This window comes from Phyllobates terribilis, unplaced genomic scaffold (assembly GCF_046119375.1).
Source record: "Phyllobates terribilis strain yellow unplaced genomic scaffold, ASM4611937v1 Scaffold_2__4_contigs__length_985480577, whole genome shotgun sequence".
NCBI classification, from domain to species: domain Eukaryota; kingdom Metazoa; phylum Chordata; class Amphibia; order Anura; family Dendrobatidae; genus Phyllobates; species Phyllobates terribilis.
The window spans coordinates 614928456-615071992 of record NW_027362762.1 but is presented as its reverse complement, the minus strand read 5'-3'; the positions used below and the strand labels follow the sequence as shown (position 1 = coordinate 615071992).

The following is a 143537-nucleotide window of genomic DNA, read 5'->3' as shown; positions in this document are numbered from 1 at the left end:
GAACCAAAATTGGTGAACAATAGCAAGGTTGCAAGCCAATCTCCAGACATTTTGATGTTCCTTTTTCTACATGGGCAACATAATCAAAATGTTTACCACGCATGGCACTGTAGCTAATCTCCCTGGACGTGGACGGCAGAGAAAAATTGATGAAAGTTTGCAACGCAGGATAGTCTGGATGGTGAATACGCAGCCCCAATCAAGTTCCAAAGAAACTGATGCATCCTGAGCCTGCAGGACAGCTTAAGTGTCTGCGCAAAGTATCCGCCAACATTTGAATGAAATGAAACGTTATGGCAGGAGACTCAGGACGACCCCACTGCTGATGTAAAGACATAAGAGCTAGACTGCAATTTCTGGGAAAGAGTATTGTGGACAGATGAGACAAAGATGGAGCTTTTTGGTAAAGAACATAATTCTTCTGTTGACCGAAAACAGAATGAGGCCCACAAAGAAAAGAACACAGTACCTACACTTAAATATGATGGAGGTTCAAAGGTGTTTTGGGGTTGTTTTGCTCCCTCTGGCACTGGGTACCTTGACTGTGTGCAAGGAATCATGAAATCTGAAGATTACCAAAGGATTTTGGGTCACAGTGTAATGCCCAGTGTCAGAAAGCTGGGTTTGCTTCCTAGGACAATGACCCCAAACATACTTCAAGAAGCACCCATAAATGAATGAAAACAAAGCGCTGGAGAGTTCTGAAGTGGCCACCAATGACTTCAGATCTAAATCCCATTGAACACCTGTGGAGAGATCTTACAATTGGTGTTGGGAGAAGGCACCATTCAAATATGAGAGACCTGGAGCAGTTTGCTAAAGAAGAGTCGTCCAAAATTTCAGTTAAGAAGTGTAAGAAGCTTGTTGATGGTTATAGGAAGCGATTGATTGCAGTTATTTATTGTAAAGGGTTTGCATCCATATATTAAGTTGAGGGTGCCAGCAATTTTGTCCGGCCTATTTTTGGACTTTTGTGTGAAATTATGTCCAATTTGCCTTTTTTTCCGCTGTGTTTTTGTGTTGTTCCAATACACACAAAGGAAATAAACGTGTATAACAAAACATGTGTAATTTCAATAACTTTCTGGGAGAAATACTTTACAATTTCAAGGATGCCAACACTTGGCTATGACTGTACATACACATACATATACAGGGGGGAAAATAAGTATTTCATACACTGCCGATTTTGCAAGTTTTCGCACCTACAAAGAACAGAGAGGTCTGTAATTTTATTGTAGGTACACTTCAACTGTTAGAGGCAGAATGTTAAAAAAAATCCAGAAAATCACATTGTATGATTTTACAATTAATTTGCATTTTATTGCATGAAAGAAGTATTATGAGTGCTGAGTAGGAGGGCTTCTTAAAGAAAAACTAACATGTCTGTAAGAGCCAGAATTCTCGAAGGTTGGTAGGTGATCATATACTTATTTCTTGGAATAAAATGCAATTTAATTATTTAAAAATCATACAATGTGATTTTCTGTTTTTTTTTTGTTGTTTTTTTTTAGATTCTGTCTCTCACAGTTGAAGTGTACCTGCAATAAAAATTACAGACCGCTCCATTCTTTGTAGGTGGGAAAACTTGCAAAATCGGCAATGTATCAAACACTAATTTTCCCACTGTACTTATATTACACTACTCACAAAAAGTTAGCGATGTTTTAGCTTTTGGGTGAAATTTATGGAAAATGTAAAAACTTAACGCTGCAGTGATATTTTATCATGAAACTATGGCATTTAAGTAGACACATGCAATGATGATTTCCTCATCTCAAACAATTTATTGAAACAAAAGCCTATAGTGGTGGCTATGCCCCAACAAAAAATGTCAGTGTCTCAATAACTTGTCATATGGCCTTGAGCATCAATTACAGCTTGACGACGACGTCTCATGCTGTTCACAAGTTGAGTTATTGTCTGCTGAGGCATGGTATCCCACTCTTCTTGAAGGGTGGCCCTCAAGTCATTGAGGTTCAGGGGAACACAGTTACGAGCATCTAAACTGCAACTCCGTTGATCCCATAGGTTTTCTATGGGATTCAGGTCTGGAGAAAGTGCAGGCCACTCCATTTGAGGTACCCTATTGTCCAGTAGCTGTTCCCTAATGATGAGACCTCGATGAACTTGAGCATTGTCATCCATGAAGATGAATTTAGGCAGGGGTACATTGACTAGATTAATGGTGATATTCAAGTAGTAGGGACTTATCACTGTACCATTCACAAAGTGTCTTGGTCTCGTGATGTCAAAATGTGAACAGTATGATGTGGAGGATTCTAATTAAACGCCTAATTTTATTGGCCGATTTATTGATCAAACACTTGTTGTTGTTCTCCTTGTTAGAGAACAGAAAGTTGTGCAAGAGTACTGAAACATTGAACAGTTGGATATGCTTATTCAAAAGTTTAGAGTCAGTCACAATAAGTTCACCTGAAAAGGTTACAGTGCATTTTAGGTTCTTCCTGAAATTTCACCTGAAAGCCAAATATCCCTAACTTTCTGTGAGTAGTATGTGTATACACACACAATAAACACACACACACACACACACACACACACACACATATATATATACATATACACACACAATGTACACTCAGATATAAATAAAATATGAGCTTAATTTTGTAATATGTATACATTACAAAAGGATTATTGCAAAAATAGCAATAATAACTATTATCGTGCAAAAATAATAAGAAAATAAAACGGACTGTGTCCTTATAATACAAACCCTGATATACAGGGCTCAACACCAACCAAATGCCAACATACAGTGCCCAAATGATACCAAAATATACCAATATTCAGTGCCTACATGATGCGAACCAAATACTAATGTACAATGCTCAAATATTACAAACCAAATAATACTGATGTACAGTGTCTATATAATTACAACAAATACCAACATAGAATTCCCAAATAATACCAACATACAGTGCCCAAGTCATTCAGTAGTAGCAATAGTAAAATATGTGAAAAAAGTAATGTTCTCACCCATCTGATGGTTCAGGGTTCAGCAGCGGATACCAATAGGAGTCATCACTACAAACATATTCAGTACTGATTCCATAAACTCCAAGTGGGGTGGATCCGCTAAGCCCCAGGAGCTGGTACTCATAGTGAGCATGTAAATACAGAGCCTGGTGTGGGCAGGGTTAGCTTTCTCAGCTCTGTTGTACTCTAAATCTATGAACTCTGATTGTGTCAGAACTGCTGCACCCAGTGATACATCATTGGATTCAGGGTCTCTTTGCCTACATCATGCTGTTCTCTGATGAGGTAGCAAAAACCTGCTGACAGATTCTCTTTAACTGCATAAAAACTGCATCAGATGTGTGTGACTTTTATGATGTTACGTAGGAAGATATACAGTACAGACCAAAAGTTTGGACACACCTTCTCATTTAAAGATTTTTCTGTATTTTCATGACTATATGAAAATTGTATATTCACACTGAAGGCATCAAAACTATGAATTAACACATGTGGAATTATATACTTAACAAAAAAGTGTGAAACAACTGAAAATATGTCTTATATTCTAGGTTCTTCAAAGTAGCCACCTTTTGCTTTGATGACTGCTTTGCACACTCTTGGCATTCTCTTGATGAGCTTCAAGAGGTAGTCACCGGAAATGGTCTTCCAACAATCTTGAAGGAGTTCCCAGAGATGCTTAGCACTTGTTGGCCCTTTTGCCTTCACTCTGCGGTCCAGCTCACCCCAAACCATCTCGATTGGGTTCAGGTCTGGTGACTGTGGAGGCCAGGTCATCTGGCGTAGCACCCCATCACTCTCCCTCTTGGTCAGATAGCCCTTACACAGCCTGGAGGTGTGTTTGGGGTCATTGTCCTGTTGAAAAATAAATGATGGTTGTAGCGTCGGCGTCCCTGCCTCCTGCTAGGCAGGGACGCTGTTCCCCTCACCTCTCCGCTCCGTGCCCGGCGTCTTCCTCCCGCTCTGCTGGCAGCGCGCGCTCCTTCCCGGCTACAGTGGTTAGGGCGCGCGCGCGCACTCCCGCTCCCCCTCCCCCTCTCTTAAAGGAGCCGCGCGCGCCATCCTAAGGAGTCCCCGGCCAATGGCCGCAGGACCTCTCCATATATAATGCACCTCCTCCAAAATGGAGGTGCCCGAGCGATGTTGCATAGCCTATCACTCTGCTTCAGCCCTCAGGTCCCGTTCCCAGTTATCTGCTGACATTCCTGCGGTCCGACAGTCTGCCTACCAGCCCTGCCAGTCTGTCTATGGATCCGTCTGCCCACTCACCTGGGAGCGCTCACCTGCTACCTGCCCGCTAGCCTACCTGGAGGCTCTGCCGTCACGTGCTGTGACCACCTGCCCATCCAGAGACTCTTGCCCGCTCACCTGCGAGCGTCCATCTGCTACCTGCCTGTTAGCCTACCTGGAGGCTCTGCCGTCACTTGCTGTGACCACCTGCCTGTCCAGAGACTCTCGCCAGCTCACCTGGGAGCGTCCACCTGCTACCTGCCTGCTAGCCTACCTGGAGGCTTAGCCGTCACTTGCTGTGACCACCCGTCTGTCATGAGACTGTCCCCGTCACTTGCCGTGACCACCCGCCTGTCGAGAGACTGTCCCCGTCACTTGCCGTGACTGCCTGCCTGCCTTCCCTGGGAGTCACCCGCTTCCTTACAAGGACTGCCCCTTTGTATAGTTGCTCAGAGGTTCCACCTCACAGACCCGTTACAATGGTCCAACTAAACGCAAACCGGATGGAATAGCATGCCGCTGCAAGATGCTGTGGTAGCCATGCTGGTTCAGTATGCCTTCAATTTTGAATAAATCCCCAACAGTGTCACCAGCAAAGCACCTCCACACCATCATACCTCCTCCTCCATGCTTCACGGTGGGAACTAGGCATGTAGAGTCCATCCGTTCACCTTTTCTGCGTTGCACAAAGACAGTGGTTGGAACCAAAGATCTCAAATTTGGACTCATCAGACCAAAGCACAGATTTCCACTGGTCTAATGTCCATTCCTTGTGTTCTTTAGCCCAAACAAGTCTCTTCTGCTTGTTGCCTGTCCTTAGCTGTGGTTTCCTAGCAGCTATTTTACCATGAAGGCCTGCTGCACAAAGTCTCCTCTTAACAGTTGTTGTAGAGGTGTGTCTGCTGCTAGAACTCTGTGTGGCATTGACCTGGTCTCTAATCTGAGCTGCTGTTAACCTGCGATTTCTGAGGCTGGTGACTCGGATAAACTTATCCTCAGAAGCAGAGGTGACTCTTGGTCTTCCTTTCCTGGGGCGGTCCTCATGTGAGACAGTTTCTTTGTAGCGCTTGATGTTTTTTGCAACTGCACTTGGGGACACTTTCAAAGTTTTCCCAATTTTTCGGACTGACTGACCTTCATTTCTTAAAGTAATGATGGCCACTCGTTTTTCTTTACTTAGCTGCTTTTTACTTGCCATAATACAAATTCTAACAGTCTATTCAGTAGGACTATCAGCTGTGTATCCACCAGACTTCTGCACAACACAACTGATTGTCCCAACCCCATTTATAAGGCAAGAAATCCCACTTATTAAATCTGACAGGGCACACCTGTGAAGTGAAAACCATTTCCGGTGACTACCTCTTGAAGCTCATCAAGAGAATGCCAAGAGTGTGCAAAGCAGTCATCAAAGCAAAAGGTGGCTACTTTGAAGAACCTAGAATATAAGACATATTTTCAGTTGTTTCACATTTTTTTGTTAAGTATATAATACCACATGTGTTAATTCATAGTTTTGATGCCTTCAGTGTGAATGTACAATTTTCAAAGTCATGAAAATACAGAAATTTCTTTAAATGAGAAGGTGTGTCCAAACTTTTGGTCTGTACTGTATGTCAGAACTAGTTCACAATACCTGCTTATCGTACTTGCTTCCTGGAGGCAGATGCAGAATTATTAGCACCACTCACTTCTGAATGCAGAAGTGAGCAATGCCAAAGTAAAAAAAAAAAAAAAAAAAGTGCAATCAAGAATAATTTACATTCTTCTACAAAACTAGACATGTATGTGAAGGAGCCCTTAAGCTTAGATTTTCATTCTGTGGATGCTGTATGTGACTGAAACTGAGCCCTCACATGGTGGTCAACAGTCACATACTTTTAGGCTAAGTTCCCATGGTGCGAAGACGCAATGGATTTTCTCATGCATACCCGCTTGCAGAAAATATGCAACGTTTTACAGTGCTAGCGAAATATATCTGCAGCTTAAATTGACAGCTGCGAGATTGATATAAAATAAATTGACATGCAGCATATGTTAGTGCAAGTTTCACCCTTTGTTAAGCAAAAGGTGAAAAGTGCAGCTTGTCCCCCACACCTTTTTTAATGATATCCTCAGTGGTAAACACTGCTGTGGGTATCACTGTGGGAACTCCGCTGCAGGAGGTCCACAGTTAGGCTATGTTCACACACATTGTGTTTTGCTGTGTATTTTTCAGCAGATTTTTCTGCAAATTTTCACCTGCGTCTAGCAGTACCAGCAATGTCTATGAGAAACCAGAATTCTCTGTTCACACATGTTGCTTTTTGTTTGCTGCGTATTTTCTGCCTTGCTTGCGTATTTGGAAAATAGAGCATGTCACTTCTTTCAGCGTTTCTGCAGCAGAAAACGCACCTGCGTTTTTGCTGCGTATTTACTGCGTTTTTTTACCCATAGGAAGTAATGGGTGTTCAAAAATATGCAGCAAATACGCGCATTTTTTACGCAGTTGTTTTCCTGCCACAGAAAAGTTAGCAGATTTGCAGCAGAAAAAAACACGTGTATGAACATAGCCTAAATATGTTTTGTGGGAAGATAGCCTTGAAAGTAATTCCTCCCTTTACCACAACATTGTGTGACCATTGGCCACTGCAAGAATGCATGCTTCAATAGCAGTGTAAAAACCCAGCCTAAGATCCTCTGCTCGTGTTATTTTTCTTTGTAAATAAAAAAAACAAAAATAACTTACAAGTGTTTTCATGTTTAAGAAACTTGGGAAAAAAATCTTATGACTGAAAAAAGCAATAGGTAGCTACAGTGGCATGTAAAAGCTTGGGCACCCCTGGTCAAAATTACTGTTATTGTGAAAGTTCAAGATGAAATGATCTATAAAAGGACTAAAGTTAAAGATGACACATTTCCTTTGTATTTTAGGCAAAAAAAAATATATTTTTATCTTTTATATTTTAAAAATTACAAAAAGAAAAGTAGGCCGCTGCAAAAATGTGGGCACCCTGCATGGTTGGTACCTAGTAGCACCCCCTTTTGAAAGTATCTCAGCTTGTAAAACTTTTTGTAGCCAGTCAAGAGTCTTTCAATTCCTGTTTACGGGATTTTCATCTATTCTTCCTTGGAAAATTCTTCCAGTTCTGTGAGATTCCTGGATCATCATGCATGCACTCCTAATTTGGGGTCTAGCCACAGATTTTCAATGATGTTCAGATCAGGGGAATGTGAGGGCCATTGTAAAACCTTTAGCTTGTGCCTTTTGAGGTAGTCTATTGTGGATTTTGACTTGTGTTTAGGATCATTATCCATTAATAGAAACCATCCTCTTTTCTACTTCAGCTTTTTTTACAGATGGTGTTATGTTTGCGTCAAGAATTTGTTTAAATTTCATTGAATCCATTCTTCCCTCTAGCCATGAAATGTTCCCCTTGCCATTGGCTGCAACACAACTCCAATGCATGATTGATCCACCTCCATGCTTAATGGTTGGGGAAATGTTCTTTTCCTGAAATTCTGTGCCATTTTTCCTCCACACATACCTTTGATCAGTGTGGCCAAAGAGTTCTATTTTAACATCATCGGTTCACAGGACTTGTTTCTAAGATACATTAGGCTTGTTTAGAAGTTCTTTTGCATACTTCTGGCTGAATTTTATGGTGAGGACGTAGGAGAGGTTTTCTTCTGATGACTCTTTCATGAAGGCCATATTTGTGCAGGTGTCTCTGAACAGTATGTAACTCCAGAGTCTGCTAAATCTTTCTGAAGGTATTTTGCAGTCAAGTGGGGGTTCTGATTTGCCTCTAGCAATTCTACAAGTAGCTGTCACTGAAGTTTTGCTTGGTCTTCCAGACCTTCTCTTGACCTCCACTGTTCCTGTTATCTGTCATTTCTTAATTACCTTTTGAACTGAGGAAATGGCAACTTAAAAAAGCATTTCTATCTTCTTATAGCCTTCTCCTGCTTTGTGGGCCTCCACCATTTTTAGAGTGCTAAGCAGCTACTTAGAAGAAGCCATGGTGGCTATTTTTTGGCACAAGGTTAGAGGAGGGTTTTTATAAAGCTGGGCAATTTGCATTACATGGCCTTTCCTAACGATGATGGTGAACAAGCCATAACACTAACAAGCTAATTAAGGACTGAAACCTTGGTAAGTTATCTGAGCACACAAATCTCCAAGGGTGCCCAAACTTTTGCATCCGCCCATTTCCCTTTTTGTAATTTTTAAAATGAAAAAAGAAACAACCTTTTTTTGACTAAAATACAAAGGAAACGTGTCATCTTTAAGCCTTTTAGCGATCATTTCATCTTCAGCTTGCTTAACTGTTCACAGTAACAGTAATTTTGACCAGGGTGCCCAAACCTTTACATGCCACTGTACTTTGCTTGTAGTGCGGTTTTAGTTTTCACTATAGGCTTAAATGCAAAATCTTGCTGCTGTTAAAATAAAAACTGTTAATGTAATTTTCCAGGTTGAAAATGTTTTTTAAAAACATTGCATAAGCCTATGAAATAAATATTCCCATTACTGATCTACTGCTCCTTCTGCAATCACATTCTTGTGTGCATCAAGCAGGGAGACCTGCAGGGAACACCTAGCAGCATTACGGCAGGAGTGCACAAGGATTGATAAATTGTGAATTATTTATTCTACTATGGTATTTTAGGTGCCTTTTTTATTACGTTCCAAAGCTGGACAACCCCAGTATTTTTCTTATCTCACACAAATGTGCCTCAGCACAGTTCAAATTGATATGCTACTGTTTCTGTCTTTCTAAATCTCCTGCAGGTCTACGTCTTCATTGCAACAAAATGATGCACCACTTGACGGGTGATGTCTTCATTAGTGATTGGTAGTGCTTCAACATCTTATATAAAAGCAGGTTCTGACATTGATCTGCATGATTAGTACTTGAGCTGTAGTGTTTTTAGTTCCGGTCTTTTTTTTATATATGAATATAGATATATTTCTAAATATTGTCACATAGATATGATCTACGCACCTGTATGTAATGTGTTAGTGCTGTTTTTTTCTATGTTCTTCTGTATATGGTGTGGTTTCTCTTTAATATTTGTTAAATGCATATACGATGTTATGCTAAATAACCAATTAAAGATACTTTGGAATAAAAATGGACACTGATTACCAGTGGAGCAGGAACTGCACCAAATGAAAAGTGTAATTTTAAGACACATTACTATTTTCATAAACTTGATTGTTTGTAGAGGTCATAAAACATTTTTGTTCAATAGTATATATTTATATGGTGCATTGCTTTTTCGACATTTTTTTTTCGTAAAATTGTTGAAAATTGTCTATGGCAAGAAATAAAAATGTATGTTTGATACTACTACAGCAAATAAAGTGTCTTAATGTTTATAGCTATTCAGTAGTCATTGTAGTACCTGGTTTTGATGGTGGCGGCTTTAGATGTTCTTTGTTACTTTCTGCCGTTGATGCAATATTCAACAAAGGAACGTAAAGTAAGTATATTTAGATAAGAGTTGGATCGCTGTCCACCAAACCAGCTGCATTTCTCACAAATCCCCCATAGCTGTGCACACTCGGATTTGGGTTTTCAACTACGGGGAAAAATTTATTGCCAGCTTCTTCTCTCACATGCCTGGGCTCAGCCAAAGGTGTAGTTTGTCACCCCTAAAATTCTGTTAGGCAAATTTAACACATCTGTAAAACAAGAACCATGTTTAGATCAGAAGACCCAGATAGCCAGAGATTGGTATGGAAACCACATGGGAAACTACATAAAGAAGCCTTCACAAAGGTACGTCACACCAATCTTACAGTGTGGGGTGGAATAATGTACGTTAGCCGAAACCCTCTGATCTTCATTCCAGGTATTCTAACAAATCAGCATTACATTAACTTGGTTATGGGAATCAGTGACAAGGCCATTTTTCCAAAGTGTCCCAGGAGCCATTTTTCAACACAGCAACGCCAGGTCTTATGATGCTCATGCTATTGTGAGCTGCCTGCATGGTCTAAATATACTACCATGGCCTGCAGTGCTTGTGGACTTGTCTATCATTGGTTGGCAATTGGAAAGGAAGCTGCCAGCAGTGGATCTTAATGATTTGCATGCCTAAATATATTTAGCGTGGCCGAATATTCCTCAGCCACCCATTAATAACGTAATTGACAGCATGCCAAGATGTGTAAGGCTACGTTTCCACGATAAAGAAGTATATTCGCTGTGTCCAAACTCTGCGTTCTAATCATGCTGTTAAATCCGCATGTGTTCACTGAACCATGCGGATTTAACGTATCCTATCCATTCTATTGTGGAAATTTCTGTTGCGGAGACTAGCCTCTCTGCAACAGAAATTGACATACTGCGGCTTCTAAAGCCACGCCACCAGTGAGTTTACGTGGCGGCAAATAGATGCACAGTGGGCATGAGATTTGTATAAATTCCATCCACTGTACTTCTACTGTACAATGCAGCGGTTTGGACGCAGCGCAGGTGATCTGCATCCAAACCGCTGCCACTACGGATCGTGGGCACGTACCCTAAGTGTATGTATTCCTGTGCGTTGTCACTTATACTCTAGAATTATGTTTCCATATTTTTAATCATTTGCATATCAATAATATGTCTTTTTATAATTGCATGACTTTTCAGTCTTAGTATTGCAATTTCAATGTTGAAGAGTGTAATTGTCCTGTAGAATGTAAGCCTGCAAGGGCAGGGTCCTCCTCCCTCTGTACCAGTCTATCATTGTTTACTTGTTACTGTAAGTGATATCTCTATTTTGTATGTAACCCATTCTCATGTACAGCACCATAGAATCAATGGTGCTATATAAATAGATAATAATGTAGAAATATTGGGAGATGTACTATATATATATATATATATATATTATATATATATATATATATATATATATATATATATATATATATATATATATATATATATATATATATATATATATATATATATATATATATATATATATATATATATATATACACTGTGTTCCAAATTATTATGCAAATAATATTTTCTCAGTTATTTGACTGGAAAATTACAATGCCTGCAATTCATATAGGTAATTTGGGAAAATCTATTAGAGTACAATTGAAAGGTTTTTGTACAAACTGCCTATGATAACAGTATATTTTTTAAAAAATAAAAAACTCAAACTGCACTCAAAATGCATGTTCCAAATTATTATGCACAGCAGAGTTTTCAACCTTTTCATTTTAATAAAGAACAAAAAAATTGTCATTTTTGAAATTATAAGCATTAGCAGGTTATTACAAACTGAAATCAAACAGTTTTCAACTCAAAACTTTATTCTAGGTGATGTTACATTTGCACATAGGACCCCTTGTTCGAAAGGAGCTTCTGAACTCTCTCGTCCATTGAATTTGTCAGGTTTTGGATGGTTTCTGCTTCAGTTGTTTTGCATGAGGACAGAATACCCTCCCAGAGCTGTTGCTTAGATGTGAACTGCCTCCCGCCATCATAGACACTCCTTTTGATGATGCTCCAGAGGTTCTCAATGGGGTTAAGGTCAGGGGAGCATGGGTGCCACACCATAAGTTTGTCCCCTTTTATGCCCATAGCAGCCAGAGATGCAGATGCGTTATGTGCAGCATGAGACGGGGCATTATCATGTATGAAATGATCTCGATGGTCCAGATGGATGGAGTGGAGGATGGCTGGTTGATGGACACCCCATGCAAACACGGCTACGGCGCTAACAAGGAGGAGGTGGAGTAATGTTTTGGGCTGGAATCATGGGGAGAGAGATTGTCGGCCCTTTTAGGATCCCTGAAGGGGTAAAGATAAACTCCGTAATGTATGTTGAGTTTCTCAAACAGCACTTCCTTCCATGGTTCAAGAAGAAGAACCGTGCATTCCGCAGCAAGATCATTTTCATGCATGATAATGCCCCGTCTCATGCTGCACATAACACATCTGCATCTCTGGCTGCTATGGGCATAAAAGGGGACAAACTTATGGTGTGGCCCCCATGCTCCCCTGACCTCAACCCCATTGAGAACCTCTGGAGCATCATCAAAAGGAGTGTCTATGATGGCGGGAGGCAGTTCACATCTAAGCAACAGCTCTGGGAGGGTATTCTGTCCTCATGCAAAACAATTGAAGCAGAAACCATCCAAAACCAGACAAATTCAATGGACGAGAGAGTTCAGAAGCTCCTTTCGAACAAGCGGTCCTATGTGCAAATGTAACTTCAAACAGTTTTCAACTCAAAACTTTATTCTAGGTGATTTCAGTTTGTAATAACCTGCTAATGCTTATAATTTCAAAAATGACAATTTTTTTGTTCTTTATTAAAATGAAAAGGTTGAAAACTCTGCTGTGCATAATAATTTGGAACATGCATTTTGAGTGCAGTTTGAGTTTTTAATTTTTTTAAAAATATACTGTTATCATAGGCAGTTTGTACAAAAACCTTTCAATTGTACTCTAATAGTTATTTGACTGGAAAATTACAATGCCTGCAATTCATATAGGTAATTTGGGAAAATCTGAGAAAATATTATTTGCATAATAATTTGGAACACAGTGTATGTGTGTATATATATATATATATATATATATATATATATATATATATATATATATATATATATATATATATATATATATATATATATATACAGTACAGACCAAAAGTTTGGACACACCTCATTTAAATATTTTTCTGTATTTTCATAACTTTGAAAATTGTACATTCACACTGAAGGCATCAAAACTATGAATTAACACATGTGGAATTATATACTTAACAAAAAAGTGTGAAACAACTGAAAATATGTCTTATATTCTAGGTTCTTCAAAGTAGCCACCTTTTGCTTTGATGACTGCTTTGCACACTCTTGGCATTCTCTTGATGAGCTTCAAGAGGTAGTCACCGGAAATGGTTTGCACTTCACAGGTGTGCCCTGTCAGGTTTAATAAGTGGGATTTCTTGCCTTATAAATGGGGTTGGGACCTTCAGTTGTGTTGTGCAGAAGTCAGGTGGATACACAGCTGATAATCCTACTGAATAGACTGTTAGAATTTGTATTATGGCAAGAAAAAAGCAGCTAAGTAAAGAAAAACGAGTGGCTATCATTACTTTAAGAAATGAAGGTCAGTCAGTCCGAAAAATTGGGAAAACTTTGAAAGTGTCCCCAAGTGCAGTTGCAAAAACCATCAAGCGCTACAAAGAAACTGGCTCACATGAGGACCACCCCACGAAAGGAAGACCAAGAGTCACCTCTGCTTCTGAGGATAAGTTTATCCGAGTCACCAGCCTCAGAAATTGCAGGTTAACAGCAGCTCAGATTAGAGACCAGGTCAATGCCACACAGAGTTCTAGCAGCAGACACATCTCTTCAACAACTGTTAAGAGGAGACTTTGTGCAGCAGGCCTTCATGGTAAAATAGCTGCTAGGAAACCACTTCTAAGGACAAAGACTTGTTTGTGCTAAAGAACACAAGGAATGGACATTAGACCAGTGGAAATCTGTGCTTTGGTCTGATGAGTCCAAATTTGAGATCTTTGGTTCCAACCACCGTGTCTTTGTGCAACGCAGAAAAGGTGAACGGATGGACTCTACATGTCTGGTTCTCACTGTGAAGCATGGAGGAGGAGGTGTGATGGTGTGGGGGTGCTTTGCTGGTGACACTGTTGGGGATTTATTCAAAATTGAAGGCATACTGAACCAGCATGGCTACCACAGCATCTTGCTATTCCATCTGGTTTGCATTTAGTTGGACTATCATTTATTTTTCAACAGGACAATGACCCCAAACACACCTTCAGGCTGTATAAGGGCTATTTGACCTAGAAGAAGAGTGATGGGGTGCTACGCCAGATGACCTGGCCTCCATAGTCACCAGACCTGAACCCAATCGAGATGGTTTGGGGTGAGCTGGACCGCAGAGTGAAGGCAAAAGGGCTAACAAGTGCTAAGCATCTCTGGGAACTCCTTCAAGATTGTTGGAAGACCATTCCCGGTGACTACCTCTTGAAGCTCATCAAGAGAATGTAAAGAGTGTGCAAAGCAGTCATCAAAGTACAAGGTGGCTACTTTGAAAAACTTAGAATATAAGACATATTTTCAGTTGTTTCACACTTTTTTGTTAACTATATAATTCCACATGTGTTAATTCATAGTTTTGATGCCTTCAGTGTGAATGTACAATTTTCATAGTCATGAAAATACAGCAGAATCTTTAAATGAGAAGGTGTGTCCAAACTTTTGGTCTGTACTGTGTGTGTATATGTATATAAATATATATATGTGTATATATATATAGATATATATATATCTATATATATATAAAAGAATGCAGCAGCACTCCATATGGCCAAGATACGTCTTAACAATGAAAATAATTAAAATGTTAGATCTAAACTGCTTTGCTTAGCAACAAGTACTTATAAAGAGTGAAGGTTTTTAGCGTATAAATTGACCAATTCATGTGTGCCCATCAACCATGGCAAGGTAACCTCCCCCTGATGGGTAACTACTCTGCCTAACATGCCACTTTTGGGCTACAAGCCTACAACTAAACGGACAAACATGTCTTCTTCTAGGCTAAAAACACCTACATTTAAAGGACAAGCAGAGCTGTTTATACAACACCTGGACGAAGCATTTCCTATGCGAAACGCGCGTCGGGTGTGTGGTGGGGGCCTGGACCATTGACTTGTGCCCTTGGGTAATTATGGTTACTTTCTAAATACTATTAGGGGCTGGTTTTATTGACACTGGTCATTTATGTATGCAGCTTTGTATATATATGTAGAATTGTTTGGTGTTATTATATACCATATATATTTATGCACTTTATTAAGCTATATTTCACTTGCCATTTATATATATTTATTTATTTTGATAAATAACCATTTTGGTAATTTTTAGTCATCTTTTTACATTATACAATTTTTTGCTGCTTTGTATTTAATGCCCTTAAATGTTACACTAGTTGTTACATATCTACCTGGGGGAACTACAAGTAGGATATATTGCCTTATACAGTGCTGGCCAAAAGTATTGGCACCCCTGCAATTCTGTCAGATAATACTCAGTTTCTTCCTGAAAATGATTGCAATCACAAATTCTTTGGTATTATTTTCTTCATTTAATTTGTCTTCAATGAAAAAAACACAAAAAGAATTGTCCTAAAACCAAATTGGATGTAATTCCACACCAAACCTAAAAAAGGGGGTGGACAAAAGTATTGGCACCCTTTGAAAAATCATGTGATGCTTCTCTAATTCGTGTAATTAACAGCACCTGTAACTTACCTGTGGCACCTAACAGGTGTTGGCAATAACTAAATCACACTTGCAGCCAGTTAACATGGATTAAAGTTGGCTCAACCTCTGTCTGTGTCCTTGTGTGTACCACATTGAGCATGGAGAAAAGAAAGAAGACCAAAGAACTGTCTGAGGACTTGAGAAACCAAATTGTGAGGAAGCATGAGCAATCTCAAGGCTACAAGTCCATCTCCAAAGACCTGAATGTTCCTGTGTCTTCCGTGCATAGTGTCATCAAGAAGTTTAAAGCCTGTGGCACTGTGGCTAACCTCCCTAGATGTGGACGGAAAAGAAAAATTGACGAGAGATTTCAACGCAAGATTGTGCGGCTGGTGGATAAAGAACCTCGACTAACATCCAAACAAGTTCAAGCTGCCCTGCTGTCCGAGGGTACAACAGTGTCAACCCGTACTATCCGTCGGCGTCTGAATGAAAAGGGACTGTATGGTAGGATACCCAGGAAGACCCCACTTCTTACCCCGAGACATAAAAAAGCCAGGCTGGAGTTTGCCAAAACTTACCTGAGAAAGCCTAAAACGTTTTGAGAGAATGTTCTCTGGTCAGATGAGACAAAAGTAGAGCTTTTTGGGAAAAAGCATCAACATACAGTGTACAGAAAAAAAAAGAGGCATTCAAAGAAAAGAACACGGTCCTTACAGTCAAACATGGCAGAGGTTCCCTGATGTTTTGGGGTTGCTTTGCTGCCTCTGGCACTGGACAGCTTGACCGTGTGCATGGCATTATGAAGTCTGAAGACTACCAACAAATTTTGCAGCATAATGTAGGGCCCAGTGTGAGAAAGCTGGGTCTCCCTCAGAGGTCATGGGTCTTCCAGCAGGACAATGACCCAAAACACACTTCCAAAAGCACTATAAAATGGTTTGAGAGAAAGCACTGGAGACTTCTAAGGTGGCCAGCAATGAGTCCAGACCTAAATCCCATAGAACGCCTGTGGAGAGATCTCAAAATGGCAGTTTGAAGCAGGCACCCTTCAAATATCAGGGACCTGGAGCAGTTTGCCAAAGAAGAATTGTCTACAATTCCAGCAGAGCATTGTAAGAAACTCATTGATGGTTACCGAAAGCGGTTGTTCGCAGTTATTTTGGCTAAAGGTTGTGCAACCAAGTATTAGGCTGAGGGTGGCAATACTTTTGTCTGGCCCATTTTTGGAGTTTTGTGTGAAATGATCAATGATTTGATTTTTGCTTCATTCTCTTTTGTGTTTTTTCCTTGCAACCAAATTAAATGAAGAGAATAATACCAAAGAATTTGTGATTGCAATCATTTTCAGGAAGAAACTGAGTATTATCTGACAGAATTGCAGGGGTGCTAATACTTTTGGCCAGCACTGTATATTATTGGGGTCCAGACTCTCCATCCTTTTCCTTCTGTGGTGTGTCTTTGATTTTATTATTGTGTGTATTTACCTCTATATGTATTTATTAAAGTTTTGGTTAATTCTAACTTGGGCTATGTGTTTGTTTCTTTGCCCTAATTTGGTGTGAGATCAGTTCAGTGGCTGCACATAGAGGTAGACACAGGAATACTGTCTCTCTAAATCTTCCGATTCAGGAACAAACAACCCAAGGTTTAGCTTTCTTTCACATGACAATACAGCTCCAGAGCTTGTGCCTCCAGGCCTACCCCACACACTGCTCTAGAAAACTGTGAATTTATCCTCTGACCTCCTCCCTTTGTACAGGTGTTTCATCACCCTAGCACTAAACATAGATTAACCCCTCTCATCACTTCATGTGCTGTAACATTTTTCCTATGTTTATATTGCTGGGACCAACAATCTCAATGCTACACATCTCCCCTCCAGTACTTTGTCACAAGACGTATACAAAATGCCAGTCTTAATGAATCAGGGCCATAATTCTATGGTTGCAGGGCACTCTACAAACAGTACAGCTCACTCTCTACAGTGGGTATGGAAAGTATTCAGACCCCTTTAAATGTTTCACTCTTTGTTTCATTGCACATACATTTTCAAAAGGATTGAGATCAGGGCTTTGTGATGACCACTCCAAAACATTGACTTTGTAATCCTTTGTAATCTGGCTTTTTTTCTTTTTCTTTTGGAGTAATGGCTTCTTCCTGGCAGAGTGGCCTTTCAGCCCATGTTGATACAGTACTCGTTTCACTGTGGATATTGACTCAATCTTACCAGCTTCCACCATCATCTTCACAAGGTCTTTTGCTTTTGTCCTTGGGTTGATATGCACATGTCGGACCAAAGAATGTTCTTCTCTGGGACACAGAATCCGTCTCCTTCCTGAGTGATATGATGGCTGGACATTCCCATCTTGTTTGTACTAACAGTGGGTACGGAAAGTATTCAGACCCCTTTAAATTTTTCACTCTGTTTAATTGCAGCCATTTGGTAAATTCTAAAAAGTTCATTTTTTTCTCATTAATGTACACTCTGCACCCCATCTTGACTGAAAAAAACAGAAATGTAGAAATTTTTGCAAATTTATTAAAAAAGAAAAACTGAAATATCACATGGTCATAAGTATTTAAACCCTTTGCTCATTCTTAGTGGAACTGCAGGATTTTTAGTTTCATATCACTCCACAAAGATTATTTTTGTGTTTTTCTTTACATTATATAGTAAATGAAAAAAATAAAACTCGCCCAACAAATAGCAAGCACAGTCCAGAAATATTTGGACAGTGACTGAATCTTTGTGATTTGGACTCTACATGCCACTATTTTTTTTATTTAAAATTAGTGTAGACTTTTGGGTTTAATTAAAGGGGTGGAACAAAAATATACTGTGAAATGTTTAGGGGTTGCAACTATTTTTCTACAAATCCTCTTCATTTCAGGGGCTCAAAAGGAAATTGGACAAATTAAGTTTACCATAAATAAAATGTTAATTTTTAACTCCTTCACAATATTTGATGTACAGTGGCTTGCAAATGTATTCATCCCCCTTGGCATTTTTCGTGGTTTTTTTGAGGGTTTTCATCAGTTCATGTAAAGAACATGCCTACAACTGTGAACATTTGGTTTTCTTTTTATTGTGAAGCAAACAACAAATAGGACAAAATAACTGAAAACTTCAATTTGCATAACTATTCCCCCTAAAGTCAGTACTTTGTAGAGCCTCCTTTTGCAGCAATTACAGCTGCAAGTAATTTTGAATAAGTCTCTGAGCTTTCCACATCTTGCCACTGGGATTTTTGCCTATTCCTCAAGGCACAAACTGATCCAACTCCTTCAAATTAGATAGTTTTCTCTGGTGAACACCAATCTTCAAGTCTGATTCTCAATTGGATTAAGGTCTTGGCTTTGACTAGGCCACTCCATAACATTTACACGTTTCCCCTTAAACCAACTTGCATTTTGCTTTAGCAGTATCCTTTGGGTCATTGTCTTGTTGGAAGGTGAACCTCTGTCCCAGTCTCAAATCACTGACAGACTGAAACAGGTTTTGCTCAAGAATATCCCTGTATTTCACACTGTCCATATTCCCCTGGACTCGGACCATATTCCCTATCTCTGCTGCCGAAAAACATCCCCACAGCATGATGATGCCACCACCATGTTTCACTTTGGGGATGGTGTTCTTGGGGTGATGAGCTGTGTTGGTTTGGCGCCAGACATAGCGTTTATCGTGGTGACCAAAAAGTTACATTTTGACCTCATCTGACCACAGCTCCTTCCTCCATACATTTTGGGAGTATTCCACATATCTTTTGGCAAACTCAAAATGAGCCTTACAATTTTTGTGTGTAAGTAAAGGCTTTTTTCTGCCCACTCTTCCAGAAAGGCCACCACTACAGAGTGTAGGGATTATTGTGGTTGCATGGACAGATACTCCCGCCTCTTCTTGGGAACTCTGCAGCTTCTTCCCAGTTACCTTTGGTCTCTGTGCTGCCTCTCTGATTAATACCCTTCTTGCCCGGGCTGAGATTTTTGGTGGGCGACTCTCTCTTGGCAGGTTTGTGATACAATGTTCTTTCCATTTGATGATAATGATGGTTGATGGTGCTCCAGGGGATCATCAGAGATTAGGATATTTTTTTTTATAACCCAACCCTGACTCGTACTTCTCAACAATTTTGTCCCTGACTTGTTTGGAGATCTCCTGGGTCTTCATGGTGTTGTTTGGTTAGTAGTGCCTCTTGTATAAAAAGAATGTGCCACAATTTTTATTTTTGTATTAATAATTATTGATTATATAATTTATTCTTTTTAATACAAAATTTAATTTACTGTTTTAACAGTTTTTTTTTTAACCACTGGGGGCTGCCATTTGCATTTGCTGGTGTGTAACAACACTTACACACCTCAAAGCCCCTGTACATAGGAGTCTGCAGCTGCTGTCCGACCGCATCTCCTGCATTGTGACTGCCTCCTGTTGTGACCTTAGCGCCCCTGGGCTGTCCATGTCACAGCTGTGGGAGGAGATCTTCACCATTTTGTTGTAGCCTGCAGCGTAGATGCAAGCTCCAGTTTCCCCCTTGACTGACCACACTGCTCAGTGCGTGCTGTGACTGGAGCTGCCGAGGAGTGGAGGTCCGGGGTGAGGTGAGTATCGGACCTTTGATCGCAGCCTGACATCAGTAGTACAATCCAGGCTGCAGATCACCGCTCATCACCATGTTCAGAGTACAGCAGAGAAATCATCACACTGCTATTCTCTAAACACACTGACACAGCTCTGCTACATCACTACTACTCCCATAGAAGTATACAGAGCAGGGTCACATTACACCACTGCTCCCATAGAAGTGGACAGAGCAGGGTCACACATTTCTAAGGGAGCAGTAGTGTTGTGTGACCCTGCTCTGTTCACTTCTATGGGACTTTACGTTTACTAAATCATCTATGTTCAGACTACTTATTCGGGTTGTTTATATTGGTTGGGGCCACTTCTATGGACGCAGTCGTGTAATGTGTGACCCCACTCTGTTTACTTCTATGGGAGTAGAAAACGAGACTGACCGAACCTAGGGTCCAATTATCAACATGACGTATATTGATATATATGTAAAAAAACCTTTATTACAGTATTGGTTACAATAGCACAACAAGCACAAGAATGCCCACATTCAGATAAATAAGTCAAAACTTAGTACATCAAATGCGAAATTTGCATAAAAACAATGTCTATACAGCATATGAAAAAAAGGCAGGGACCGCCAACACATATAGAGTGTTATAACCTGTAATACCACAACATCATAAAGAGAAGCATAGTGGAAAAATGATGTATGGACAGGAAGAAGGCACCAATAATTGATGCACACTGAATGGTGTGTTGTGCCCGCTAGTTGCACAAAAGAATAATGTAACAATGATATGCAATGCTGAGTAAATACTAATAGTGCTATACAAGTGGACACGCAAACCAAACGGGTTAGCATTATAACATCATTACTTATTGACCACCACTGTATGAGAAACACCTAATGTAGGGCCCCCTCATGTGAAGGAGAAAAAACAATGAGATAGTCAACATAATTGTTGTAAAGGCCTCATTACAGGAGCAGGGAGGAGAGCGGTATAGTATACCTGATAGGCGGTCCAGGAACTGAATGCGGAGCACACCCCGACGCGCGTTTCGGACACAAAGTCCTTCGTCAGGTGGTGTCTTTTGCTTCTATGGGAGTAGTAATGTAGTGGACAGAGTGGGATCACACATTACACTACTGTTCTCATAGACGTAAAAAGATCGGGTTCACACGTTACATCACTGCTCCCATAGAAGTGGACGGAGAGGAGTCACACATTACACCACTGGTCCCATAGATGTAGACAGAGCAGGGTCACACATTTCTAAGGGAGCTGTAGTCTAATGTATGACCCTGCTCTGTTGACTTTTATGGGAGTAGTAATTTAGTGAATGTAACACCATTGCCAGATCCCCTACATGGTTTCCCTTCCCCCTCCATTTAGGGACACTGGCATACTTACTGCTCTGGCCCAGCGGCGTGGTCCTCTTCTGCTGGCATGTCTCTTGCTTGTGCTCTTTCTGGCAGCGCATCTAGTTTGTGTGCGTGCATGCGCTTCCTCGTTCTTAAAGGGGCTGCACTTGCATATAGTAAAATGCCTCCACCGACTAACTGGGAGGCATTTAGAATAATGAGTTCACCTGCTGGGTGGCTCTCAGCCTATTACTGACAGCTTTCATTAGTATGTAGAGTCTTTTATAAAGTTTTTATACAGTTTTATACTGTTGCTTCGGTGACCCCCTAAGGAGATAGTCTTCCCTACTAGTGAGTTGTTGGGTCCTCTGGCCCGGTATGGCCAGTGTCCTGAGCCTGAATCATTGGTCCATGTGCAGCTAGTGGCTGAACATTGTCCCCTGGTCCTGGTGTGGCCAGTCCTGTCCCCAAATTCCCCTGGTCCTGGTGCGGCCAGTCCTGTCCCCAAATTTCCCTGGTCCTGGTGCAGCTTGTCCTGTCCCCGAAGTACCCTGGTCCCTGTGCGGCCCGTGTGTGAACATTGTTTACTGGTCCTGGTGCGGCCACTGCCTGAACATTGTCTTCTGGTCCGGGTACGGCCAGTCCTGTTCCCAAAGTCCCCTGGTCCCAGTGCTGCCAGTGTCTGAACATTTCCCTATCCAAGTATCTGGACTACTAGAACCTATCACTGAAGTATCTACCTGTCCGTAACCATTCTGCAGTGAATCTGAACCTACTGGCATGAACAGAGCCTGAGTCAGCTAACCTGATCTCTAGGGTCAGCTGCTGCAGTACCGGCATCTGTCTTGGAGTGGAAACTTGCAGCTACCTGCAGCCCAGCCTGTCTCTACCATCTAGAGTTCCAGTGAACAACAGGTAGCTGCTTAGCTACGCCCCTACCTAGGCAGACCCGGCCCTGTGGCACAGTGGGTCCACTAATCCACTTGCACCATCGGGCATAACAGTGGACAGAGCGGGGTCATACATTACACCACTGCTCGCATAGAAGTGGATGCATCAGTGTCACACATTACATAAATTAGATACTGCGTATCTAATCCCATACTGTGTGATACACTCCGCTGAGCCCAATATCTAATACCATCATGTGATACACTAAACTGAGCCCTGTATCTAATCCCAGCGTGTGTTACTCGAAGCGTATCCAATTGAACTGTGAGATACACTCCACATACCTTACCCCAACGTGTGATACAGCGAGCACGAGCAGCACTAACTGCCAGCTGTCCTCAGTGACACTATCTACAGTACTTGTCAGTATTATTTTGCAGTCACCAGCAAAATGGCTCCTCATTGTGATCCTGAGGCCACATTCACACATTCAGTATTTGGTCAGTACTTTACATCAGTACATGTAAGCCAAAGCCAGGAGTGGGTGAAAAATGCAGAAGTGGTGCATGTTTTTCTATAATAACCTGGCTGTGTGCACACTGTGCGATTTCGCTGCATTTTTTCTGCAGAGTATTGGGCCAAAAAAGCTTGGGAATCCTTATGCCAGCATAGCCAATTATAATCCTGAAATGCTGTGCACATGATGAGGAATTTTACTGTCAGAATTTGCAGTGCGATTAAATCTGAAGCATGTCAATAATTTGTGCGGTTTTGCCGCATTTTCCACCCATTGACTCAATTGAGTCAGCAAAAACTCAGGTGTAAAAATGTTTGCGGATTTTGGGGGCAGATTTAACTCACTCGGGTCAAAAATGCGGCAAAAACGGCCAAAGAATTGACCGCGGGTCACAGGCGTCGGCTGATGAGAGACTACTCCTCCCATCAGCCTATGACTGCTTCATGTTAGCTGCCAATACGAGGCTGACATGAATCCCAACTCTATTAGCCTCCCTTTTCCCACTTGCCCTGTGGCAGTGGCAAGTGGGGTAAGTGCCAGATTTGGCGCATCTTATGGATGTGACATTTCTGGGGCCGCTGAGGGCTGATATTATTAGCCTCGGAGGGGGCCAGTATCCATTGCCCCTTCCTTGGCTATTAATATCATCTCACAGCTGTCTGCTTAGTCTTTGCTGGTTAGATTTTATAGGGGAACCCTACGTCAATTTTTTTCAGGGGTCCCCTTGTAATCTAACCTGTAAACGCTAAGCAAACAACTTTGGGCTGTTATTAATAGCCAGGGAAGGGGCTAGTAATATCAGCCCTCAGTGGTCGGCTTTCCCTCTGCTGGTTATGAAAATGACGCGGGAGCCCACACCATTTTTTTTATTTAATTCTTTATTATATTTATATGAAATCCCACGCCCACTGTGCTTGTTTTTGACGCTGCATAAATTCACCTGCAGCATGTCAATCACTGTAGCGGAGACGCTGCAGATTTTGACATGAGAATGCAGCAAAATGCGGCATGAGAATGCAGCATTTTGGACGCAGCGAAAATGCACTGCGTCCAAAGTGCGGCTGGCTCCTGATCGTTGGGACATACCCTAAAGGCTAACCAAATAAATAGCCAGGGAACATGTTGGCCAAATGGCCCCTTCCTAGGTTACAAATAACAGTCCTCAGCTGCACAAGAAATGGCACTTCATATTTGAATTGGATTAGGGTTAATGGGATTAGGTGTTGCTGACACTAAACCCTTGGTTTAGTAATGAAGAGGTGTCAACCAGACCGTTTCATTACTAAACCTGTAAGTAAAGAGTTAAATAAACACACACACACTGAGAATAAAACACTTTATTTGAAATAAAACAGACACATTCTTTAATCATTTAAATTAACCCAACATACTCACCTCAGGTCCGATGGTAATCCAAGGGTTAAAGAGATGTCTCCCGTTTCTTTTTTCAAATATCTTTATTCAGTTCCAAAAAGCATTCACTGCTTAAAAATGCTTAAAAAATGCATGCAAAAAAACATGTTTTTTCCGCAGCGTTTTTGCTGCCAAGAGATGCAGAAATTTCTGTAATCACATACTCAACATGTGCACATAGCCTTTTTCCTCTGATTGTTCCACTCCTGGTTTTAACTACAAATACTGATGTAAAATACTGACCAAATACTTAAACATGGGAACTTGACCTAAATGTCATCCTCTCTTATCCTATTGCAAACACTCAGAAGGAGAGGGGAGAAGTGACATCACAGATCCTGCCCACATTTACTGCAGTGGTAATGTGAGCTAGCAGGTTAACTAGGTTATCGCGGCAAATTTCAGCAGCTGCTCCCCCTAGTGTTTAAAAGTGGAAAATATCAAACATTTTTAAATTATTTTTCAAATTTTACTTAATTAAAAACACATGATAACCTTTTCATTTAAAAAAAAAATAATACTTTACATAATTTCAAGTGTTGAAAAAAAAATTGATGGCACCTTCCCTTTAATGGTGTTGCAGCCTCTATAGCCTTTCAGAAAAGGTGTGTATACACTGACAGACCATGTGACACTAATAGACTGCACACAGGTGGACTTCCTTTCGCTAAGCATGTGACTTATGAAGTTAATTGCTTGCACCAGAAATTTTTTAGGGCTTCATCGCAAAAGAAGTAAATACATATATGCACATGCCTATTTTTGCTTATTTGATCCCTTAAATTTAAATTATGTCTATATTTTTCTCACTTCACTAACTTTAAATATTTTTCTAATCCAATTTGTGTGTGATGCATCAGCACTAAATAGTTTAACACATCTTGTAATGAAACAAAATAGGCAAAAAGACAGGGGGGGTGAATACTTCGGCAAACCACTGTAAATTTACATCATGGTCAGAAAGGGTTTCCCGCAAAATGATGTAAATTTACGTCATGGCGATCATGTGAGCACAGGAGTTGTGCCTGTAAGATTGCCGCTGGGAGCTCTGCTTAAGTGAAAGCAGAGTCTTGGCTGTTAGTGCCAGGAGCAGTGCCCTCATCGCCCCCTAAATGCTGCAATCGATACATTTAAAAGGCAGGGAGAGGGGGCTCACTCTCCGTTCAGATCGGCACCCCACGACGTCAGTGTGAGGGCCTGATAGTTGCCATGGCAACCTGAGGTCATGATGATGACATCCGGGTCACCTACGACAAACCTGTTAGACCATTCTCAGATCATGGTCTAAGGTTATGTGCCCACGATCAGGAAGATCAGTGTTTTGGATACAGCTCACATGCTCTGCGTCCAAAACGCTGCATTCTATATTACAAGCACAGTGGATGGGATCTATAGAAATCCCATGCCCACTGTGATTCTATTTAACGCTGCGTAAACTCACCCACAGCGCGGGTTTACGAGCCACAGCATGTCAATTTCAGTAGTGTAGACGCTAGTGTCCACTGCGGACTTTGACCAATTGAATGTCATTAAATGCGGCAGATCCGCATGTACTGACAAACAAGTGCGGTAATTAAAACGCAGCATTTTGGACCCTGCGAACGCACGCTGCGTCCCATGCCCTGCTATTCCTGATCGTGGGGACATAGCCTTAGAGGCTTCTGTCAGTGCAGCACTGACAGGTATAATGCATTGCAGTGCTAGTGCATTGCTATGCATTATGCCAGCGATCAGACTAATAGAGGGACTAAGTAAAAAGGTAAAAAAATTGTAAAAATATTTAAAAAAAAAATTAAAAAAAATTATACCAATAAATAGGTAAATTTATGTAAAAAACTACACAAAAAATACACATCTTGTATCACCGTGTCCAACCTATAAAACTGTCACACTAGTTAACGTCTTCAGTGAACGCCATAAAAAAAATTATAAAAAAAGTGGGAAAAAAAACTAAGGTTTTTAATTATACCGCCAAAAAAAAGTGGAATAAAACGCGATCAAAAAGTCGAATGTAAATAAAAATGGTATAGCTGAAAACGTCCTAAATTTATCACTAACATAAGGTACAATGTGTTACATAAAAACAGTCTGAGAATCACTGGGATTCGTTGAAACGTTCCAGAGTTATTACCGCATAAAATGACACTGTTCACAATTATTAAATTAGGACAAGAAGGTGAAAACAGGCTCAGAGGTTAGGGGGTTAATAATTTGTAGAGAATCCTTTGAAGACAATGAGCACCTGAAGTCTGGAAGCCATGGATATCACCAATCGCTGGCTTTCCTTCTTTGTGATGCTTTGCCAGGCCTTTACTGCAACTGTCTTTAGGTGTTGCTTGTTTGTGAGTCTTTCTGCCTTTACAACATGGTACGTAATAGTACGCACCACGTCGTAACCCCTGGTTCAGCACGGGCTCCGACACATGTCTGCTGATTTATGCAGCTGACGTGCCCGCAACAACCGCGGGTGGAATCGCGATCCACCCGCCGCTGTTAACTAGTTAAATATCGCTATCAATCTCTGACAGCGGCATTTAACAGCGCCCCGCCAGAAGCGTGTCACTTACCTCACCCATCGGTGACCCTGTCACATGATCGCGGGTCAGTCCAGATATCCCAATGGTTAAATGGTGAAATATGAATACATGTGATGTATACACCATGGACTCAATTCATTATTGCAATTTAGGCTGTGTGCCCACGATGCGTTTTTAATGCATTTCTGCAGCGTTTTTGCAGCTGCGGAAACGCATTAAAAACGCATGGTAGAAGGGCAGCAATGTTCCCCAATGATAATCCGCATGTGCTGTGCACATGCTGCAGAAATTTCCGCTGCGGATTATCATTGCGGAAAAAAACGCAGCACTACCAATTATTTTGCGGAAATGCATTTCTTCGCCGCCATTGACTTGCATTAGATCGCGCCAATTCCGCAAGACTGCATCTGTACTTGCGTAATTGGTGCGTTCTAATGTGCGGATGGTACCCGGGTGTAGAGGAGAGTCTCATCCACACCCAGGTACCATTAAAAAATCTTTAAAAAAAGAATAAAATAAAAAATAAATGTATATTTACCTTCTGTCGGCCCGCGCTGCGCTCCTGCTTGCTTCCCGGCACTTTGCAGTGGATTGAAGGATCTGCGCTGACGTCAGGGTCATGTGACGGGTCACACGACGCTGACGTCGGCAGGTCCTTCACTCTACTGCTGCCGGCAGCCGGGACCGAGCAAAACAAGCCAGCGCGGGCAATCAGAGGGTAAGTATGATATTTATTTTTAACCACTCTCTCGAGTCACACTATATAAATCCATGGCGTTTGCATGGATTTATATAGTGTGACCTAGTTGTCACAAGCACTTTCCAAGTGATGCTAATCGCTTGAAAAGCGCTTGTCAATCCGCATGCGGAAATGCCAGTGAATAACGCTTCATTTCCGCATGTCCCTGGCAGGAAAACGCATGTACAATCCGCATGTGTTTTTTTCTACCAGGGAGATGCAGAAACGCTCAGGAAAAATCCGGAGCATTTCTGCATCGTGGGCACATAGCCTTAGACTTTTTTTTATTTAGCTTTTGGTGCTTTTCATTTGCAACTTATTTTTTTAACCCCTTAAAAACTTGGACACTTTTGTTCTTGTGTTTTTTTTCCTCCCTTTCTTCCAATAGGCAAAATGTTTATTTTTCCATGACATAGCTCTATGACAGCTTGATAGTGTAAAATTTGTTTGATATGACTTGCGTTTATTTGTGAAAAAATTGGAAAGTTGGCAAAAAAAAAAAATTTAAAATTTCGCAATTTTCAAACTTTTATGCCCTTAAATTAGACTTTTGTCACACAAAATAGTTAATAAATAACATTTCCCACATGTCTACTTTACATCCACCCAATTTTTGAAAGATAATTTTTTATAGTTAGGAAGTTAGAAGGGTTAAAAGTTGACCAGCGATTTCTCATTTTTACAACAAAATTTACAAAACCAATTTTTTAGGGACCACATCACATTTGAAGTCACTTTAGACCCAATTTCACAAAGGTACCAGGAGAAATGGACCCCAAAATTTGTTGTGCAATTTCTCCTCTATGGGACTTTGACTTTGACAGCTCTGATCGCTTTATAAATAGAGATGGGTGGATCCCTGGATGTTCGAGTCCGGCAGGTTTGGCCGAAACAGCTACACACGTGGTCAAAATTGTTGGTACCCCTCGTTTAATGAAAGAAAAACCCACAATGGTCACAGAAATAACTTGAATCTGACAAAAGTAATAATAAATTAAAAATCTATGAAGATTAACAAATGAAAGTCAGACTTTGCTTTTCAACCCTAATTCCACAGATTTTTTTAAAAAAATTAAACTCCTGAAATAGGCCTGGACAGAAATGATGGTGCCCCTCAAAATAATGTGAAGAAAGGGACATGTTAAATCAAGTTGTGTCCACTAATTAGCATCACAGGTGTCTACAATCTTGTAATCAGTCAGTGGGCCTCCATGTTGAGTGTGGTACACACCATGTCACCGGAGGAAGCAAAGGAAAGAGTTGTCTCAGGAGATTAGAAAGAAAATTATAGACAAGCATGTTAAAGGTTATAAGACCATCTCCAAGCAGCTTGATGTTCCTGTGACTACAGTTGCACATATTATTGAGAAATTTAAGATCCATGGGACTGTAGCCAACCTCCCTGGACGTGGCCGCAGGAGGAAAATTGATAACAAATCAAAGAGATGGATAATACGAATGGTAACAAAAGAGCCCAGGATAACTTCTAAACAGATTAAAGGGGTTGTCCACTACTTTATATTATCACCCAATGTATTCCCCCAGGGCCCATAAGTGTTTCCCTCAATACCTTGTGGTGCCTTTTATGCCTGTGAATGGCGCTATCACTGGCCGCTCACAGGCATCACGTGACCCCCGGCTGCAGCCGACTCTGACATCAGCTGATGTCACGTCAAGTTCCGGCTGCAGCAGGGGGTACTCACTTCTGCGTTGCACGGTGGATGCTGGGCTGTGGGCGGGGTTACCGCGCGCTTTCCCTCTCCTCGTTCACTGGGAAAGCACTCGCCCACAACCCAGCATCCATCGCAGGGAGCGCGTCACTGATGTCACGCCTCACTTGACGTGACATCAGTGACGGGTCACGTGATGCCTCTGAGCGGCCAGCGATTGCGCCGCTCAGAGGCAGAAAAGGCACCGCAAGGTATTTTCAAAAACACTTCTGGGCCCCGGGGGGGATACATTGGGGGGGGGTTCATATAAAGTAGTCGACAACCTCTTTAAAGGTGAACTTCAAGCTCAAGAACATCAGTGTCAGATCACACCATCTGTCGTTGTTTGATCCAATGTGGGCTTCATGGGAGACGACCAAGGAGAACACCATTGTTGAAAAAAAATCATAAAAAAGCCAGACTGGAATTTGCCAAACTACATGTTGACAAGCCGCAAATCTTCTGGGAGATGACAGATGAGACAAAAGTTGAAGTTTTTGGCAAGGCACATAAGCTTTATGTTCACAGACAGAAAAATGAAGCATATAAAGAAAAGAACACTGTCCATACTGTGAAACATGGGGGAGGCTGTTATGTTTTTGGGGCTGCTTTGTTGCATTTAGCGCAGGGTGTCTTGAATCTGTGCAGGGTACAATGAAATCTCACGACTATCAAGGGAGTCTAGAGATAAATGTGCTGCCCAGTGTCAGAAAGCTTGGTCTCAGTCGCAGGTTATGGGTCTTGCAACAGGATAATGACCCAAAACACACAGCTAAAAACACCCAAAAATGGCTAAGAGGAAAACATTGGACTATTCTGAAGTGGCCTTCTATGAGCTCTGACATAAATCCTATTGAGCATCTTTGGAAAGAGCTGAAACATGCCGTCTGGAAAAGGCAACCTTCAATAGCAGTTTGTGACGCGCCCCTGGGCCTGTGTCGCGCTGCGGTGCGCACGCGGGGGCTTACCCGGAGCCGGATCCGTGGAGGGTTGTAGTCTCGTGGCGGTGACCCGGTCCGTGCCCAGGGAGTCAAACTGGACGGCAGTCTACTAGTAGTAAATAGTTGATGACTACGCCACCCGTTGAGTGCAGCCAGGGAGCTGCTGCTGCGGGGCAGACCGCTGAGGCCGATGGTAGGATTATGCAGCGTGATAGTATAACCCCCAACGGGAGGGGTATGGTCTCAGGGCAGCCGACGTGGATGATGGGGGTAGCAGGAACCACTCAGAGACGGTACGGTGTAGTTCAGGGTCTTTACTGGTAACAACGATAGACCCTCCCGGAGTACTTGCTAGCGAACGGGGCCTGGTCAGTCCTTGAGCAGATGGGATCTCCCCTGGCCAGGCGTAGTTGTAGGCCTCCCAAACTGACTGTACTCTTCTGGCTACCTTGCTAGAAGCTGATGTAAGTAGCCCACGTCCCTGAGTGTACCGTGTGGTGCTCACCCGTATGGCCGGTGACTCGGGGCCTTCTAATGGCTTCCGCTCCACGATGGCGGTGCTGGTCCCACGCGTGTGACCGTGCCTTCGGGCTTCTGGGCCAGAGGACCTGAAATCCCCTGCCTGACGGATTCTGCTGCTGGGTAGGAGTTAGTCCCCACAGCCTCGGACTCCGGGTCCGGAAAGAAGTCTTCTTAGTCAGGGCGAGCTCTGCAGCTGCCAGCCCCTGACTCCTTGTAACTCTGCTGTTTCCTATGCTGCTTCTTGTCTCTACTCCACTTGTCTGACTCACCCTGCCTCAGCCCCGGGTTTATACAGGGGAAGTTCTTCCCCTCCCAAGACTGGGCAGGAGGTGTGGCATGCACAGGATCCCTGACCAAAGGACCTCCCACCTGCTCTCAGACATAACATTACATTACTGTGGAAAACCAGACCCCTGGGGTGCCACATTCCCCCCTAGTGAAATTTAGTACTCCGGGACTAAACACATTTAGAAAAACATAACAAGGCAAAAACATTAATAATACAATAAGAAAACATATAAAGATGGTTACGGCGTGTCCGCAACCGGGTGCAGTCTCTGAAGAGAGCAAGGTGTCCATTTCACCAACACAGGGAGACGTAACCAGGTAGGGGTCTGTCCTACCCCGAGTCCTTAACAGTCTCTAGTCCATCCTGGGTTACGCTCCAACTATGTACAAGGATTCCCGGTAAATCCACCAAGGATTCCTAAAAATAACTAGAAACACAAAATTATACACAAGCAACAAGACACAGAAAAACATAAATAAAACAATTTATACACTTTAAATTCTCCAGCGTGCGGGTAACTGGCCTCTAGTGGCCCGAGTGGACCTACGGAGCTGACTGTCTGGCCCTGAACTACAGGGTGTAGGAGCTGTCAAGGGTAAACTGGGCAGCTGTCTACCGGCTCTTTGTCTCACTAGGGGTACGGCAGGCTCACTATAAGCAGAGGGTTGATTCTCCTGTTCTGCTTGTGTGGAGTCTTCTGCCTCCTGGACCGGCTGTTCTTCCAGCTCTACCCGTTGCTCCGTAGGTTCTTGGGATGATGGTTGGAGGAAGGTGAGTACGGGTACCACAACTGCACCATTGACTTGAGTCCAAGACTGAGGGAAGTCCCCGAGCACGGTACTAACCATATCTTCCCTTTCTTCCACGGGTCGATGGTCTTCTTGTTCCTCTTCAGGGTTCCTCAGTTGTTCGGGACACTTCTTCAGGTGGTCCCGGGATACAATGGCTGTGGTTTCCCCTCCGTCTTTACTGATGGTACAGACCTTCGGGTTCTCGTGGCTTGAGGGCAGTACGGTGTACGGGTCCTTCTCCCACTGGTCGTCCAACTTGTGGAGCCGTCTCTTCCTCTTCAAGACCTGCTCTCCGGGTACCAGGGGAACAGCGGGAGCATACTGGTTGTAAGTTTTCTCTTGTCTTTCCCTAGCCTGACAGAGACTTCGCTCCACGCTCTCCTGTACTCTCCGGTACTGCTGCTGCCTCTCTGTGTCCCAGTCTGTTTCTGGTGAAGTGTCCTCGGGGGTCAGGACTCCCATTTCCAGGTCAACAGGTAACTTACCAGGTCTTGCCCTCATTAGGTAAGCCGGGGTACAGTTGGTGGAACCTACCGGGATGTGGTTGTATAGGTCCACCAGATCGGGCAACTTTTCAGGCCACAGACTGCGTTCTTCCAGGGGCAACGTTTTTAGAAGATCCATTACCACCTGGTTCATTTTTTCACAAAGTCCATTAGTCTGCGGATGGTAGGGTGTCGTCCTTATCTTCCGGCAGCCATACAGATTGCAGAATTCCTGGAAGACCTCCGCTTCAAAGGCAGGTCCCTGGTCCGTCAGCACTTGGTCCGGGTACCCGTGTGGACGGCAAAAGTGCTGCTGGAAGGCTCTAGCTGCTGTTTGAGCCGTTAAGTCCTTGACGGGGACGACAACCAGAAACCGGGAGTAATGATCCACGATGGTTAACGCGTAGACGTAGCCACTTCTGCTTGGGGTCAGTTTTACATGATCCAAGGCTACCAGTTCCAACGGTTGCCGGGTGACGATGGACTGCAGGGGAGTCTTCTGGCTGGCGCGGTCCTTCCTTCTCAGGTTGCACGGGCCACAGTCTCTGCACCACTTCTCAATGGTTCCCCTCATGCCTACCCAGTGGAATCGCTCGCGCAGCAGGAACTCCAGCTTCTTCCACCCGAAGTGTCCAGCTCCGTCGTGGTATGCCTCCATCACCATGGCTGCGTCTCTTCGTGGCACCACTACTTGCCAGAGTAATTCATGCGTCCGGGAGTTAACCATTCTGCGGCACAACTTCCCTTTGTAAAGGAACAGTCGACTCTTCTCTGCCCATAGTTGTTTGGCTTCCTCCGGAGCGTCTGGTTCAAGGCGAGCCTCCGGCCGAGTCAGCATCTCCTTCACCAGTCGGACGGCAGGGTCGCTGTCTTGCGTTTCCGCCCAGTTGTAGTGAGGTAAGGGGTTCAACGTAGCAGCCTGCTTACTCCTTACCCGGTGGGAATACTGGATAGTCCCATGACGGTGGAACGCAGGGAGTTCAATTTCTTCCAGTCCCTCCGGATCTTCTCCTTCGTCCGGCAGGTTGGGCATCCTGGACAGGGCGTCCGCGTTAGTATTGGAGCGCCCTGCCCGGTATTTGATTATGAACTCGTAGTTGGACAGACGGGCCATCCACCTCTGCTCCAGGGCACCGAGTCTTGCCGTGTCCAGGTGTGTCAACGGGTTGTTATCCGTGTACACGGTGAACCGGGAAGAAGCAAGGTAATGCTTAAAGCGCTCAGTGACTGCCCATACCACGGCCAGGAACTCTAGCTTAAATGAGCTATAATTCTCGGGGTTCCTTTCGGTGGGTCGCAGTTTTCGGCTGGCGTAGGCGATTACTCGTTCTTTCCCCTGCTGGATCTGGGACAGTACGGCTCCTAGCCCGATGTTACTGGCGTCGGTGTAGAGGATGAAGGGCTGGCTATAATCCGGGTACGCCAAGATTTCATCCCCCGTGAGGGCCATCTTCAGCTGGCGGAAGGACTCTTCTTCTAGCTCTTCCCATTTGAAGGGCGGCTTCTGGTTCTTGGCCTTCCGGGACTGGCCTATCAGGAGGTCCTGCATAGGCGCTGCCTTTTTGGTGAAACCGGGAATAAACCTTCGGTAGTAGCCTACCAACCCGAGGAACTGCCGCACTTCTTTTACGCTGGAGGGGCTTGGCCATCCCTTAATTGCGGTGATCTTATCGGGGTCGGGAGCCACTCCGTCAGCGCTCACCACGTGTCCCAGGTACTGCACCTTTGGTTTCAGGAGGTGACACTTGGAGGGTTTCACCTTTAGGCCGTAACTCGCCAGAGCTTCGAACACTTCCGCCAGGTGTTTCAGGTGGTCCTCATACGTCTTGGAATATACGATGACATCGTCCAGGTACAACAGGACCGTCTCGAAGTTTCTGTGGCCCAGACAACACTCCATTAGTCGTTGGAAGGTTCCTGGTGCGTTGCAGAGTCCGAACGGCATGCAGGTGAACTCGCTAAGTCCCATCGGGGTGGTGAATGCGGTCTTCTCCCGGTCCGCCTCTGCTACAGGAACCTGCCAGTACCCGCTAGTGAGATCCAAGGTAGAGAAGAAGTTAGCAGATCTTAAAGCAGCCAATGACTCCTCTATCCTTGGTAAGGGGTACGCATCCTTGTGTGTGATACGGTTGATTTTCCGGTAATCTACACACATCCTCATGGTGTTGTCTTTTTTTCTGACTAAGACTAGTGGAGCTGCCCAGGGGCTACAGCTATCCCTGATCACCCCAGCCTCCTTCATGTCTCTAAGCATCCCCTTTGCGTGTTGGTAGTGTGCAGGGGGTACGGGTCGATACCTCTCTTTTATGGGAGGATGGTCTCCCGTGGGGATGTGGTGTTCTACCCGCTTGACTCGCCCGAAGTCTAACGGGTGTTTACTAAACACTCTCTCGTACTCTTGAACCACCCGATAGACTCCCTGTTTCTGATGTGAGGGAGTGGAGTCAGTACCCAAATGTAGTTGCTGACACCAGTCCTCCTTTGTTTTCTTAGAGCCGTTACCTTCCTCCGGGTGAGATGGAGGCAAGGGTTCCACAGACTGTATAGAGTTTTGGTTGATGGTATATAATTTTGCTAGCGTGGCATACCGGGGCAGGTACACTTCCCTCTCCCCGATATTGATTATGCGAACGGGCACCCTCCCATGGCGTACATTGACCACCCCCCGTGCTGTCAAAATGGTGGGTCTACTGTCTGAGTAAACTGGTTCTACCATTGCCTGGTAATCTCTACCTCTCAGACCAATAGCTGCCCGGCACCAAATCATCATTTCACTTTTTGGGGGCATGGCAATAGGGAAAGGGTCACACATTCTTACGCTACCAATCTCACCGCCGGAGAGTTCCACCTGTTGCCGTCGCATCAGTGCCCGGATCTCTTTCTGGAGCACTCGCTGCTCGCCGGAGCTGGCGTTCTTGGCAACCTGCTGTAGAAGGAAAATCACCTCTGCAAGACAATTTTCAATTACATTAGTTCCTAGAGTTATTTTTGGGTGGCTCTCATGTTTGTCAATGTCTACAATGATCAGTCCCTGTGCTGCCAGTTCGACTCTACCGATTTTGATGGTCACTTCTTTAAATCCAATCTGTGGCACGGGCTGGCCATTGCTGGCGATGATACTCAAGTCGTCGTCAGGGTAGCGGGTAATATCCGAGTCATTCCAGTACTGCTTAAAGAGCACGTACGGGATGGTGGTGACCTGTGACCCGGTGTCCAGTAGGGCACTCATGGGAATGCCATCCAGTACCACAGGCAAGACTGGACGTCCTCCCACATATCTGTCGCGCCAGTTCGATGGGCCTGGTGATCTTTTTCCTGGGGGTTGGCCCTCTACCCCAGGTTGTGCCCGTTTAAAGAACAGTACCTTTCCATATGTCCGGGTTGATTGCAGCGGCGGCAGATGGGTCGTCCGTCCTCGCTGTATCGGTCACTGGGTCTTCCTCTGGCCGGTGGGGTCCTCCTTGGTCGACGCCACGGGCTGTCCTCCGGTCCGGATGCCAGCTGGATCTTCCCTGGGGTGGAAACCTGTAAAGACTGCACAGTTCGGGTTAGCGCAGCAACGCTCTTAGCTAGCTCTTGGACCTGATGGCGTAGGTCTGGAGCCGGGTCATTGTCCAAAGCCTGCGCATCAGCTCCCACAGGCCCTGCCGACAAGGGCGCCGCCTCCTGGTGGTAAGTGATAGCTGGGCGCCTGTGGGTCACAACGCCACCCGGTGCCGGTTCTCGGAGCACCCGGATGGCTCTTTCCTTGAACTGTGCAAAGTCCAGATGGGGATCCTGTAAGGCCATTGCCCGCAACTGGGTTCGGTGGGCATTGCAATATAAACCCTCTATAAATTGTTCAGTCAACAGCCTGTCCTCGTTTCCCACCCCATCAGGGTCGGTCTGCTTTATGGCCCTCAGGGCCTCTTGTAGGTTTAGTGCATAGTCCCTTATACTCTCATGCGCTCGCTGCTTGCACCCGTAGAATCTAAGCTTAATCTCGGCTGAGGTGCGGGTATCAAAGGTGTCCTTCAGCCGGGTTAGTATCCCTGCGACAGTCTTCCTCCCAGGTGGCCAGGATTTTACTTCCCTTTTGGCTGCCCCTGTTAGTTGGGCCACCAGGATGCTCACTTTTTGCTCTTCTGTGAGGGGGTACACCTGGAAGAGGCTATCCAGCTTTTCTCTAAAGTCATGCAGGGTATGTGACTCCCCTGAGTACTGGGGTAGCCAAGCTGCTCCCGGGATATAGGGCATGGTGAAGGGCATAACTGCAGCAGCGGTGGCGCTGGCGGGGGTTGAGGCAGTGAAGCTCTCCTCCGTATCCGACATCTTCCTCCCCCCTAGTGGACCGTGGCCTACCTTGCGATGATCCTGTTCCGTAGGCCGCGGCTCCGCAGTGGATCGTCAGGGTTGAGGACCTTCCGTCGCGCTCCGGTGACGTCGGCGTCTGCTGGGCTCCTTCCAGGACCTTACGCAACGTCCGGACGTGAGGCGGGGCTTCAGTTCTCGCGCGCTTTCGGAGTCCACGCCCCTCTTCTTCCCGCGCGGCGTCCTCAAGATGGCGTCCAATGGCGGGAAAACTCCACGGATGGCGGGAAGAAGGTCGAAGATGGCGCCGGATGGCGGGAAAACTTCGCGGATGGCGGGAAGAAGGTAGAAGATGGCGCCGGATGGCGGGAAACCTCCACGGATAGCGGGAATCTTCACCACTGGTAAGTTTGAACAGTCTTTGCTTTTCAGGCACGCAGTACCCGGTGGTTGCGGGCACGAAATCCTGCCGACTACGCCAAAATTGACGCGCCCCTGGGCCTGTGTCGCGCTGCGGTGCGCACGCGGGGGCTTACCCGGAGCCGGATCCGTGGAGGGTTGTAGTCTCGTGGCGGTGACCCGGTCCGTGCCCAGGGAGTCAAACTGGACGGCAGTCTACTAGTAGTAAATAGTTGATGACTACGCCACCCGTTGAGTGCAGCCAGGGAGCTGCTGCTGCGGGGCAGACCGCTGAGGCCGATGGTAGGATTATGCAGCGTGATAGTATAACCCCCAACGGGAGGGGTATGGTCTCAGGGCAGCCGACGTGGATGATGGGGGTAGCAGGAACCACTCAGAGACGGTACGGTGTAGTTCAGGGTCTTTACTGGTAACAACGATAGACCCTCCCGGAGTACTTGCTAGCGAACGGGGCCTGGTCAGTCCTTGAGCAGATGGGATCTCCCCTGGCCAGGCGTAGTTGTAGGCCTCCCAAACTGACTGTACTCTTCTGGCTACCTTGCTAGAAGCTGATGTAAGTAGCCCACGTCCCTGAGTGTACCGTGTGGTGCTCACCCGTATGGCCGGTGACTCGGGGCCTTCTAATGGCTTCCGCTCCACGATGGCGGTGCTGGTCCCACGCGTGTGACCGTGCCTTGGGCTTCTGGGCCAGAGGACCTGAAATCCCCTGCCTGACGGATTCTGCTGCTGGGTAGGAGTTAGTCCCCACAGCCTCGGACTCCGGGTCCGGAAAGAAGTCTTCTTAGTCAGGGCGAGCTCTGCAGCTGCCAGCCCCTGACTCCTTGTAACTCTGCTGTTTCCTATGCTGCTTCTTGTCTCTACTCCACTTGTCTGACTCACCCTGCCTCAGCCCCGGGTTTATACAGGGGAAGTTCTTCCCCTCCCAAGACTGGGCAGGAGGTGTGGCATGCACAGGATCCCTGACCAAAGGACCTCCCACCTGCTCTCAGACATAACATTACATTACTGTGGAAAACCAGACCCCTGGGGTGCCACATTTGCTCATGAGGAGTGGGCCAAAATACCTGTCGAGAGGTGCAGAAGTCTCATTGACCGTTACAGGAATCGTTTGATTGCAGTGATTGCCTCAAAAGGTTGTTCAACAAAATATTAAGTTAAGGGTACCATCATTTCTGTCCAGGCCTATTTCATGAGTTTAATTCTATTTTAAATTCTGTGGAAGCAGGGTTGAAAAGCAATGTTTGACTTTCATTTGTTCATTTTCATAGCTTTTTAATTCATTGTTACTTTTGTCAGATTCAAGTTATTTCTGTGACCATTGTGGGTTTTTCTTTCATTAAACGAGGGGTACCAACAATTTTGACCACGTTTGTATTAAAAGTTCAGGTTTGGCTACAAGAACAGTACCTGAACCCGGACCCCATTCATATTAATAGGGGGCCCGAACATCTGTGGTTTCCCACGCTGTCATCTGCGTGTCAGATGTCAGCGTGATCCTGCAGCTGTGACTGACCCGCGGTAAAAAGCTTACTGCGGGTCACAGGCGTCGGCTAATGATACTACTAGCCCCATCAGCTGTAGCCTGCTAGGATGGGCTCTATAGCTGGTGCTCTGCTTATATATTCATCTGTATGTTATAATGACATCTCACTGATCGTTCACTGACCTGCCTCCTATTTTACATAATGCATCTAGTAGTGCAGGGCTAGGTAAAATAGGCAGGTCAGTGAAGGCACAGTGACCTGTAATAGGAGCACAGATAAATATGTAAGCAGAGCACCAGATAGAGCGCCCCCCCCCTACAGGCCGCCCCAGAGAACGAGCATATCATTATCTCCAAACTGAAAGTAAAGATTACACAAGAACCACAGGACGTATTTCATCAACCAAGGTATCATTTTAATCAGTGTAATGTCTCCCACCTGACAGTGTATGTAGTTTACTGAGCACAATCCTGCTGACAAGTGCTTTTTAAAGCCAGAAAAATATACATGCTCTCCAGGGGCCCGTAAACTACAACATTTGGTGGTGGCAGTCGGTATTAAAGCCATGCTGCAGGTATGGATCCACGACCAAGCCTGATATTTCTAGACAAACTGTCGTTTCTGCTTCAGATGGATTGGGCTGAGGCCTCCTTGCATAAAGAGGGAAGGGTGCAATCCTTTTTTGAAACTTGGGAAAGTTTCATCACCCTGCTTCCAAAGCGCAATCAGGATGACATTAGAACTTGTTTTCAACGAAAAGTGTGGTATCAAGAGGAACTACTATAAGGAGAAGAGCCTATATAGAAATATTTTTAGGAGAACCGCTGCGTAGAGAGGTTTCTGGGTGTTGGGGGGGTCTACTCTGGTGTCGGTGGGTCTTGCACAACTCTTAAAGAGAGTTTAAGGTTATGCACCCATGTTGGGTGATCAATATGTAAGAAATGTGCCTGTTTCAGACATGTTCTCTTCTCCCCTCCCTCCCTTCCCCTTCTCAGTTTTTGGTTTATTTCCTTTTGAATCAATTTAATTATGCTTGGAATAGGTACTTTACTATCCACCATCTCGTATCAGCACAGTCTACATATGATAGTAGGATTTGGTTAATCCTTGTTATTAGTATATATGCTTCAGGTAACATTTGCATTGATGTTTTTATTGAATAGAAAAATTTATATACAAGTTTTTAAAAAAAAAAAACACATTATACTCCCCGATGCCCATGTCACCTGTAATGAAGAAAAAATAATAAACCACCATAATCCTCACCTATCCGCTGTAATCCTGCTACTCCAGAGTGTCTCACACAGATCTCATTAATAGAACAGCCACATCGGGAGATGTGACTGCTCTATCCAGCAGCCAACGAAACACTGACAGGAGCATAAGCTCTCCTGCAGTGTATAGCACTAAGCTGCCATGAGAGAGTTCACCAGAGTTCAATCATCTGATGAGCTTCGGTGACCTCACTTACTGCACTGCCGCTGTGAGAAAATTCTCACGCAGCGGTGCTGCCTTGAGGTCACTGGAGCTCATCAGCTGATTGAACTCCAGTGAACTCTCTCACTGCTGCTCAGTTCTACACACTGACACAGGGGCGATTACACTCCTGTGTCAGCCTGTTGTCGTACAGGAGAGGTATATGGATGTTTTTTATTTTTTTACAAATGACAACGGTATCTTCGGTTTTGTGAGCGCTTACCTGCTCGACCTTGTCCTCTGCTGCGGCACTCTGCTGCATGTGGGGTCAGGGAGCTGATTGGAGCTCCACTGACCCTGAAAGTGCTGGCGCGCACGTAGCTTGAAGACGCAAATACAAAAGAAAGCGCTACGTCCCTCCTCCAGAAAGACGCCGTTTTTTTAAGGCGTCTGGAAGAGGGAGGGTGATTTTAAAAAAAAAAATAGATATTTTTTATTTTAACCTGGGCACTGGACCCTGCAACCCACCGCCCTAGGCAGCGGACCATTGCACTTGTCCGATTTATACGCTCGTATGAGAGAGCCCTAACACTGGGAAACGACCTCCAGTCTACACAGAAGTCGCGGTGTGAGCCGGCAGGTAACAACTGTAGTCACGTGATGCCGAACAGGAGCAGCACTGGAAACGGCAAAAGACTCCACCTAAAGTATTTTCATGCGCACACTGAATACACATAACAAATGGTGGTATAACACACTGAAGCGGTACTTTAATCTGTGTCTTTTATGAAGTTTGTTATAGGAGTGTTTGTCAGTGGTTTTTTATTCACCAATGTGGGTGGCGGTTTTGGGTGATTCATTAATTTTGACTTTTAAAAAAATCTGTTGTTTTGCGCAAATGTATTTCATTTCCCCCTTTAGCGACTTTCTTTTCAAATACAAACTATGTGACATTTTAGCTGAACAGGAGACTTGTGATACAAAGTTCCAAAAAAATGTTATAGACAAAAATAAAGAGCATTTTCTTTGGCAACACTTTTAAGAATTTTGCATGAAAAATAAATCATTGAATACGAGACAAAAAAGTGACTTAGGGGCGCGTGCCGATTCAGCAGTTGCAGGGTTTTGACAGGCATAGGGCAAGCGGACACCCCAGGACATAGTGTGAGGTTTCTGTACACTGGGGGCTGAGCCAGAAACAATAGGGACATAGTGTGAGGTTTCTGTACACAGGGGGCTGAGCCAGAAACAATAGGGACATAGTGTGAGGTTTCTGTACACTGGGGGCTGAGCCAGAAACAATAGGGACATAGTGTGAGGTTTCTGTACACTGGGGGCTGAGCCAGAAACAATAGGGACATAGTGTGAGGTTTCTGTACACAGGGGGTTGAGCCAGAAACAATAGGGACATAGTGTGAGGTTTCTGTACACTGGGGGCTGAGCCAGAAACAATAGGGACATAGTGTGAGGTTTCTGTACACTGGGGGCTGAGCCAGAAACAATAGGGACATAGTGTGAGGTTTCTGTACACAGGGGGCTGAGCCAGAAACAATAGGGACATAGTGTGAGGTTTCTGTACAGTGGGGGCTGAGCCAGAAACAATAGGGACATAGTGTGAGGTTTCTGTACACAGGGGGCTGAGCCAGAAACAATAGGGACATAGTGTGAGGTTTCTGTACACTGGGGGCTGAGCCAGAAACAATAGGGACATAGTGTGAGGTTTCTGTACACTGGGGGCTGAGCCAGAAACAATAGGGACATAGTGTGAGGTTTCTGTACACAGGGGGCTGAGCCAGCAACAATAGGGACATAGTGTGAGGTTTCTGTACACTGGGGGCTGAGCCAGAAACAATAGGGACATAGTGTGAGGTTTCTGTACACTGGGGGCTGAGCCAGAAACAATAGGGACATAGTGTGAGGTTTCTGTACACTGGGGGCTGAGCCAGAAACAATAGGGACATAGTGTGAGGTTTCTGTACACAGGGGGCTGAGCCAGAAACAATAGGGACATAGTGTGAGGTTTCTGTACACTGGGGGCTGAGCCAGAAACAATAGGGACATAGTGTGAGGTTTCTGTACACTGGGGGCTGAGCCAGAAACAATAGGGACATAGTGTGAGGTTTCTGTACACAGGGGGCTGAGCCAGAAACAATAGGGACATAGTGTGAGGTTTCTGTACACTGGGGGCTGAGCCAGAAACAATAGGGACATAGTGTGAGGTTTCTGTACACTGGGGGCTGAGCCAGAAACAATAGGGACATAGTGTGAGGTTTCTGTACACAGGGGGCTGAGCCAGAAACAATAGGGACATAGTGTGAGGTTTCTGTACACTGGGGGCTGAGCCAGAAACAATAGGGACATAGTGTGAGGTTTCTGTACACTGGGGGCTGAGCCAGAAACAATAGGGACATAGTGTGAGGTTTCTGTACACTGGGGGCTGAGCCAGAAACAATAGGGACATAGTGTGAGGTTTCTGTACACTGGGGGCTGAGCCAGAAACAATAGGGACATAGTGTGAGGTTTCTGTACACAGGGGGCTGAGCCAGAAACAATAGGGACATGGTGTGAGGTTTCTGTACACTGGGGGCTGAGCCAGAAACAATAGGGACATGGTGTGAGGTTTCTGTACACTGGGGGCTGAGCCAGAAACAATAGGGACATGGTGTGAGGTTTCTGTACACAGGGGGCTGAGCCAGAAACAATAGGGACATGGTGTGAGGTTTCTGTACACTGGGGGCTGAGCCAGAAACAATAGGGACATGGTGTGAGGTTTCTGTACACAGGGGGCTGAGCCAGAAACAATAGGGACATGGTGTGAGGTTTCTGTACACAGGGGGCTGAGCCAGAAACAATAGGGACATGGTGTGAGGTTTCTGTACACTGGGGGCTGAGCCAGAAACAATAGGGACATGGTGTGAGGTTTCTGTACACTGGGGGCTGAGCCAGAAACAATAGGGACATGGTGTGAGGTTTCTGTACACTGGGGGCTGAGCCAGAAACAATAGGGACATGGTGTGAGGTTTCTGTACACAGGGGGCTGAGCCAGAAACAATAGGGACATGGTGTGAGGTTTCTGTACACAGGGGGCTGAGCCAGAAACAATAGGGACATGGTGTGAGGTTTCTGTACACAGGGGGCTGAGCCAGAAACAATAGGGACATGGTGTGAGGTTTCTGTACACAGGGGGCTGAGCCAGAAACAATAGGGACATGGTGTGAGGTTTCTGTACACTGGGGGCTGAGCCAGAAACAATAGGGACATGGTGTGAGGTTTCTGTACACTGGGGGCTGAGCCAGAAACAATAGGGACATGGTGTGAGGTTTCTGTACACTGGGGGCTGAGCCAGAAACAATAGGGACATGGTGTGAGGTTTCTGTACACTGGGGGCTGAGCCAGAAACAATAGGGACATGGTGTGAGGTTTCTGTACACTGGGGGCTGAGCCAGAAACAATAGGGACATGGTGTGAGGTTTCTGTACACTGGGGGCTGAGCCAGAAACAATAGGGACATGGTGTGAGGTTTCTGTACACTGGGGGCTGAGCCAGAAACAATAGGGACATAGTGTGAGGTTTCTGTACACTGGGGGCTGAGCCAGAAACAATAGGGACATAGTGTGAGGTTTCTGTACACTGGGGGCTGAGCCAGAAACAATAGGGACATAGTGTGAGGTTTCTGTACACTGGGGGCTGAGCCAGAAACAATAGCAGACACTGGGGCAAAGATCATTCTAGTGAATGCGGAGAAGGGTGAAGCCCAATGTAAATTTGTCACTGCCATTAATAATCCTCGTTGTCAGAGCAGTGGCATTAACATTGGTGTGAACAAAGCCTTACATGGCACCCACGTCGTTAGCAACTGAGCCCCGGAGAAGAACGTGTGGCTTCTATGTCGCTTTAGTAGGGCACGTTTGGCTTCTACAACATGGCTGCACTACGAGAAAACCTCATCGAGTCAGGCCACAAGTAGAGCAGCCATAGAGCAGAGCCCCTCAGAGCAGAGCCCCTCAGCGCAGCGCCCCTCACAGCAGCGCCCCTCACAGCAGAGCCCCTCAGAGCCGCGCCCCTCAGAGCAGCGCCCGCTGTCACGAGCACAGTCTACGTAGCCCCTCAGAGACGGCCGACACTGGCGGGGGAACCGGGGACGGAAGTGACGGGGGAGGAATAGGATGATGAAGCTGAAGAACAGCCAGACCCGGACGTATGATCGGGACGGGTATAAGAAGCGGGCAGCGTGCGTGTGCTTTCGGAGCGGGGCCGAGAATGAAGTGTGTATACGGTGGGGGAGGGGTGGATGGGAACAATGCATGTGGATGCAGCCGGTGGTGAGGGCAGCTGCTCATGGCTGTCTCTGTACAGGGTGTCGCAGTGCTGCTGTGGTCAGTGCGGGCCGTTGTCCGTCAGCTGCCCCTCCTGTTGTGCTGCCCCCCATTATCTTCCTGGCTAGTGCTGTGCTCTCTGGAGGCCTTGCCTGGCTTTTAGGAGAATATCCTTTTGTGACAGGATGCTGAAAGTGTTTTTTATTCCTCCAGTTTCTTATTCTGCAATTTTTTTTCTGTTTTTTTTTCTCTTACAGGTTTAACTACAAAATAAAAAAATACAATGCTGTGAGGTGCCCTGATGTGAATCCACTTCAAAGCCACTGCAAAAATTATACACTGGCACAAAAAAGGGCATCAAAGTGGGCACTGAAGGGCGTTAAATGACTCTGGGCCACTGATCACACAGTGCAGACACACAGATAGTGGTGACCCGTTTATACTAATACAGCAAAAAATTCTAGTTGCCCACTATGATGCCCAGAACCCATTTGGGCCAGGCTGGAGTGACCTTACTTTGACGGGGGCATCACTATCTATGTAATGGTGCTGTGAGATCAGTGGCCCAAAGTCATTTAACCCCTTGAATACACCAGTTACTTATTCAAGTTATTAAAATCGACTGCTCACCTTTATGCCAGTTGTGATGCTCAGAACCTAATTGGGCCAGGCTGGAGTGACCTGAATTAGATGTGGGTCATCACTATCTGTGTGTCTGCATTGTGAGATCACTGGCCCAAAGTCATTTAACCCTTTCAGTAACACCCATGGGTGCCCATTTTTGTGCCAGCATATCATTTTTGTAGCTGCTTTTAAGTGTATTCATATCAGAGCACCTCACTGCATTTTTATTATTGTGATTTTTGTAGTTAAACCTGTAAAAAACAGGGGGAAAAAATTGCCAAATAAGAAGTTAACTTCAGCCCTCCATAAAAAAGTGGACAAATAAGAAACCAACTAGCACAGTGTTTGTGACATCTAGCAGTGCTGCCCATCTACTGCCTGCGGAGCTCTTCCCTTCCTATCTCCCTCCATGAGCACTGCTGTCTGTTTGCTCCCTCTTGCCTCCCCCCCCCCAGCAGTTGTGCCTGTGGAGTGCTCCCTCTCACCCCCCCCCCTCCTCCCCTATTACCAGCAGTGCTGCCTGTGGAGTGCTCCCTCTCTCTCCTCCTCCACTATTGCCAGCAGTTCTGCCTGTGGGGTGCTCCCTCTCTCTCCTCCTCCACTATTGCCAGCAGTGCTGCCTGTGGAGTGCTCCCTCTCTCTCCTCCTCCACTATTGCCAGCAGTGCTGCCTGTGGAGTGCTCCCTCTCTCTCCTCCACTATTGCCAGCAGTGCTGCCTGTGGAGTGCTCCCTCTCTCTCCTCCTCCACTATTGCCAGCAGTGCTGCCTGTGGAGTGCTCCCTCTCTCTCCTCCTCCACTATTGCCAGCAGTGCTGCCTGTGGAGTGCTCCCTCTCTCTCCTCCTCCACTGTTGCCAGCAGTGCTGCCTGTGGAGTGCTCCCTCTCTCTCCTCCTCCACTATTGCCAGCAGTGCTGTCTGTGGAGTGCTCCCTCTCTCTCCTCCTCCACTATTGCCAGCAGTGCTGCCTGTGGAGTGCTCCCTCTCTCTCCTCCTCCACTATTGCCAGCAGTGCTGCCTGTGGAGTGCTCCCTCTTACCCCCTCCTCCCCTATTACCAGCAGTGCTGCCTGTGGAGTGCTCCCTCTCTCTCCTCCTCCACTATTGCCAGCAGTGCTGCCTGTGGAGTGCTCCCTTTCTCTCCTCCTCCACTATTGCCAGCAGTGCTGCCTGTGGAGTGCTTTCCACCCCACAGTACTCCCGCCCTTCTCCATGAGCAATGCTGCCTGTGGAGTGCTCCCTCTCACCCCCCCCCCTCCTCCCCTTTTACCAGCAGTGCTGCCTGTGGAGTGCTCCCTCTCACCCCCCCCCTCCTCCCCTATTACCAGCAGTGCTGCCTGTGGAGTGCTCCCTCTCACCCCCCCCTCCCCTATTACCAGCAGTGCTGCCTGTGGAGTGCTCCCTCTCACCCCCCCTCCTCCCATATTACCAGCAGTGCTGCCTGTGGAGTGCTCCCTCTCACCCCCCCTCCTCCCCTATTACCAGCAGTGCTGCCTGTGGAGTGCTCCCTCTCACCCCCCCCTCCTCCCCTATTACCAGCAGTGCTGCCTGTGGATTGCTCCCTCTCACCCCCCCCCTCCTCCCCTATTACCAGCAGTGCTGCCTGTGGAGTGCTCCCTCTCACCCCCCCTCCTCCACTATTGCCAGCAGTGCTGCCTGTGGAGTGCTCCCTCTCTCTCCTCCTCCACTATTGCCAGCAGTGCTGCCTGTGGAGTGCTCCCTCTCTCTCCTCCTCCACTATTGCCAGCAGTGCTGCCTGTGGAGTGCTCCCTCTCTCTCCTCCTCCACTATTGCCAGCAGTGCTGCCTGTGGAGTGCTCCCTCTCTCTCCTCCTCCACTATTGCCAGCAGTGCTGCCTGTGGGGTGCTCCCTCTCTCTCCTCCTCCACTATTGCCAGCAGTGCTGCCTGTGGAGTGCTCCCTCTCTCTCCTCCTCCACTATTGCCAGCAGTGCTGCCTGTGGAGTGCTCCCTCTCTCTCCTCCTCCACTATTGCCAGCAGTGCTGCCTGTGGAGTGCTCCCTCTCTCTCATCCTCCACTATTGCCAGCAGTGCTGCCTGTGGAGTACTCCCTCTCACCCCCCCTCCTCCCCTATTGCCAGCAGTGCTGCCTGTGGAGTGCTCCCTCTCACCCCCCCTCCTCCCCTATTACCAGCAGTGCTGCCCGTGGAGTGCTCCCTCTCACCCCCCCTCCTCCCCTATTACCAGCAGTGCTGCCTGTGGAGTGCTCCCTCTCTCTCCTCCTCCACTATTGCCAGCAGTGCTGCCTGTGGAGTGCTCCCTCTCTCTCCTCCTCCACTATTGCCAGCAGTGCTGCCTGTGGAGTGCTCCCTCTCTCTCCTCCTCCACTATTGCCAGCAGTGCTGCCTGTGGAGTGCTCCCTCTCTCTCCTCCTCCACTATTGCCAGCAGTGCTGCCTGTGGAGTGCTCCCTCTCTCTCCTCCTCCACTATTGCCAGCAGTGCTGCCTGTGGAGTGCTCCCTCTCTCTCCTCCTCCACTATTGCCAGCAGTGCTGCCTGTGGGGTGCTCCCTCTCTCTCCTCCTCCACTATTGCCAGCAGTGCTGCCTGTGGAGTGCTCCCTCTCTCTCCTCCTCCACTATTGCCAGCAGTGCTGCCTGTGGAGTACTCCCTCTCACCCCCCCCTCCTCCCCTATTGCCAGCAGTGCTGCCTGTGGAGTGCTCCCTCTCACCCCCCCTCCTCCCCTATTACCAGCAGTGCTGCCCGTGGAGTGCTCCCTCTCACCCCCCCTCCTCCCCTATTACCAGCAGTGCTGCCTGTGGAGTGCTCCCTCTCTCTCCTCCTCCACTATTGCCAGCAGTGCTGCCTGTGGAGTGCTCCCTCTCTCTCCTCCTCCACTATTGCCAGCAGTGCTGCCTGTGGAGTGCTCCCTCTCTCTCCTCCTCCACTATTGCCAGCAGTGCTGCCTGTGGAGTGCTCCCTCTCTCTCCTCCTCCACTATTGCCAGCAGTGCTGCCTGTGGAGTGCTCCCTCTCTCTCCTCCTCCACTATTGCCAGCAGTGCTGCCTGTGGAGTGCTCCCTCTCTCTCCTCCTCCACTATTGCCAGCAGTGCTGCCTGTGGGGTGCTCCCTCTCTCTCCTCCTCCACTATTGCCAGCAGTGCTGCCTGTGGAGTGCTCCCTCTCTCTCCTCCTCCACTATTGCCAGCAGTGCTGCCTGTGGAGTGCTCCCTCTCTCTCCTCCTCCACTATTGCCAGCAGTGCTGCCTGTGGAGTGCTCCCTCTCTCTCCTCCTCCACTATTGCCAGCAGTGCTGCCTGTGGAGTGCTCCCTCTCTCTCCTCCTCCACTATTGCCAGCAGTGCTGCCTGTGGAGTGCTCCCTCTCTCTCCTCCTCCACTATTGCCAGCAGTGCTGCCTGTGGAGTGCTCCCTCTCTCTCCTCCTCCACTGTTGCCAGCAGTGCTGCCTGTGGAGTGCTCCCTCTCTCTCCTCCTCCACTATTGCCAGCAGTGCTGTCTGTGGAGTGCTCCCTCTCTCTCCTCCTCCACTATTGCCAGCAGTGCTGCCTGTGGAGTGCTCCCTCTCTCTCCTCCTCCACTATTGCCAGCAGTGCTGCCTGTGGAGTGCTCCCTCTTACCCCCCTCCTCCCCTATTACCAGCAGTGCTGCCTGTGGAGTGCTCCCTCTCTCTCCTCCTCCACTATTGCCAGCAGTGCTGCCTGTGGAGTGCTCCCTCTCTCTCCTCCTCCACTATTGCCAGCAGTGCTGCCTGTGGAGTGCTTTCCACCCCTCAGTACTCCCGCCCTTCTCCATGAGCAATGCTGCCTGTGGAGTGCTCCCTCTCACCCCCCCTCCTCCCCTATTACCAGCAGTGCTGCCTGTGGAGTGCTCCCTCTCACCCCCCCCTCCTCCCCTATTACCAGCAGTGCTGCCTGTGGAGTGCTCCCTCTCACCCCCCCCCCCCCTCCCCTATTACCAGCAGTGCTGCCTGTGGAGTGCTCCCTCTCACCCCCCCTCCTCCCCTATTACCAGCAGTGCTGCCTGTGGAGTGCTCCCTCTCACCCCCCCTCCTCCCTATTACCAGCAGTGCTGCCTGTGGAGTGCTCCCTCTCTCTCCTCCAGTATTGCCAGCAGTGCTGCCTGTGGAGTGCTCCCTCTCTCTCCTCCTCCACTATTGCCAGCAGTGCTGCCTGTGGAGTGCTCCCTCTCTCTCATCCTCCACTATTGCCAGCAGTGCTGCCTGTGGAGTACTCCCTCTCACCCCCCCTCCTCCCCTATTGCCAGCAGTGCTGCCTGTGGAGTGCTCCCTCTCACCCCCCCTCCTCCCCTATTACCAGCAGTGCTGCCCGTGGAGTGCTCCCTCTCACCCCCCCTCTTCCCCTATTACCAGCAGTGCTGCCTGTGGAGTGCTCCCTCTCTCTCCTCCTCCACTATTGCCAGCAGTGCTGCCTGTGGAGTGCTCCCTCTCTCTCCTCCTCCACTATTGCCAGCAGTGCTGCCTGTGGAGTGCTCCCTCTCTCTCCTCCTCCACTATTGCCAGCAGTGCTGCCTGTGGAGTGCTCCCTCTCTCTCCTCCTCCACTATTGCCAGCAGTGCTGCCTGTGGAGTGCTCCCTCTCTCTCCTCCTCCACTATTGCCAGCAGTGCTGCCTGTGGAGTGCTTTCCACCCCTCAGTACTCCCGCCCTTCTCCATGAGCAATGCTGCCTGTGGAGTGCTCCCTCTCACCCCCCCTCCTCCCCTATTACCAGCAGTGCTGCCTGTGGAGTGCTCCCTCTCACCCCCTCCTCCCCTATTACCAACAGTGCTGCCTGTGGAGTGCTTCCTCTCATCCCCCCTCCTCCCCTATTACCAGCAGTGCTGCCTGTGGAGTGCTCCCTCTCTCTCCTCCTCCACTATTGCCAGCAGTGCTGCCTGTGGGGTGCTCCCTCTCTCTCCTCCTCCACTATTGCCAGCAGTGCTGCCTGTGGAGTGCTCCCTCTCTCTCCTCCTCCACTATTGCCAGCAGTGCTGCCTGTGGAGTGCTCCCTCTCTCTCCTCCTCCACTATTGCCAGCAGTGCTGCCTGTGGAGTGCTCCCTCTCTCTCCTCCTCCACTATTGCCAGCAGTGCTGCCTGTGGAGTGCTCCCTCTCTCTCCTCCTCCACTATTGCCAGCAGTGCTGCCTGTGGAGTGCTCCCTCTCTCTCCTCCTCCACTATTGCCAGCAGTGCTGCCTGTGGAGTGCTCCCTCTCTCTCCTCCTCCACTATTGCCAGCAGTGCTGCCTGTGGAGTGCTCCCTCACCCCCTCCTCCCCTATTGCCAGCAGTGCTGCCTGTGGAGTACTCCCTCTCACCCCCCCTCCTCCCCTATTGCCATCAGTGCTGCCTGTGGAGTGCTCCCTCTCACCCCCCTCCTCCCCTATTACCAGCAATGCTGCCTGTGGAGTGCTCCCTCTCACCCCCCCCTCCTCCCCTATTACCAGCAGTGCTGCCTGTGGAGTGCTCCCTCTCTCTCCTCCTCCACTATTGCCAGCAGTGCTGCCTGTGGAGTGCTCCCTCTCACCCCCCCTCCTCCCCTATTACCAGCAGTGCTGCCTGTGGAGTGCTCCCTCTCACCCCCCCTCCTCCCCTATTACCAGCAGTGCTGCCTGTGGAGTGCTCCCTCTCACCCCCCCCTCCTCCCCTATTACCAGCAGTGCTGCCTGTGGAGTGCTCCCTCTCTCTCCTCCTCCACTATTGCCAGCAGTGCTGCCTGTGGAGTGCTCCCTCTCTCTCCTCCTCCACTATTGCCAGCAGTGCTGCCTGTGGAGTGCTCCCTCTCTCTCCTCCTCCACTATTGCCAGCAGTGCTGCCTGTGGAGTGCTCCCTCTCTCTCCTCCTCCACTATTGCCAGCAGTGCTGCCTGTGGAGTGCTCCCTCTCACCCCCCTCCTCCCCTATTGCCAGCAGTGCTGCCTGTGGAGTACTCCCTCTCACCCCCCCTCCTCCCCTATTGCCAGCAGTGCTGCCTGTGGAGTGCTCCCTCTCACCCCCCCCCTCCCCTATTACCAGCAGTGCTGCCTGTGGAGTGCTCCCTCTCACCCCCCCCCCCTCCTCCCCTCTTACCAGCAGTGCTGCCTGTGGAGTGCTCCCTCTCTCTCCTCCTCCACTATTGCCAGCAGTGCTGCCTGTGGAGTGCTCCCTCTCTCTCCTCCTCCACTATTGCCAGCAGTGCTGCCTGTGGAGTGCTCCCTCTCTCTCCTCCTCCACTATTGCCAGCAGTGCTGCCTGTGGAGTGCTCCCTCTCTCTCCTCCTCCACTATTGCCAGCAGTGCTGCCTGTGGAGTGCTCCCTCTCACCCCCTCCTCCCCTATTGCCAGCAGTGCTGCCTGTGGAGTACTCCCTCTCACCCCCCCTCCTCCCCTATTGCCATCAGTGCTGCCTGTGGAGTGCTCCCTCTCACCCCCCTCCTCCCCTATTACCAGCAATGCTGCCTGTGGAGTGCTCCCTCTCACCCCCCCCTCCTCCCCTATTACCAGCAGTGCTGCCTGTGGAGTGCTCCCTCTCTCTCCTCCTCCACTATTGCCAGCAGTGCTGCCTGTGGAGTGCTCCCTCTCACCCCCCCTCCTCCCCTATTACCAGCAGTACTGCCTGTGGAGTGCTCCCTCTCACCCCCCCTCCTCCCCTATTACCAGCAGTGCTGCCTGTGGAGTGCTCCCTCTCACCCCCCCCTCCTCCCCTATTACCAGCAGTGCTGCCTGTGGAGTGCTCCCTCTCTCTCCTCCTCCACTATTGCCAGCAGTGCTGCCTGTGGAGCTCTCCCTCTCTCTCCTCCTCCACTATTGCCAGCAGTGCTGCCTGTGGAGTGCTCCCTCTCTCTCCTCCTCCACTATTGCCAGCAGTGCTGCCTGTGGAGTGCTCCCTCTCTCTCCTCCTCCACTATTGCCAGCAGTGCTGCCTGTGGAGTGCTCCCTCTCACCCCCCTCCTCCCCTATTGCCAGCAGTGCTGCCTGTGGAGTACTCCCTCTCACCCCCCCTCCTCCCCTATTGCCAGCAGTGCTGCCTGTGGAGTACTCCCTCTCACCCCCCCCCTCCCCTATTACCAGCAGTGCTGCCTGTGGAGTGCTCCCTCTCACCCCCCCCCCCCTCCTCCCCTCTTACCAGCAGTGCTGCCTGTGGAGTGCTCCCTCACTCTCCTCCTCCACTATTGCCAGCAGTGCTGCCTGTGGAGTGCTCCCTCTCTCTCCTCCTCCACTATTGCCAGCAGTGCTATCTGTGGAGTGCTCCCTCTCTCTCCTCCTCCACTATTGCCAGCAGTGCTGCCTGTGGAGTGCTCCCTCTCTCTCCTCCTCCACTATTGCCAGCAGTGCTGCCTGTGGAGTGCTCCCTCTTACCCCCCTCCTCCCCTATTACCAGCAGTGCTGCCTGTGGAGTGCTCCCTCTCTCTCCTCCTCCACTATTGCCAGCAATGCTGCCTGTGGAGTGCTCCCTCTCTCTCCTCCTCCACTATTGCCAGCAGTGCTGCCTGTGGAGTGCTTTCCACCCCTCAGTACTCCCACCCTTCTCCATGAGCAATGCTGCCTGTGGAGTGCTCCCTCTCACCCCCCCTCCTCCCCTATTACCAGCAGTGCTGCCTGTGGAGTGCTCCCTCTCACCCCCCCTCCTCCCCTATTACCAGCAGTGCTGCCTGTGGAGTGCTCCCTCTCACCCCCCCTCCTCCCCTATTACCAGCAGTGCTGCCTGTGGAGTGCTCCCTCTCACCCCCCCTCCTCCCCTATTACCAGCAGTGCTGCCTGTGGAGTGCTCCCTCTCACCCCCCCTCCTCCCCTATTACCAGCAGTGCTGCCTGTGGAGTGCTCCCTCTCACCCCCCCTCCTCCCCTATTACCAGCAGTGCTGCCTGTGGATTGCTCCCTCTCACCCCCCCCCCTCCTCCCCTATTACCAGCAGTGCTGCCTGTGGAGTGCTCCCTCTCACCCCCCTCCACCCCTATTACCAGCAGTGCTGACTGTGGAGTGCTTCCTCTCACCCCCCCTCCTCCCCTATTACCAGCAGTGCTGCCTGTGGAGTGCTCCCTCTCTCTCCTCCTCCACTATTGCCAGCAGTGCTGCCTGTGGAGTGCTCCCTCTCTCTCCTCCTCCACTATTGCCAGCAGTGCTGCCTGTGGAGTGCTCCCTCTCTCTCATCCTCCACTATTGCCAGCAGTGCTGTCTGTGGAGTACGCCCTCTCACCCCCCCTCCTCCCCTATTGCCAGCAGTGCTGCCTGTGGAGTGCTCCCTCTCACCCCCCCTCCTCCCCTATTACCAGCAGTGCTGCCCGTGGAGTGCTCCCTCTCACCCCCCCTCCTCCCCTATTACCAGCAGTGCTGCCTGTGGAGTGCTCCCTCTCTCTCCTCCTCCACTATTGCCAGCAGTGCTGCCTGTGGAGTGCTCCCTCTCTCTGCTCCTCCACTATTGCCAGCAGTGCTGCCTGTGGAGTGCTCCCTCTCTCTCCTCCTCCACTATTGCCAGCAGTGCTGCCTGTGGAGTGCTCCCTCTCTCTCCTCCTCCACTATTGCCAGCAGTGCTGCCTGTGGAGTGCTCCCTCTCTCTCCTCCTCCACTATTGCCAGCAGTGCTGCCTGTGGAGTGCTTTCCACCCCTCAGTACTCCCGCCCTTCTCCATGAGCAATGCTGCCTGTGGAGTGCTCCCTCTCACCCCCCCTCCTCCCCTATTACCAGCAGTGCTGCCTGTGGAGTGCTCCCTCTCACCCCCCCTCCTCCCCTATTACCAGCAGTGCTGCCTGTGGAGTGCTCCCTCTCACCCCCCCTCCTCCCCTATTACCAGCAGTGCTGCCTGTGGAGTGCTCCCTCTCACCCCCCCTCCTCCCCTATTACCAGCCATGCTGCCTGTGGAGTGCTCCCTCTCACCCCCCCCTCCTCCCCTATTACCAGCAGTGCTGCCTGTGGAGTGCTCCCTCTCACCCCCTCCTCCCCTATTACCAGCAGTGCTGCCTGTGGAGTGCTCCCTCTCACCCCCCTCCTCCCCTATTACCAGCAGTGCTGCCTGTGGAGTGCTTCCTCTCACCCCCCCTCCTCCCCTATTACCAGCAGTGCTGCCTGTGGAGTGCTCCCTCTCTCTCCTCCTCCACTATTGCCAGCAGTGCTGCCTGTGGAGTGCTCCCTCTCTCTCCTCCTCCACTATTGCCAGCAGTGCTGCCTGTGGAGTGCTCCCTCTCTCTCCTCCTCCACTTTTGCCAGCAGTGCTGCCTGTGGAGTGCTTTCCACCCCTCAGTACTCCCACCCTTTTCCATGAGCAATGCTGCCTGTGGAGTGCTCCCTCTCACCCCCCCTCCTCCCCTATTACCAGCAGTGCTGCCTGTGGAGTGCTCCCTCTCACCCCCCCTCCTCCCCTATTACCAGCAGTGCTGCCTGTGGAGTGCTCCCTCTCACCCCCCCTCCTCCCCTATTACCAGCAGTGCTGCCTGTGGAGTGCTCCCTCTCACCCCCCCTCCTCCCCTATTACCAGCAGTGCTGCCTGTGGAGTGCTCCCTCTCACCCCCCCTCCTCCCCTATTACCAGCAGTGCTGCCTGTGGAGTGCTCCCTCTCACCCCCCCTCCTCCCCTATTACCAGCAGTGCTGCCTGTGGATTGCTCCCTCTCACCCCCCCCCCCCTCCTCCCCTATTACCAGCAGTGCTGCCTGTGGAGTGCTCCCTCTCACCCCCCTCCACCCCTATTACCAGCAGTGCTGACTGTGGAGTGCTTCCTCTCACCCCCCCTCCTCCCCTATTACCACCAGTGCTGCCTGTGGAGTGCTCCCTCTCTCTCCTCCTCCACTATTGCCAGCAGTGCTGCCTGTGGAGTGCTCCCTCTCTCTCCTCCTCCACTATTGCCAGCAGTGCTGCCTGTGGAGTGCTCCCTCTCTCTCCTCCTCCACTATTGCCAGCAGTGCTGCCTGTGGAGTGCTCCCTCTCTCTCATCCTCCACTATTGCCAGCAGTGCTGTCTGTGGAGTACTCCCTCTCACCCCCCCTCCTCCCCTATTGCCAGCAGTGCTGCCTGTGGAGTGCTCCCTCTCACCCCCCCTCCTCCCCTATTACCAGCAGTGCTGCCCGTGGAGTGCTCCCTCTCACCCCCCCTCCTCCCCTATTACCAGCAGTGCTGCCTGTGGAGTGCTCCCTCTCTCTCCTCCTCCACTATTGCCAGCAGTGCTGCCTGTGGAGTGCTCCCTCTCTCTCCTCCTCCACTATTGCCAGCAGTGCTGCCTGTGGAGTGCTCCCTCTCTCTCCTCCTCCACTATTGCCAGCAGTGCTGCCTGTGGAGTGCTCCCTCTCTCTCCTCCTCCACTATTGCCAGCAGTGCTGCCTGTGGAGTGCTCCCTCTCTCTCCTCCTCCACTATTGCCAGCAGTGCTGCCTGTGGAGTGCTTTCCACCCCTCAGTACTCCCGCCCTTCTCCATGAGCAATGCTGCCTGTGGAGTGCTCCCTCTCACCCCCCCTCCTCCCCTATTACCAGCAGTGCTGCCTGTGGAGTGCTCCCTCTCACCCCCCCTCCTCCCCTATTACCAGCAGTGCTGCCTGTGGAGTGCTCCCTCTCTCTCCTCCTCCACTATTGCCAGCAGTGCTGCCTGTGGAGTGCTTTCCACCCCTCAGTACTCCCGCCCTTCTCCATGAGCAGTGCTGCCTGTGGAGTGCTCCCTCTCACCCCCCCTCCTCCCCTATTACCAGCCATGCTGCCTGTGGAGTGCTCCCTCTCACCCCCCCCTCCTCCCCTATTACCAGCAGTGCTGCCTGTGGAGTGCTCCCTCTCACCCCCTCCTCCTCCCCTATTACCAGCAGTGCTGCCTGTGGAGTGCTCCCTCTCACCCCCCTCCTCCCCTATTACCAGCAGTGCTGCCTGTGGAGTGCTTCCTCTCACCCCCCCTCCTCCCCTATTACCAGCAGTGCTGCCTGTGGAGTGCTCCCTCTCTCTCCTCCTCCACTATTGCCAGCAGTGCTGCCTGTGGAGTGCTCCCTCTCTCTCCTCCTCCACTATTGCCAGCAGTGCTGCCTGTGGAGTGCTCCCTCTCTCTCCTCCTCCACTATTGCCAGCAGTGCTGCCTGTGGAGTGCTCCCTCTCACCCCCCCTCCTCCCCTATTACCAGCAGTGCTGCCTGTGGAGTGCTCCCTCTCACCCCCCCTCCTCCCCTATTACCAGCAGTGCTGCCTGTGGAGTGCTCCCTCTCACCCCCCCTCCTCCCCTATTACCAGCAGTGCTGCCTGTGGAGTGCTCCCTCTCACCCCCTCCTCCCCTATTACCAACAGTGCTGCCTGTGGAGTGCTTCCTCTCACCCCCCCTCCTGCCCTATTACCAGCAGTGCTGCCTGTGGAGTGCTCCCTCTCTCTCCTCCTCCACTATTGCCAGCAGTGCTGCCTGTGGGGTGCTCCCTCTCTCTCCTCCTCCACTATTACCAGCAGTGCTGCCTGTGGAGTGCTCCCTCTCTCTCCTCCTCCACTATTGCCAGCAGTGCTGCCTGTGGAGTGCTCCCTCTCTCTCCTCCTCCACTATTGCCAGCAGTGCTGCCTGTGGAGTGCTCCCTCTCTCTCCTCCTCCACTATTGCCAGCAGTGCTGCCTGTGGAGTACTCCCTCCCACCCCCCCTCCTCCCCTATTGCCATCAGTGCTGCCTGTGGAGTGCTCCCTCTCACCCCCCCTCCTCCCCTATTACCAGCAGTGCTGCCTGTGGAATGCTCCCTCTCACCCCCCCTCCTCCCCTATTACCAGCAGTGCTGCCTGTGGAGTGCTCCCTCTCTCTCCTCCTCCACTATTGCCAGCAGTGCTGCCTGTGGAGTGCTCCCTCTCTCTCCTCCTCCGCTATTGCCAGCAGTGCTGCATGTGGAGTGCTCCCTCTCTCTCCTCCTCCACTATTGCCAGCAGTGCTGCCTGTGGAGTGCTCCCTCTCACCCCCCTCCTCCCCTATTGCCAGCAGTGCTGCCTGTGGAGTACTCCCTCTCACCCCCCCTCCTCCCCTATTGCCAGCAGTGCTGCCTGTGGAGTGCTCCCTCTCACCCCCCCCCTCCTCCCCTATTACCAGCAGTGCTGCCTGTGGAGTGCTCCCTCTCACCCCCCCTCCTCCCCTATTACCAGCAGTGCTGCCTGTGGAGTGCTCCCTCTCTCTCCTCCTCCACTATTGCCAGCAGTGCTGCCTGTGGAGTGCTCCCTCTCTCTCCTCCTCCACTATTGCCAGCAGTGCTGCCTGTGGAGTGCTCCCTCTCTCTCCTCCTCCACTATTGCCAGCAGTGCTGCCTGTGGAGTGCTCCCTCTCTCTCCTCCTCCACTATTGCCAGCAGTGCTGCCTGTGGAGTGCTCCCTCTCTCTCCTCCTCCACTATTGCCAGCAGTGCTGCCTGTGGAGTGCTCCCTCTCTCTCCTCCTCCACTATTGCCAGCAGTGCTGCCTGTGGAGTGCTCCCTCTCTCTCCTCCTCCACTATTGCCAGCAGTGCTGCCTGTGGAGTGCTTTCCGCCCCTCAGTACTCCCGCCCTTCTCCATGAGCAATGCTGCCTGTGGAGTGCTCCCTCTCACCCCCCCTCCTCCCCTATTACCAGCAGTGCTGCCTGTGGAGTGCTCCCTCTCACCCCCCCTCCTCCCCTATTACCAGCAGTGCTGCCTGTGGAGTGCTCCCTCTCACCCCCCCTCCTCCCCTATTACCAGCAGTGCTGCCTGTGGAGTGCTCCCTCTCACCCCCCCTCCTCCCCTATTACCAGCAGTGCTGCCTGTGGAGTGCTCCCTCTCACCCCCCCCTCCTCCCCTATTACCAGCAGTGCTGCCTGTGGAGTGCTCCCTCTCACCCCCCTCCTCCCCTATTACCAGCAGTGCTGCCTGTGGATTGCTCCCTCTCACCCCCCCCCCCCTCCTCCCCTATTACCAGCAGTGCTGCCTGTGGAGTGCTCCCTCTCACCCCCCTCCTCCCCTATTACCAGCAGTGCTGCCTGTGGAGTGGTTCCTCTCACCCCCCCTCCTCCCCTATTACCAGCAGTGCTGCCTGTGGAGTGCTCCCTCTCTCTCCTCCTCCACTATTGCCAGCAGTGCTGCCTGTGGAGTGCTCCCTCTCTCTCCTCCTCCACTATTGCCAGCAGTGCTGCCTGTGGAGTGCTCCCTCTCTCTCATCCTCCACTATTGCCAGCAGTGCTGCCTGTGGAGTACTCCCTCTCACCCCCCCTCCTCCCCTATTGCCAGCAGTGCTGCCTGTGGAGTGCTCCCTCTCACCCCCCCCTCCTCCCCTATTACCAGCAGTGCTGCCCGTGGAGTGCTCCCTCTCTCTCCTCCTCCACTATTGCCAGCAGTGCTGCCTGTGGAGTGCTCCCTCTGTCTCCTCCTCCACTATTGCCAGCAGTGCTGCCTGTGGAGTGCTCCCTCTCTCTCCTCCTCCACTATTGCCAGCAGTGCTGCCTGTGGAGTGCTCCCTCTCTCCTCCTCCACTATTGCCAGCAGTGCTGCCTGTGGAGTGCTTTCCACGCCTCAGTACTCCCGCCCTTCTCCATGAGCAATGCTGCCTGTGGAGTGCTCCCTCTCACCCCCCCCTCCTCCCCTATTACCAGCAGTGCTGCCTGTGGAGTGCTCCCTCTCACCCCCCCTCCTCCCCTATTACCAGCAGTGCTGCCTGTGGAGTGCTCCCTCTCACCCCCCCTCCTCCCCTATTACCAGCAGTGCTGCCTGTGGAGTGCTCCCTCTCACCCCCCCTCCTCCCCTATTACCAGCAGTGCTGCCTGTGGAGTGCTCCCTCTCACCCCCCCTCCTCCCCTATTACCAGCCGTGCTGCCTGTGGAGTGCTCCCTCTCACCCCCCCCTCCTCCCCTATTACCAGCAGTGCTGCCTTTGGAGTGCTCCCTCTCACCCCCCCCCTCTCCTCCCCTATTACCAGCAGTGCTGCCTGTGGAGTGCTCCCTCTCACCCCCCTCCTCCCCTATTAACAGCAGTGCTGCCTGTGGAGTGCTTCCTCTCACCCCCCTCCTCCCCTATTACCAGCAGTGCTGCCTGTGGAGTGCTCCCTCTCACCCCCCCCCTCCTCCCCTATTACCAGCAGTGCTGCCTGTGGAGTGCTCCCTCTCACCCCCCTCCTCCCCTATTACCAGCAGTGCTGCCTGTGGAGTGGTTCCTCTCACCCCCCCTCCTCCCCTATTACCAGCAGTGCTGCCTGTGGAGTGCTCCCTCTCTCTCCTCCTCCACTATTGCCAGCAGTGCTGCCTGTGGAGTGCTCCCTCTCTCTCCTCCTCCACTATTGCCAGCAGTGCTGCCTGTGGAGTGCTCCCTCTCTCTCATCCTCCACTATTGCCAGCAGTGCTGCCTGTGGAGTACTCCCTCTCACCCCCCCTCCTCCCCTATTGCCAGCAGTGCTGCCTGTGGAGTGCTCCCTCTCACCCCCCCCTCCTCCCCTATTACCAGCAGTGCTGCCCGTGGAGTGCTCCCTCTCTCTCCTCCTCCACTATTGCCAGCAGTGCTGCCTGTGGAGTGCTCCCTCTGTCTCCTCCTTCACTATTGCCAGCAGTGCTGCCTGTGGAGTGCTCCCTCTCTCTCCTCCTCCACTATTGCCAGCAGTGCTGCCTGTGGAGTGCTCCCTCTCTCTCCTCCTCCACTATTGCCAGCAGTGCTGCCTGTGGAGTGCTTTCCACCCCTCAGTACTCCCGCCCTTCTCCATGAGCAATGCTGCCTGTGGAGTGCTCCCTCTCACCCCCCCTCCTCCCCTATTACCAGCAGTGCTGCCTGTGGAGTGCTCCCTCTCACCCCCCCTCCTCCCCTATTACCAGCAGTGCTGCCTGTGGAGTGCTCCCTCTCACCCCCCCTCCTCCCCTATTACCAGCAGTGCTGCCTGTGGAGTGCTCCCTCTCACCCCCCCTCCTCCCCTATTACCAGCAGTGCTGCCTGTGGAGTGCTCCCTCTCACCCCCCCTCCTCCCCTATTACCAGCCGTGCTGCCTGTGGAGTGCTCCCTCTCACCCCCCCCTCCTCCCCTATTACCAGCAGTGCTGCCTGTGGAGTGCTCCCTCTCACCCCCCCCCTCCTCCCCTATTACCAGCAGTGCTGCCTGTGGAGTGCTCCCTCTCACCCCCCTCCTCCCCTATTAACAGCAGTGCTGCCTGTGGAGTGCTTCCTCTCACCCCCCTCCTCCCCTATTACCAGCAGTGCTGCCTGTGGAGTGCTCCCTCTCTCTCCTCCTCCACTATTGCCAGCAGTGCTGCCTGTGGAGTGCTCCCTCTCTCTCCTCCTCCACTATTGCCAGCAGTGCTGCCTGTGGAGTGCTCCCTCTCTCTCCTCCTCCACTATTGCCAGCAGTGCTGCCTGTAGAGTGCTCCCTCTCACCCCCCCTCCTCCCCTATTACCAGCAGTGCTGCCTGTGGAGTGCTCCCTCTCACCCCCCCTCCTCCCCTATTACCAGCAGTGCTGCCTGTGGAGTGCTCCCTCTCACCCCCCCTCCTCCCCTATTACCAGCAGTGCTGCCTGTGGAGTGCTCCCTCTCACCCCCCCTCCTCCCCTATTACCAGCAGTGCTGCCTGTGGAGTGCTCCCTCTCACCCCCTCCTCCCCTATTACCAACAGTGCTGCCTGTGGAGTGCTTCCTCTCACCCCCCCTCCTCCCCTATTACCAGCAGTGCTGCCTGTGGAGTGCTCCCTCTCTCTCCTCCTCCACTATTGCCAGCAGTGCTGCCTGTGGGGTGCTCCCTCTCTCTCCTCCTCCACTATTGCCAGCAGTGCTGCCTGTGGAGTGCTCCCTCTCTCTCCTCCTCCACTATTGCCAGCAGTGCTGCCTGTGGAGTGCTCCCTCTCACCCCTTCCTCCCCTATTGCCAGCAGTGCTGCCTGTGGAGTACTCCCTCTCACCCCCCCTCCTCCCCTATTGCCATCAGTGCTGCCTGTGGAGTGCTCCCTCTCACCCCGCCTCCTCCCCTATTACAAGCAGTGCTGCCTGTGGAGTGCTCCCTCTCACCCCCCCTCCTCCCCTATTACCAGCAGTGCTGCCTTTGGAGTGCTCCCTCTCTCTCCTCCTCCACTATTGCCAGCAGTGCTGCCTGTGGAGTGCTCCCTCTCTCTCCTCCTCCACTATTGCCAGCAGTGCTGCCTGTGGAGTGCTCCCTCTCTCTCCTCCTCCACTATTGCCAGCAGTGCTGCCTGTGGAGTGCTCCCTCTTTCTCCTCCTCCACTATTGCCAGCAGTGCTGCCTGTGGAGTGCTCCCTCTCACCCCCCTCCTCCCCTATTGCCAGCAGTGCTGCCTGTGGAGTACTCGCTCTCACCCCCCTCCTCCCCTATTGCCAGCAGTGCTGCCTGTGGAGTGCTCCCTCTCACCCCCCCCTCCTCCCCTATTACCAGCAGTGCTGCCTGTGGAGTACTCCCTCTCACCCCCCCCTCCTCCCCTATTACCAGCAGTGCTGCCTGTGGTGTGCTCCCTCTCTCTCCTCCTCCACTATTGCCAGCAGTGCTGCCTGTGGAGTGCTCCCTCTCTCTCCTCCTCCACTATTGCCAGCAGTGCTGCCTGTGGAGTGCTCCCTCTCTCTCCTCCTCCACTATTGCCAGCAGTGCTGTCTGTGGAGTGCTCCCTCTCTCTCCTCCTCCACTATTGCCAGCAGTGCTGCCTGTGGAGTGCTCCCTCTCTCTCCTCCTCCACTATTGCCAGCAGTGCTGCCTGTGGAGTGCTCCCTCTCTCTCCTCCTCCACTATTGCCAGCAGTGCTGCCTGTGGAGTGCTTTCCACCACTCAGTACTCCCGCCCTTCTCCATGAGCAATGCTGCCTGTGGAGTGCTCCCTCTCACCCCCCTCCTCCCCTATTACCAGCAGTGCTGCCTGTGGAGTGCTCCCTCTCACCCCCCCTCCTCCCCTATTACCAGCAGTGCTGCCTGTGGAGTGCTCCCTCTCACCCCCCCTCCTCCCCTATTACCAGCAGTGCTGCCTGTGGAGTGCTCCCTCTCACCCCCCTCCTCCCCTATTACCAGCAGTGCTGCCTGTGGAGTGCTCCCTCTCTCTCCTCCTCCACTATTGCCAGCAGTGCTGCCTGTAGAGTGCTCCCTCTCACCCCCCCTCCTCCCCTATTACCAGCAGTGCTGCCTGTGGAGTGCTCCCTCTCACCCCCCCTCCTCCCCTATTACCAGCAGTGCTGCCTGTGGAGTGCTCCCTCTCACCCCCCCTCCTCCCCTATTACCAGCAGTGCTGCCTGTGGAGTGCTCCCTCTCACCCCCCCTCCTCCCCTATTACCAGCAGTGCTGCCTGTGGAGTGCTCCCTCTCACCCCCTCCTCCCCTATTACCAACAGTGCTGCCTGTGGAGTGCTTCCTCTCACCCCCCCTCCTCCCCTATTACCAGCAGTGCTGCCTGTGGAGTGCTCCCTCTCTCTCCTCCTCCACTATTGCCAGCAGTGCTGCCTGTGGGGTGCTCCCTCTCTCTCCTCCTCCACTATTGCCAGCAGTGCTGCCTGTGGAGTGCTCCCTCTCTCTCCTCCTCCACTATTGCCAGCAGTGCTGCCTGTAGAGTGCTCCCTCTCACCCCCCCTCCTCCCCTATTACCAGCAGTGCTGCCTGTGGAGTGCTCCCTCTCACCCCCCCTCCTCCCCTATTACCAGCAGTGCTGCCTGTGGAGTGCTCCCTCTCACCCCCCCTCCTCCCCTATTACCAGCAGTGCTGCCTGTGGAGTGCTCCCTCTCACCCCCCCTCCTCCCCTATTACCAGCAGTGCTGCCTGTGGAGTGCTCCCTCTCACCCCCTCCTCCCCTATTACCAACAGTGCTGCCTGTGGAGTGCTTCCTCTCACCCCCCCTCCTCCCCTATTACCAGCAGTGCTGCCTGTGGAGTGCTCCCTCTCTCTCCTCCTCCACTATTGCCAGCAGTGCTGCCTGTGGGGTGCTCCCTCTCTCTCCTCCTCCACTATTGCCAGCAGTGCTGCCTGTGGAGTGCTCCCTCTCTCTCCTCCTCCACTATTGCCAGCAGTGCTGCCTGTGGAGTGTTCCCTCTCACCCCTTCCTCCCCTATTGCCAGCAGTGCTGCCTGTGGAGTACTCCCTCTCACCCCCCTCCTCCCCTATTGCCATCAGTGCTGCCTGTGGAGTGCTCCCTCTCACCCCGCCTCCTCCCCTATTACCAGCAGTGCTGCCTGTGGAGTGCTCCCTCTCACCCCCCCTCCTCCCCTATTACCAGCAGTGCTGCCTTTGGAGTGCTCCCTCTCTCTCCTCCTCCACTATTGCCAGCAGTGCTGCCTGTGGAGTGCTCCCTCTCTCTCCTCCTCCACTATTGCCAGCAGTGCTGCCTGTGGAGTGCTCCCTCTTTCTCCTCCTCCACTATTGCCAGCAGTGCTGCCTGTGGAGTGCTCCCTCTCACCCCCCTCGTCCCCTATTGCCAGCAGTGCTGCCTGTGGAGTACTCCCTCTCACCCCCCTCCTCCCCTATTGCCAGCAGTGCTGCCTGTGGAGTGCTCCCTCTCACCCCCCTCCTCCCCTATTAACAGCAGTGCTGCCTGTGGAGTGCTTCCTCTCACCCCCCTCCTCCCCTATTACCAGCAGTGCTGCCTGTGGAGTGCTCCCTCTCACCCCCCCCCCTCCTCCCCTATTACCAGCAGTGCTGCCTGTGGAGTGCTCCCTCTCACCCCCCTCCTCCCCTATTACCAGCAGTGCTGCCTGTGGAGTGGTTCCTCTCACCCCCCCTCCTCCCCTATTACCAGCAGTGCTGCCTGTGGAGTGCTCCCTCTCTCTCCTCCTCCACTATTGCCAGCAGTGCTGCCTGTGGAGTGCTCCCTCTCTCTCCTCCTCCACTATTGCCAGCAGTGCTGCCTGTGGAGTGCTCCCTCTCTCTCATCCTCCACTATTGCCAGCAGTGCTGCCTGTGGAGTACTCCCTCTCACCCCCCCTCCTCCCCTATTGCCAGCAGTGCTGCCTGTGGAGTGCTCCCTCTCACCCCCCCCTCCTCCCCTATTACCAGCAGTGCTGCCCGTGGAGTGCTCCCTCTCTCTCCTCCTCCACTATTGCCAGCAGTGCTGCCTGTGGAGTGCTCCCTCTGTCTCCTCCTTCACTATTGCCAGCAGTGCTGCCTGTGGAGTGCTCCCTCTCTCTCCTCCTCCACTATTGCCAGCAGTGCTGCCTGTGGAGTGCTCCCTCTCTCTCCTCCTCCACTATTGCCAGCAGTGCTGCCTGTGGAGTGCTTTCCACCCCTCAGTACTCCCGCCCTTCTCCATGAGCAATGCTGCCTGTGGAGTGCTCCCTCTCACCCCCCCTCCTCCCCTATTACCAGCAGTGCTGCCTGTGGAGTGCTCCCTCTCACCCCCCCTCCTCCCCTATTACCAGCAGTGCTGCCTGTGGAGTGCTCCCTCTCACCCCCCCTCCTCCCCTATTACCAGCAGTGCTGCCTGTGGAGTGCTCCCTCTCACCCCCCCTCCTCCCCTATTACCAGCAGTGCTGCCTGTGGAGTGCTCCCTCTCACCCCCCCTCCTCCCCTATTACCAGCCGTGCTGCCTGTGGAGTGCTCCCTCTCACCCCCCCTCCTCCCCTATTACCAGCAGTGCTGCCTGTGGAGTGCTCCCTCTCACCCCCCCCCCTCCTCCCCTATTACCAGCAGTGCTGCCTGTGGAGTGCTCCCTCTCACCCCCCTCCTCCCCTATTAACAGCAGTGCTGCCTGTGGAGTGCTTCCTCTCACCCCCCTCCTCCCCTATTACCAGCAGTGCTGCCTGTGGAGTGCTCCCTCTCTCTCCTCCTCCACTATTGCCAGCAGTGCTGCCTGTGGAGTGCTCCCTCTCTCTCCTCCTCCACTATTGCCAGCAGTGCTGCCTGTGGAGTGCTCCCTCTCTCTCCTCCTCCACTATTGCCAGCAGTGCTGCCTGTAGAGTGCTCCCTCTCACCCCCCCTCCTCCCCTATTACCAGCAGTGCTGCCTGTGGAGTGCTCCCTCTCACCCCCCCTCCTCCCCTATTACCAGCAGTGCTGCCTGTGGAGTGCTCCCTCTCACCCCCCCTCCTCCCCTATTACCAGCAGTGCTGCCTGTGGAGTGCTCCCTCTCACCCCCCCTCCTCCCCTATTACCAGCAGTGCTGCCTGTGGAGTGCTCCCTCTCACCCCCTCCTCCCCTATTACCAACAGTGCTGCCTGTGGAGTGCTTCCTCTCACCCCCCCTCCTCCCCTATTACCAGCAGTGCTGCCTGTGGAGTGCTCCCTCTCTCTCCTCCTCCACTATTGCCAGCAGTGCTGCCTGTGGGGTGCTCCCTCTCTCTCCTCCTCCACTATTGCCAGCAGTGCTGCCTGTGGAGTGCTCCCTCTCTCTCCTCCTCCACTATTGCCAGCAGTGCTGCCTGTGGAGTGCTCCCTCTCACCCCTTCCTCCCCTATTGCCAGCAGTGCTGCCTGTGGAGTACTCCCTCTCACCCCCCCTCCTCCCCTATTGCCATCAGTGCTGCCTGTGGAGTGCTCCCTCTCACCCCGCCTCCTCCCCTATTACAAGCAGTGCTGCCTGTGGAGTGCTCCCTCTCACCCCCCCTCCTCCCCTATTACCAGCAGTGCTGCCTTTGGAGTGCTCCCTCTCTCTCCTCCTCCACTATTGCCAGCAGTGCTGCCTGTGGAGTGCTCCCTCTCTCTCCTCCTCCACTATTGCCAGCAGTGCTGCCTGTGGAGTGCTCCCTCTCTCTCCTCCTCCACTATTGCCAGCAGTGCTGCCTGTGGAGTGCTCCCTCTTTCTCCTCCTCCACTATTGCCAGCAGTGCTGCCTGTGGAGTGCTCCCTCTCACCCCCCTCCTCCCCTATTGCCAGCAGTGCTGCCTGTGGAGTACTCGCTCTCACCCCCCTCCTCCCCTATTGCCAGCAGTGCTGCCTGTGGAGTGCTCCCTCTCACCCCCCCCTCCTCCCCTATTACCAGCAGTGCTGCCTGTGGAGTACTCCCTCTCACCCCCCCCTCCTCCCCTATTACCAGCAGTGCTGCCTGTGGTGTGCTCCCTCTCTCTCCTCCTCCACTATTGCCAGCAGTGCTGCCTGTGGAGTGCTCCCTCTCTCTCCTCCTCCACTATTGCCAGCAGTGCTGCCTGTGGAGTGCTCCCTCTCTCTCCTCCTCCACTATTGCCAGCAGTGCTGTCTGTGGAGTGCTCCCTCTCTCTCCTCCTCCACTATTGCCAGCAGTGCTGCCTGTGGAGTGCTCCCTCTCTCTCCTCCTCCACTATTGCCAGCAGTGCTGCCTGTGGAGTGCTCCCTCTCTCTCCTCCTCCACTATTGCCAGCAGTGCTGCCTGTGGAGTGCTTTCCACCACTCAGTACTCCCGCCCTTCTCCATGAGCAATGCTGCCTGTGGAGTGCTCCCTCTCACCCCCCTCCTCCCCTATTACCAGCAGTGCTGCCTGTGGAGTGCTCCCTCTCACCCCCCCTCCTCCCCTATTACCAGCAGTGCTGCCTGTGGAGTGCTCCCTCTCACCCCCCCTCCTCCCCTATTACCAGCAGTGCTGCCTGTGGAGTGCTCCCTCTCACCCCCCTCCTCCCCTATTACCAGCAGTGCTGCCTGTGGAGTGCTCCCTCTCTCTCCTCCTCCACTATTGCCAGCAGTGCTGCCTGTAGAGTGCTCCCTCTCACCCCCCCTCCTCCCCTATTACCAGCAGTGCTGCCTGTGGAGTGCTCCCTCTCACCCCCCCTCCTCCCCTATTACCAGCAGTGCTGCCTGTGGAGTGCTCCCTCTCACCCCCCCTCCTCCCCTATTACCAGCAGTGCTGCCTGTGGAGTGCTCCCTCTCACCCCCCCTCCTCCCCTATTACCAGCAGTGCTGCCTGTGGAGTGCTCCCTCTCACCCCCTCCTCCCCTATTACCAACAGTGCTGCCTGTGGAGTGCTTCCTCTCACCCCCCCTCCTCCCCTATTACCAGCAGTGCTGCCTGTGGAGTGCTCCCTCTCTCTCCTCCTCCACTATTGCCAGCAGTGCTGCCTGTGGGGTGCTCCCTCTCTCTCCTCCTCCACTATTGCCAGCAGTGCTGCCTGTGGAGTGCTCCCTCTCTCTCCTCCTCCACTATTGCCAGCAGTGCTGCCTGTGGAGTGTTCCCTCTCACCCCTTCCTCCCCTATTGCCAGCAGTGCTGCCTGTGGAGTACTCCCTCTCACCCCCCTCCTCCCCTATTGCCATCAGTGCTGCCTGTGGAGTGCTCCCTCTCACCCCGCCTCCTCCCCTATTACCAGCAGTGCTGCCTGTGGAGTGCTCCCTCTCACCCCCCCTCCTCCCCTATTACCAGCAGTGCTGCCTTTGGAGTGCTCCCTCTCTCTCCTCCTCCACTATTGCCAGCAGTGCTGCCTGTGGAGTGCTCCCTCTCTCTCCTCCTCCACTATTGCCAGCAGTGCTGCCTGTGGAGTGCTCCCTCTTTCTCCTCCTCCACTATTGCCAGCAGTGCTGCCTGTGGAGTGCTCCCTCTCACCCCCCTCGTCCCCTATTGCCAGCAGTGCTGCCTGTGGAGTACTCCCTCTCACCCCCCTCCTCCCCTATTGCCAGCAGTGCTGCCTGTGGAGTGCTCCCTCTCACCCCCCCCCTCCTCCCCTATTACCAGCAGTGCTGCCTGTGGAGTGCTCCCTCTCACCCCCCCCTCCTCCCCTATTACCAGCAGTGCTGCCTGTGGAGTGCTCCCTCTCTCTCCTCCTCCACTATTGCCAGCAGTGCTGCCTGTGGAGTGCTCCCTCTCTCTCCTCCTCCACTATTGCCAGCAGTGCTGCCTGTGGAGTGCTCCCTCTCTCTCCTCCTCCACTATTGCCAGCAGTGCTGTCTGTGGAGTGCTCCCTCTCTCTCCTCCTCCACTATTGCCAGCAGTGCTGCCTGTGGAGTGCTCCCTCTCTCTCCTCCTCCACTATTGCCAGCAGTGCTGCCTGTGGAGTGCTCCCTCTCTCTCCTCCTCCACTATTGCCAGCAGTGCTGCCTGTGGAGTGCTTTCCACCACTCAGTACTCCCGCCCTTCTCCATGAGCAATGCTGCCTGTGGAGTGCTCCCTCTCACCCCCCCTCCTCCCGTATTACCAGCAGTGCTGCCTGTGGAGTGCTCCCTCTCACCCCCCCTCCTCCCCTATTACCAGCAGTGCTGCCTGTGGAGTGCTCCCTCTCACCCCCCCTCCTCCCCTATTACCAGCAGTGCTGCCTGTGGAGTGCTCCCTCTCACCCCCCCTCCTCCCCTATTACCAGCAGTGCTGCCTGTGGAGTGCTCCCTCTCACCCCCCCTCCTCCCCTATTACCAGCAGTGCTGCCTGTGGAGTGCTCCCTCTCACCCCCCCTCCTCCCCTATTACCAGCAGTGCTGCCTGTGGATTGCTCCCTCTCACCCCCCCCTCCTCCCCTATTACCAGCAGTGCTGCCTGTGGAGTGCTCCCTCTCACCCCCCTCCTCCCCTATTACCAGCAGTGCTGCCTGTGGAGTGCTTCCTCTCACCCCCCCTCCTCCCCTATTACCAGCAGTGCTGCCTGTGGAGTGCTCCGTCTCTCTCCTCCTCCACTATTGCCAGCAGTGCTGCCTGTGGAGTGCTCCCTCTCTCTCCTCCTCCACTATTGCCAGCAGTGCTGCCTGTGGAGTGCTCCCTCTCTCTCATCCTCCACTATTGCCAGCAGTGCTGCCTGTGGAGTACTCCCTCTCACCCCCCCTCCTCCCCTATTGCCAGCAGTGCTGCCTGTGGAGTGCTCCCTCTCACCCCCCCTCCTCCCCTATTACCAGCAGTGCTGCCCGTGGAGTGCTCCCTCTCACCCCCCCTCCTCCCCTATTACCAGCAGTGCTGCCTGTGGAGTGCTCCCTCTCTCTCCTCCTCCACTATTGCCAGCAGTGCTGCCTGTGGAGTGCTCCCTCTCTCTCCTCCTCCACTATTGCCAGCAGTGCTGCCTGTGGAGTGCTTTCCACCACTCTGTACTCCCGCCCTTCTCCATGAGCAATGCTGCCTGTGGAGTGCTCCCTCTCACCCCCCCTCCTCCCCTATTACCAGCAGTGCTGCCTGTGGAGAGCTCCCTCTCACCCCCCCTCCTCCCCTATTACCAGCAGTGCTGCCTTTGGAGTGCTCCCTCTCACCCCCCCTCCTCCCCTATTACCAGCAGTGCTGCCTGTGGAGTGCTCCCTCTCACCCCCCCTCCTCCCCTATTACCAGCAGTGCTGCCTGTGGAGTGCTCCCTCTCACCCCCCCCCTCCTCCCCTATTACCAGCAGTGCTGCCTGTGGAGTGCTCCCTCTCACCCCCCCTCCTCCCCTATTATCAGCAGTGCTGCCTGTGGATTGCTCCCTCTCACCCCCCCCCTCCTCCCCTATTACCAGCAGTGCTGCCTGTGGAGTGCTCCCTCTCTCTCCTCCTCCACTATTGCCAGCAGTGCTGCCTGTGGAGTGCTCCCTCTCTCTCCTCCTCCACTATTGCCAGCAGTGCTGCCTGTGGAGTGCTCCTTCTCAGCCCCTCCTCCCCTATTGCCAGCAGTGCTGCCTGTGGAGTACTCCCTCTCACCCCCCCTCCTCCCCTATTGCCATCAGTGCTGCCTGTGGAGTGCTCCCTCTCACCCCCCTCCTCCCCTATTACCAGCAGTGCTGCCTGTGGAGAGCTCCCTCTCTCTCCTCCTCCACTATTGCCAGCAGTGCTGCCTGTGGAGTGCTCCCTCTCTCTCCTCCTCCACTATTGCCAGCAGTGCTGCTTGTGGAGTGCTCCCTCTCTCTCCTCCTCCACTATTGCCAGCAGTGCTGCCTGTGGAGTGCTCCCTCTCACCCCCCTCCTCCCGTAATGCCAGCAGTGCTGCCTGTGGAGTGCTCCCTCTCACCCCCCCCTCCTCCCCTATTACCAGCAGTGCTGCCTGTCCCTCTCACCCCCCCCCTCCCCTATTACCAGCAGTGCTGCCTGTGGAGTGCTCCCTCTCTCTCCTCCTCCACTATTGCCAGCAGTGCTGCCTGTGGAGTGCTCCCTCTCTCTCCTCCACTATTGCAAGCAGTGCTGCCTGTGGAGTGCTCCCTCTCTCTCCTCCTCCACTATTGCCAGCAGTGCTGTCTGTGGAGTGCTCCCTCTCTCTCCTCCTCCACTATTGCCAGCAGTGCTGCCTGTGGAGTGCTCCCTCTCTCTCCTCCTCCACTATTGCCAGCAGTGCTGCCTGTGGAGTGCTCCCTCTTACCCCCCTCCTCCCCTATTACCAGCAGTGCTGCCTGTGGAGTGCTCCCTCTCTCTCCTCCTCCACTATTGCCAGCAGTGCTGCCTGTGAAGTGCTCCCTCTCTCTCCTCCTCCACTATTGCCAGCAGTGCTGCCTGTGGAGTGCTCCTTCTCACCCCCTCCTCCCCTATTGCCAGCAGTGCTGCCTGTGGAGTACTCCCTCTCACCCCCCCTCCTCCCCTATTGCCATCAGTGCTGCCTGTGGAGTGCTCCCTCTCACCCCCCCTCCTCCCCTATTACCAGCCGTGCTGCCTGTGGAGTGCTCCCTCTCACCCCCCCTCCTCCCCTATTACCAGCCATGCTGCCTGTGGAGTGCTCCCTCTCACCCTCCCCTCCTCCCCTATTACCAGCAGTGCTGCCTGTGGAGTGCTCCCTCTCACCCCCCCCTCCTCCCCTATTACCAGCAGTGCTGCCTGTGGAGTGCTCCCTCTCACCCCCCTCCTCCCCTATTACCAGCAGTGCTGCCTGTGGAGTGCTTCCTCTCACCCCCCCCCTCTTCCCCTATTACCAGCAGTGCTGCCTGTGGAGTGCTCCCTCTCTCTCCTCCTCCACTATTGCCAGCAGTTCTGCCTGTGGAGTGCTCCCTCTCTCTCCTCCTCCACTATTGCCAGCAGTGCTGCCTGTGGAGTGCTCCCTCTCTCTCCTCCTCCACTATTGCCAGCAGTGCTGCCTGTGGAGTGCTCCCTCTCACCCCCCCTCCTCCCCTATTACCAGCAGTGCTGCCTGTGGAGTGCTCCCTCTCACCCCCCCTCCTCCCCTATTACCAGCAGTGCTGCCTGTGGAGTGCTCCCTCTCACCCCCCCTCCTCCCCTATTAACAGCAGTGCTGCCTGTGGAGTGCTCCCTCTCACCCCCTCCTCCCCTATTACCAACAGTGCTGCCTGTGGAGTGCTTCCTCTCACCCCCCCTCCTCCCCTATTACCAGCAGTGCTGCCTGTGGAGTGCTCCCTCTCCCTCCTCCTCCACTATTGCCAGCAGTGCTGCCTGTGGGGTGCTCCCTCTCTCTCCTCCTCCACTATTGCCAGCAGTGCTGCCTGTGGAGTGCTCCCTCTCTCTCCTCCTCCACTATTGACAGCAGTGCTGCCTGTGGAGTGCTCCCTCTCTCTCCTCCTCCACTATTGCCAGCAGTGCTGCCTGTGGAGTGCTCCCTCTCTCTCCTCCTCCACTATTGCCAGCAGTGCTGCCTGTGGAGTGCTCCCTCTCACCCCCTCCTCCCCTATTGCCAGCAGTGCTGCCTGTGGAGTGCTCCCTCTCTCTCCTCCTCCACTATTACCAGCAGTGCTGCCTGTGGAATGCTCCCTCTCACCCCCCTCCTCCCCTATTGCCAGCAGTGCTGCCTGTGGAGTACTCCCTCTCACCCCCCCTCCTCCCCTATTGCCAGCAGTGCTGCCTGTGGAGTGCTCCCTCTCACCCCCCCCCCTCCTCCCCTATTACCAGCAGTGCTGCCTGTGGAGTGCTCCCTCTCACCCCCCCCCTCCCCTATTACCAGCAGTGCTGCCTGTGGAGTGCTCCCTCTCTCTCCTCCACTATTGCCAGCAGTGCTGCCTGTGGAGTGCTCCCTCTCTCTCCTCCTCCACTATTGCCAGCAGTGCTGCCTGTGGAGTGCTTTCCACCACTCTGTACTCCCGCCCTTCTCCATGAGCAATGCTGCCTGTGGAGTGCTCCCTCTCACCCCCCCTCCTCCCCTATTACCAGCAGTGCTGCCTGTGGAGAGCTCCCTCTCACCCCCCCTCCTCCCCTATTACCAGCAGTGCTGCCTTTGGAGTGCTCCCTCTCACCCCCCCTCCTCCCCTATTACCAGCAGTGCTGCCTGTGGAGTGCTCCCTCTCACCCCCCCTCCTCCCCTATTACCAGCAGTGCTGCCTGTGGAGTGCTCCCTCTCACCCCCCCCCTCCTCCCCTATTACCAGCAGTGCTGCCTGTGGAGTGCTCCCTCTCACCCCCCCTCCTCCCCTATTATCAGCAGTGCTGCCTGTGGATTGCTCCCTCTCACCCCCCCCCTCCTCCCCTATTACCAGCAGTGCTGCCTGTGGAGTGCTCCCTCTCTCTCCTCCTCCACTATTGCCAGCAGTGCTGCCTGTGGAGTGCTCCCTCTCTCTCCTCCTCCACTATTGCCAGCAGTGCTGCCTGTGGAGTGCTCCTTCTCACCCCCTCCTCCCCTATTGCCAGCAGTGCTGCCTGTGGAGTACTCCCTCTCACCCCCCCTCCTCCCCTATTGCCATCAGTGCTGCCTATGGAGTGCTCCCTCTCTCCCCCCTCCTCCCCTATTTCCAGCAGTGCTGCCTGTGGAGTGCTCCCTCTCTCTCCTCCTCCACTATTGCCAGCAGTGCTGCCTGTGGAGTGCTCCCTCTCTCTCCTCCTCCACTATTGCCAGCAGTGCTGCTTGTGGAGTGCTCCCTCTCTCTCCTCCTCCACTATTGCCAGCAGTGCTGCCTGTGGAGTGCTCCCTCTCACCCCCCTCCTCCCGTAATGCCAGCAGTGCTGCCTGTGGAGTGCTCCCTCTCACCCCCCCCTCCTCCCCTATTACCAGCAGTGCTGCCTGTCCCTCTCACCCCCCCCCCCCTATTACCAGCAGTGCTGCCTGTGGAGTGCTCCCTCTCTCTCCTCCTCCACTATTGCCAGCAGTGCTGCCTGTGGAGTGCTCCCTCTCTCTCCTCCACTATTGCCAGCAGTGCTGCCTGTGGAGTGCTCCCTCTCTCTCCTCCTCCACTATTGCCAGCAGTGCTGTCTGTGGAGTGCTCCCTCTCTCTCCTCCTCCACTATTGCCAGCAGTGCTGCCTGTGGAGTGCTCCCTCTCTCTCCTCCTCCACTATTGCCAGCAGTGCTGCCTGTGGAGTGCTCCCTCTTACCCCCCTCCTCCCCTATTACCAGCAGTGCTGCCTGTGGAGTGCTCCCTCTCTCTCCTCCTCCACTATTGCCAGCAGTGCTGCCTGTGAAGTGCTCCCTCTCTCTCCTCCTCCACTATTGCCAGCAGTGCTGCCTGTGGAGTGCTCCTTCTCACCCCCTCCTCCCCTATTGCCAGCAGTGCTGCCTGTGGAGTACTCCCTCTCACCCCCCCCTCCTCCCCTATTGCCATCAGTGCTGCCTGTGGAGTGCTCCCTCTCACCCCCCCTCCTCCCCTATTACCAGCCGTGCTGCCTGTGGAGTGCTCCCTCTCACCCCCCCTCCTCCCCTATTACCAGCCATGCTGCCTGTGGAGTGCTCCCTCTCTCTCCTCCTCCACTGTTGCCAGCAGTGCTGCCTGTGGAGTGCTCCCTCTCTCTCCTCCTCCACTATTGCCAGCAGTGCTGTCTGTGGAGTGCTCCCTCTCTCTCCTCCTCCACTATTGCCAGCAGTGCTGCCTGTGGAGTGCTCCCTCTCTCTCCTCCTCCACTATTGCCAGCAGTGCTGCCTGTGGAATGCTCCCTCTCTCTCCTCCTCCACTATTGCCAGCAGTGCTGCCTGTGGAGTGCTCCCTCTCTCTCCTCCTCCACTATTGCCAGCAGTGCTGCCTGTGGAGTGCTCCCTCTCTCTCCTCCTCCACTATTGCCAGCAGTGCTGCCTGTGGAGTGCTCCGTCTCTCTCCTCCTCCCCTATTACCAGCAGTGCTGCCTGTGGAGTGAACCTCTGCCTCCTCAGTTTGACCTCCTTTGCACCAGTGTTTTTTGTTTTGTTTTTTTATCAGTCACTATGTTATTGTCTGGCTAGAAAGATGGACACAGCCAGAAAGGAGGTCAAATGGAATTTGCAATAAAGACACAGACATAGAGTGCAGCTTAACGGTCAATTTACACTGCAAGATCACGCTCTATATACTTGTTTCATGATAAGCCTGATGTCTAAACAGACTGCCAATCACCTACTAAATGAACAAAACGCTTGTTCGTTGGGTGAAATGATGTCTTGCACTGTTGAGAACAATGATCTTTTGTGTCGCACATCATCCTGTATAAACAGGACTCCTGCTGCCGATAACAATAACAACCTGTGAGCACTGAGGGTACGTGCACATGATCAGTAATGGCTGCAGATTGCGCTGTGTGCAAACCGCAGCGGTCAGATGTTACAGCATAGTGGACATGGGATTTGTATAAATCTCATCCACTATGTGTCTCCGTGCACCTGTGGATCACCCACGGACATGCGGCGCATCTTTCCAGACCGCAGCATTGCAATTTTTCTTGCGGAGTCGCTAGTCTCCGCAAGAGAAATTAGATCAGTGCAATGTATTGATTACAGTGTATCCGCATGGTTCAATGAACATAAGTGGATTCACCTGAGTGCAGCGCTTTGAACGCAGCATAAAGTATATTACGTTCAAAACGCAGACAGTACGACCGTGTGCGCATACCATGAGAGGTCTATTTCACATCGTTCACTGCTCATCATTAAGCCCGGTCACCTGTGTAAACGGCCTATTAAACCACCATGATCTGTAAGTATTTACCAGTCGGCGATCATTTAATACCACTGGTCAGTTCGTGTAACTTTTCATGTGACTTTTTTAATGAACTTTTTAGACATGCAAAATAGTACAAACGTGCATACAATATAGTAGACATTTTTGCTTCAATTAGTTTTCTGCAAAAGTCAGAATTTACACTTTGAAAGTCCCAAAATGACATTTTCATGTTTTACTATAGGCTAGCATTGCAGGTGCTACAGTAATGCAACTTAGAATGGACATGTCATAATCGCTAATGTAAAATGTTTAACAATATAGCCGGGGTTTTAGCAGATGGACATAATAGTACATAGGAGCTCTGCTTGCTCCATCACATGCCGTTGTATCGTACAGATACACTACATGGACATCTCCCCCTTCTCTGACAGCTCTGGCTTTATAGAACAGAATTGAGGGTCAGCTGTGGACTGCCCTTGTTAGGACGGGAGTCTTGGGGTCCCAGGGTCAGCCTGTGATATAGGGTCAGTTATTGATGACGATCCAGGCGGGTCTGGTATCTTTGGATGGGACGACCCATGCTGCGGGACTGGTGAGACTGTTCCTTTTGTTCACTTTTTTGCCTCATGATTACACAGTATTATCTCTTGACAGGAGTATTTTGTGGGTTAGGTGAAGTTAATTGTGAAACAGATATTGCCCTTGAATTGTATAACTATCGTTATCATCTCACCCATATCGGGTTAGGGCTATTCTAATATACGTGTTTGTGTGTGTGTTTTTATACTTTTCATTCTCTTTTAAAGGATATATTAAAATTATGTTTTAAGTCTGGTGCTATACATGCTGCAATACTATTTTGATTAGCAGTCTATTGAGCCTTGGGGCTTCTTTCTAATATCACAGTGTATCTATTGCTTCTTTCTCCTGAGGTTAGAAGGGTAAAAAGTTTGAGCAATTTCTAATTTTTCCAACAAAATTTATAAAACCAATTTTTTAGCAACCACATCCCTTTTGAAGTGACTTTGAGGGGTGTAGTTTTTAAAATGGTGTCACTTTGGGGTATTTTCTGTCACATAGGGCCCTCAATGTGCTCAAAACCACATTCAAGAAGTTTATTAACCCTTTAAAGGCTTCACCGGAATTAAGGCAATGTGGAAGGAAAAAATGAAAATGTTATTTTCCTGCCAAAATATTGATTTATCCCCAAATTTAGCATTTTCAAAAGGCTAAAAGGAGAAAATGGACCATACAATTTGTTGTGCATTTTCTCCTGAGTACGCCTATACCCCATAGTGCTCAGGAGGGATGGAGCATCCTTCAACTTTTTGAGCGCAAAATTGGCTGGAATAGATAGCGGACGACATGTTGCATTTACAGAGCCCCCCGAAGTGCCTAAAAAGTGGAAACTCCAACAAGTGATCCCATTTTAGAAACTACACTACTCAGGCAACTTATCTAGATGTGAGGTGAGCACCTTGAACCCCCAGGTGCTTCACAGAATTTTATAACGTTGAACTGTGAAAATAAAAAAAATACATGTTTCCTGCAAACATTTTCCTTTAGCCCCAGAATTTTCCTTTTCACAAGGGTAACAGGAGAAAATGGACCTCAAAATATGTTGAGCGTTATCTCCTGAGTACAAAGATACGCCATATGTGGTTGGGCACACGGCAGGGCTCGGTAGGGAAGGAGCTCAGATTAAATTCTGGAGCGCAATTTTGGTTGCAATAGATTGTGGACACCATGTCACATTTGCAGAGGCCTTGACATACCAAAACAGCAGAAACCCCCACAAGTGACCCCATTTGGGAAACTATACCTCTTGAGGAATTCATCTAGGGGTGAAGATTGTGGTTTTAGCCCCAGATTTTACATTGTCACATGGGGAAATGAGTTAAACTAGCACCAAAATGTGTCAGACAATTTCTGCTGAAGGTGGCAATACCCCATATGTGGCTGTACAGTACTGCTTAGCCACATAGCTAGACTCGGTAAGGACGGAGCGCTATTTGACTCTTGGAGAACAAATTATCATAGAATACAGGTAAAGAGAATATACAAACACCAGCGCTCAAGGGTTTAGGAGTGAAAATAGCTGGATGCTGCTAATAGTGGAGCGGGTCATGTGTGATGACCCGAAAAGATGATAAAATCGCTAAATAATGGAGACTATTGTGCTAAACAGCTTGATATGAAAGCAAGGAGAGATTTGAAAAAGATTTTGTTAAAGTGAGGTAGATCGTTATGATAGTACACATAGAATAATCAGAAAAAAGGAGGCAGTGCTATGATTAGTAGTTAAATATATTAATATATACTAATAGCACTTGAAACAATTAGACACAAAGGATAATAAAATGTGTGCTGGTCAGTCCTTAGAATAAAAAGGTTTATTGGTATAGGGAAATAACAGTCTTGGATGTCCAAATAAATGTATAAAAATCCTTTGTCAAAAATGGAAAAAAAAAATGAGTAAAGTCATACCGTTTGGAGGGGTTAGATTCTCATCATCCAGGGAAGGAAGGGAATGAATTGGCATCTTCAGCGCTCCTGCGCGTGTTGAAGTCCAGGTGGTGCAGCTGGAAAATGTCCTAGGAAACGATGAGACCAGCGTGCTCCAGCCGGTGGCGTCCCTGGTAACCACGTGACTGTGAGGGTCAGCGCTGTGGAGTACGGAGTCCTGCGGTGTCCAAATAGGCAAAACCATCGCTTTTCAGGGAATAACAGCTTCGCTTCCTCAGGGTAGAATAGAATGCCGGCTCCATATACCGAGCACCCAAGTGCCAGAAGAGCAGAATCCCCCCTTAAGTGATCCCATTTTGAAAATTACACCCCGTTGGTAATTTATATGCAGTTGTGGTGAGGATTTTGACTTCATGGGTGTTTTCCAGAAACAAGCAGCAGTGGATGTTGCTGAGTGAAAATTGCAAATCTGCCATTGTAGTACATTGTAATGCCCATGCATTGTGCCAAACGTGTGCTTCTGGAGACGCGGACACTAAACGTGGTTTAGGCACACTGTGGGGCATATGGATTTGGAAATGCAGAATTTGCTGAATTTCTTTTGGGGGGCGAGGAGCCATAGCTCTTTTTTAGAGCCTTTGAACTACCAGTAACGTGGGGGCTTGCACTTTTTGTGGATTGAGTTGAAGCTTTTGTTGGGAACATTTTACATAACATTTTGGATCACATTTTTCCTGCGCTCTAAGCTGAGCACTGACATCGGGGTTTCCATCTAAATCTCCGAATGACATGATTCAGATGAAACCCCTGAGGGATCCCTTCACTATAATGAGGCAGCAGAGTTACTCTGGACTCTATCTGGCCTGTGTTCATCGGGTCCTTCTTTTCAGAGGTGCACAGAATAGTGGCAGACCGCACTTTTATGTATGCTTAAAAAGATAGACACCGCTGTGCCTCCATCTGCCTCATTACAGGGAATCTTCTGTCAGGGGTTCCATCTGAATCACATATTTCAGAAATTTACACTAAGGCTATGTGCACACTTTGCGTTTTTGCTGCGGCAAATCTGTGCGGATTTGTCCCCGAAAACGCATTGCAAACCTTATCCCAGCATTTCCTATGGGATTTTGGAAGTTCTGTGCACATGATCAGGAATTGTCTTGACAGGATTTCATGTGTGGAAAAGAAGCAGCATGTCCATTCTTTGGTTATGTGCGCACGATGAGGAATTGCTTGCAGAAATTTCTGAAGCGTTTCTGCAAGGTTCTGCACCCCTTGGCATTAAAAACGCTGCGGAAATTCTGCATTTTTTGTGCATTTTTGCCTGCGGATTTGCCATGCATTTTTTTAATGCATTGTTCGGATTTGCCTGCGTTTTTCCTATACAAAGAATGGACATGCTGCTTCTTTTTCCTCACATGAAATCTTGTCAGGACCATTCCTGATCATGTGCACAGAACTTCCAAAATCCCATAGGAAATGCTGGGATAAGGTTTGCAATGCGGTTTTGGGGCCAAATCCGCAGCAAAAACGCATAAAAAATGAACCGTGTGCACATAGCCTTATTTTTGTATGTGATATTGTTTTTCTAACTGTATTTTAATAAAACTTTTTTTATATATATTTGCGAGTAATTGAAGAGATAGTCCAGCATCAAGACATCTTCTTAAAATCAATAGGTCCTGGAAAAAATTGATTAAAAATATACAAGTAAAGTCACTCCTCCTTGGGGGGAGATAGTCAACAGACGCGTGTCAGACCTTCAGGTCCTTATTATGTAAATATGTAATGCATATGACCGAAAGGTTCACATAATTCAAATGCAAAGGAGAAATTCTGTAGTGTTGTACTCATGGGCTGAAAACACCTAGGTAGGAAAAAAATAACCGCCTGCTCTTATTAGACAAAATTACAATAAACATTAAGAAACTACTAAAGACGAGCCAATAAATTTGTAGGACCTTAGTCCAGCGGCCAGGTCTGTATTCTGTGGCAGCTGGGTGGGAGCCCTGTGATATACCCCCCCCACCTGCCGGCATCCCTGGATTCTCTATTTATAAGCCAGCCTGGTGCCATGCTGTGTGTGCGCTGTACTGCAGCAACGACGTCACATCAGGCCGGAGCCTATGGATGGTTCTGCGAATCAGCTCATTCTAAATATTCTAAATCTGCTATACATAGCAAACTAGCATTTATAATGCAAGAAAAAATGCTGTATTTTCCTCCAAAAAAGGAATGAAAGTTAATCATTAAAGGGGTATTCCCATCTCCAAGATCCTATCCCAATATGTAGTATGTGTAAGGCTATATGCCCACGATGCAGAAATGCTCCGGATTTTTTCCTGAGCGTTTCTGCATCTCTCTGGCAGAAAAAAACGCATGCGGATTGTACATGCGGGTTGTACATGCGTTTTTCCTGCCAGGGGCATGCGGAAGTGAAGAGTTCTTCACTTGCATTTCCGCATGTGGGTGTCAAGCTCTTTCCAAGCGATTTTAGCATCATTCGGAAAGTGCTTGTCAACTTGGTCACACTATATACAGTACAGACCAAAAGTTTGGACACACCTCATTTAAAGATTTTTCGGTATTTTCATGACTTTGAAAATTGTACATTCACACTGAAGGCATCAAAACTATGAATTAACACATGTGGAATTATATACTTAACAAAAAAGTGTGAAACAACTGAAAATATGTCTTATATTCTAGGTTCTTCAAAGTAGCCACCTTTTGCTTTGATGACTGCTTTGCACACTCTTGGCATTCTCTTGATGAGCTTCAAGAGTTAGTCACCGGAAATGGTTTTCACTTCACAGGTGTGCCCTGTCAGGTTTAATAAGTGGAATTTCTTGCCTTAAAAATGGGGTTGGGACCATCAGTTGTGTTGTGCAGAAGTCGGGTGGATACACAGCTGATAGTCCTACTGAATAGACTGTTAGCTGCTTTTTTCTTGCCATAATACAAATTCTAAGTAAAGAAAAACGAGTGGCCATCATTACTTTAAGAAATAAAGGTCAGTCAGTCCGAAAAATTGGGAAAACTTTGAATGTGTCCCCAAGTGCAGTTGCAAAAACCATCAAGCGCTACAAAGAAACTGGCTCACATGAGGACCGCCCCAGGAAAGGAAGACCGAGTCACCTCTACTTCTGAGGATAAGTTTATCCGAGTCACCAGCCTCAGAAATCGCAGGTTAACAGCAGCTCAGATTAGAGACCAGGTCAATGCCACACAGAGTTCTAGCAGCAGACACATCTCTACAACAACTGCTAAGAGGAGACTTTGTGCAGCAGGCCTTCATGGTAAAATAGCTGCTAGGAAACCACTAAGGACAGGCAACAAGCAGAAGAGACTTGTTTGGGCTAAAGAACACAAGGAATGGACATTAGACCAGTGGAAATCTGTGCTTTGGTCTGATGAGTCCAAATTTGAGATCTTTGGTTCCAACCACCGTGTCTTTGTGCGACGCAGAAAAGGTGAACGGATGGACTCTACATGCCTGGTTCCCACCGTGAAGCATGGAGGAGAAGGTGTGGGGGTGCTTTGCTGGTGACACTGTTGGGGATTTATTCAAAATTGAAGGCATACTGAACCAGCATGGCTACCACAGCATCTTGCAGCGGCATGCTATTCCATCCGGTTTGCGTTTAGTTGGACCATCATTTATTTTTCAACAGGACAATGACCCCAAACACACCTCCAGGCTGTGTAAGGGCTATTTGACCAAGAAGGAGAGTGATGGGGTGCTACGCATGATGACCTGGCCTCCACAGTCACCAGACCTGAACCCCATGGAGATGGTTTGGGGTGAGCTGGACCGCAGAGTGAAAGCAAAAGGGCCAACTGTTAGAACCTTGCTCTTAGGTTTTTTTTCCTTTGCTGGTCACATGACCTTGTTGGCCTATTTAATCCTGCTCCGCCCTTCTGGCTTTGCTGGACTTCATTGTATATCTACTTTCTAGCTAGCCTGTGCTCTGTGTCTTGCTCTGTTAGTTTGCTTGGTCTACTGACCTCTATGTTCTATATATTTTGTTTGTTCGTCTGTCTGCTACTATTTCTGTTAGGAGGTGTCCCATATTCCTCCCAGTCCTTAGTACTTGTAGGGATTCCTTCCCCACATCTATAGGTCTCCGTACAGACTAGCTTAGGACTTTAGCAGGTCTGATCGCAGGATCAGGTTCCCTGTTACATCGTAGGGATTAAGCTGAGTTCTATCGTAGGGACATATCTCCTCTCTTTCCTTAGCTCTGGTAGCAGAACATAACAGTAAGTCCAGCCAGCAAATTCTCTAAGGAAAGATTTTTCTGTTCCATCATGGTGTCGGTTCAGGATTTGGTTCATCGCCTGCAGGGACTCTCTCTGGAGGTGGCCGAGCTCCGTCAGCACGTGAGTAACTGTCCTGGAGCACATTTCTTGGAGCCTAAGGTATGTTTGCCGGATTTATTTTTTGGTGAACACCGAGAATTTTTTTCATTCAAAAATGCTTGCTTATTGTATTTTCGTTTGAGACCTAAGTCCTCTGGGGATGAATCCCAGCGCGTAGGGTTCATAATGTCACTTTTGCGCAAAGAGCCTCAGGAGTGGGCCTTTTCTTTGCAACCTAGTGATACATGCTTCAGATCAGTGGATAGTTTTTTTTCTGCTTTGGGACTATTATATGATGATCCTGACCGTGTCGCATCAGCTGAGACTGAGTTGAGACGTTTAAAACAAGGATCAGGTAATGTGGAAAAATATTGTACTCATTTCCATCGTTGGTCTACTCAAACAGGGTGGAACGATTCTGCTCTGAAAAGTCTATTTCTTGCTGGGCTCAGTGAAAGGGTTAAAGACCTGCTAATTGCTTATCCTACACCTGAAGATTTGCAACAGGCTATGCAATTAGCTATACGGGTGGATAGAAGACTGCGTGCAAGGGTTACTGAGAGCAAATCCTCTGCTATGTCAGTTTCTGGTTATGAGAATGTGTGTACTAACAGTGGTGAACCGATGGAGAATGGATCGGTGGCACCTCGCTCTCAAGAAAAAGACCGTCGATTTTTTGAAGGCTTGTGTTTCTATTGCGGAAAATCTGGTCATTTGATTAAAGGCTGTGAGCTTCGTATGAAGAAAGAAAAAAAAATGGTCAGTCACGCCCGTATTGCCTGTTTAAATTCCAAGGGTGTATTTTTAGCTGCTTCCACGATTGCTCAGGAAAAATTAATGGAATTTCGGGTGTTTGTCGATTGTGGGTCTACTCTGAATGTTATTGATGGGGGATTCGTGGAAAGACTCAATTTAAAACCTGAACCTTTATCATCCCCCATTGCTGTGGTTTCTGTGGATGGTTCCCCTTTGAAGAATATTACTCTCAAGGTCTGTGAATTTCCTCTCACTATTAATGGTGTTCACCATGAGAAATTGGATTTGGTAGTGTTGAATAACTTGCCTTCTCCAGTAATATTGGGATTGCCCTGGTTAAAATTTCACAATCCTGTACTGGATTGGTCTACCAGTGAAATTAAATCCTGGAGCCATAAATGTTATGACAAGTGTTGTAATGGGCGTATTGCAGCTTTGGATAGGGGAGAATTGCCTGTTCCTATTCAGGATTTTTGGAGAGTTTTTTCTGAGAAGGAATCGCAGGTTTTGCCTCCCCATAGAGACTATGATTGTTCTATTGAATTTGTCCCTGGAGCGACTCTTCCTAAAAGTCGTTTATTTAACCTTACTATTCCTGAGAGGAAGGCTTTGGAGGAATACATACAGACAAGTTTGGCCGCCGGTCACATTAGGCCCTCTAAGTCTCCTGTGGCGGTTGGATTTTTTTTTGTAAAAAAAAAGGACAGCGGTTTACGTCCTTGTCTGGATTTTCGTGAGATTAACAAAATTACTGTACGCAATCCTTACCCACTGCCATTGATTCCTGATCTGTTTAACCAGTTAATGGGGGCCAAGTGGTTCTCTAAAATTGACCTTAAGGGGGCATACAATCTGTTGCGCATGAAGGAGGGTGACGAATGGAAGACTGCTTTTAACACTCCTGTGGGTCATTTTGAGAATCTGGTTATGCCTTTTGGTCTTACTAATGCTCCTGCATTTTTTCAGAATCTGATTAATGACATCCTTAGACCTTTGATCGGTAAAAATGTGGTTGTGTATTTGGATGACATTTTGATTTATTCGCCGGATCTGGAGTCTCATTGGCGGAGCGTGCGTGAGGTATTACAGTTATTAATGGACAATTCGCTTTTTGCTAAGCTGGAGAAATGTGAGTTCGCTGTACAGAGAATTAGTTTTTTTGGCTACATTATCTCCAGCAAAGGTTTTGAGATGGATCCGGTTAAGGTTCAGGCTGTGCAGGAATGGCCTAGGCCTATTGGTTTGAAATCGATACAGAGGTTTTTGGGTTTCGCCAATTACTATAGAAAATTCATAAAAAAAATTTCTAGTATTGTCAAACCTCTGACTGATCTCACCAGGAAAGGTGCTGATGCGGTTCAGTGGTCTTCTGAGGCCATTGAAGCTTTTGTGTATCTCAAGGAGAGGTTCACCTCTGCTCCCATCCTTATGCAGCCTGATGTTACTAGGCCGTTTTTGGTTGAGGTTGATGCTTCCTCTGTGGGGGTTGGCGCAGTATTGTCTCAGGATAACGGGGATGGATTACATCCCTGTGCCTTTTTTTCAAAAAAATTTTCGGAGACTGAACTGAATTACGATATTGGTAATCGGGAATTATTGGCTATTAAACTCGCATTTGAACACTGGCGCCACTTCTTGGAAGGTGCGGAATTTCCCGTTCAGGTTCTTACGGATCATAAAAATCTGATATATCTTGATGCTGCCAAGCGCCTGAATGCCCGTCAGGCTAGGTGGGCACTGTTTTTCTCGCGGTTTAATTTCTCCGTTACTTACATCCCTGGTACTAAGAATGTTAAGGCGGATGCCTTGTCTCGCAGTTTTTCTCCCATAGTCGGTGCTGACAAAGAGGAGAACATTTTACAAGAAGGTGTTGTGATAGCTGCTTTGGACTCCGTTTTGGAAAATGAGATTCTTAAAGCACAGGAGAATGCCCCTTCTAACACTCCTCATGGGAGGTTGTTTGTGCCTGGGACCTTTAGGAGAGATTTGTTTGTTGAGTGTCACGAATCTCGGTTGGCAGGTCATCCCGGAATCTCTGAGACCAAGAGACTGGTGGGTCGCAGTTTTTGGTGGCCTGGATGGCAGAAGGAAGTCATTAAGTGGGTGCGTCAATGTACTATATGTGCTAGATCTAAGTCCTCACATACTCCTGCTGCGGGGTTGCTTTGTCCTTTGGAGGTTCCCAGTGCTCCTTGGACACATTTGGCTATGGACTTTATAACTGACCTTCCCCCCTCTGAGGGTTTTACTGTCATCTGGGTGGTCGTGGACCGTTTTAGCAAGATGTGTCACTTGGTTCCTTTCGTCAAACTGCCCTGCGCTAAAACTCTCGCTAAGGCCTTTGTCAAGGAAATTGTCAGACTTCATGGCGTTCCTACTGACATTGTTTCTGATAGGGGTCCTCAGTTCGTGGCTCGTTTTTGGCGTGCCTTTTGTGATAGGTTGGGAGTTCATTTGTCGTTCTCGTCCGGATATCATCCTGAATCTAATGGCCAGACAGAAAGGAAAAACCAGGATGTTGAGCAGTTCTTGCGTTGTTTTGTGGCAGACAATCAAGAGGGGTGGTCTGAGTTTCTGCCACTTGCTGAATTTGCTCTGAACAATCATACATCTTCTTCTGCTGGTTGTTCGCCTTTTTTTTGTTGTTCTGGGAGACATCCGTCGTTTGGGTCGTTCTCCAAGTTGGGATCTGCCGTGCCTGAGGAGGAGAATTTTTCCGGTGATTTGGAGAGAGTTTGGACGGATGTGCGTGGTAATCTTCAGGAGGCCAACAGAAAATCTAAAGACTACTTTGATAGGAAACGACAGGAGGTTTTGTTCGCTGTTGGTGACATGGTTTGGTTGTCCTCTAGGAATCTGCGGTTGAGGATTCCTTCAAAGAAATTGGGTCCCAAGTTTGTAGGGCCCTTTAAGGTGCTTCAGGTTGTCAACCAATCTGCTGTTAGGTTGGAGGTTCCTACTTCCTGGAAAATTAATCCGGTATTTCATGTCTCTCTGTTGAAAAAAGCTGTTGTATCGGATTGTGACGCCTCTGCCTCTGTTCCTCCGGTGGTGGAGGACGGGGAATATGAAATTTCTCGCATCCTTAACTCTAGACGGTATAGAGGTAGTTTGCAGTATCTTGTGGCCTGGAAAGGTTTCGGTCCCGAGGATAACTCTTGGGTGAGGTCGGATGATGTTTCCGCGTCCAGACTTATCAGAGCGTTTCACAGGAGATTTCCTGATAAGCCTGGTCCTAGGGGATCCGGAGGATCCTCTTAGAAGGGGGGGTACTGTTAGAACCTTGCTCTTAGGTTTTTTTTCCTTTGCTGGTCACATGACCTTGTTGGCCTATTTAATCCTGCTCCGCCCTTCTGGCTTTGCTGGACTTCATTGTATATCTACTTTCTAGCTAGCCTGTGCTCTGTGTCTTGCTCTGTTAGTTTGCTTGGTCTACTGACCTCTATGTTCTATATATTTTGTTTGTTCGTCTGTCTGCTACTATTTCTGTTAGGAGGTGTCCCATATTCCTCCCAGTCCTTAGTACTTGTAGAGATTCCTTCCCCACATCTATAGGTCTCCGTACAGACTAGCTTAGGACTTTAGCAGGTCTGATCGCAGGATCAGGTTCCCTGTTACATCGTAGGGATTAAGCTGAGTTCTATCGTAGGGACAGATCTCCTCTCTTTCCTTAGCTCTGGTAGCAGAACATAACACCAACAAGTGCTAAGCATCTCTGGGAACTCCTTCAAGATTGTTGGAAGACCATTTCCGGTGACTACCTCTTGAAGCTCATCAAGAGAATGACAAGAGTGTGCAAAGCAGTCATCAAAGTAAAAGGTGGCTACTTTGAAGAACCTAGAATATAAGACATATTTTCAGTTGTTTCACACTTTTTTGTTAAGTATATAATTCCACATGTGTTAATTCATAGTTTTGATGCCTTCAGTGTGAATGTACAACTTTCAAAGTCATGAAAATACAGAAAAATCTTTAAATGAGAAGGTGTGTCCAAACTTTTGGTCTGTACTGTATGTTCGCAATGATTTGTGAGCAGCCAAGAACAGTAGTTGAATACCAGCTCCAACATGCCCGTCAGTATTCCTGTCAGCCTCCGCACATAAGAGCTGATGAGTGGGCATGGATGTCTGACATCTCTGTGGTTTTCCAAAATTTTGAGGACTCAAGCAAGATGTGTGACCATAATAGAATGGTAAAAAATAAATCTATACTTACCTTCTGATGGCCCCCGCAGTCTTGATTCCCTCCGTCCTGGCTGCCAGCAGCGGTAGAGTGAAGGACCTGCCGACGTCAGCGTCGCGTGACCTGTCACATGACTCTGACGTCAGCGTAGGTCCTTCAGTCCATCGCTAGCTGCCGGCATGAAATGACGGGTGCACCGGGGGCCGTCAGAAGGTCAATATAATCTTTATTTTTTATTTTATTCTTTTTTTTACAGTTTTCTATGGTACACGGGTCCGGAGGTGAGTCTTCTCTCCTCCACACCTGGGTACCATCCGCACATTGAACGCATGTATTCCGCATGTGCTTATCTAGTGAAGCGGAATACATGCGTTATAATGCAAGTCAATGGCGGCGAAAACGCAGCTCTTCCACAAAATAATTGGTAGTGCTGCGTTTTTTTCCGCAATGATAATCCGCAGCGGAAATTTCCGCAGCATGTGCACAGCACATGTGGATTATCATTGGGGAACATGGCAGGCCTTCTACCATGCTTTTTTTTAAGCGTCTCTGCAGCGTTTTTGCCACTGCGGAAACGCTTAAAAGACGCATCGTGGGCACACAGCCTGATAATAATAATATTAGCAAATACCTACAAATAGAAATGTGGTATAGTATTTTTGATTTGCTATATCTCTTTCCTCATGTGCAGGCATCACAGGACCTTAGGTATCCATGGTTACGACCACTAGCAGCTAGCTAACTAACTGTGACTTTATCAGTGGACGTAACCATGGATACCTAAGGTCCTGCAATGCCTGCACATGAGGTAAGAGACATAGAGAATCAAAAATACTATACTACATTTCTAATTGGAGATATTTGCTAATATTATTATTATTATTATTATACCTACTACATATTGGGATAGGATCTTGGAGATGGGAATACCCCTTTAAGTACTAAAATAGTGTTAGTGAATACTAGTCCAAACAAAAATTAAGTCCTTATGAAGCAATGCTGAATAAAAATGAGTTATGGCTCTCACAATGTTTTGAAACCAAAAATGTATACTTTACCACAAATACACAGTGAAAGCCATAAAAACAACCCCCCCCCAACACAATACTCTGTACATTATATTTACCGCAAAAAAACCTGCATCTTTGATGATCGTAAAAAAAAAAGAAAGCCCAAAGACCTTATTGTTTTCAGATAGGTCATGTTTTACATCATGCTCTATATTACATTCTCGAGACACTGAATAGTGAAACGCTGACCTTGATTTATGTAAGGCTACTATGCTGGGGAGCAATTTAGTAGAAGCAAGTTTTTATTTTAAAATTTAGGTTTAACACTGAATCTTGAAAATGAAGATGCCTAATTCTATATTATCAAGTGAATAAAATGAAACCTGCATGAGTGTACATCCAATAATGTAACTTCTGTTCATTTTAGGTGTTGTTAGTAAGCAGCAGCCGATACCCTGATCGTTGGATTGTCCCTGGTGGTGGACTGGAACCTGAGGAAGAGCCCAGTGCAGCAGCTGCTAGAGAAGTTTGTGAAGAGGTATTGGCTGCTCTCTGTCTTTAGACACTCTTTTTAGTCATTTGTGGGAATTAGTTGTCAGGAAAATAAACTGGCTGTTATGAAGTGTGGTTACAGATACAAAGTCAGCACAGCTAATTTGCTTCCTCACCGCCATATACTGATTTTGAGACTGTTCTATGTTTACTGCAGCACACATTTTTACAAATGGTAGCTTAGGGGGTTCAAAGCAATGACCCTTTACCAAGGCACCTTACATTCATATATTATAGAGATCTCTCAGTTTCTAGACTAATCCATTTCAATAAATGTAGGTATCACACTTTTGTTAATGCATATTCATTCATAATGTATACATCTGCTACATTAAAACTTCAGATATAATATGTAAGTAAAACTTTGCAACATAGTTACCCACAGGCATATCATCAAAGATCTATTGATGTCTTTACCACAAATTCGGCAGCACAGTGGCTCAGTGGTTAGCACTGCAGCGCTGGGGTCCAGGGTTCAGATCCCACCAAGGACAACATCTGCAAGGAGTTTGTATGTTATCCCCGTGTTTGTGTGGGTTTCCTTCGGGTTCTCCGGTTTCCTCTCACTCTCCAAAGACATACAGATAGGGAATGTAGATTGTGAGCCCCAATGGGGATAGTGCTTTGGAATTAATGGCGCTATATAAGTAAGTAAAATAAATAAATGCAAGTTCCATGGCTAGATATGGAGCACGGATGCAAGTGAGGTGGAATGTAGGCATCTAATTTGTCATGCATTAACCCCTTCACCTCCAAGCCTGTTTCCAACTTCCTGACCATGCCAATTTTTCAATTCTGACCAGTGGTAATAACTCACTTAAAGTTGTTGTCCACTACTTTTTATAATGGCCCCAATGTCCCCCAATGTACTTAACCTGTGCCGACGGAAACCCCGTCCACAGCCCATCAATCACTGGGTCACGCCCTGCTGCAGCCAGAACTTGACGTGACGTGACGGATGTCAGAGGAGACTGCAGCCGGGGGTCACGTGATGCCTGCGATAGCGCCGCTCACAGGCAATAAAGACAACTAAAGGCACCGTATTTTTTGGACTGTAAGACACACTCTTTTCCTCCAAAATTTTGGAGGAAAGTGGGGGGTGCGTCTTATAATCCAAACATATGTTCTGTGGGTGGTGGGGGGGTTGGTGGGGAGCATCAGCGGAGGATGAGCGGGGCACAGGAGGCAGCAGCCGCCTGCTGTAGCCTATGCTGTGCCCATTGTTAAAGAAAATAAATATTATTAATATTATTATTTATTATTTTTTATTATTATAGCGTCATTTATTCCATGGCGCTTTACATGTGATAGGGATATACATAACAAAAGCATTTACATAATCTTAACAAAACGAGTCAGCGACTGGTACAGGAGGAGCGACGACCCAACCCGCGAGGGTTCACATTCTAGAAGGGATGGGTGAGGATACAGTAGGTGAGGGTAGAGCTGGTCGTGCAGCGGTGGTTACTGCAGGTTGTAGGCTTGTCGGAAGAGGTAGGTCTTCAGGTTTCTTTTGAAGGTTTCCACGGTCGGCGAGAGTCTGATGTGTTGGGGTAGAGAGTTCCAGAGTAGGGGGGATGCACGGGAGAAATCTTGTATACGATTGTGGGAGGAGGAGATAAGAGGGGGGTAGAGAAGGAGATCTTGTGAGGATCGGAGGTTGCGTGCAGGTAAGTACCGGGAGACTAGGTCACAGATGTATGGGGGAGACAGGTTGTGGATGGCTTTGTATGCCATGGTTAGAGTTTTGAACTGAATTCTCTGGGCAATGGGAGCCAGTGAAGAGATTGACAGAGAGGAGAGGCCGGGGAATAGCGGGGGGACAGGTGGATTAGTCGAGCAGCAGAGTTTAGGATAGATTGGAGAGGCGCAAGAGTGTTGGAAGGGAGGCCACGGAGCAGGAGGTTGCAGTAGTCGAGGCGGAATATGATGAGAGCATGCACTAGTGTTTTTGCAGAGTCTTTGCTGAGGAATGCACGGATCCGGGAGATGTTTTTGAGTTGGAGTCGGCAGGAAGTGGAAAGGGCTTGGATATGTTGCTTGAAGGAGAGATCAGAGTCCAAGGTTACTCCAAGGCAGCGAGCTTGTGGGACTGGGGAGAGTGAACTGCCATTGATGTTGATGGCTAGGTCTGATGGGGGATATGAATGAGAGGGTGGAAAGATGATGAACTCTGTTTTATCCATGTTGAGTTTTAGAAATCTGTCAGAGAAAAAGGATGAGATGGCGGTCAGACATTGTGGAATTTTGGTTAGTAGGGAGGAGTCCAGAGAGGTAGATCTGTGTGTCGTCAGCATAGAGGTGATACTGAAAACCGTGTGACTCTATGAGCTGTCCCAGGCCAAAGGTGTAGATGGAGAAGAGCAGAGGTCCTAGAACTGAACCTTGGGGGACACCGACAGATAGGGGGCGAGATGAGGAGGTGGTGCGTGAGTGGGAGACGCTGAATGTCCTGTCTGTTAAGTATGAGAAGATCCAAGATAGAGCCAAGTCCGTGATGCCAAGAGATGAGAGAATCTGGAGTAAGAGGGAATGGTCCACTGTGTCAAAGGCAGATGACAGGTCCAGAAGGAGGAGGATGGAGTAGTGTCGCTTGGATTTGGCATTTAGTAGGTCGTTGGTGACTTTGGTCAGGGCAGTTTCAGTCGAGTGATGCTTTCGGAAGCCAGATTGCAGGCGGTCGAAGAGGGAGCAGGAGGAGAGGTGGGAGGACAGTTCAAGGTGGACATGTTGTACTAGTAGTTTTGAGTCAAAGGGGAGGAGTGATATGGGGCGGTAGCTAGTCAGAGAGGAAGGGTCAAGGGAGGGCTTTTTGAGGATGGGTGTGATTGCGGCATGTTTGAAACATGAGGGGAAGACACCGGTTGTTAGTGACAGATTGAAGAGGTGGGTTAGGGTTGGGATGAAGACTGTGGTAAGGTTAGTGATGAGGTGGGAAGGGATTGGGTCAAGTTCGCAGGTGGTGAGGTGTGATTTGGAGAGTAAAGAGGAGACTTGACCTTCTGTAATGGTGGAGAAGTGGGGTTTGGAGGAGGAGGGTTGAGTAGATATGAGGAGGGGTTGTGTGGACTTTAGGCAAAAGTTTTGTCTGATGGTGTCAATCTTCTGTTTGAAGAATGAGCCAAATTCGTCGGCTGAGATGAGAGAAGAGGGAGGAAGTGCTGGGGGATGAAGGAGAGAGTGGAAAGTGTTAAATAGCTGTTTAGGGTTGTGAGATAGGGAGGATATGAGAGATGAGAAGTAGGTTTGTTTTGCTGTAGTGAGTGCGGACTTGAAATTAGTGAGGGATTGCTTGAATGCGATGAAGTGCTCGATGGAGTGAGACCTTTTCCATCTCCGCTCCCTAACCCTGGAGGCCCGGCGCAGTTCTTTAGTAAGTTTAGTGTGCCAGGGTTGCCTGTTGAATGTGCGAGATGTCTAGAGCTGCAGCTATTGTGGTGTTATATGAAGCAGCAGCAACGTCTGCATCGTGTAAGGAATTTATGTCTGTAAGAGGGAGGAGGGATTCAGAGAGTGAGTGTAGGTCAAGGTGTTTGAGATTTCTGCGAGGGTGTGTAAGTTTGTGGAGTGGGGATTGTGCACCTGGAGAGGAGAGGGTAGAGAATGTGAGGAGGTTATGGTCAGAGAGAGGGAGTGGTGAGTTAGAGAGGTTAGATAGGGAACAGAGGCGGTTGAAGATGAGGTCCAGTGTGTGGCCATCTTTGTCGGTGGGTGTGGAAGACCATTGAGTGAGTCCGAAGGAGGAAGTGAGAGATAGGAACTTAGAGACAGACGAGTGGGAAGTGTTAATGGGGATGTTGAAGTCACCCATTATGATAGTGGGGATGTCAGTGGAGAGGAAGTGAAGCAGCCAGGTGGTGAAGTGGTCTAAGAAGGTGGTGGCTTGCCCTGGGGGTCGGTAAACGACGGCCAGTTGGAGGTTGGAGGGGGAATAGATGCGCACACAGTGCACCTCAAAAGAGGGGAGTGTAACGGAGGGTGGCAGTGGGATTTGGGTGAAAGCGCAGTGTTCTGATAGGAGAAAACCTACGCCTCCGCCATGTTTGCCGTTGGGGCGGGGGGGGGTGGGAAAGGTGGAATCCGCCATATGAAATTGCAGCTGGGGAGGCTGTGTCAGAGGGGGTGAGCCATGTTTCAGTGATGGCGAGGAAGGAAAGTTTGTTTGTAATGAAAAGATCGTGGATGAAGGAAAGTTTGTTGCAGACAGAGCGAGCGTTCCATAGAGCTCCTGTTAGAGCAACTAAGGGAGTGGGGATTAGTTGGATGGGTATGAGGTTAGAAGGGTTGCGACAGTTTGTGGAAGGTCGTGGATAGGAGGAAGAAGTAACTGTGGGGATATGGCGAGGAGGACCAGGATTTGGAGCGATATCTCCAGCAGTGAGGAGCAGCAGAGAAAGTGTTAGCAGGTGGGAGCAAGAGAGAGCATGGGGTGGCTGTCTGTGTTTGGAGATCCAGGATTGAATGTTGAGGAATAATTCGGAGGAGGAGGTGAGGTGAATGGGGAGGATGGAGGGAGCGATGAAGAGTTTATTACTAGGTGTAGGGATTTGGGGGGTTACTAGAAAGTGGAGGATTGTGGGGCAAAAAGTGAGAGCTAACAGAAACATAGTTAATAGAGAGTAAGTGGTTAAGTGGTGGGTTACCTGACTCCTGCCCTGACTAACTGCCTCTGAAATAACTGCCACTTATCTCCGAAGCCACTTTGCACAAGAAGACGCGTACACAACCTTACAGAGCTTCTAAATATATAGGGCACATTAAACTATCAGGTGAAGGGCATTGTGGGAGCTGCTTATGGCTAAATTAGCAGCTGGTCGTCTCACCAGGAGATGGCTGGGTGATCAAAGACAGAGCTAGGACTCTAGTCTCTGCAGTTTAGCACCTCTAAAAATCAGATAAGATCTATAGAGGGGAGGGGGCAGAAATATGTGGGTATTGAATGGAGTGGGACAGATAAAGCAGAGAAATTATGCAGAGCATGTACCAGTGAGGTGAATCAGCAGAGCAGAGCATTAGATTACAGCAGACACAGCAAGCAGAGAAATTATGCAGAGCATGTACCAGTGAGGTGCATCAGCAGAGCAGAGCATTAGATTACAGCAGACACAGCAAGCAGAGAAATTATGCAGAGCATGTACCAGTGAGGTGCATCAGCAGAGCAGAGCATTAGATTACTGCAGACACAGCAAGCAGAGAAATTATGCAGAGCATGTACCTGTGAAGAGAGAAGAAGAAGAGGGATGTTAGTCCATTGCCTCTGAAATAACTGCCACTTATCTCCGAAGCCACTTTGCCCGTGCATGGGCATGGAGTGCAATGAATATTAATTTTCCTTAATAGCGGACACACTGTACCCACAGCACGGCTCCTGCTGCGGCCGGCGGTCTGTGTGCCCGCTATTAAAGCTCATGAATATTCGCTACAACCCACTCTCATGGGTTGTAGTGAATATTCATGGTCTTTAATAATGGGCACACTGACCTTCGAGCACAGCAAGAGCCGCGCTGCGGCTACTGTGTGCGCGCTATTGAAGAGACTGAATGGTCACTGCTCCCCACGCACAGCGTGGGGAGCAGTGACTATTCCAGCAAAGCACTTTACTGTGTGAGGGCGCATGGCAGGGACGCCTTGTGTGCCCTGTCATGCACGGCTCACACAGTGAGAGTATCGGTAGCAGAGCGGGACGCAGCGCTGGAGGAGAGAGGAGGTGAGTATGATTGTTTATTTTTTTTGTGGGCAGCGTGATGGGGGCTCAAGGGGTGCCAAGCATATCAGGATGGAGGGGTGCCAAGCATACCAGGATCAAGGGGTGCCTTACATACCAGGATGGGGGATCAAGGGCTGCCATGCATACAAGGATAGGGGAATAAAGGGGTGCCATACATACCACGATGAGAGAATCAATGGGTGCAGTGCATACCAGGAAGGGGAAATCAAGGGGTGCAGTGCATACCAGGATCAAGGCGTGCTATGCATACCAGGATCTAAGGGGTGCCATGCATACCAGGATGGGGGATCAAGAGGTGCCATGCATACCAGGATGGGGGATCAAGGGGTGACATGTATACCAGTATGGGGATGAGGGCCACATATACCAGGAAGGAGGGGCCATACATACCGGAATGGAGGATATTAACAGAATTGGGGGACATTATCCCTAGAACAGTGTCATCAGCAGACCCCCTCCCTCATAACAGTGCATCATGACCACATTTTTTGCTTAATTTTTTTTTCTATTTTCCTCCTCTAAAACCTAGGTGCGCCTTATGGTCCGGTGCGTCTTATAGTCTGAAAAATATGGTATTTACAAAAACACTTACCGACACAGGATAAATACATTGGGGGCATGCTCTATTCTAGTGGACAACCGTTTTAAAGATTGTTTTTCGTGGCACATTCTACTTGATGTTAGTGGTAAATTTAGGTCAATATGATTTGCGCTTTTTTATGAAAATATCAAAAATTTGACAAACAGAAAAAATGTTGCAATATTTAATTTTTATGCCCTGAAATCAGATACCAATTATGTGTGACATAACTAATAACATTTACCACATCTAATTTACATCAGCATAAGTTTTGGAACGTAATTTTTTTTTTCTTAGGAAATTAGAAAGGCTAAACCCCTTCACCCACCGGACCCTTTTTTGCTCCCATTCTTCCCAGAGCCATAACTTTATTTTTTCTTCGATATAGCCGTGTGAGAGCTTGTTTTTTGCAGGACGAGTTGTACTTTTGAAAAACACCATTGATTTTACCATATACACTGTGTTCCAAATTATTATGAAAATAATATTTTCTCAGATTTTCCCAAATTACCTATATGAATTGCATTCCGCAGCAAAATCATTTTCATGCATGATAATGCCCCGTCTCATGCTGCACATAACACATCTGCATCTCTGCTGCTATGGGCATAAAAGGGGACAAACTTATGGTGTGGCACCCATGCTCCCCTGACCTCTACCCCATTGAGAACCTCTGGAGCATCATCAAAAGGAGTGTCTATGATGGCGGGAGGCAGTTCACATCTAAGCAACAGCTCTGGGAGGGTATTCTGTCCTCATGCAAAACAATTGAAGCAGAAACCATCCAAAACCTGACAAATTCAATGGACGAGAGAGTTCAGAAGCTCCTTTCGAACAAGGGGTCCTATGTGCAAATGTAACATCACCTAGAATAAAGTTTTGAGTTGAAAACTGTTAGATTTCAGTTTGTAATAACCTGCTAATGCTTATAATTTCAAAAATGACCATTTTTTTGTTCTTTATTAAAATGAAAAGGTTGAAAACTCTGCTGTGCATAATAATTTGGAACATGTATTTTGAGTGCAGTTTGAGTTTTTTATTTTTTAAAAAATATACTGTTATCATAGGCAGTTTGTACAAAAACCTTTCAATTGTACTCTAATAGTTATTTGGCTGGAAAATTACAATGACTGCAATTCATATAGGTAATTTGGGAAAATCTGAGAAAATATTATTTCCATAATAATTTGGAACACAGTGTAATGTACTGGGAAAACGGGAAAAAAATCTAAGTGTGGTGAAAATTGCAAAAAAAAGTGCAATTCCACAATTGTTTTTTTTTACCATGTTGGCTAAATGCTAAGACTGGCCTGCCATTATGATTCTCCAGGTCATTATGAGTTCACATATACCAAACATGTATAGGTTTGGATTTTTTTCACCACTTCAATAAATAAAAAGTTTGATTTAAAAAAAAAAAAAAAAAATTGTTGCCATTTTCTGAGACTGGTAGCGTCTTTGTTTTTCTCGCGATCTGGGGCCGGGTGAGGGCTTATTTTTTGCATGCCGAGCTGTTGTTTTTATTGATATTATTTTGGGGTAGATGCGATGTTTTGATCACCTTTTATTGCGTAATTCTGGCATTTTTTTTACTTTTTTCTCACCACGTTGTTTACCGATCTGATTAATTTTTATATTTTGATAGAACGGGCATTTCTGAATGTGGCAACACCAAATATATGTATGTTTGCTTTTTATTTCGAATGGGGCAAAAGGGGGTTGACGTGATCTTTTAGATTTTATTTTTTTTATATTTTTAAAAACTTTTTTAACTTTTCACTTGCTTCAATAGTCTCCTTAGGAGACTTGAAGCTGTGATCACCTGATCGCTTATGCTACACATAGTTTCAGCCCTGCTGTGTGTAGCAGTAATGGTCATCTGCTATTAACGCCAGCCACGGGGTGGCGCCCATAGCAGATCGGCAATTACAAGCACGGGGGGTCTCCTACACAACCCCGGTATATTCGGTTTATATGTAACTGTTTATCTTACAATATTATATCAAGCTTTTGTGGACATGGTCTTTCTGGTCATTAGTTTTTAAATGTTTTTAATGTTTCACGTGTGTGCACTGATCTTTCTTGAATAACTTTGTATACTTTTGGCTATTTGGTGTGCATATTCCCTTTTTGCATTGTTTCTTTCCTCTCCCTCTTGCAATATACCGCTGGCCAGGTGCATGGGCACAGCGTGCACCTAACCTAAGGTATGTATGGGTTATATACAACAATCCCATGCATTGCTTGCTGGCCACTGCCTGAGTACTGCAGTACCTTCACTTCAATGGGAGATCAGTACTCGTCTACTAAGAAATGTGCGGGGCTGCTTTGCTCCACCCGTACATCTCAGGTCTGGCTGCTGCTAATGCAATTTTCAGCTGATAGGTGGGTGTGTTGCTGTCAGACGCCCACCGATCTTGTATTGAAGAACTATCCAGCAGATAGATAATAATGATTTATACCCAGAATACCCTATTAAGTGCTTTCTACCCTCTGTATCCGTGTCATACATGTTGACATTAAGTGGGGTTTGGGCAATCTGCGGGGCTCAGAAGAGGGGGCCATTTATCTTTCCGATCTTGGATTTTACCTGGTTTGTTTTTTGGGAGCCATGGCGCTATTCCAGTGCCTCTGAACTACTAGGAACATGGACAGCAACTATTTTTCCATTGACAGATGACTGAATAAGGGCTTGTTTTTTGCAGTACATAACAGGGGGTACATAACATTTTTTTTATTTGCTTGGTTTATTCCAATTTTTCATAAAAAGCAATTCAGGAATTCCCATTTTTTGGAACCATTTTACTCTATTCACTGTGTGGTAAGCATGATTAGGTGACATTATTCTTCGGGCCAATACAATTATAAAAACGCCAGGGTTATAGAGTATTTTTTTAATTTGCTATTGTTGCTCACTAAAACAGTGATTAAATAGAATAATAAAACATTTGCTTTCTGAAGGGTGAGTTGATGTTTTTATTCGTTCCATTTTGGACTACGTAACTTATTTTGATCGCTTTATTTCCGATTTTAGTTTACCTTTTTGGTGGCAGAGCGAAAAAAAACCCTGAAATTCATAAACGTTTTTTATTTACCGTTTTTTGATTGTTTATTTTCATGCCATTCACTGTGCAGTAAAAATGATCAGATAACTTTGTGAGCATACTGACTCGACAAATAGTGATACCAGATTTATATAAGTTTTTCTGGGTGACCTTGTGGCCATTTTTCACCCTGGGGTCACCGTGGAGATCATCAGCATGACGCAATCGCGTTGTGCCGATCGGAGCGGAGATGGCACCCCTCCCACTGTAAGCAGCGCAATGCTGCAATCGCTATTGTCAGTGGCATCAGAGGGATTAAACGCCTGAGATCAGTGCTAGCATTGATCGTGGGAGTTACTGCTGGGTGTCATCTATGATGTATAGCTGATCACCTGCTGATGATTTTGCCGGATCTGCTATAGTGAGCCGGTTTGATCGTTGCACCGTACATGTATGGCGTTTTGCAGGAACTTGATGGATTTTGTTTTGTTTTTCAACCTATGTAACTTCCCACTGTGCTGTACTTTTACGGAACATGTCGTGAAGGGGATAAAAGAGCACTTCATGTAATTCACCACCGCCTATTAAAAGAACATGGAGCATTACACAATACAACTATCCCAAATCCAGTATACAGTCTCACAAAACTCGCTCTATCTATCAAGTACCTTTACTAGAAAAAAACATACATAATATTGTGTCAGATATCATAGATTTAAATCAAACACCTAGATTAGTGTACGAAGTGCAGTAGTAGCAATTTAAAAACATATCACTAGCAGTTCAAAAAACGTACTGTATGAACAGTATCCAAAAAAAGGAAATGTATGAGAGCCTACGGGTATATGCACACGTTGAGTATTTGGATGCAGAAATGTCTGCACTATTTCTGCATCTCTTTGCAGAAAAAACCCAGAGGCAAAAGCGTGTGTTTTTTTTTGTTTGTTTTTTTTACTAGCATTTTTGGACAGCAATAAATGCTATACAGATAGACAATAGATATAAATAGATGTAGCCCGACAAAGAAACATATAGGCATATAATTGCACAACCTCCAACATATAATAAAATTGCACCCTGTGGAGCTTATTGGACAGCTTTTTATGATTAAATAAATTTAAAAAATTGGGGTCCTCCCATTTTTTTAACCAGCAAAGGAAAAGCAGACACATGATGATATCAGGCTGGGAAGGTCCATGGTTATTGGCCCCTTCCCAGCCTAAAAATACCAGCTCGCAGCCGTCCCAGAAGTTGCGCATCACATTAGATGCGCCAAATCTGGTACTTTGCCTTGGCTCTTTCCTGGTGCCTGGGCAATCGGGGTAATGGTGCTTGCTGTTAATGTTAGCTGTGAATTGTTCAAAAACATAGCTGAAATCAAGTCCTGGTGTTAGTAATGGTGGGGTTGTCTATCAGATACCCCCATTATTAACCCAGAAAAGAAAACACACATACACAAAATCTTTATTTAAATAACACTCTCCCACACTTTCCCTGGTTCACCATTTTATAAAAAAAAGTTCTCCATAGGCTTTAGCAGCAGCCACACCTGTCTGCGGTCTATGAGACCTGGCGCCTCTGCAGAGCAGTGACATCAGTAACGTTACTGCTCTTCACACTCGCCGGGTCTGTCTGTGGTCTGTGAGACCTGGTGCCTCTGCAGAACGATGACGTCAGTAACGTTACTGCTCTTCACAGTCGCCTGGTCTGTCTGCGGTCTGTGAGACCTGGCGCCTCTGCAGAACGATGATGTCAGTAACCTTACTGCTCTTCACAGTCGCCGGGTCTGTCTGCGGTCTGTGAGACCTGGCCCCTCTGCAGAGCGATGACGTCTGTAACGTTGCTGCTCTTCACAGTCGCCGGGTCCGTCTGCGGTCTGTGAGACCTGGCGCTTCTGCAGAACGGTGACGTCAGTAACGTTACTGCTCTTCACAGTCGCTGGGTCTGTCTGCGGTCTGTGAGACCTGGCCCTTCTGCAGAGCGGTGACGTCAGTAACGTTGCTGCTCTTCACAGTCGCCGGGTCTGTCTGCGGTTTGTGAGACCTGGCACCTCTGCAGAGCGATGACGTCTGTAACGTTGCTGCTCTTCACAGTCGCCGGGTCTGTCTGCGGTCTGTGAGACCTGGCCCCTCTGCAGAGCGGTGACGTCAGTAACGCTGCTGCTCTTCACAGTCGCCGGGTCTGTCTGCGGTCTGTGAGACCTGGCGCCTCTGCAGAGCGGTGACGTCAGTAACGTTGCTGCTCTTCACAGTCGCCGGGTCTGTCTGCGGTCTGTGAGACCTGGCCCCTCTGCAGAGCGGTGACATCAGTAACGTTGCTGCGCTTCACAGTCGCCGGGTCTGTCTGCGGTCTGTGAGACCTGGCCCCTCTGCAGAGCGGTGACGTCAGTAACGTTACTGCTCTTCACAGTCGCCGGGTCTGTCTGCGGCCTGTGAGACCTGGCCCCTCTGCAGAGCGGTGACGTCAGTAATGTTGCTGCTCTTCACAGTCGCCGGGTCTGTCTGCGGTCTGTGAGACTTGGCGCCTCTGCAGAGTGGTGACGTCAGTAACGTTACTGCTCTTCACAGTCGCTGGGTCTGTCTGCGGTCTGTGAGACCTGGCCCTTCTGCAGAGCGGTGACGTCAGTAACGTTGCTGCTCTTCACAGTCGCCGGGTCTGTCTGCGGTTTGTGAGACCTGGCACCTCTGCAGAGCGGTGGCGTCAGTAACGTTACTGCTCTTCACAGTCGCCGGGTCTGTCTGTGGTTTGTAAGACCTGGCGCCTCTGCAGAGCGGTGACGTCAGTAACTTTGCTGCTCTTCACAGTCGCCGGGTCTGTCTGCGGTTTGTGAGACCTGGAACCTCTGCAGAGCGGTGACGTCAGTAACGTTACTGCTCTTCACAGTCGCCGGGTCTGTCTGCGGTCTGTGAGACCTGGCCCCTCTGCAGAGCGGTGACGTCAGTAGCGTTGCTGCTCTTCACAGTCGCCGGGTCTGTCTGCGGTCTGTGAGACCTGGCGCCTCTGCAGAACGATGACGTCAGTAACGTTACTGCTCTTCACAGTCGCCGGGTCTGTCTGCGGTCTGTGAGACCTGGCCCCTCTGCAGAGTGGTGACGTCAGTAACGTTGCTGCTCTTCACAGTCGCCGGGTCTGTCTGCGGTCTGTGAGACCTGGCCCCTCTGCAGAGCGGTGACGTCAGTAACGTTGCTGCTCTTCACAGTCGCCGGGTCTGTCTGCGGTCTGTGAGACCTGGCCCCTCTGCAGAGCGGTGACGTCAGTAACGTTGCTGCTCTTCACAGTCGCCGGGTCTGTCTGCGGTCTGTGAGACCTGGCCCCTCTGCAGAGTGGTGACGTCAGTAACGTTGCTGCTCTTCACAGTCACCGGGTCTGTCTGCGGTCTGTGAGACCTGGCCTCTCTGCAGAGCGGTGACTTCAGTAACTTTGCTACTCTTCATAGTTGCCGGGTCTGCCTGCGGTCTGTGAGACCTGGCGCCTCTGTAGAGCGGTGACGTCAGTAATGTTACTGCTCTTCACAGTCGCCGGGTCTGTCTGCGGTCTGGGAGACCTGGCCCCTCTGCAGAGCGGTGACGTCAGTAACGTTGCTGCTCTTCACAGTCGCCGGGTCTGTCTGCGGTCTGTGAGACCTGGCCCCTCTGCAGAGCGGTGACGTCGGTAACGTTGCTGCTCTTCACAGTCGCCGGGTCTGTCTGCGGTTTGTGAGACCTGGCGCCTCTGCTGAGCGGTGACGTCAGTAACGTTGCTGCTCTTCACAGTCGCCGGGTCTGTCTGCGGTCTGTGAGACCTGGCCCCTCTGCAGAGCGGTGACTTCAGTAACGTTGCTGCTCTTCATAGTCGCCGGGTCTGCCTGCGGTCTGTGAGACCTGGCGCCTCTGCAGAGCGGTGACGTCAGTAATGTTACTGCTCTTCACAGTCGTCGGGTCTGTCTGCGGTCTGTGAGACCTGGCCCCTCTGCAGAGCGGTGACATCAGTAACGTCACTGCTCTTCACAGTCGCCAGGTCTGTCTGCGGTCTGTTAGACCTGGCCCCTCTGCAGAGCGGTGACATCAGTAACGTTGCTGATCTTCACAGTCGCCGGGTCTGTCTGCGGTCTGTGAGACCTGGCCCCTCTGCAGAGCTGTGACGTCAGTAACGTTGCTGCTCTTCACAGTCGCCGGGTCTGTCTGCGGTCTGTGAGACCTGGCCCCTCTGCAGAGCAGTGACGTCAGTAACGTCACTGCTCTTTACAGTCGCCGGGTCTGTCTGCGGTCTGTGAGACCTGGCCCCTCTGCAGAGCGGTGACATCAGTAACGTTGCTGCTCTTCACAGTCGCCGGGTCTGTCTGCGGTCTGTGAGACCTGGCCCCTCTGCAGAGCGGTGACGTCAGTAACGTTGCTGCTCTTCACAGTCGCCGGGTCTGTCTGCGGTCTGTGAGACCTGGCCCCTCTGCAGAGCGGTGACGTCAGTAATGCTACTGCTCTTCACAGTCGCTGGGTCTGTCTGCGGTCTGTGAGACCTGGCCCCTCTGCAGAGCGGTGACGTCAGTAACGTTGCTGCTCTTCACAGTCGCCGGGTCTGTCTGCGGTCTGTGAGACCTGGCCCCTCTTCAGAGCGGTGAAGTCAGTAACGCTACTGTTCTTCACAGTCGCTGGGTCTGTCTGCGGTCTGTGAGACCTGGCCCCTCTGCAGAGCGGTGACGTCAGTAACGTTGCTGCTCTTCGCAGTCGCCGGGTCTGTCTGCGGTCTGTGAGACCTGGCGCCTCTGCAGAGCGGTGACGTCAGTAACGTTGCTGCACTTCACAGTCGCCGGGTCTGTCTGCGGTCTGTGAGACCTGGCGCCTCTGCAGAGCGGTGACGTCAGTAACGTTGCTGCTCTTCACAGTCGCCGGGTCTGTCTGCTTTCTGTGAGACCTGGCCCCTCTGCAGAGCGGTGGCGTCAGTAACGTTACTGCTCTTCACAGTCGCCGGGTCTGTCTGCGGTTTGTAAGACCTGGAGCCTCTGCAGAGCGGTGACGTCAGTAACTTTGCTGCTCTTCACAGTTGCCGGGTCTGTCTGCGGTTTGTGAGACCTGGAACCTCTGCAGAGCGGTGACGTCAGTAACGTTACTGCTCTTCACAGTCGCCGGGTCTGTCTGCGGTCTGTGAGACCTGGCCCCTCTGCAGAGCGGTGACGTCAGTAGCGTTGCTGCTCTTCACAGTCGCCGGGTCTGTCTGCGGTCTGTGAGACCTGGCCTCTCTGCAGAGCGGTGACTTCAGTAATTTTGCAGCTCTTCATACTTGCCGGGTCTGTCTGCGGTCTGTGAGACCTGGCGCCTCTGTAGAGCGGTGACGTCAGTAATGTTACTGCTCTTCACAGTCGCCGGGTCTGTCTGCGGTCTGGGAGACCTGGCCCCTCTGCAGAGCGGTGACGTCAGTAACGTAGCTGCTCTTCACAGTCGCCGATTCTGTCTGCGGTCTGTGAGACCTGGCCCCTCTGCAGAGCGGTGACGTCAGTAACGTTGCTGCTCTTCACAGTCGCCGGGTCTGTCTGCGGTCTGTGAGACCTGGCCCCTCTGCAGATGGGTGACTTCAGTAACGTTGCTGCTCTTCATAGTCGCCGGGTGTGTCTGCGGTCTGTGAGACCTGGCGCCTCTGCAGAGCGGTGACGTCAGTAATGTTACTGCTCTTCACAGTTGTCGGGTCTGTCTGCGGTCTGTGAGACCTGGCCCCTCTGCAGAGCGGTGATGTCAGTAACGTTGCTGCTCTTCACAGTCGCCGGGTCTGTCTGCGGTCTGTGAGACCTGGCGCCTCTGCAGAGCGGTGACATCGGTAATGTTGCTGCACTTCACAGTCACCGGGTCTGTCTGCGGTCTGTGAGACCTGGCGCCTCTGCAGAGCGGTGACGTCAGTAACGTTGCTGCTCTTCACAGTCGCCGGATCTGTCTGCTTTCTGTGAGACTTGGCCCCTCTGCAGAGCGGTGACGTCAGTAACGTTGCTGCTCTTCACAGTCGCCGGATCTGTCTGCTTTCTGTGAGACCTGGCCCCTCTGCAGAGCGGTGACGTCAGTAACGTTGCTGCACTTCACAGTCGCCGGGTCTGTCTGCGGTCTGTGAGACCTCGCGCCTCTGCAGAGCGGTGACGTCAGTAACGTTGCTGCACTTCACAGTCGCCGGGTCTGTCTGCGGTCTGTGAGACCTGGCCCCTCTGCAGAGCGGTGACGTCAGTAGCGTTGCTGCTCTTCACAGTCGCTGGGTCTGTCTGCGGTCTGTGAGACCTGGCGCCTCTCCAGAGCGGTGACGTCAGTAACGTTGCTGCTCTTCACAGTCGCCGGGTCTGTCTGCTTTCTGTGAGACCTGGCCCCTCTGCAGAGCGGTGACGTCAGTAACGTTGCTGCTCTTCACAGTCGCCGGGTCTGTCTGCGGTCTGTGAGACCTGGCCCCTCTGCAGAGCGGTGACGTCAGTAACGTTGCTGCTCTTCACAGTCGCCGGGTCTGTCTGCGGTCTGTGAGACCTGGCGCCTCTGCTGAGCGGTGACGTCAGTAACGTTGCTGCTCTTCACAGTCGCCGGGTCTGTCTGCGGTCTGTGAGACCTGGCCCCTCTGCAGAGCGGTGACGTCAGTAACGTTGCTGCTCTTCACAGTCGCCGGGTCTGTCTGCGGTTTGTGAGACCTGGCGCCTCTGCTGAGCGGTGACGTCAGTAACGTTGCTGCTCTTCACAGTCGCCGGGTCTGTCTGCGGTCTGTGAGACCTGGCCCCTCTGCAGAGCGGTGACTTCAGTAACGTTGCTGCTCTTCATAGTCGCCGGGTCTGTCTGCGGTCTGTGAGACCTGGCGCCTCTGCAGAGCGGTGACGTCAGTAATGTTACTGCTCTTCACAGTCGTCGGGTCTGTCTGCGGTCTGTGAGACCTGGCCCCTCTGCAGAGCGGTGACATCAGTAACGTCACTGCTCTTCACAGTCGCCAGGTCTGTCTGCGGTCTGTTAGACCTGGCCCCTCTGCAGAGCGGTGACATCAGTAACGTTGCTGATCTTCACAGTCGCCGGGTCTGTCTGCGGTCTGTGAGACCTGGCCCCTCTGCAGAGCTGTGACGTCAGTAACGTTGCTGCTCTTCACAGTCGCCGGGTCTGTCTGCGGTCTGTGAGACCTGGCCCCTCTGCAGAGCAGTGACGTCAGTAACGTCACTGCTCTTTACAGTCGCCGGGTCTGTCTGCGGTCTGTGAGACCTGGCCCCTCTGCAGAGCGGTGACATCAGTAACGTTGCTGCTCTTCACAGTCGCCGGGTCTGTCTGCGGTCTGTGAGACCTGGCCCCTCTGCAGAGCGGTGACGTCAGTAACGTTGCTGCTCTTCACAGTCGCCGGGTCTGTCTGCGGTCTGTGAGACCTGGCCCCTCTGCAGAGCGGTGACGTCAGTAATGCTACTGCTCTTCACAGTCGCTGGGTCTGTCTGCGGTCTGTGAGACCTGGCCCCTCTGCAGAGCGGTGACGTCAGTAACGTTGCTGCTCTTCACAGTCGCCGGGTCTGTCTGCGGTCTGGGAGACCTGGCCCCTCTGCAGAGCGGTGACGTCAGTAACGTCACTGCTCTTTACAGTCGCCGGGTCTGTCTGCGGTCTGTGAGACCTGGCCCCTCTGCAGAGCGGTGACATCAGTAACGTTGCTGCTCTTCACAGTCGCCGGGTCTGTCTGCGGTCTGTGAGACCTGGCCCCTCTGCAGAGCGGTGACGTCAGTAACGTTGCTGCTCTTCACAGTCGCCGGGTCTGTCTGCGGTCTGTGAGACCTGGCCCCTCTGCAGAGCGGTGACGTCAGTAATGCTACTGCTCTTCACAGTCGCTGGGTCTGTCTGCGGTCTGTGAGACCTGGCCCCTCTGCAGAGCGGTGACGTCAGTAACGTTGCTGCTCTTCACAGTCGCCGGGTCTGTCTGCGGTCTGTGAGACCTGGCCCCTCTTCAGAGCGGTGAAGTCAGTAACGCTACTGTTCTTCACAGTCGCTGGGTCTGTCTGCGGTCTGTGAGACCTGGCCCCTCTGCAGAGCGGTGACGTCAGTAACGTTGCTGCTCTTCGCAGTCGCCGGGTCTGTCTGCGGTCTGTGAGACCTGGCGCCTCTGCAGAGCGGTGACGTCAGTAACGTTGCTGCACTTCACAGTCGCCGGGTCTGTCTGCGGTCTGTGAGACCTGGCGCCTCTGCAGAGCGGTGACGTCAGTAACGTTGCTGCTCTTCACAGTCGCCGGGTCTGTCTGCTTTCTGTGAGACCTGGCCCCTCTGCAGAGCGGTGGCGTCAGTAACGTTACTGCTCTTCACAGTCGCCGGGTCTGTCTGCGGTTTGTGAGACCTGGAACCTCTGCAGAGCGGTGACGTCAGTAACGTTACTGCTCTTCACAGTCGCCGGGTCTGTCTGCGGTCTGTGAGACCTGGCCCCTCTGCAGAGCGGTGACGTCAGTAGCGTTGCTGCTCTTCACAGTCGCCGGGTCTGTCTGCGGTCTGTGAGACCTGGCCTCTCTGCAGAGCGGTGACTTCAGTAACTTTGCTGCTCTTCATACTTGCCGGGTCTGTCTGCGGTCTGTGAGACCTGGCGCCTCTGTAGAGCGGTGACGTCAGTAATGTTACTGCTCTTCACAGTCGCCGGGTCTGTCTGCGGTCTGGGAGACCTGGCCCCTCTGCAGAGCGGTGACGTCAGTAACGTTGCTGCTCTTCACAGTCGCCGATTCTGTCTGCGGTCTGTGAGACCTGGCCCCTCTGCAGAGCGGTGACGTCAGTAACGTTGCTGCTCTTCACAGTCGCCGGGTCTGTCTGCGGTCTGTGAGACCTGGCCCCTCTGCAGATGGGTGACTTCAGTAACGTTGCTGCTCTTCATAGTCGCCGGGTGTGTCTGCGGTCTGTGAGACCTGGCGCCTCTGCAGAGCGGTGACGTCAGTAATGTTACTGCTCTTCACAGTCGTCGGGTCTGTCTGCGGTCTGTGAGACCTGGCCCCTCTGCAGAGCGGTGATGTCAGTAACGTTGCTGCTCTTCACAGTCGCCGGGTCTGTCTGCGGTCTGTGAGACCTGGCGCCTCTGCAGAGCGGTGACATCGGTAATGTTGCTGCACTTCACAGTCACCGGGTCTGTCTGCGGTCTGTGAGACCTGGCGCCTCTGCAGAGCGGTGACGTCAGTAACGTTGCTGCTCTTCACAGTCGCCGGATCTGTCTGCTTTCTGTGAGACTTGGCCCCTCTGCAGAGCGGTGACGTCAGTAACGTTGCTGCTCTTCACAGTCGCCGGGTCTGTCTGCGGTCTGTGAGACCTGGCGCCTCTGCAGAGCGGTGACGTCAGTAACGTTGCTGCTCTTCACAGTCGCCGGATCTGTCTGCTTTCTGTGAGACCTGGCCCCTCTGCAGAGCGGTGACGTCAGTAACGGTGCTGCACTTCACAGTCGCCGGGTCTGTCTGCGGTCTGTGAGACTTCGCGCCTCTGCAGAGCGGTGACGTCAGTAACGTTGCTGCACTTCACAGTCGCCGGGTCTGTCTGCGGTCTGTGAGACCTGGCCCCTCTGCAGAGCGGTGACGTCAGTAGCGTTGCTGCTCTTCACAGTCGCTGGGTCTGTCTGCGGTCTGTGAGACCTGGCGCCTCTGCAGAGCGGTGATGTCAGTAACGTTGCTGCTCTTCACAGTCGCCGGGTCTGTCTGCTTTCTGTGAGACCTGGCCCCTCTGCAGAGCGGTGACGTCAGTAACGTTGCTGCTCTTCACAGTCGCCGGGTCTGTCTGCGGTCTGTGAGACCTGGCCCCTCTGCAGAGCGGTGACGTCAGTATCGTTGCTGCTCTTCACAGTCGCCGGGTCTGTCTGCGGTCTGTGAGACCTGGCGCCTCTGCTGAGCGGTGACGTCAGTAACGTTGCTGCTCTTCACAGTCGCCGGGTCTGTCTGCGGTCTGTGAGACCTGGCCCCTCTGCAGAGCGGTGATGTCAGTAACGTTGCTGCTCTTCACAGTCGCCGGGTCTGTCTGCGGTCTGTGAGACCTGGCGCCTCTGCAGAGCGGTGACGTCGGTAATGTTGCTGCACTTCACAGTCACCGGGTCTGTCTGCGGTCTGTGAGACCTGGCGCCTCTGCAGAGCGGTGACGTCAGTAACGTTGCTGCTCTTCACAGTCGCCGGATCTGTCTGCTTTCTGTGAGACCTGGCCCCTCTGCAGAGCGGTGACGTCAGTAACGTTGCTGCTCTTCACAGTCGCCGGGTCTGTCTGCGGTCTGTGAGACCTGGCGCCTCTGCAGAGCGGTGACGTCAGTAACGTTGCTGCTCTTCACAGTTGCTGGATCTGTCTGCTTTCTGTGAGACCTGGCCCCTCTGCAGAGCGGTGACGTCAGTAACGTTGCTGCACTTCACAGTCGCCGGGTCTGTCTGCGGTCTGTGAGACCTGGCGCCTCTGCAGAGCAGTGACGTCAGTAACGTTGCTGCACTTCACAGTCGCCGGGTCTGTCTGCGGTCTGTGAGACCTGGCCCCTCTGCAGAGCGGTGACGTCAGTAACGTTGCTGCTCTTCACAGTCGCTGGGTCTGTCTGCGGTCTGTGAGACCTGGCGCCTCTGCAGAGCGGTGACGTCAGTAACGTTGCTGCTCTTCACAGTCGCCGGGTCTGTCTGCTTTCTGTGAGACCTGGCCCCTCTGCAGAGCGGTGACGTCAGTAACGTTGCTGCTCTTCACAGTCGCCGGGTCTGTCTGCTTTCTGTTAGACCTGGCCCCTCTGCAGAGCGGTGACGTCAGTAACGTTGCTGCTCTTCACAGTCGCCGGGTCTGTCTGCGGTCTGTGAGACCTGGACCCTCTGCAGAGGGGTGACTTCAGTAACGTTGCTGCTCTTCATAGTCGCCGGGTGTGTCTGCGGTCTGTGAGACCTGGCGCCTCTGCAGAGCGGTGACGTCAGCAATGTTACTGCTCTTCACAGTCGTCGGGTCTGTCTGCGGTCTGTGAGACCTGGCCCCTCTGCAGAGCGGTGATGTCGGTAACGTTGCTGCTCTTCACAGTCGCCGGGTCTGTCTGCGGTCTGTGAGACCTGGCGCCTCTGCAGAGCGGTGACGTCGGTAATGTTGCTGCACTTCACAGTCACCGGGTCTGTCTGCGGTCTGTGAGACCTGGCGCCTCTGCAGAGCGGTGACGTCAGTAACGTTGCTGCTCTTCACAGTCGCCGGATCTGTCTGCTTTCTGTGAGACCTGGCCCCTCTGCAGAGCGGTGATGTCAGTAACGTTGCTGCTCTTCACAGTCGCCGGGTCTGTCTGCGATCTGTGAGACCTGGCGCCTCTGCAGAGCGGTGACGTCAGTAACGTTGCTGCTCTTCACAGTTGCTGGATCTGTCTGCTTTCTGTAAGACCTGGCCCCTCTGCAGAGCGGTGACGTCAGTAACGTTGCTGCACTTCACAGTCGCCGGGTCTGTCTGCGGTCTGTGAGACCTGGCGCCTCTGCAGAGCGGTGACGTCAGTAACGTTGCTGCACTTCACAGTCGCCGGGTCTGTCTGCGGTCTGTGAGACCTGGCCCCTCTGCAGAGCGGTGACGTCAGTAACGTTGCTGCTCTTCACAGTCGCTGGGTCTGTCTGCGGTCTGTGAGACCTGGCGCCTCTGCAGAGCGGTGACGTCAGTAACGTTGCTGCTCTTCACAGTCGCCGGGTCTGTCTGCTTTCTGTGAGACCTGGCCCCTCTGCAGAGCGGTGACGTCAGTAACGTTGCTGCTCTTCACAGTCGCCGGGTCTGTCTGCTTTCTGTTAGACCTGGCCCCTCTGCAGAGCGGTGACGTCAGTAACGTTGCTGCTCTTCACAGTCGCCGGGTCTGTCTGCGGTCTGTGAGACCTGGACCCTCTGCAGAGGGGTGACTTCAGTAACGTTGCTGCTCTTCATAGTCGCCGGGTGTGTCTGCGGTCTGTGAGACCTGGCGCCTCTGCAGAGCGGTGACGTCAGCAATGTTACTGCTCTTCACAGTCGTCGGGTCTGTCTGCGGTCTGTGAGACCTGGCCCCTCTGCAGAGCGGTGACGTCAGTAACGTTGCTGCTCTTCACAGTCGCCGGGTCTGTCTGCGGTCTGTGAGACCTGGCGCCTCTGCTGAGCGGTGACGTCAGTAACGTTGCTGCTCTTCACAGTCGCCGGGTCTGTCTGCGGTCTGTGAGACCTGGCCCCTCTGCAGAGCGGTGATGTCAGTAACGTTGCTGCTCTTCACAGTCGCCGGGTCTGTCTGCGGTCTGTGAGACCTGGCGCCTCTGCAGAGCGGTGACGTCGGTAATGTTGCTGCACTTCACAGTCACCGGGTCTGTCTGCGGTCTGTGAGACCTGGCGCCTCTGCAGAGCGGTGACGTCGGTAATGTTGCTGCACTTCACAGTCACCGGGTCTGTCTGCGGTCTGTGAGACCTGGCGCCTCTGCAGAGCGGTGACGTCAGTAACGTTGCTGCTCTTCACAGTCGCCGGATCTGTCTGCTTTCTGTGAGACCTGGCCCCTCTGCAGAGCGGTGACGTCAGTAACGTTGCTGCTCTTCACAGTCGCCGGGTCTGTCTGCGGTCTGTGAGACCTGGCGCCTCTGCAGAGCGGTGACGTCAGTAACGTTGCTGCTCTTCACAGTTGCTGGATCTGTCTGCTTTCTGTGAGACCTGGCCCCTCTGCAGAGCGGTGACGTCAGTAACGTTGCTGCACTTCACAGTCGCCGGGTCTGTCTGCGGTCTGTGAGACCTGGCGCCTCTGCAGAGCGGTGACGTCAGTAACGTTGCTGCACTTCACAGTCGCCGGGTCTGTCTGCGGTCTGTGAGACCTGGCCCCTCTGCAGAGCGGTGACGTCAGTAACGTTGCTGCTCTTCACAGTCGCTGGGTCTGTCTGCGGTCTGTGAGACCTGGCGCCTCTGCAGAGCGGTGACGTCAGTAACGTTGCTGCTCTTCACAGTCGCCGGGTCTGTCTGCTTTCTGTGAGACCTGGCCCCTCTGCAGAGCGGTGACGTCAGTAACGTTGCTGCTCTTCACAGTCGCCGGGTCTGTCTGCTTTCTGTTAGACCTGGCCCCTCTGCAGAGCGGTGACGTCAGTAACGTTGCTGCTCTTCACAGTCGCCGGGTCTGTCTGCGGTCTGTGAGACCTGGCCCCTCTGCAGAGCGGTGACGTTAGTAACGTCACTGCTCTTCAGACGTTCCAGCTCAATTTGTGGTCTTGCTTTTTTTTTTATATAAAATGGACCCTTTCCCTGGCTGTAAGCCGTAAAAATTCTATAGCATTCACTGCTTTCTTAAAATGTATGCAAATAACGCTACAAAAAAGCAGCATATCCACAATTGTTTTTAGACTTGCATTTCTATGGCAGTTTTTACTGAGTTCATTGAAGTCAATGGGTGAAAAAAGCTGAAAGAATCGACATGCTGCAGAATCTGCACCAAATCTGCAAGTTACAAATAAGTTCAGTGAGGATTTATGCAGCCTGAATCATGGGAAACATCAATCAGACCTAGTATGTTTAACTCTGAAACGCTGCAGTGTTTCAGAGAAGGCATACTTTGAAAAGCTGTCCAGAGACTGTGTCTCAGCTGACTAGTCTGAGGCTGGTCCACGGCAGCTTTCTCTCCTTCCTGCTCCCTTTGACTGATTGGTCTCTTTGTATATACACAAATAGGACGAGACCTGTCAACGGAAGCAGGCAGGAGAGACGTAGGGACCACATTGAAGTGATCAGCTGGAGAGACACAGCCCCTGGCTGGCTTTTCAAAGTGAGTTTACTCTGAAACGTTGCAGCATTTCAGAGTACAGCATCCACAGTTGCAATAATTCAACCAGTGTCTGATTCCTGGTGCCCATATTCAGGCTGCATGAATCTGATGACCAGTTCCCTTTAACACAAAAGTTCAGTTTGCGTTCAACTTCCACTAAAGCTCTCACTGAAGGCAGTAACAATTGGCTCAATATATTTCATTAAATTCAGTGCTATATTGTACATTAACTCCATTGACGTACAATTCTTATTCATTTTGTTAAATGTCTTATTCTTTGTTTTATTGGATAAAAGAAAAATAATAATGCACACATAACTGTTTGGTGTCTATAGAATGGACATGAGACCCATTTATATAGGATAAACAACCATTGTCCAGATTAGCAATGTTAAAATATTATTTTTCATTAGCTTTATACCTACCAAAAAAACAGTATTTGTAATTGCTTCTCATGCTATATACAGTACTTTATTCTATAGACTTGTACTATGTTAGCTTATGCTTGTGTCATTTTATTGCTTTAAAGAAATGTAGTGATGACTTACTGTAAAACTTTTCCTGCCCCCTATAGGCTGGTGTTAAAGGGACATTAGGTCGTCTTCTTGGAGTATTTGAGGTGAGTTCCATGACAACCAAGCAGTTTGTATATTTAATTTAGCAATATTTCAGTCAGTACCTTTGCAGAAGATACTCTGCACGCAGCAGTTGTGTACATTGAACAATACAAAAAAAATGTACGCTGTAGTTTTCACAACATATTCTTAAGTTAACCTGACAGCTGATACATGCTTCCCGATTCACAGTCAGCATGTGTCAGATACTGGCTGGATGATCTCAGCCAGGTATGTTCAACTCCGAAATGCTGCAGCTTTTCAGAGAAAAACTTACTTTAAGAGCCACTGGGGACTGATGCGCACTGGAGACTAGTTGGGCAAGCGGGTCTCCAGCAGCTTCTCCCCACCCTCTGCATGTAGGGAGAGACTTGTCACTCCAGGGCAGCGAGCGTTGAGAAGCTGAGGGGAACTACCTTTCCAACTAGTCTGCTCAGCCATTGCCTAATACATGCTGCTCGTGGATCGGGCTGTATACATCAGCTTTCAGGTTCTCTTTAACTAGAAATAGTAAACATTGGAAATAGCTACATGCAAATTGAATTGCATATACTTTGCTTAACTAACATTGTATTGTTTTCAAATAAGGGGGTTTTCGAGGAAAAGAATATTAGATTTAGAGTACTACATTGATGGGTGACCGGAGCCAGCCCCCCTAACTGTTGATTAAACGGACCACGGCTCTACATTGGTGTGTGTGTTTTATCATTGTTTACAGGACACAGCCCTGTAATGGTTTGTGGCAGGTATAGCAATGTGCAGCTTTGTAACATTGAAGTGAATGGGACTGAGCTGAAAAGTATGCCAGTGCTAAGCAAAAGGGGGATGTGGCACTCCCCAAGAGTCAGACCCCCAGCCATCTGATATTGATGGCTTATCTGAAGGTTAGACCTTTAATACCTAGTCTCACAGAGCCCCTCTAAAGCATGTAACATTCACAATTCTGCTGACAAGTCTGAGGCTGGTCCATGGCAGCTTCTCTCCTTCCTGTGTCTTTGACTGTATGTACGTACACGTGGGAATTATGTACGTACGTTTATTTAAAGAACCATTCCAGCATTTTGTTTTTCAGTGCTGGAGTGGCGCTTTAATGTAAATCCCCTGCCCCTGATTATATATTCACCCTCCGGTGTTTTCCCTGTTTTTAGGCGCCGCTCTAGTCCTACTGCGCCATCTTCTGAACAGGTTTCTTACTGTCCGAAGTCAGCAGTTATTTCACAAGCTCTCAATGCCAGAATGAAGCTCACATAGACATGTATTGAAAAGTAGCTCCGCGCAGCTCCATGAAACACTGGAGCTGCCAGAAGGTCACTTTTCGCTGGTAAACGATGAAGGCAGCAGGTGACTATCAGACGAGCTGGAATAAATAGCGGACGCCATGCTACTTTGGATCACATTTATCCTGTACTGTATGCTGAGCACTTTCATCGGGGGTTACCATCTAAGGCCACATTCAGTATTTGGTCAGTATTTTACCTTTAGTATTCAGTTCCAAAACCAGGTGAGGAACAATCAGAGGAAAAGTATAATAGAAATACTTGCACCACTTCTGTATTTATCACCCACTCCTGGTTTTGACTTACAAATACTGCTGTAAAATACAGACCAAATTCTGAATGTGTGAATATGGCCTAAATCTCTGAATGACGTGATTCAGATGAAACCCCTGAGGGATCCATTCACTGTAATGAGGCAGCAGTTACTCTGAATTCCGTCTGGCCTATGTTCAGCGGTGTCCTTGTTTTCAGAGATGCACAAAACTGTGGTCGACCGCACTTTTATTGCACTATTAAAAAGACGGACACCGCCGGATCACAGGTCAGATGGCGTCCACAGTGCCTCCATCTGTCTCATTATAGGGAATCTTCCGCCGGTGTTCTGTCTGAATCACGTATTTCAGAGATTAACACGGAAACCCCGGTGTAAGCGCTCAGCGTAGAGCGCAAGATAAATGTGAGCCGAGCCTTACTGCGATCTTTGGGAGGCAGAATGAAAAAATCAACAGCAGGTCAAAAATTGGTTTTATTTATTTTTTACACTGTTCCTTGTGCAGTATAAGTGATTACTATCACGCAAACATACCAAATTTTGAAAGCAATATTTTGTCTATATTTCTGCCGACAGAGTCATGTGAGGGCTTGTTTTTTGCAGCATAAGTTGATGCTTTTATTGGTACCATTTTCAGGCACATAATCAATTTTTGATCACTTTCTATTCTGATTTTTGGGGGAGGGCAGAATGAACAAAAAACAGTAATTCAGGGAATGTTGTTTTTTTTTTTTTAATGCAGTTCTCCATGTGGTAAAACTGATAAAGCACCTTTATTCTTCGGATCAGTGCGATTACAGTAATACCACATTTATGTTGTATTTTTATGTTTGGTCTCTCTTGCACAATAAAAATAATAAAAAAAAAAATAAAAAAAATGTTTGTGCATTTCTTTATTCCGAGAGTTATAGCTTTTTAATTTTTCAGCTAATGGAGTTGTATGGCGGCTTGTTTTTTGCGGGACAAGATGACGTTTTCAGCTATACCACTTTTATTTATATTAGTCATATTGATTGCTTTTTCTTCATACCACCAGAAAAAAAGTGGAATAAAACACAGTTTTTCTCGTTCGTCACATTGGGGGATACAGAAACCGTGGGATAGTCTACTGTCACCTGGAGGCTGGCACTATTAATACATCTAATTGAAAATTGTCTCCTCCGCTGCAGACTGTACCTTGCCTGCTAGCATCAAGCTCTTCAGTTTAGTGTAGTGTCAGTTGGAGGCAAGGTCTGGCAGACCTGGCTTGGGTTAGGCGTTAACCATTTTTTTTTCTTTTTAGATGGATGTCCTAGGGTAACAGTGTGTAATTGTGCATTCTGTTTCACCCACATAGCGACGGAGAGTACAGGCTGTAATTGTTCAGTCTTTATCCTCTCGTGTCAGTATGGCCAGACCAACGTACCTTGACACAGTCGGTAGTAAGGTACTGGGACGGAGGTCCATAAGCCAACTAACTCTTGCCCGCCACCCCACATAGTGCACGTGTGCATGGAGCTGAAGATAAAGGAATCTCGATCTTCAGGACCGGTAAGTATAACCCTTTCGTGAGCTCTTTTTCCCACTACTCCCTCTTTTCCTTCTCGGGGTGGTAGCTTCCGGAGAGAGCACAGCTCCGGATAAAAATGTGGAGTTATGAGGGCACCTTTCCCTGCCATCCAGTGTGCATACGGCTTTTTGGGAGAGGTCCTGCATGGTGGTGGTGTGTGTTTTTTCACGTTAGGTGTTTAATCTCGTGACCTGGGTATGCTCAAGCTAAGTGCAGTATGCTAGTATGCACCCTGTATATCAAACTTGGGTGTAACCTTACGCTATTCACACACTGGATCACTTTTCCCATTCCCCGTGACAGCACCATGGAGAGAGGATCCGTCCACAAGGACAGGAAACCTTACAGCTTTAAAAGGCGGAGCCCTCTAGTACACTTCAGTGGTTTCCTGTCCTTGAGGGAAACTCGGGTACTGCTGGGGACTGAAGCTCTTACCTGGGGCCGGAGCCCCAGCACCGTTGGCATTTTTCAGTCCCTGGTGGGCTGAGTGGAGGAAGATCTCACAAGTGGCAGTCAGGGACATCTCTCCAGGGTCACGGCCAGTCCGGGCACAGTGCATCCCTGGGAGCCGGCGAAAGATGAATGACGTCAGTTCCGGGGACACTGCCTGGTATGACACGGTGTTTTTCCAAAACCAAGCAGAACGTCTGATATCACATCTGGTGGTTCAGTGCATCGCTGGGAGCCAACATTCCGGGGCACGGTTTAGTATGGCACTGTGCGTCCTCGGAATGAAGCTTGGCGTCTTTTGGGGGCACGGCCTGAAATGGCATAGTGCATCCCCATACAGCAGCAGTGGCAACAGATTCTAGGGGAAGGACAGAAGTCCATTCCCTACCCCTGGCTGGACCCGGGAAGGGGTAGAGGTTAAAAGCCTCCCCCCACCTCAGAACCATGCTGCGGAAGGTATTCCAGATGGAAGACAACAGCCAACCTGGAGAACCTGTAGAAGCAGCCCTTCCGATCTAGGTTCTCCTGCGTCAGGTGGGGTGAGTCAGGGTTAAATCCCTGTACAAAATTTTCCTAAATGCCTGTGTCCTTGTCTTGTGTTTTATAGGACAGGCCTAGGAGGCGCAATCTAAAACTAAGCACAAGAAATGTGCGTTATGTAAAAATAGATTAGCGGCCACCTACACTAAAACACTGTGTAAGGATTGTGTCAAAGAACCCTGACAGAAAAGTCTCCTTCCCTCATGGATAGTATGAGAACCATGATAAGGGTGGAAATTAAGAAATCTTTAAAAGGGTCTTAAAGCCAGTACCTTAACAAGAAAGGTTAGCGTAAACTCTAGCTCAGGGTAAGAGAGACAAGATGGAGAGTTAGGCGGTTACTATACAGACTCCCCATCATCATCATCTTCGACTGACCACTGCGGGAATCCATCTTGTTTCCCGTCAGAAGATACAAGTAAACTAGTTAAGGCTGTCAGGGCAACCATGAAGGTAGAGGAAGTTAAGGTGCAAGATCCATGTGGGATCTAATGTTCAGGGGGCTAGTGGTCAGCAAGCATAGGTGTTTTCCTGTACATAAAGACATTATCCTCTCTAATTAAAAAAGAGTGGAAGAAAGCCAGACAGAATAACTTTTATCCCAAAAGAGATTAAAAGAGAATACCCCTTTGAAACGGAAGATTCAGAAAGCCAAGATTGATGTGGCGGTGTGCAAGGTGTCCCATAATACTGCAGTTCCGTTGGACAATGCAGGGCTTCTTAGGGACCCACCTTTCCTACCAATGATAGGAAAGCAAAGAGCTTCCTGAATCTGGGGCAGCGGCCTTTAAACCAGAAATAGCAGCCACATGTACGGCGAGATCCCTAAATGTGTGGCTTAGCCAGTTACAATGGCAGATTAAGAACAAATGCCCTAGGGATCAGCTGCTTGCCACTCTGCCAAACATAGCAAAGGTGGCAGATTTTTTTACAGATGCCTCAGCAAATGCTGTCCAGCTTACAGCACAAGCCTGTGCCTTCTCAAATTCAGCCAGAAGGGCTCTTTGGTTAAAAAATTGGACTGGAGACTTCCACTATAAATTTAGGCTCTGCGGCATTCCCTTTGAGGGTGATTATCTCTTAGGAACATCTCTCGTTGAGATTCTAGATAAGGCTGCAGACTCAAAGAAAGGGTTCCCCCAAACTAGTGCCCCCAAAATTTAATAGACCTCGCAAGGGGACAGGCTTTTATCTGGGTTCCCTAAAGGTAGATGGAAGGCTGAGTCAGTTCTTTCTGCCTGGGAAAGTATTCCCCTAAGCCCATGAATATTAGACACCATAGGGGAAGGGCTAAAACTAGATTTTCATACTCACCCCCCAGAAAGGTATGTGGTCGCAAAAGTTCAGGATCAAATCAAAACGCCCTGAAGACAGAAGGTCGCTTATAGAAAAATGGGTGCTAACTCGCGTACCAAGAGGAGAAGAAAGGAAAGACTTCTAAGTCCCCTATTCCTAAGGAAAAAAACAGACCATTCGTTCAGGACAATCATAAGTCTAAAAGGCCTAAATCAATTTTTAGTGCCCAAACACTTCAAAATGGAAACTATCGAATCAGCGTTAAAAACTGTTGTTTCCAGGATGTTTTATGGCCACTATAGAACTTCGAGACACCTATTACTACTATGTGCCTATTTATTGAAGACATTAAAAATACCTCAGGAAACAGTCAACATCCAGGGGCATTTAACACACTTACAATTCCAGGTCCTCCCCTTTGGCTGATCTATAGCCCCAAGAGCGTTCACAAAGATAGTGGCAGAAATGTCAGCTCAGATAAGAGAAATAGACATTTTATTCATCCCGTACTTAGACGACTTCTACATTGTGGGGACGTCAGAAACCGAGTGCAATCAAGCGGCGGGACAAGTTAGGGAGATACTGTGCTCCCCAGGATGGTAATTAAACTTAAAAAAATAACAGATAAAACCGGAACAGAAGCAAATTTTCTTAGGCATTCTGTTACACTGTGTGCAGAATTATTAGGCAAGTTGTATTTTAGAGGATTATTTTTATTATTGATTAACAACTATGTTCTCAATCAACCCAAAAGACTCATAAATATCCAAGCTTAATATTTTTGGAAGTTGGAGTGTTTTTTTTTAGATTTGGCTATCTTAGGAGGATATCTGTTTGTGCAGGTAACTATTCCTGTGCAGAATTATTAGGCAACTTAATAAAAAACAAATATAATCCCATCTCACTTACTGGTTTACCTGGTGAAAATAAATATCAGTGCACAAAATTTAGAAATAAACATTTCCGACATGCAAAAACAAAAACCCAAAAAATTAGTGATCAATATAGCCACCTTTCTTTATGATGACACTCAACAGCCTTCCATCCATAGATTGTCAGTTGCTTGATCTGCTTTCGATCAACATTGTGTGCAGCAGCCACCACAGCTTCCCAGACACTGTTCCGAGAGGTGTACTGTTTTCCCTCCCTGTAGATCTCACATTTTATGATGAACCACAGGTTCTCTGGGGTTCAGATAAGGTGAACAAGGAGGCTTTGTCATTATTTTTTCTTCTTTTAGACCTTTCCTGGCCAGCCATGCTGTGGAGTAGTTGAATGCATGTGATGGAGCATTGTCCTGCATGAAAATCATGTTTTCCTTGAACGATACCGACTTCTTCCTGTACCACTGCTTGAAGAAGTTGTCTTCCAGAAACTGGCAGTAGGTCTGGGAGTTGAGCTTCACTCCATCCTCAACCCGAAAGGTCCCACAAGTTCATCTTTGATGATACCAGCCCATACCAGTACCCCACCTCCACCTTTCTGGCGTCTGAGTCGGAGTGGTGCTCTCTGCCCTTTACTGATCTAGCCTCTGGCCCATCCATCTGGCCCATCAAGAGTCACTCTCATTTCATCAGTCCATAAAACCTTTGAAAAATCAGTCTTAAGATATTTCTTGGCCCATTCTTGACGTTTTATCTTATGTTTCTTGTTCAAAGGTGGTCGTTTTTCAGCCTTCCTTACCTTGGCCATGTCCCTGAGTATCGCACACCTTGTGCTTTTTTTGATACTCTTGTAACGTTGCAGCTCTGAAATGTGGCAAAACTGGTGGCGAATGGCATCCTAGCCACTTCACGCTTGATTTTCCTCAATTCATGGGCAGTTATTTTGCGCCTTTTTTGGCCAACACGCTTCTTGCGACCCTGTTGTCTATTTGCCATGAAACGCTTGATTGTTCGGTGATCACGCTTCAAAAGTTTGGAAATTTCAAGACTGCTGCATCCCTCGGCAAGACATCTCACAATTTTGGACTTTTCAGAGCCCGTCAAATTTCTCTTCTGACCCATTTTGCCAAAGGAAAGGAAGTTGCCTAATAATTAGGCACACCGTATATAGGGTGTTGATGTCATTAGTGAACACCCCTCCTCATTACAGAGATGCACATCACCAGATTTACTTAATTGGTAGTTGGCTCTCAAGCCTATGCAGCTTGGAGTAGGACAACATGTATAAAATTATCATGTGATCAAAATACTCATTTGCCTAATAATTCTGCACACAGTGTAGATAAAAAAAAAAAGAGATAAGGAAAGTGTGCAGATCAGTTTCCGAATTGATCAAAAATCCGGTGACTACCCGAAGAAGGGCTATGTCAATCCTGGGGGCCTTAACTTCTTGCATCCCTGCCAGGACCTGGGCAAGGTCCCACTTCAGAACCCTTCAGTGGGGAGACAAAAAGATCACTATCTCAGGAAAGACAAAACAATCTTTAAGGTAGTGGCAACACGAGACAAATTTGTTTTTTCGGAGTTCCATGGGAAATTTGAAATCTCAAAGAAATCACCACTGTTGCAAGTTCTTTTGGCTGGAGAGCACACACACAGAGGGAAAAATCCTTCAAGGGGGGTGGCCTCAGGATTTAATAGATTCATTCTCCAACAGAAGAGAGCTAGCAGCCATCAGGCTGGCGCTACTAGAAATTCTGGCAGGTATAAAGGGCTAACATGTAAACGTTCTATCGCTCAACAAAACAGCAGTGGCATATATAAACAAACAGGGAGGCACAAGGTCAAGAGATCTCACGATAGAAGCAAGTAAGATAATAACCTTAGCAGAAGAAAACTTAAGGTCAATATGAGCAGGTTATCTAGATAAAAGAGAACGCCGAGGCAGATTACCTTAGTCGTCACCTAATAGACCTGGACGAGCAGTCTTTAAACTCAGCAGTACTTCAAAAAATCGTTAATCGCTTGGGGAGAAGCCCCGGGGTCGACCCCCTTCTCCATAGATGGCCGAAGGAGTTTGTTTATGCCTTTTCCCCAATCTCCTTAATCCCGATGGTTCTCAGGAAAACTCGGACAGATGGAACCAAGTTAATATTAATAGCCCCCTTCTGGCCCAGGGGAATTTGGTTCACCTGGCTACGTCGATTAGTGGTGGGAGTACCATGGGTACTTCTGGAGATCCCAGATCTCCTATTCCAGGGTCCCATATTACTTCCCAGTGTGAGGGGTCTTCATTAGACGGCAGGGCGCTTGAGCGGAAACTTATAAGCAGTTAGAGGTTGTTCAGAAAAGTTCATCTCCACCACTTGAAATCCAGGGAAAAAATTACGTTGAATATTTACTAAAGAATATGGGAAAAGTTCTTAAACTTTTCAGGGTCAAGCTCGTTAAAAAATACAAAAAGGGTGGCAGATAGGGTTGAAAAAGAATACCCTTAAAGTCCACACTGGGGGTCCTCTTTGACCAGAAAATTGCTGATCACCCCTTAATAGTTAAGTTTTTAGGGTGGTCAGTTGCTCCGGGATAACCCCTCAACCCAGAACCGCACCTTGGGACCTAAACTTAATATTAAAAGCCCTAGTCAAAGCTCCATTCGAGCCCCTATTAGATTGCCTGATTAAGGTTTTGACTCTGAAAATGGCCGTTCTGGTGGCCCTTGCATCAGCTAGAATGGTGGGGGAACTGCAAGCACTATCAGTAAACCAACCCTTTGAGGCTGTGTGCCCACTATGTTTTTTTTAAGCGTTTCCGCAGCAGCAATTCCGCCGCAGAAACGCTTAAAAACGCTTGGTAGAAGGTCTGCAATGTTCTCCAACGATAATCTGCATGTGCTCTGCACATGCTGTGGAAATTTCCGCTACGGATTATCATTGCGGAAAAATCCGCAGCACTACCAATTATTTTGCGTTTTCGCCGTCATTGACTTGCATTGAATCGCTTAATATCTGTATGACTACATGTGCACATGCGGATATAAAGCGATCCAACGTGCGAATGGCACCCGGGTCTGGAGAAGAGGAGACTCTCCTCCAGACACGGGTACCATAGTACCTGTAAAAAATAAGAATTTATAATAAAAAAAATTCATTATACTCACCTTCTGATGGCCCCCGGTCTCCTTAGTGATGCGTTCTGGATCCCCAGCGGCTCGCAATGGTCTAAAAGGGACCTTTCATGATGTAATTTAGTCATGTGACGGGTCACGCGACCGCTGACGTCGGCAGTCGCGTGACCTGTCACATGACGAAATGACGTCATGAAATGTCTTTTTACACCACCGCGAGACATCGGGGAGACCGGACGCATCGGATAAGGAGACCGGGGGCCTTTGGAAGGTGAGTATAATGTTTTATTTTTTACCATTTTTATTCTTTTTTTTAACTAACTTGGTCACACTGTATAAAATCCATGCCGTTTGCATGGATTTATATAGTGTGACCAAGTTGTCAAGCACTTTTCCAAGTGATGCTAAAATCACTTGGAAAGCGCTTGACAACCCGCATGCGAAATCACATGTGCAAAACACATGACAAACGCTTGTCGCTGGCTAAAAAAACGCATGTAAAATCCGCATGCGTCTTTTCTGCCAGGGAGATGCAGAAACGCTCAGGAAAAATCTGGAGCATTTCTGCATCGTGGGCACATAGCCTAACTCGTTTCTTACCGGATAGGGTCATACTTAGCCCTGACCCAGCCTTCCTCCCAAAGGTAGTAACAGCCTTTCACAGATCCCAGGAGATAGTTTTTACCATCATTCTGTGATAACCCTAAAAATGAGGGAGAAAGAGAGTTTGACACCCTGGAGGTAGGAGATGCCTCTTACAATATTTAGTTCAGATAATCTACCTTCCTGTTACTTCTCTTTCAGTGTCCCAGGAGAAGCCAGGCAGCGTCCAAAGGGTCCATAGTCAGATGGGTCAGGACAGGGATTGCTCTGTCCTACACTTCTGGGGGATCATTCCCCACTACCCTAATAATTTAAAAGCACACTCCACAAGAGCTGTTGCTACATCCTGGGCAGAGAGGGCTAACGCTTCTCTGGAACAGATCTGTAGGGCTGCCACGTGGTCTTCACCCTCCACTTTTTTCAAGCACTACAGGTTGGATTTAGATGTTGGGGATCTTACTTTACGGGAGAAAATTGTTACAAGTGGTGGTCCCTCCCTAGGGGATTCCTCTGAAATCTCTCTCCTTGGTGTTGTCGTGGGGAATGGGAAAAATGATGATTACTTATTAGTAATCGGATTTTCCAGAGCCCACAGCAGCACGCTTCCTCCTTCCTTCCCATCTCACCTTTACTTGGATGGCACACGTTAGACTCACAGGGTGTCGCGCAAAAAAAAACGTTATCACGGATGTAGTCATGTAGAGGCTATGGTGGTATATCACCGGGGTAACATCTATAACCAAACTTGTATATATTTATATATGCTAAACTAACTGAACTGAGTTCCTCTCATGCCCTGTAAACCACTGAAGTGTACTAGAGGGCTCAGCCTTTTAAAGCTGTAGGGTTTCCTGTCCTTGTAGGCAGATCCTCTTTCCATGGTGCTGTCGTATGTTCTGGAAAATCCGATTACCGGTAAGTAATCATCATTTTTTTTTGCTTTCACACCCCAAGCCAATCAGGGTCACCTGCGGGCCTCACATGCTGGTCAATCAGCGAGTCCAGTGGTCGTCTGTCCAACAGCCTGTCAGCAGGTTCAGTTTGCACACACCCCCAGCCAGTCAGCGTGACTGGTGAGCCCTGCCTGCTGGCCAATCAATGGGCCAGGATATGCCCACCCTCTGACTAATTAAAACGGGGGCCCTGCCCTCCCCGCGGGACCATGCCCTGACCTCCCTCTTCCTATGGTTTGGGCTCCATTTTCCCTTGGTATTCAAACAGGATAGGTCTTCTACCATTGCTCCTCGGCTTGCTCCAGCACAACTGAACGCAACGGCTGGCCTAGGCTCCCTTGGTCACAATACTGTTGGACATCACCGCAATCTCTGACCTTAGCGACCCTCAGACAAGTGTATTCTGTTTATTGTTGGGGGATCCTACATTCGCAGTGTACCAGCGGCTCCCCCTCTCTTCTGTCACCATCTAGTTACCTAGTATGCTTGTGTGTTTTGCAAGGTCAGGTTTTCCTCAGGCTAAGCTGTAGCGTATTGTGCTTCTGGTACCTTTCTCGTCCTCTGCCAATTGCTGCTCAATGGATCCCCATGACCTGGATATGTGGATGTGCCCCTCCACCTGCATGGGCCCTCAGCTCCTCTGTACCCTAAACCTTGGGTGTGGTTCTGGAACTACCGTAGAATCCAGGGCCTTTACCATCCTTAGTACTATGGCCACTGCCCAGTCTCTGCTTCACCTCATACTGCTGCCCGCAGTTATGTGAAGTTATTCTTCAGGACCAAGCAAGCAGTTGGTCAGTCAGGTGATAAACACTAGCGGTGTCCTGGCAATTCAGTCACTCCTATCGGGGCCCAACCTGGGAGGGATTGTGTTCGCCAGTCGTTTTGTCTGTAACAATTTACACTCCTGGCACCGTCTGCACCTTTGTCACTCGCACACTTCAGTCATAGATGGGCTGTAGTATTGTCATAGCAGGAGCCAAGTTTGACAGGGTGATAACTTCCTCACAATCGCAAACCAGGAATATAAGTCTCCTTCCGGTCCTTGGTATGCTGAACACCTCCTAGAGAGAGTCAGACCTACCAACTGAGGCTGTACAGCCAGGCGAAGCTTACAGAAAACTTTGTAATCTAGAAGCTATTCTGTCTTCCAGCTGGAGTAGGACAGACCTGCCAACTGAGGCCTCACAGCCAGGCGAATCCCACAGAGGACCCTTAAACCCAGAGTTTAGTCTGACCACCTTTCAAAGTGAGTCAAGACCCACCAGTTGAAGCCTTGCAATCAGACGAATCCCACTGAGGACCCTGTAACTTAGAGGTGATTGGACCATTTAGAGTTAGCCAAACCTTCTAGATGAGACCTCACAGTCATGCAGTTTCCACAGGTGAGCCTGTGACCCGGATACAAGGTGGACCACCACCCACAGCAGGTAAGGTGGTGCATCGCAGGAGTGTTCCCGTTGGCACTCTACCTCCTTTTCTGGGTGAGTTAACCCCATGGAAGGTTCTCTCTATAGAGCGCACTGCATGTTTAGCAATCTAGAGGTGCTCCAACCACCTTCTTCAGTGGCTCTGAACCTCCAGCAAAGACTTCTTTTGAGGAGAAGGTCAGATGTGCGATCCAGACAGCGTGAGTGGTATTTTACAGAGCTCTGGCTACTTTCCACAGTTGGTCAGATCAACAAACAGATTGTGCTCAGAGGGATGTACAGTGGCTTGCGAAAGTTCCTTCCCACCTCAGCCGCCTTGGCTTTTTACCTACTTTGTTCCATTACACCCTGTGTAACCCATCCACACTAAATAGTCTAAGTTGGTGAAGTGAGAAAAATATAGGCATAAATTAAATTTATGGGATCAAATAGCTAAAAATTGGCATGTGCATATGTATTCACCCATTTCGCTATGAAGCCCCTAATAATTTATGCTGCAAGCAATTACCTTCATAAGTCCCATGTTTAGTGAAAGGAAGTCCACCAATGTGCAATCAAAGTGTCATATGGTCTATCAGTATATACATACAGTGGGTACAGAAAGTATTCAGACCCCTTTAAATTTTTCACTCTTTGTTTCATTGCAGCCATTTGGTAAATTCTAAAAAGTTATTTTTTTTCTCATTAAAGTACACTCTGCACCCCATCTTGACTGAAACAAACAGAAATGTAGAAATTTTTTTGCAAATTTATTAAAAAAGAAAAACTGAAATATCACATGGTCATAAGTATTCAGACCCTTTGCTCAGTATTGAGTAGAAGCAGCCTTTTGAGCCAGTACAGCCATGAGTCTTCTTGGGAATGATGCAACAAGTTTTTTCACCCCTGGATTTGGTGATCCTCTGCCATTCTCCCTGGCAGATCCTCTCCAGTTCCATCAGGTTGGATGGTGAACGTTGGTGGACAGACATTTTCAGGTCTCTCCAGAGATGCAACTATATAATGCAGCATATCGGTGCACATCTTTTTTAGGTTTTACAGAGTCCACAACTTTGCTTCTACAGACGCAAGTCTTGGCAGATATATTCTGGAGGGAAGAAGCCAATTTTCAATTTCCTGTATTAATAGTGTCAGCCCCCTAGTAGCAGCAGACTATAACATGGTTTCTGTGTCCCACAATAAAGACTATGAGAAACAGATTTTCTTTGAGTACCAAAAATCTACTTTTTCACAGCTTTTTTTTATTATTTTTTACGGTGTTCACTAAAGGGGTTAACTAGTGTGACAGTTTTATAGATCGTTATTCTGGACATGGAAATACCAAATAAGTGTACTTATATTATTGTAAAAACTAAAATAAACAATGTATTTATTGGTATCATTTATTTTCTGATTTGTTTTTTTATATATTTATATTTCACAGTCTTTTAAAACTTTTTTTTTTTAGTTCGTCCCTCCATGGGACATCAACCCTCCCTGCCTTGATAGCCAATCTAATACCCTGCAAAGCTTTTGCATTGCAGGGTGTTAAATCAGTGAATTGCACACAGGCAGGAGGCATGTCACCTCCTGCTCAAGGCAGGACCTTACAGGCCACTGTGCCTGGGTGTCCCCCACGGCCATCTTTCAGAGCAGAGAGGGAGCTACCTCCCTCTGCACGCCAATCGATGCGGCTGTCGCTATTGACAATGGCATCAGAAGGGTTAAACGCCCACGTTTCTGGTCTCTAATCTGAGCTGCTGTTAACCTGCGATTTCTGAGGCTGGTGACTCTGATAAACTTCTCCTCAGAAGCAGAGGTGACTCTTGGTCTTCCTTTCCTGGGGCGGTCCTCATGTGAGCCAGTTTCTTTGTAGCGCTTGATGGTTTTTGCAACTGCACTTTGGGACACTTTCAAAGTTTTCCCAATTTTTCGGACTGACTGACCTTCATTTCTTAAAGTAATGATGGCCACTCGTTTTTCTTTGCTTAGCTGCTTTTTTCTTGCCATAATACAAATTCTAACAGTCTATTCAGTAGGACTATCAGCTGTGTATTCACTAGACTTCTGCACAACACAACTGATGGTCCCAACCCCATTTATAAGGCAAGAAATCCCACTTATTAAACCTGATAGGGCACACCTGTGAAGTGAAAACCATTTCCAGTGACTACCTCTTGAAGCTCATCAAGAGAATGCCAAGAGTGTGCAAAGCAGTCATCAAAGCAAAAGGTGGCTACTTTGAAGAACCTAGAATATAAGACATATTTTCAGTTGTTTCACACTTTTTTGTTAAGTATATAATTCCACATGTGTTAATTCATAGTTTTGATGCCTTCAGTGTGAATGTACAATTTTCATAGTCATGAAAATACAGAAAAATCTTTAAATGAGAAGACGTGTCCAAACTTTTGGTCTGTACTGTATATAATATATGTTTTCTACCTCTTTATTTTTACCATATCAAATACACACTACGTAATGTTTTTATTAATAACTAATAATAAATATTTTTTATATACAGGTGCTTCTCAGTAAATTTGAATGTCATCAAAAAGTTAATTTATTTCAGTTCTTCATTACAGAAAGTGAAACTCATATATTATATAGAGTCATTACAAACAGAGTGATCTATTTCAAGTGTTTATTTCTGTTAATGTTGATGATTATGGCTTACAGCCAATGAAAACACAAAAGTCCTTATCTCAGTAAAGTAGAATAATTAACAAAAGGTCCCTTAGTCTATTTCAGAGGCACCACAATCATGCGGAAGACTGCTGACTTGGTAGATGTCCACAAGGCAGTTATTTATTTTTTTTACTCACTTATATAGCTCCATTAAGTCCACAGTGCTTTATAGACATTATGGGCACTGTCCCCATGGGGCTCACAATCTAAATTCCCTATCAGTATATCTTTGGAATGTGGGAGGAAACTGGAGTACCCGGAGGAAACCCATACAAACTCCTTGCAGATGTTGTCCTTGGTGGGATTTGAACCCAGGACCCCAGTGCTGCAAAACTGCAGTGCTAACCACTGAGCCACCATGCTGTCCCATGTCATTGACACACTCCACAAGGAGGGTAAGCCACAAAAGGTCATTTCTAAAGATGCTGGCTGTTCACAGAGTGCTGTATCCAAGCATATTAATGGAAAGTTGAGTGGAAGGAAAAAGGGTGGTAGAAAAAGGTGCACAAACAACTGGGATAACCACAGCCTTGACAGGATTGTTAAGAAAAGGCCATTCAAAAATTTGGGGGAGATTGACAAGGAGTGGACTGCTGCTGGAGTCATTGCTTCAAGAGCCACCACACACAGACGTATCCAGGTGTAACGGGTCTGGGAGGCGGAACCTCTGAGCTACTATACAAGGGGGCGGACCTTGTAAGGGAGCGGGTGGCAACCAGGGATGACGGGCAGGCAGTCACAGCAGGTGACCGGGACAGTCTCTGAGAGAACGGGCTGGAGGTCACGGCAAGTGACCGGGCAGTCTCTAGATGAACGGGCAGGGGGTCACGGCAAGTGATCGGGGCAGTCTCTGGAAGAACGGGCAGGGAGTTACGGCAAGCGACCGGGGCAGTCTCTGGGTAAAGGGTAGGTACGACCTGTGATGGCAGAGCCTCCGGGTAGGCTAGCAGGCAGGTGGTAATGTGTGCTCCCAGGTGAGCAAGCGAGAGTCTCTGGAATGGTAGGTGGTCACAACACGTGACGGCGAAGCCTCCAGGTAGGCTAGCAGGCAGGTAACAGGTGGGCGCTCCCAGGTGAGCGGGCAGGAGTCTCTGGAAAGGCAGATGGTCACAGCACGTGATGGCGGAGCCTCCAGGTAGGCAAGCAAGCAGGTAACTGATGTGCGCTCCCAGGTGAGCGGGCAAGCTGGTCCATAGACAGACTGACAGGAGTTGGAAGGCAGACCGTCGGACCTCAGGCTGGCAGGCAGGTGACTGGATATCAGGCAGGACAAAGACAGCAAGCTGGCAGGAATCTGGCAGGTAACTGGCAACGGGACCTGAGGGCTGAAGCACAGGTGAGACACAGTGCAAACAACATTGCTCGGGCACCTCCATTTTGGAGGAGGTGCCTTTTATATGGGAGGTCCTCCGGCAATTGGCCGGGGACTCCTTAGGCCGGAAGCAGCGGGGAGAGCGGCGCTGGAGGACGCCGTGCCAGGAGCGGGGAGGTGAGAGGGACGGCGTCTCTGCCTAGAACGGGGCAGAGACGCCGATGCTACACCAGGACATGGGCTACAAATGTCACATTCCTTGTGTCAAGCCACTCATGACCAATAGACAACGCCAGAAGCGTCTTACCTGGGCAAAGGAGAAAAAGACCTGGACTGATGCTCAGTGGCCCAAGGTGTTGTTTTCAGATGAAAGTAAATTTTGCATTTCATTTGGAAATCAAGGTCCCAGAGTCTGGAGGAAGAGTGGAGACGCCACAATCCAAGCTGCTTGAGGTCTAGTGTGAAGTCTCCACAATCAGTGATGGTTTGGGGAGCCATGTCATCTGCTGGTGTAGGTCCACTGTGTTTTATCAAGACCAAAGTCAGCGCAGCCGTCTACCAGGAAATTATAGAACACTTCATGCTTCCCTCTGCCAACAAGCTTTTTGGAGATGGAAATTTCATTCTCCAGCAGGACTTGGCACCTGTCCACACTGCCAAAAGTACCAATACCTGGTTTATAAACAACAGTATCACTGTGCTTGATTGGCCAGCACACTCTCCTGACCTTAACCCCATAGGGTATTGTCAAGAGGAAGATGAGAGACACCAGACCCAACAATGCAGATGAGCTGAAGGCTGCTATCAAAGCACCCTGGGCTTCCATAACACCTCAGCAGAGCCACTGGCTGATCGCCTCCATGCCACATTGCCGCATTGATGCAGTAATTGATGAAAAAGGAGCCCCGACCAAGTACTGAGCGCATTTACTGAACATACATTTCATTAGGCCAACATTTCAGATTTTAAAAACATTTTTCAAGCTGTTGTTATAAAGTATTCTAATTTACTGAGATAATGACTTTCGTGTTTTCATTGGCTGTAAGCCATAATCATCAACATTAACAGAAATAAACACTTGAAATAGAGATCTCTGTTTATAATGACTCTATATAATATGTGATAACTTTTTGATGATATTCTAATTTAGTGAGAAGTACTTGTATATTTTTTTCATACATATTTTTCTCCTACTTTTATCCTCCATTTTTTCCTATTTTTCTAGCCGTACCTTTTTAAATCAATATTTTTGGTTTCTCTGTACCTACCTTGTGCCACCTAACACAATTGTTATATGTATCAAAATATTCTTATTAAAGTTCACTGGTAAGGATATGCAATGTTTTTTCAGTTTTCACTACCCTTTTTCTCTTCTGTGCTTCTTACTGGAGAGGGGTCGGAGTTACAGACTATAAATTACTTACCTGTTGCACCTTCAGCACACACCCTGACGAAGGGGAACCAAGTTTCCCTGAAACGCATTGGTTGGTCTATTGGTCTCCACGAGACTCCGTACCTTGTGACGTCACACGTCTCTCCAGCCCCGCCCGTCACCGTCCGCGTGTTATCCAGGGATGCTAGCGGAGCGCCCCTGGCTCTACAAATGCATCACTTTCTACAGACTTGCTCCCTCACGCTGAGGACCAAGGTTCCACAGTAGATAACAGCAAGCAGAGAACTTACGGGGAAACTGCTATGCTGAGCGGCATGCTGTCATCTGAAGAAGGTTCATTGCCATTCACACCTTGGTCCTATACAACTTATTTGCATACATGCATTATCAACTAAATCCAACAAGCACCTATGCACTTTATATGACTTTCTATACAGGACTACCTAAATTGGACTAGTTACATTTTATTATATTTATTTCATGGTGTATATATATAAATGTGTATGTGTTAGCTATCATTAAATATCATGGTATTTTTCCATTGCAATTTATCTGTGGTTAACAGTTTTAGCTGATTCCTGTTACTTTATTTTAATCTCATTAACCCATTAGTATTTAGTCAGTAGCGCGACAATAATGTATGTATTCATGCCTTTTTTTTTTTGTTTTGTTTCTTGACTTATTTTTTTTATAGATTATGGCACTAAAACCAATTCTGACTTTTTATTTATTTTTTAATGGTGAATATAAAACCAAATAATAATTGATGCACTGGCGCTCTACACTTAATAAAAGGAAAGTTTACTATAAAAACAAATTTTTATTTAAATTGCTTTAAAAAATGTCGCACTGACTAGTTAAAAAGAGCTGCAAGTGCACAACAGGGTCTGCATCCACACCTGTCAAGGCAAAATATAAAGCATAAATGCAAGGGCACTGCGCTAACTTATATGGACGAAACTTTAAAAGAAAACAAAAAATGATAAGTACCTGATTTTTAAGGAATTAAAGGGTGAGGTTGTCTATGGATTTTTCTATTGATTTCTGGTATGTATTAATATCGAGATGGAATAATGGGTCATCTAATTATAATACAAAAATATAGATGAAAAAATAAAGCAGTGTTTGAAAAACATGTGTAAGCATATATGCACAATGTCAGGGAGTCTTACCTATAAAATGCAGGAAACAAACTTGAGTGGATGTTGTTTTACTGTGGATTGTTTGAAGATGGAGAACTAAGGGTTTAAACAAACAATTCGAATATTTAACCAATATCTTTAAGGAGTATTATGTTTCTAAAAGAGGGCTACTTTACCTTTAAGGATTTTGTTGTTTTGTGTAATCTCTGTCGTATTTTATTTTTGTCTTTGTTGTTTCCCTCTTATCTCCAATGGGCTCTGAGGAATCAAACAAGGATCTAATTAATCGAGTGCTTAATTAATGGGAGATACGTTTATTATGGAATGCATTTTGCTGTATCTAAAAGATTGCCAATGTCCTTGTCTGGTTGTTTCAGTTTTTCTTTCTCCCTCTCTATTGTAGGGCTTTATAGGGTCATTTAGAAAGAGCCGTTGCAACAACTAATTTTTCACAAATTAAAAATTTGTGTGCCTTTTTTTCACCCTCCCCATGTTTTCTTCTCTACAGAACTTTGAACGGAAACATAGAACATTTGTTTATGTTTTGATTGTAACTGAAATCCTTGAAGATTGGGAAGATTCAGTCAGTATTGGTAAGTTCAGTTAGTTCATAGTGTCATTGTCACGAATGTGTGTTTAAGGGTTAGATACTTATAAGGCTACGATCACACTACCAGTATTTGGTCAGTTTATACATCAGTATTTGTAAGCCAAAACTAGATGAGATACAATCAGAGGAAAAGTATAATAAAAACTCGTGCAGCACTTCTGCATTTTTGACCTACTCCTGGTTTTGACTTACAAGTATGATGTGATATGAGATACTGACCAAATACTGATAGTGTGATTAAGATCGCCTTAAGGTTTTAGGCTATGTGCCCACGATGCAGAAATGCTCCGGATTTTTTCTGAGCGTTTCTGCATCTCCCTGGCTGAAAAAAACGCATGCGGATTGTACATTCGGATTGTACATGCGGATTGTACATGTGGATTGTACATGCGGATTGCACATGCGGATTGCAGATGCGGATTGCACATGCGGATTGCACATGCGGATTGTACATGCGGATTGTACATGCATTTTTCCTGCCAGGGACATGCGGATGTGAAGCGTTCTTCACATGCATTTCCGCATGTGGGTTGACAAGTGCTTTCTAAGTGATTTTAGCATCATTTGGAAAGTGCCTGACAACTTGATCACACTATATAAATCCATGCAAACAGAAAACATGTTTTGCCAGAAAACATCTTGATAATCGCCAAGACTTTTGGGAGAATACTCTGCGGACTGACGAGACAAAAGTTTAACTTTTTGGAAGGTATATGTCCCATTACATCTAGCGTAGAAGTAACACTGCATTTCAGAAAAGGAACATACCAAAAGAAAAATATGGTGGTGATAGTGTGATGGTCTGAGGCTGTTTTGCTGCTTCAGGATCTAGAAGACTTGCTGTGGTGAATGGAACCATGAATTCTACTGTCTGCAAAAACATCCTGAAGAAGAATGTCCGGCCATCTGCTCATGACCTCAAGCTGAAGCGCACTTGGGTTATGCAGCAGGACAATGATCCAAAACACACCAGCAAGTCCACCTCTGAATGGCTTAAGAAAAATAAAATTAAGACTTTGGAGTGGTCTAGTCAAAGTCCTGACCTTAATCCGATTGAGATGCTATGGCATGACCTTAAAAATACGGTTGATGCTCAGGAACCCTCCAGTGTGGCTGAATTACAACAATTTTGCAAAAATGAGTAGACCAAAATTCCTCCAGAGCGTTGCAAAAGGCTCATTGCCAGTTATCGCAAATGCTTGATTGCAGTTGTTGCTGCTAAGGGTGGCCCAACCAGTTGTTATGTTTAGGAGGCATTCACTTTTTCACACACGGCCCTGTAGGTTTGGCTTTTTCCTTTAACCCCTTAAGAACCGATCCACTTTGTAGGTTAATGACGGGGCCTCCTTTTTTAAATCTGACCACTGTCACTTTATGTGGTAATAACTCTGGAACGCTTAAATGGATCCCGCTGATTCTGAGAATATTTTTTTGTGACATATTGTACTTCATGATAATGATAAAATTTCTTCGATGTGCCGTGTCTGTGAAAAAAAAATGAAAATTTGGCGAAAATTTCACAATTTTCAAACTTTGAATTTTTAATGCCCTTAAATGTGAGAGATATGTCACCCAAAATAGTTAACAAATAACATTTCCCACATGTCTACTTTACATCAGCACAATTTTTAAAACATAATTTTTTTTGGTAAGAAAGTTATAAGGGTTAAAAGTTGACCAACTATGTCCCATTTTTACAACATTAGCAAAAACATTTTTTTAGCGACCCCCATCACATTTGAAGTGACTTTGAGGGGTCTTTATGACAGGAAATACCCTCAAGTGACACCATTCTAAAAACTGCACCCCTCAAGGTGCTCAAAACCACATTCAAGAACTTTATTAACTCTTCAGGTGCTTCACAGGAACAGAAGCAATGTGGAAGGAAAAAAACATTTAACTTTTTTTCACAAAAAGTTACTTTAGATCCCATTTTTTATTTTCACAAGGGTAACAGGAGAAAATGGACCCCAAAATTAGTTCGGCAATTGCTCCTGAGCACACTGATACTCCATATGTGAGGGAAAACCACTGTTTGGGCGCACGGCAGGGCTTGGAATGGAAAGAGCCCCATTTTGACTTTTTGAACGCAAAATTGGCTGGAATCGTCAACTTATGCCATGTCATGTCATGTTTGGAAGCCGATGATGTGCCTAAACAGTGGTAACCCCCCACAAGTGACTGTATTTTGAAAACTGAACCCCTCAATGACCTTATCTAGATGTGTGGTGAGCACCTTGAACCTCCAGGTGCTCCACATAACTTCTTAACGTAGAGCCGTGAAAATACAAAATCACATTTTTTCCACAAAAATGATCTTTGTCCCATTTTTTTTCTATTTCCACAAGGCTAGCAGGAGATAATAGTAGAATTTGCACAATAAACTTTGGGGTCTGAGTGCGCCAATACCCCATGTGTGGTCGAAAACTACTTTTGCGGCACAGTGCAAAGCTGTGCAGGGAAGAACCGCCATATTGGAGTTCAAATTTTACTGTTATGGTTTGAGGGTGCCATGTCACATTGGCAGAGCCCCTGAGGTGACAGAACAGCAAAAAAGACTATAATTGAAGTCATTTTACAAACTTCACCTCTCAATGAATTCATCTAGGGGTCCACTATGGCACCACATATTCCCCAAAGAATTTTATACCATTGGGCGGTGAAGAAATAATAATTATATTTTTTTCCACTAAAATATTGTTTTAGCCCAAGATGTTACATTTTCACACTGGGAAATTGGTAAAAATGGCACTATAATTCGTCCCACAATTTCTGCTGAACGTGGCAATACCCCATATGTGCAGTACAGTACTGCTTAGCCACACGAGACTCGGGAGGGACAGAGCTATTTGCATCCAGGAGCGCAGATTTTCCTAGGATAGTTTATGGACTCCATATACAGAGACCCAAGGGTCAGAAGAGCAGAATATCCCCGTCAAGTTGACCCCATTTTGAAATTCTACCCCTGCCAAATGTGGACTCTAAATGTGGTTTAGGCATATTGTCAGGTTCAGAAGGGAGCGGAGCATTTGGATTTGGGAGTGCAGAATTTGCTGAATTTCATTTGGGGGGTGTGGAGCCATTGCGCTTTTCCAGAGCCTTTCTACTACAAGTAACATGTAAGCCCCCTATATTTCGGTTAACAGATGACAGACCTGAGTGGGGATTTGCTTTTTTTGCGGATTGAGTTGAAGCTTTTATTAGGAACATTTTACATAACGTTTGGGATCACATTTATCCTCTGATCTACACTGAGCACTTACATTGGGGTTTCCATCTAAATCTGAGTGACGTGATTGAGATGGAACCCCCGAGGGATCCATTCACCATAATGAGGCAGCAGAGTTATTCTGGACTCAGTATTGCCTCTGTTCAGTATTGTCCTTTTTTTCCAGAGGTGCACAAAACTGTATCCGACGGCACTTTTATGCACGCCTAAAAGGACGGACACCGCCGGATCATAGGTCAAATGGCGTCCATAATGCCTCCATCTGCCTCATTATAGAGAATCTTCTGCCAGGGGTTCCGTCTGAATTACGTATTTCAGAGATTTATATGGAAACCCCGGTGTAAGCGCAGAGCACAGGATACATGTGAGCTGAGCATTGCTGCGATCTTTGTGAGGCAGAATGAACAAATCAACAGCAGGTGAAGAATTGGTTTTATTCATTTTTTACGCCGTTCCTCATGCGGTATAAGTGATTAGACGACTTTATTCTTCAGGTCGGTGTGATTACAGCGATACCAGATTAGTTTTTTATGTTTTGGCTGCTGTCACACTTAAAAAAAATACTTTTTTTTTTTGCAAAAACTAGTTTTTGCATCGCCTTTAGTGATGAGCGAGCATGTTCTGTTAACCCTTTCGACGAGCATGCTCGGGTGCTCGCCAAGTATCTTCAGTGTGCTTGGGTGTTATGTTTAAGTCACTCCGTGCTCATGATTTGTCACTGTTTGACAGCTTTAATACATGTGAGGAATGCCTAAGAAACAGGCATTCCTCACATGTGTTAAAGCTGTCAAACAGTCGCAAATCATGAGCACGGAGCGACTAAAACATAACACCTGAGCACGCTGAAGATACTCGGAATACACCTGAGCATGCTCGTAAATCTCGAGTAACGAGCATGCTCGCTCATCACTAATCGCCATATTTCGAGATTTATAATTTTTCCATATTTCAGCCGACAGTGTCATGTGAGGACTTGTTTTTTGCGGGATGAGTTGATGTTTTTATTAGCACCTTTTTCAAGTGCATGACATTTTTTGATCGCTTTCTTTTCTGATTTTTGGGGAGGCAGAATAAACAAACACCAGCAATTCAGGCATTGTTTATTTTTTTTATGACGTTTCGCGTGTGGTAAAAGTGATAAGGCAGCTTTATTAAGTGGGTTAGTACGATTACAACGATACCTCATTTATGACATTTTTTTATGTTTTGGTGCTTCTGACGCGCCCCTGGGCCTACTTGGTGTAGCGTTGCGCATGCAGGAGCTTACCCGGAGCCGGATCTGTTGAGGGTTGTAGTCTCGTGGCGGTGACCCGGTCCGTGCCCAGGGAGTCAGACTAAGTGGCGTATTAGCGGTAGGTGTTGGACGACTACGCCACCCGTTGAATGCAGCGAAGGAGCTGCCGCTGCAGGGCAGACCGCTGAGGCCGGTGGCAGGATTGTGCAGCGTGATAGTATCACCCCCAACGGGAGGGGTATGGCCTCAGGGCAGCCGACGTGGATGATGGGGGAGCAGGAATCACTCAGAGACGATGCGGTGTAGTTCAGGGTCTTTACTGGTGATAAAGATAGACCCTCCCGGAGTACTGGCTAGCGATCGGGGCCTGGTCAGTCCTTGAGCAGATGGGATCTCCCCTGGCCAGGCGGAGTTGTAGGCCTCCCAAACTGACTGTACTCTTCTGGCTACCTTGCTAGAGGCGGGTATAAGTAGCCCACGTCCCTGAGTGTACCGTGTGGTGCTCACCCGTATGGCCGGTGACTCGGGGCCTTCTAGTGGCGTCCGCTCCACGACGGCGGTGCTGGTCCCACACGTGTGACCGTGCCTTCGGGTTTCTTGGCCAGAGGACCTGAAATCCCCTGCCGGGTGGTTTCTGCTGCTGGGTAAAGATTAGTCCCCACAGCCTCGGACTCCGGGTCCGGTGATAGCTTCTCAGTCAGGGCGAGCTCTGCAGCTGCCAGCCCCTGACTCCTTATAGCACTGCTCCCACAGAGCTCCTGATGTTCCTTTCCTATATCTGCTTCTCTTCTCTGTCTCTACTTCTTCTCTACTCACTAACCCTGCCTCAGCCCTAGGTTTATATAGGGGAAGTCCTTCCCCTCCCAGGACTGGGCAGGAGGTGTGGCATGCATAGGATCCCTGACCAAGAGACCTCCCACCTGCTCTCAGACATAACATAGCTGTTACTGTGGAAACCAGACCCCTGGGGTGCCACACTTCTGCACAATAAAAACTTTTATAGATAATTAATTTGCACCGCTTTATTCTGAGAGCTATAACTTTATTTTTCCGCTGATGGAGCTGTATGGCATGTTTTTTTTTTTTTGCTGGACAAGATGATGTTTTCAGCGATACCATTTTTATTTACATACATCTTTTTGATTTGCATTTTATTTCACTTTTTTCCAGCAGTAGGTTGAAAAAAGCATAGTTTGCCACTTTATTCATTTTTTACAACTTTCACTGAAGGGGTTAACTAGTGTGACACTTTTATAGATTGGGTCGTTTTGGATGCTGCGATGCCAAATATTTGTAATTTTTTATTTATTTACATAAAAATGTGTATTTTATTAGGGTTCTCCCGTCCCTCTGCCTTCCTCCTAAATGCTGCTATTACGCTTGATCGCAGCATTTAGGAGGTAACAGCCAGGGGCGGTGCTGACACACACCTGGTTACTAGTGCTGGAGCTCAGCCACTGGCAGCACCGAGCTCCTGCTCTGATCTGGGCAGGAGGTGCTGATATTTCAGCACCGCCTGCGCGATCATGCTGTGATCGTTGATCACAGTGATCTGGGTGCGCGGACCGACGGATTGGGTCCCCGCAACTGCTCAGCTGTCGACACTTAACTGTCACTGCGTGTTTACACTAAGTGACAGTTCAAAGTCATAACAGGCATAGCACGTCATGATTCGATGTGGGAACTGACACCTGCTTATGACGTGGTATGTCTGTCATTGAACATAAAGGGGTTAATAATAAAGACCTTCATTTAAAAACTGCATTTTGTGTTATCTTTGACTTATATTTGTATTCTGAAACATTTAGGTGTGGCAAACATGCAAAAGAATAAGAAATCAGGAAGGGGGCAAAAACTTTTTCAAACAACTGTATGTGATTATTAATTAATTTGACTGTAATCATGTTTTTGCACTAAGATAATAGTACATGATGGAGACAAGCATAGGAAAGAGAGTGAGCATACTAATGTTTGAATAAAACAGCATCCAGCCAGTGTAGAGTAAAAGTTAGGTGAGCGCTCATGATGATCGCTTACTCTCCAGAGTGGTATTACAAAGAAAGTGTTGCTTGATCAAGAAGTTCTAATTCATACAGCAAAGAATGCTGGGAAACTGATTAGTGAGTCAATGTTTGATTGTCAGTTATGAAAACTGTGTCCTTAAATGACAATTCCAGTTACTCTTTCACAGGACGAAAAAGGTGCTGGTTCAGCATTGAGGAGGCGGTCCATGCTTTGCAGGGTCACAAACCTGTGCAGGCATCCTACTTTCAAAGCCTGAGACAAAGTTGCCATCCTAACAATGGAGCCATCCCTATGCCTAGCCAAAGTGCACTACCTGATATCAGATGACCTATTCATCCTATGGACTCCCTCCTTCTCCCATTACTCCTTCTCCAAACTGGGAAGCAGATTCCAGTAGAAAGAGCTTTGCTGAAAATGCTGTGGTCCATTGAGCTTCTACCATTGTGTTGTGCAGCGATGGATTGTGCATGCTGTGATTCCCCTTTCCTATTCCACATGGACATGTTCAGTTATTGGTATTCTGCCCCCCCTTTTTATTTATTTGTGCCAGAACTTTATATATATATATTTGTTTCTTTTGGTTTTCAACAATACCTGTAAAATTTCCTCCCAGCTAGAACATCTTACACTTTACTTTTCTTTTTTTAGTTCTATTTTATACAGACACTTCAACTTTATGTTAACATTTTTATCTTGTATGTTAAAAACTGCTGTAGTTATGAGTATTTTACAAAATGGTAGAGTTTTCAAAGGTGGTAGTATGGATTACCGTACCCATATCTGGTAATTTTTTTGGCAGCCTTTAAATTGAAAAACAGTGTTATTTTATGATAAAATAATTAGGCACTGTCGCACTAAAAGTGATACAACAACAAGAGAACAGCAAAAATGGTTAAATAAATCAATACGTGCACAATATAAATAAATGCACTACACAATAGGTGAAGGCTGGATGAAAAGCACTGACAAAAAACCCACTGGTGCCAAATATATATTTGCAATGCGAAAAGCAATTTATGTTGGGATAATGAGTCCACAAGGTAAAACCAATAGACACCCAAGTATGTGTTTAACTGCTGTGACATCACATGCTCATCCAAGACTCAGTCATGTAATTACCAGGGTTCTACCAGCCAGAGCACCCTGGTTTCCATCACCCACGCTACTATCAGGAGATCAGAGGAGTTTATCTCTGCACACATTCAGTCATGTAACCTTGGGGATCTTCACGTACCGCACCGTGGATAACAACAGGAGCTCCGTGCATCTCCGTGCACCATGGGTAAGTGGAAGCCATTGCAAATATATCCTTGCCATAAGACATTTTTATTACTCCTAGGCATATCCTGCCTGACATAGTATCTATTGGTTTTACCTTGTGGACTCATTATCCCAATATAAATTGGTTTTCTTATTGCAACTATATAGTTGACACCAGTGTTTTTTTTTTTCAGTTCTACCCATCCAGTCTTCACCTATTGCGCATTTATATTGTGCACAGATTGATTTATTTAACCATTTTGGCTATTCTCTTGTTGCTGTATCACTTTTAGCGTTGCAGTGCCTAATTATTTTATCATATTGTTATTACTTTCTATAGGCCAACACACAGAGCTCGTTTTGGTTTGCTTGCAGCGTTTAGCCCAGATCCGCTTTTTAATTAGTGGGCACTAATGTTTTAGATTTGTTTTCTAGTGTTATTTTAAATTGCAAGGCAAGAATAGCGTTAGAAACTGCTATAAGTAAATGAATTATTTAGCTTTTCAAAAGATTTAAAAGTCGGCAAAAATGAACATGGTTAAATAATGTCCTCACGGGAGACAATATATCAAAGATATCCAAATTTACATTTGGTAGGAATCCTCAACTTCTTTGCACTGTTTGTCTGCAAGAAAAAATGAATAGCATATAAATAATCCTTATGTATACATGCAAATTAATTTTACACTCTTAACAAGGCACTAGATATACTACACTGGACACCTACAATTATGTGTGTTGTTTTTACATGGATGTACTTTTTCTTTTTTTTTGCTGAATATTTCCCTCCTTTTTACCTCTTTTGGAGAATATTCACCAAGAAGCCTGCCACTTGTTACAGAACTTCTCTCTTCGGTGTACCTGTCATACTGTGATTCTTACTGATGGATATCCTGATCTGTCTCTTTTACCAATTACAGGAATTTATAAGCTGTGATGTACAAATTGAAAGTTGTTTTTTTTTTATCCTAGTGACAAATCTACTGAATTTCTCAATTTTATGTAGCCACCATCTCACACCCATTGTGTGATACAAAAAACAAAACCCACTACCTCTTGGACTGTATACTCGGTTAAGATATTTTGTGTTGAATTTATAGAAGGGGTCCTTCTTCATTGGATAACTCCTTTTTCATAAAGCATAATGTTTGTTTCAAACTGCAAGACTAATGGTTTATCTTAGCCTATAGGTTCACAAATGTATACATAATGAATGACACAGACTTACATGTGGCCCAGTATTACAAATAGATCAAATCATCATCTTCCAATTTTTATTTTCAAAGTTGTGTAAAATATGTAATTAAACATTTCTATAAAATACTATACCAACGGCACACAAAAATATATTATTTTGATATTAAGGGAACTTGACGGGTTCCCCATGCCCACCAAACTGCCACCTTCTGTTTATTCTTGTGTTAACACCCTGCCTAACCAGCCATTTGTACAGTATGTGATTGCAGTGTATAGTAAAAATGAATGTTAAACACGTACACACAGCTTCACTGCACACTGACATGAAATGATGAAAGTTACACACAGAATAAATCAATGCTGGCAGTTTGGGTGGCATAGGGGACCTGTCATGTTCCCTTTTAAGTACATATCACTGACTTGAGTGGAATATCTAGATATAATATAGCCTTTATTCTTAAAGTTAAATATATATATATCAGTTCCACCATGCTATGTGCAAATCTGTCCAGCCACCACAATTAACACCCAAGGATGCAATAATCAATCATTTATTGCTTACTGGATAATAGTAAATATAATGATTAGTAGGAGTAGTAATTGGCAGAATGATATTTGGATATTTACAACCAGGTATTGCATTGTCACAAATATCTCTTCCCATATAAGCAAAATCTATTGTAGAGAATGTCAGCAGTGGGTACTTCGAGTCACCACTCATATAAACTGTTGCAGTAATTTACTATATTATTGTCAGAACTCTTATTTGTGAATACAACGTTGCAATTCAACATTACGCCCAGCCATTATTACTAGTTCCCCCATCCACACTTCTTGTAACCAGGCTTGTGTTTCAAGCTGCACTTGCTAAATACTATTACATTGATTCAATGCTCTTTCATCTAGCTCATAACTAATGAGATCATAGGCACATTGTATTTTTCGAATCTCATGTCTGCATTAAGTATCTCTAGTCTCAGCGCATTTCGCCCACCCACTTCTTGGTGGGCTTATCAGGATACTAATACTGTGTTTTGGCACCAGAGAATATGATGAATACCCTGGCGGCCATGATACGAGTAAACAGTGATTGATGCCTCCTACAGGCTGGCTGGGTTTGCACAGAATTGCAACATTGTATTCACAAATCGGTGAAATTAATGACAGTGTAATACACTGTCATATAATTATCCAAATATATATCGTCAATAATTACTACTATAAAATCATATATTTGATCTCAATACGTATTATTATCCAGTAAGCAACAATTACTTGACAAAGGGGATGCTTGGTAACATTGCATCCCTGGGTGTTAATTGTGGTTTCTGGATAAACTAGTGATATATATTTTTTATTTGATGGACTTTTGAGTATCATATTTTGTTATCCGGTGATAGCCCATTTAAGTATAAAAAGCTGCTTATAACAAGTAACCATTATTGTCTGATAAAAAAAGGTTTTGTTGTATACAATGTGGCTGTCCAATTGTGAAAAAAGCAATTTCAGTAAAGATAATTATCCAAAAGGGTCCCAGGTATTAAAACCTCTGATAAAAATACCTTTAAAATTTACTTTTTATTATGTATTAAAAATTCCCATTAAGGGTATTTAAATCCTTGAATTACTGCCACTGAGCAAACCAGGTATATAGAACCACTCTGCATCCCAAATGCCAGTCATTACTTGATATTAATGTTTTGTTTTTTTTTTAAAAAGGGGGGTTAAAAAAAAAACAATATAATATGCTGAGCTGTATATTGGGAAGAGATAAAAAGATGGTAGAGCTGTTGATAACCCAGATATAACAAGGAGGGAATGCCTTTTTGACCGTCATCAATCCCTACTTCCCAAAAAGATAACGTCTCTACCGGACCGCAGGGATGCACCCAAAAGAAGATACATAATGGTGCCCTCACTCCACGTTGTTTGCCCGTATCCTTTCCCTAACGAGCACTGATATTGGAGCGCATTCAGGAGAGTATTCAATAATGAAAAAAGGTAAACTGGATAGTATGCTGTCCATAACTAGTTGTCATGAACAGATAGAGTAGTAGTTCATTGACACCACAAAAAAATATGTAAAGTCCGGCAGTAAATAGTAATGTCTAGTGTTAAGCTAGTATGTTCTATTAACCCTTTCGCCGAGTATGCTCGGGCGAGCTCCGAGTATTTACAGCTGCTCGGTGATATGTTTGAATCGCTCCCGTGTACATGATTTGCGACTGTTTGACAGCTTTATTACATGTGAGGAATGTCTATTTCTTACACATTCCTCACATGTAATAAAGCAGCTGTAAATAATTCGGAGCTCGGCCTGAGCATACTCGGACAGAACATACTCTCTCAACCCTAGTAAATGTCCCATCAACCTACATATAGCATCAGTTACATAAACCTTAACATTAGCAGATATTATTCTTGGACCCCTGTTAATCAGAATATCAGATGACTATACAGGGGGACTGAAGGACTATTTCATTTATCCTTTGATCAAAGGCAGTAGTTAATTGAATGATTTGGGGATTCTTAATAAATATTTTTTAATACATAATTTTTTTTTATTTACCATTTATTAATAAACAATTACAATAGTACAGCTTTTTCATAGGTTATCTACAGCAGCTGGTAACCAAAGCAAAATAACTTAAGGTTAAAGAACGACAGACTTTTTTTTCCTGAAAAGGCAAGAAAACTACTTATTACATATAGACCTCTTGGGGGGCCTGCACTGAAATTGTGACACAGCATTTCTAGGTTCTTATATTGACTAAATGTAGTCTCTTCCTACTGCAGTTTGTGTTGAGCGTACAGCACAGATACCAGGATGGCTGGCTGCAGTGTCTTAAGAAACATCACATTATATTTTAAGCTATGTCCCGGCTATTTTAGGTATTGCTACACTTTAACCCCTTCACAACCTTTTACGTCAAAGGTCGTGTCGCTGCTTTTAATGCGTGCTCCGACTCTGAGGCCACATCTTTCCCTTCAACAGCCGCTGGTGGAGCGGTGCTCCGCTCACGGCTGTTTAACCTGTTGAATCAAGCTGTCAATCACTAACAGTGAGATTTAATACATGCCGGCCAGAAGCGCGTCACAAATCCCACTAATCGGCCCTGTCACGTGATCGCAGGGCGCTGATGGGTTGTCATGACAGCCAATGCTCTGCAGAAGACCCCCATGCCTGTTATTGTGAATCTTCTGTTAACGCTGGCTGGTGGCTGGCGTTCATAGGAGCTTGTGATTTTTGCTATACATAGCATTGGTGATGTACTGCTACGTATAGCACAGGTGATCGGACGATCGCAGCTTCAGAGAGGAAAGGAAAAAACAAAAGCACAAAAACGGAAAATTGCAAGGTCATGAAGGGGTTAAAATAGGGTTAGAAGATATAGAAAAGAGGCCTTTGTGTCTTTCCTTGACACATTTTATTCAGTGGTTTAATGTTTGTGGTGTAGTAGAATTGGAATGAAATGCTCACTCATTAGAAGTTTCCTTAATTTTCGTTTTGTATAAGCATTAAGTACTCCATTGTGTTATAAATCAGATTGTAATGAAAAATATGTTCAAAGCAGCATGAACCCACATTCATGTCTCATTTTTAAGCATATAGATTTGGGGCTAGCCTGAACAGTAGAATACCCATATTTACACTAGTTATTTTTTCATTTATTTAAAATTTAGATCATAGATTAGCTACACTCCAACAATGAGTTCCATAAACTCACAAATGTTTTTGAATTTTCGCATATTTGATATCATATTATATGATAATATTATACTAATTTAATGAATGGTTTAGATGTGTTTTTCTCTGAATCCAATAAACCAACAAGCATTTACTTTACAGATTGGAAATTAACACTTGCCTAAAAGAAGGCATATGAACTGAAAGCAAATGAATGCTTAGTATTAGGGTGGTTTCACATTGCGTTTAGGCACCCGTTCAGTGGCCCCGTCAGGGCTTGCGTCTGAATCCCCCACGTATTTT

At 48.4% G+C, this 143537-nt stretch overlaps 2 protein-coding genes across 3 annotated transcripts in view; both read left to right on the top strand.

Annotated features, from left to right (window-relative positions):
- Positions 1 to 9965, top strand: part of FANCE (FA complementation group E) — a 226620-nt gene extending 216655 nt beyond the window's left edge. Inside the window, exon 11 of the mRNA XM_073670648.1 lies at positions 9011 to 9965. The gene's annotated coding sequence lies outside the window, so the exon portion shown is untranslated. The remainder of the gene's footprint in view (positions 1 to 9010) is intronic.
- Positions 9966 to 43871: 33906 nt separating this feature from the next.
- NUDT3 (nudix hydrolase 3) lies at positions 43872 to 137960 on the top strand. 2 transcript variants are annotated; one of them, XM_073670646.1, is made up of 5 exons: positions 43876 to 44122; positions 87364 to 87474; positions 111061 to 111105; positions 130500 to 130584; positions 137256 to 137960. In XM_073670646.1, the coding sequence occupies exons 1-5, from the start codon at positions 44024 to 44026 to the stop codon at positions 137414 to 137416; spliced, it is 501 nt and encodes a 166-aa protein (XP_073526747.1). In that variant the 5' UTR covers positions 43876 to 44023; the 3' UTR covers positions 137417 to 137960. The 2 variants fall into 2 exon arrangements, with proteins under 2 accessions (XP_073526748.1, XP_073526747.1); XM_073670647.1 differs by lacking the exon at positions 111061 to 111105 and having other exon boundaries at positions 43872 to 44122.
- Positions 137961 to 143537: the final 5577 nt, after the last annotated feature.

What these genes read in the sequence shown, in the direction of transcription:
- NUDT3 (XM_073670646.1), top strand. Translation starts at nt 44,024, where the DNA reads ATGATGAAGCTGAAGAACAGCCAGACCCGGACGTATGATCGGGACGGG. An exon ending in GGAGCGGGGCCGAGAATGAA is followed by an intron (nt 44,123 to 87,363) that starts GTGTGTATACGG and finishes TGTTCATTTTAG; the next exon opens with GTGTTGTTAGTAAGCAGCAG. An exon ending in GGAAGATTCAGTCAGTATTG is followed by an intron (nt 130,585 to 137,255) that starts GTAAGTTCAGTT and finishes ACTCTTTCACAG; the next exon opens with GACGAAAAAGGTGCTGGTTC.